The sequence below is a fragment of the Vipera ursinii genome, assembly GCF_947247035.1.
Source record: "Vipera ursinii genome assembly, chromosome: 1".
Lineage (NCBI taxonomy): Eukaryota > Metazoa > Chordata > Lepidosauria > Squamata > Viperidae > Vipera > Vipera ursinii.
In genome coordinates this window covers 33,443,809-33,587,987 of record NC_139512.1, presented here as the reverse complement: position 1 = coordinate 33,587,987, position 144,179 = coordinate 33,443,809, and the positions used below count along the sequence as shown (strand labels likewise).

General features: G+C 40.5%; 3 protein-coding genes and 1 long non-coding RNA gene across 24 annotated transcripts; 3 read left to right on the top strand and 1 right to left on the bottom strand.

The window, feature by feature from the left end:
- Window positions 1–26,400: 26,400 nt before the first annotated feature.
- LOC310638766 (tumor necrosis factor alpha-induced protein 2-like) lies at window positions 26,401–56,135 on the top strand. Of its 6 annotated transcripts, XM_083360114.1 has the most exons (14): window positions 26,615–26,649; window positions 26,964–27,045; window positions 32,163–32,529; window positions 34,862–35,474; window positions 37,221–37,335; window positions 44,009–44,131; window positions 46,120–46,220; window positions 46,322–46,420; window positions 48,310–48,436; window positions 49,130–49,252; window positions 51,079–51,234; window positions 52,626–52,747; window positions 53,578–53,707; window positions 54,710–56,135. In XM_083360114.1, exons 3-14 carry the CDS (start codon window positions 32,181–32,183, stop codon window positions 54,740–54,742), a joined length of 2,091 nt encoding a protein of 696 aa, XP_083216240.1. In that variant the 5' UTR covers window positions 26,615–26,649; window positions 26,964–27,045; window positions 32,163–32,180; the 3' UTR covers window positions 54,743–56,135. The 6 variants fall into 6 exon arrangements, with proteins under 6 accessions (XP_083216239.1, XP_083216242.1, XP_083216244.1 ...); XM_083360113.1 differs by lacking the exon at window positions 26,964–27,045 and having other exon boundaries at window positions 26,401–26,649; XM_083360116.1 differs by lacking the exon at window positions 26,964–27,045 and having other exon boundaries at window positions 26,401–26,649; window positions 53,578–53,754; window positions 54,710–54,824.
- Window positions 56,136–65,946: 9,811 nt separating this feature from the next.
- LOC310639047 (uncharacterized protein) lies at window positions 65,947–115,742 on the bottom strand. 16 transcript variants are annotated; one of them, XR_014492217.1, is made up of 5 exons: window positions 115,446–115,531; window positions 90,191–90,220; window positions 81,262–81,674; window positions 67,812–67,931; window positions 65,947–67,298 (listed from the first exon to the last, which is right to left on the bottom strand). XR_014492217.1 is itself a non-coding variant. In XM_083360416.1 (3 exons), exons 1-3 carry the CDS (start codon window positions 115,477–115,479, stop codon window positions 67,072–67,074), a joined length of 291 nt encoding a protein of 96 aa, XP_083216542.1. In that variant the 5' UTR covers window positions 115,480–115,522; the 3' UTR covers window positions 65,952–67,071. The 16 variants fall into 16 exon arrangements, 2 of the variants coding, with proteins under 2 accessions (XP_083216542.1, XP_083216541.1); XR_014492219.1 differs by having other exon boundaries at window positions 65,949–67,298; window positions 81,262–81,491; window positions 115,446–115,528; XR_014492223.1 differs by lacking the exon at window positions 115,446–115,531 and adding an exon at window positions 106,617–106,749 and having other exon boundaries at window positions 65,949–67,298; window positions 81,262–81,491.
- Window positions 115,533–125,350, top strand: EIF5 (eukaryotic translation initiation factor 5). The gene is made up of 12 exons (XM_083360273.1): window positions 115,533–115,737; window positions 115,909–116,139; window positions 117,763–118,042; window positions 118,122–118,203; window positions 119,160–119,332; window positions 119,897–120,008; window positions 121,981–122,126; window positions 122,350–122,505; window positions 122,640–122,801; window positions 123,227–123,391; window positions 123,883–124,020; window positions 124,976–125,350. The coding sequence occupies exons 3-12, from the start codon at window positions 117,971–117,973 to the stop codon at window positions 125,066–125,068; spliced, it is 1,299 nt and encodes a 432-aa protein (XP_083216399.1). The 5' UTR covers window positions 115,533–115,737; window positions 115,909–116,139; window positions 117,763–117,970; the 3' UTR covers window positions 125,069–125,350.
- Window positions 125,351–130,207: 4,857 nt separating this feature from the next.
- LOC310631829 lies at window positions 130,208–143,191 on the top strand. The gene is made up of 4 exons (XR_014490726.1): window positions 130,208–130,647; window positions 131,304–131,401; window positions 139,687–139,793; window positions 143,094–143,191. It is a non-coding gene; the product is annotated as an uncharacterized lncRNA (long non-coding RNA).
- The last annotated feature ends 988 nt before the right edge of the window (window positions 143,192–144,179 follow it).

Sequence of the window (144,179 nt, the reverse complement as noted above, 5' to 3'; positions counted from 1 at the left end):
ATCCCGCAGCCTAATTTCTAGATTTTCGAAATTGCAGAGGCGAGCTGCCAGCCTCAGAGCTGCCATATACTGTTTGGCAGACTCACCTGGTCGCTGATCCCGTTTTTCAAAACGATACCGCCAGGCGATCTCGGACGTCTCGGGCTTGAAATGTTCAGACAGTTTCGCCAGCAATTCGTTGTAGCCGACGGAGTGGATGTCATCGGGTGCGCAGAGGCCGACCGCCAGCTGGTAGGTTTCTGTGCCGCAGCTGCAGAGCAGTACCGCCGCTCTCTGCCGGTCCTCCTTCACCCCGTTCGCCCTCAGGTAGCATTCTATCTGCCCCACGAAGGCTTCCCACTCCTCAGGGCGACCGCTATTGAAAAGGGGATACTGACCCAGTTGTGTCATCTTGTCGTCTCGGTTGTCCTGCGTCTGGATCCGGGGCTGCCGATTGGATTCTGTCCGTGGCTAGCGTTGTCCGGTGCAGGATCCCACCTTCGTTGCCAGTGCAAAATCGCGTGGTCGCACAGAGAGACGGACACTTGAGCTGGGTAGTATTTCTTTTATTCGGGTCAGGAATGAATCTGGGACAAAGGGGTTTGCCTGGTGTTTCTTATACCTGCCCAGGTGAATGATGGCCAATAGAATTGAACCTGGGCTTCCCGCCAGTGCATGTGGCCAATAGGTTTAAACCCTGGCTTCCCGCCAGAGCTGACCAAGCCGGGGGCTGTCAAACTTGCTCCGTCCGGCTTTTCCCGCCTCAGCGGTTATCGCCTGGAGCTGACCAGCCCCCTGCTGTGCTGGCATTTCCTGTGTATGCTAGCAGCATACACTACAGACAGCATACAATTTTAGCAATTAATGAAGTGTTGATACTTTATTTCAGGTAATTAAATGTTCTTGTTCCTAACTAAATTCATTTTATATCATCAAGGATGAAATCTAAAGAAACAAATCTGGTAAAAGCACATGGTGCAGAAGTTAATCTCACTTGCAAATAATTTTCAATAGAAGAAACCAAAAGTTACTGTTTAGTCTGAAGAGCTTCTGATTTGACAAATTCCTGAAAAAGCCAACATTGATAAAGTTGGACACACATTTCACTGTAGCAGTTCTAGGTGGCAACCAATATTGTTGTTGTTGTTAGCTGTGAAGTCGTGTCCAACCCATCGCAACCCCATGGACAACATTCCTCCAGGCCTTCCTGTCCTCTACCATCTTCTGGAGTCCATTTAAGCTCACACCTACTGCTTCAGTGACTCCATCCAGCCACCTCATTCTCTGTCGTCCCCTTCTTCTCTTGCCCTCAACCTTTCCCAGCATGAGGCTCTTCTCCAATATACAAAAATATAATCCAGTGTGACCTCAAAACAGCATAAGAAAACAATGCATACAACTAAAATAAAAATTAATCTACAATAAACTCAGAACTGCAGCCTTATGGTTTTCCAACAAACTGCCTAACCCCATTGCTCAGGAACATAGTTACATAGAAGTTATACAGCCCCTTGCCGCATGTAGAGTTTAGTTTTCCAGAACTGTTCTAGACATGATCAGATTTTCAATGTGATCCCCTTCAAATGCCCTTTGACATGAACTACTCTAGTCGTAAATGTTTACGAAATTGATGATGTGCGTTATAAACTTAATAAAATTAGATTTCTGGACACCCTGTTCTTGTATATTAGGAGCTTCCTTCTGATGCTTATAATAAAGTTACTATGGGATGAATTTACTTTATCAGAATTGGTAATGCAATTGCCACTCATGAGGAAGCAGCAGCAAAAGGGAAATTTCTCTTAAGACAAGAACAGAAAAGAATTCAGCTCCTGCACTCTCTTTGCACCTTTCCTGTTCACCTGCTAGGATGAAGGTGACTTCCTCCCTATTGTTGCTAGCCTCTCTTTTGCCAGTTTTTATCATTACTTGATTAATAATATGCATTCTCCACTGGGGTAGCTATTGCAAGTTATTTTTTTGTACAGGATAACTGAAGAAATAATTAAACTTTCCTTTTTTATACTAGCTAAATGCCCGCGCTAAGGATGTTATGAATCAGTGGAATTTCTGCCTTACTTGTTGCTGTTGTTAGTGTTGCCAGCTAAGCCCTTCCAAGAAGCTGAAGTGCTGTTGTTGTTACAGTCAAACCAGTTGCTAGAATGACCAGGCCCTAACTTGTTTGCTTGTTAAACCCTGTAGCACTGGACAGGATCAAAGAAATAACTACATCACTTTTTAGTAAAGTATCTGTATTGCTAGACTTGGGAAAGTACAGAATATGTAAAAGGAATTCCCCACCTTCTGCTATAATGAGGTAATTAAGGCAACATTTACTCTCCCTTCTACTCCTTTCCCAGCTCCCACAATCTCTCACAACTCTCCCATCCCTCAAGATGATGTGGTGTGGTAAGCATTATATTGTAGGTCACAAATATAGAGGAAACTATACACAAAAGTTTATACTGTATTACATTTAGAGATATGTACAAAAAGTAATAACCTCCCCCACCAGCATACGTTCAGCCTCTCACATTGTAAATTAATCACTACAGCCATATTGAAAGCTAGTGTGGTCATTTTCAATTTATTAAAATATGTGTTTTCTCTTTATTTGTTCATGGAGGTCAAAGACTCTCTGCTTTAGCTATCTCCAGGCCTCCACCAGACCCAGTACAGACATAAATTGAGGCATGATCCCGCAGTAAACCAGGTTGTCTGTAATTTCTTTCTCCTGAAGAGGCTGGTGTCTATTTTTCTGTAGTAATTAGGTTCCCAAAAGTCTGTTTGAATTAGTATTTCAACCAGCAGAGATACAAGTCAACTTCAGCATAAATGCAACTGAACTCTAGGAAGAGAAATGCATTCACAATGGAGTGAGAAATTTCTGAGAGTGGGGAAATTTAGACTAGACTGCTTCTAGTGAATGGGTATCCTTGTAAGTGTGCAACACTGACTGTACAACAAAAGACAAGACATAATGGCTTCAAAAATGTGTAAGTATGATACAGCTGTTAAGTACTACACTGGTCTTAGAAGATGCAGGTTTAAGTCCAGGTTTAAGACCACAGCTCACCGAGTGACTTTGGGCTACAGTACAGGTAGTCCTCAACTTACGACCACAATTGAGCCCAACATTTATGTTGCTAAGTGAGATAGTTAAGTGAGTTTTGCCCCATTTTACGATTTTTTTTGCCACATTTGTTAAGTGAATCACTGCTGTTGTTAAATTAGTCACACGGTTGTTAAGTGAATCTGGCTTCCCCATTGACTTTGCTTGTCAGAAGGTCACAAAAGGAGATCACAGGACCCTGGGACACTGCAACCGTCATAAATATGAGTCAGTTGCCAAGATTGAGAGAGAGAGATTTTCTGAATTATCAGTTCTGCCTCAAAATTCAAGCATTATTGAATGTAGTGCGTATCTGTAATAATTAAAAATACGAATGCATGGAAAGTTTTTACTAGTTTCCATTAATTATTGCTGAATTCCATATAGTCCAATAGAATGTTTATGGATGATTATCACATAATGTATGTGCAAGGGATTTTAAGGAAATAATAGGCATGGGGATTAATACCAGATTTGTACTAAACTGGCAACCTTTGTGAATGTTCTATAAATTCCAGAGGATACAGTTGAAAAGAAACGTCAGTATGTTGTAATTTCCATTTTTCAGACACACTGCAAAACATTAACTAACCTTCAAATAGAAATTTATGCAGACAAAAAGACTTTTTCTCTTTTTCAAAGGAGGAAGTTCAACTAGCATGAGAGAAGTAAGTAAGAAAATCAAACATTTTGGCCAAGGTCAATGATAATACATTCCTACTATTTTCTCTGAATTTGATTGAGAAATCTTGTGACAGCTGAATTCCTAAATGCTAAAAAGAATGGGACTCAGCCCTGGGACCGCCAACTGAATGTTGCTGTGGGTGGAGATATAGGAAAAGAAGAACCGGAGCTCAAATTTGTCCCATGACCTTGATTTGTGTTGTTACTGCTAACAGCAGTTTATGTGCAGGAAATAGTTAAAGCCAGAGAAAGGAAGACAGTGTTTATTACTCATTTGAAATGAATTTTCACTTCTTCTTTCAACATTTAAATAAACCTTAAGTGAAAAGTTTATATATATATATATATAAGTAATTGCTATTTACTTTTATATGCAAAAGGGGCGGAGCTTCAATTACATGGTTGTGGCTACCATTTTGCTTTTTTTTTTTTACATCCCACAGGGTAGACACTCCTGCTGACCTTCCAGTTAATGTACTTCAGTGCAACCCTCTTCAAGACAGATGATTGGTTTAAAACTAACAGGCGAATGAATTTCAAGTAATAAATAAGTTGGAGTATGAACAAACATTGAAAAAAGTTCATTGACTTTTGAAAATCCAGTTCTTTTTCAAGAAGCAACTAAGGAGTAGGGACATTTAAAATCTTTAAAACTACAACCTAAAGGAAGATCTAATCACAACTATGAACTGGCCAAAATAACCATGTATTTGGAGGCTACTCAAAAGCAATCAACAAGAAAGGCTGGCATAATTTTCTATAGCACCAAATAGACTGATGGGGGCTGTTCGTGGTCATTTCCGCTTTCTTGGGCCAGCACACAAACAGCAGCAAATTTGTTCTTTCCATTGTTATGGATTTGGTAAGTGGCTGGTTTAGTCGCTCTCTTCCACTGTATCAATAAAGTGACATCCTTGCAATGGAGACCATTATCCTTCCCTCAGATTGGCTTCAATTGCCAATTTGTTTCTCTTTGTCATCCCAGGCAGGATACTATTCTGGTATAGTCCCTTTAATTGCTTCCCTATGTCAGTCTTGCTTTTCATGCCTGCAAAGGAAAAGATTAGCCAATATGTGGAGTCAATGTAATGAGAGCTGCTCTCTCTCCTGCAGACACCAGACAGACAGCTCTCATCGACAAGGACCCCACACCCCAGGATGTGGATGCAAGATATCTCTGGAGCCCCAGTGGCCCAGTGGATAGAATGCAGCACTGCAGGCTAACTCTGCCCACGGCCTGGAGTTAGATTGTGAAAGGCTCCAAGGTTGGCTCAGCCTTCCATCATCCATCCAGTAAAATGAGGACCCAGAAATTGTTGGGGGCAATACGCTGACTCTGTAAACCACTTAGAGAGGGCTGTAAAGCACCGTGACGTGGTATTTAATTCTAAGTGCTGTTGTTATTGTTATCTCCATCCTCAAACCAGCCATACCCATTGAATCCCAACATCATGAAAGCTCTTTGTACATATTTGGTTCTAGCCCAAATATGTACAAACATGGGACTTTACTAGTGAGTTTAAAACCTGCTCATTGTTGCAACATTTATAACTTATTTCTTGATCCATTAAACCTTACAGCTGCTTAATAATTAAGCACAAGTTAGCTGTGCAATGTCATAGGTGATCCTATGAAGTATCATGCAGAAACAGGAAGGTAGCAGTGCTGCAGAAATAATGCATGGATCTCAGGGGGGGTGGGAGCTTGTGATTGAAGGTAAGTTAAGTGTAAGGTCAGAGCCAGGAAGTTGTAAATTTCCTGACAATCTTTTATCACACCCCTGGAATTTTCATGATGGGAAAGAGACTGTGTTTATTTTTTATGGATATTCAGACACTTCTGAGAAATCTGTGCTTTTGTTTATGGGTTCTGCTGTGACAAGGATTTCTCTATGACAGAAGGGTTTTCCTGTTTTTAGTTGAAACAACTTTCATTTATATTATATTATATTATTATATTATATTATATTATATTATATTATATTATATTATATTATATTATATTATATTATATTATATTATTATATTATTATATTATATTATATTATATTATATTATATTATATTATATTATATTATATTATATTATATTATATTATATTATATTATATTATATTATATTATATTATATTATATTATATTATATTAACTTTTTATACCGCCCTTCTCCTGAAGGACTCAGGGCAGTGTACAGGGCAATAAATATCAAAATACAAAGTACAAAAGTTAAAAAAAACATTAAATAATTATGCCCGATATAATACAATAGTTAAAAGCCATCTTAAAACCCAAACCCCGAACCCATCAGACCAGGCCGGCTTGTTCAAATAAATAGGTTTTTAGATCCCGTCGGAAGGAGCGAAGGTCAGGGCCCATCCGGAGCTCAACCAGTAAGTGGTTCCACAGGTCTGGTGCGCCCACAGAGAACGCCCTCCCCCTGGGGGCCACCAGTCGACATTCTCTGATCGGAGGCACCCTGAGGAGGCCCTCTCTGTGGGAGCGCACTGGACGGAGAGAGGTTGACGCCGGCAGCAGGTAGATATAGATTGCTTTGAATGTAGATTATATATTGCTTTGAATGTAGATTATAGATTGCTTTGAATGTAGCTTGCTTCACATACATTTTATTAAAATATTTTCTCTGTAATATTGACCCCAGTTGGTTTCAATGCCGTATATCAAGTGAGGAAATGTACCACATATAGTTGTGGACAAACCCCACTGAAACAATGTGGCTTACTTCTAAATAAATATGTACCATTTTTCCAGTCACTGGAGGTAGGAGTGCTTCAATCCCAACTCCCCGGGTAGAATTAATATAATTAAGAATTTTTAATTTGAATTCCTAATGGAATGTAATATGAATAATAATGTCAAAATGTATGTGGGGCTTTGCTGTCTTTTTAATTGTTGCCATGAAAAGATGGATTTCTTGCTGCATTTTCACAATATCTATTTCAGTGTAGTATGTTAATAGAAACCTATGAATTGGAAATATATGGGAGTTTCTTTTGTTAATTTCATATCCTTGGCTTCCTTGTTCCCTTTATAATCCAACTTCCTTTTATGCCTTGTTCCATATTTAATGTATTTGTTAGTGTTTTATTGTTCCTTTCCTTTAGGACTCCAAGGCAGCACTCCCTCTTCTAGTTTTCCTCACAATAACTATGTATTGTGTAATATGTTGGGCTAAGGCACAATGAGTAGTCAAAGTCACCCAGGGAAATTCCATGATTGAGAATAAACGTGAACCTGGGTGTCTCAGATCTTAGTTTACTACCTTAACTATCATTCCACGCTGGTGCTTTATTGCCCATTTTCCTCCCATCTCATTCAATTAGCTGTCTGCTCATCGTATATATTTCTTGTCCCGTCCTTACTCTGACCTGGCTTCAAATTACATTCCAGTCTCCTAACTGACAGTCTAGCTTTCTTAGATTATCAGCTATCTGTGATCAGCTGGTGGCTTTCATGTGATTGTGCCTCAAATATCCCTCTAAATCAGGAGTGTCAAACTTGCAACATCATGTGACATGTCACATGATGTGTCACAATGTATCGTGACTTTTTCCCCATTGCCGGCAATGTGGTGGGTGCAGTTTCAGCGTGAGGCATCCAGACGGTGGGCTGGCAGTTTGACACCCCTACTCTAAATAAACCTCAGTTTCTCCATCTAGAGCAGGGGTGTCAAACTCAATTTCATTGAGGGCCGCATCAGCATTACGGTTGCCCTTAGGGGGCTGGGTGGGTATGGCCTGGATGGGCGTGGCCTACTGGGTGGGCATGGCTAGAGTGCATATGGCCTACTGGGTGGGCGTGGCCAGCTCTACATCGTTCGCATCAAGGGTGCCTATGGGGGCCTGGGCAGGAGTGGGACAGATCTGAAGGTCTCTGGCAGAAGGAGGGTCTCTGGGCCAGGGCCAAGGCAGTGGGGGCCGTTCCCTCGCTGTTTCCAGGATGGCTTCGCGGGCCACATGAAACCACTTCACGGGCCAGATTTGGCCCCCAGGCCTTGTGTTTAACATGTCTGATCTAGAGCTTGAACAAGCTTAGGTGGCCAGCTGCCCAGACTAAGAGAATACATCTTTTCATTATCTTGGTGTCTATAGATTTTCACAAAACATGTTTTATTTCTATGTTCATTGTATTTAGCACTGTGAGGATATTAACCGAGGATTCTGCAAATATATGTTTCAGATCCAAAATCCAAGTAACATTTTCTTTGAAGAAGCAAACAAGAGAAAACATTGGTTTTGTAATTTTATTGTTGTATTTCAGTCAACGCCATTTCCAATACTTTTGAACACAATAGTACTGATCAGAGAAAGACTACATGCACTTTAGTTTTCTAGCTATTACAAATCCAGCAGATAATAGCAAAAACTAAAAACAATTTCTTATAGCAGAATTCATTGTGAAAGCTATGTGATTTTACCAATTTCTTCAGAAACCTTCACCTAAAAGAATAACTCTGATAGGGTTTTATGTATTGCAATTCCTTCCTAAGGAAATTGCTTATCTTCAATAGCTGTTTAAATAAATTCTCATGATCTCTCCCTCTCATCGGTATGTAGCTGCACATATATACATACTTTTTTTTCTTGTTGTAATTTCAAATGGTTAACACGTTCCTGCTAGGGACATTAGCTTAGATCTGATAGAATTCCCTAGTCCTTATGTAATCCAAATAAGATTCAGTGACCTTTCTGAGTAAGCAGTTGATTTTGCCAACTCTAAATTTAGTTGTATACAACACCCCTTAGAATGCAAGTCAAGCTTGTGAGGTTGTATAAACTATCTGAAAGAAAGAGTTTACATGTGGGTGTTCAAAAACAAGTAAGGAAGTTACTAAGGAAGGAAAAATGTCACAATTTTAAAATGACAATAGAATATTTCATATTTAAATTTCTCTCCAGGAAAACAGAAGGTTTATTTTGAAACTTAAAGAAGGGTAAACAGAGTGAGACCTGAATAGTAATTGCACAAAAAAATTACTGGCAAATCCCAACAATAGTCTGAAAGCCTATTTCACAAAGCACTAACAAACCATTCCTATGTCATTGCCAAGAAAACATGGCAGTTGTGTCCAGGAACTGAAGCAATCTTTACCTTTTTAAAGATCCTCACATTTTCAGATTTCAGATTCCATTGTTTAATAATGTGTTCAATACTTCTATTTTACCTGAATCTCAAAATATTCATCCTCCTTGGATAATCTTAATTTATTCAATTGGTTAAGATATGAAGATAATTCGGGATGGATAATTTGGGAGAGAAATGTATGTCCCACTACCTAATTGCTTTGTATAATCCTATATGCTAATCACAATTTCTCCTTTTATTCCTTTTTTCTATCTAAGCTAATATTACATGGATAGAGGAAGTAACCACATCACATGCCTAAGGTTACAGGACACAACTCAAGTGTGAACATATGCACAGAAACATTTTTAAAATGCTGAAAGTTACAAAATCTAAAGCAATGTGCCAGAAACGCTGTACTCCTTTGAACTTTGGCTTCAGCTATAATGATTTTCTTATTCACCCGATATACAATTGGCAAGGTAAGAGGAGACAAAAACAATTTAGCTATTATTCTGGTATAAGTCTTTATTCCACTTCAGATTGTCAAAGCTATTTATTCAAGGAGAAATAAATGGTTAACCACCTTCATTTCATTTGCATTTATCCTCTTAAATGGCAGCTAGTTCCAGCCAGCCAAGAAAATTTTTGTCAACAGATGTCAACGTGTTCCCAGCACTGAAGTATATATTCTTTTACAAACTTCTTTTGGGTCTGCCCAAACTCTTCTAAAATTATAGGAGAGCAGGCAAAGCTGGGAGGCAGAGCTAAATGAGTTATCAACTTAGAATCCTTATATTCCCACAAATGATCTAAGTCCAGCCCCTTTTGAATTCCAAAGACCCTTATCTGCTGCCAATGTAGTATTGTACATTAGTTGACAAGATTCTTGTGTATAGGCTTGAGTAATAAATCTTATGAACCAGAATTTATGTATGATCCTGATCAATCGTGTCTGAGAAAAACAACCATTCACAATAGTTCGTACCAAACCAGTGTGACTATTCCAATAATACTACATTAAAGATTATGAAGTCATAAAGGATATTTTTATTTATTTACATCCCACCTTTATTATTTTTACAAATAACTCAAAGCAATGAACATATCCAACATATCCACTTTCCTATTTTCCCCACAACAACAACCCTGTGAGTTGAATTGGGCTGAGAGTGACTAGCTAGCCCAATGTCACCCAGCTGACTTTCATATCTAAGGTGGGACAAGAACTCATGTTCTCATGGTTTCTAGCCTGGTTTCTTAGCTACTAAACCAAACTGGCTCTCACTATATTTAGATGGTAATCACACAAGTGTGCCTAGCAAACAATCATTACTGTTATTATCATCAAAACAAAGTAGATAATCCCCTTTTAAGCAATTTAGAGCTTGGATTTTGCCTGCAGACTTTTCATTACCCAACAAGGTAACATCACCAATGCTACTGAGTGTGGGGTTTGCTTCATATTTATATACATAAGCTTGCCCTGCCAATGTTGATGGAGGCATTGTTTTCTCCTTGTTAATTCCTTGATTGGGTACTGTTTTATAGTCAATTACTTATTCTGTATTAACCCTTTTTCCAAGTGTTGACTTTCGGATGGGATGTGTTCTGATCTTTTTTGTTGCCTTCTTAGCTTTTTTATTTTGAATTTTTTTATTACATGTACATTTAAAAACAAAAGTGGACGTGATTCAACTTCCCTAGCTACAACACTACTATTAGTATTACCTTATGTTACAGAAAGAAATAACAAAAACTTAAAATACATTCGATGACAGAATATAACAAACTGTACATATAACATCTGTAAATTTTTTAGTAAACTGTCTTTCAGTCATCAGCATTATATTTACATATCTTTCAGTTGTGTCCTGATATAGGTGCTGATAAGAAATCCTTACATTATCAACCAATCAAACAATAGTCATCTCAACGATCCTCCTTATCTCAAACCAATTGTACAAATTTTGCCAAATTTCATAATACTCTGTTTCAGTCTTATTTTTGATCTCTAGGGTTAACCTGTCCATTTCGGCGCAGGATAAAATTTTATCTATTATTTCTTCTTCAGTGGGTGTTTCCTTTCTTTTCCATTTTTTGGCATATGCCAATCTTGCTGCGGTTAAAATATGCACTAATAAGTAGAAAGATGCTTTGCTGAGTTTATCATTAATAATCCCTAATAAGAAGGTTTCTGGTTTTAAATCAGTTTTTTGTCGTAATATTTCTTCCAACCAATTTTTTATCCGCTGCCAAAAAATTTGCCTTTTGAACATTCCCACCACATATGATAGTAAGTCCCTGGAAGCCTTCTGCATTTCCAGCATGTTGGTGAGACTTTTTTATCTATTTTTGCTAACCTTGTAGGGGGACGGTGCCATCTATAAAACATCTTGTACAGATTCTCTTTATAGGAGGTGGCTAGCGTTATCCTCCTGTTTCTATCCCATAGTGATTGCCAATTATCTAGGTCAATACTGTAACCAAAATTTTTACTCCAGGTTAACATTGTTTCTTTTACCTGTTCTAATAAATAATGTTACAGTATATCTTGTGCATGAAAATCTCTAATATACCCAATTGGGGATTTCTATATAATTATTTTTTTTTATTTTTATCCACACATCTAACAGTACCCGTCTAATATGATTCTGAAAGTACTGTTGAGCCTTATATTTTCCGTCCCACATTTTTCCGCCACCCAATTTGCATGTCATGACCTTCTAATGCTAGTAGTCTTCTGTTCCTTAAATGTATCCAATCCTTTATCCATACCACTATTGCTGTTTGATAATATTTTTCCCAATCTGGGAGGCCGAGCCCTCCTCTTTCCTTTGCATCCTGTAATAATTTTAACTTGATTCTCGGTTTTCTACCTTGCCAGATAAATTTGGATGTAATTCTGTTTAAATTTTCAAAAAAAATCCTTTAGTTGGTACACATTGGAATAAAAAGAGTAATTTGGGATGTATATTCATCTTCATTGTCACTATTCTCCCCATAAAGGAGAGCTGAAAGTTTTTCCATCTATCTAGGTCTGCTGTAATTCGGTCCATTAACTTGTCATAATTTTCTCTTTTGAGTGTAATACATCTTGCTGACAGTTGGATCCCCAAGTACCTTACTCTTTTGGATGTCTGGATATAATTTTTTTCCACTAGCTCAGGTTCTTGTAAATTGGACATATTTTTAACTAACATTTTAGTTTTTTCTTTATTAATTTTCAATCCCGCAACATCTCCATAATTTTCCAGCACCTGTAATAATCTTGTTCCAGATTTTAAGGGGTCTTCCAGAATGAAAACTAAATCATCTGTATAAGCCTGTAATTTAAATATCTCTTTTCTGATTTCTAATCTTTTAATCAGCTTATCTTTTCGGATTATTCTTATGAGTGCTTCTAAAGAAAGAATGAATAATAAAGGAGATAGTGGACAGCCTTGTCTCGTACCTTTTTGTATTTGAATGCTATTTGTTAATTCTCCGTTTATGATTACTTTTGCCTGTTGTTTGGAATAGATTGCTTTAAACATATTTATAATTTTTTTCAGAATTCCATCTGTTTGAGTTGAGTCAACTTAAAATTCCATTTGACATTATCAAACGCTTTCTGAGCATCAACAAAAACTAATGCCACTTGTTTTTCGCTGTGTAATTCACAATATTCTAAGATGTCTGGTATGATCCTGACATTATGTCTAATTTGTCTTTTAGGCAAGAAGCCGTTTTGGTCAGTATGGATAAATTCAGCTAAATATTTTTTTTAATCTTTCTGCCATTATAGTCATGAAAATCTTGTAATCTGTGTTCAGTAAAGAAATGGGCCTATAATTTTTAATGCAGGTCAAATCAGAGTTTTCTTTAGGGATTAGTGAGATGATTGCTTCTTTCCATGAGTTTGGAGTTTTTGCTGTGTTTAGTACCTCATTAAATAAATCCAATAGGGTTGAGACCAAAAGTTCTTGGAGGTTTTTATATATTTCGGATGGTAATCTATCAGGGCCAGGTGTTTTATTACTTTTTTGTTTTTTAATGGCTTCCATAATTTCCTGGACTGTTATATCTTTATTTAGTATATTTTGAAATTCTTCTGAAACCTTCGGTAAGTCTGCTTTCATAAGATATTCTTTTCTCAGTGATCATTTCATCCTCTTTATAAAGATTTTTATAGAATTCATACGTCACCCATTTTTTTCCTTCATTTTGATGTACTATCTCCCCTGCTTGATTACATAATTTAATAATCCATGTATTATCTTTTTGTTTTTTCAATCTATAGGCCAGCCATCTCCCGGGTTTATTTGCCTGTTCAAAAAAATTTTATCTAATGCTTTTATTTTCTGTGCCATTTCTCCCTTTTCTATAATATTCAATTTATGCTTATTTAAATCTAGCTGTTGTTTTAGATCTCTACATTGTAGGGTTTTTTGTAGTTCTAATTCTAATTTTTTGTGTTCTTCCTCTAAACTTTTTCGATATTGCCTTTTCTTTTTATATTCATTGGCCATGTAGGCAATTGCAGTTCCTCTCATAACTGCCTTGGCCGTATCCCATAAATTTTGAGTGCTAGTCTCCTCTTTCTTATTTGTCTGGAAGAATGTCCGCATTTGTTCCTCCATTTTATGCTGAAATTCTGTTTGGTTTAGGATTGCCTTTTTAGAGTCCACCTCCCTGTTGTTGTCTTCTGTTCTTTCCATTTAATTACAATGGGATTATGGTCTGCCCAAGTATTAATGTCTATTATTATGTCATCAATATCTGAATTTAATTCTTTCGTTGTCCAGACCATATCAATTCTGGACCACGATTGATGCCACCCTGAATAGTATGTAAATTGCTTTTCATTCAAATTTCTCTCCCTCCAACTATCTTGAATATTTAATTCTGCCACCATTTTTTAAAAAATACCGGGTAATATTCTCCTGGTTCATTTCCTTACTTCCTCACTCTTATAATCTAATTCTCTATCTATAATTGCATTAAAATCGCCAATTATACAAATGTTCTCATATTCCATATCAGCAATAACCTTATGCAGTTTCTTATAAAATTGTCTGTTTTTCATTGGGGGTGTAAATTCCTACCAGGGCGACCTTTTTATTCAAGGAAATTTCAATAATCAGTATTCTACCTTCCTCATCTCGATAGATTTGTCTTGCTGGGATTCTTTCTTTAACATATATCACAATTCCTCCTTTCTTCTGCTGTGAAAGCAATACAAATTTGATTCCTAACTCAGGGTAATTTAATAAATCCTGATCTTGAGTCTTTATATGTGTTTCTTGTAGAATTGTTATATCTAAGTTTTTCTTACTGAGCTTATTCAAAATTATATTTCTCTTAGCTGGGGAGTTTAGTCCATTCACATTTATTTTATTAAATTTATATACCGCCCTATTCCCGTAGGACTCAGGGCGGTTTACAGGGAAGGTTAAAAACATAGCATACAAAAATTAAAATCAGATTACAACAATTAATTAAATCAAGTCCCCGAAATTTAAAACTGAAACCCAATAAAAAATTAAAACCCCTCAGCCTGGGCCAGACAACTCGAAGAGCCAAGTTTTCAGGTTAATGATAATACTGTTAATATTTTTACATTACTGCCTCTGTTTTGATCTTGTTGCCCTTGTCGGTCTATCTTTCCTGTTCTTTGCCTTGTGATTCCCATGCCTTTCTATTATATCTCTCTGTATTGTTCTCTTCTGTTAACTCTCTTTCTTCTAGTTCATCTTCATTGCCTATATGCTGCTGGAAAAACTCTTCTGCTTTATCAATCGAATCTAAACTATATCTATTTTCTTGCCAGGTCACCACAATCCCTTCCAGCATCAGCCACCTAAAATTAATGTTTTATCTTATTAATTTTGATGTAATATGTTGGTAGGGCCTTCTCAGGTCTCTTACCCTCCTAGGGACTTGTTTGAGGACAGTTAGTTGTTTACCTCTATATTCTATTGGGTCGTCTCTTGTTCTGTGCAAAATCTCATCCCTAATTGACTTCTTCACAAATCTGATATGTACCTCCTTGGGTAAGTTATTTCTTCTTGTGTAATTTGTGTGGATTCTATATATCTCATCAATCTCATTTGCCATCTCTTCTTTCCCTGTCCCTAGGGCCCTTGCAAGCAAGTCCATCATCATTTCTGGGAGGTCCTCCCCCTTCTCCTTTCACATTTTTGAAATGTAGATAATGGTCTGCTTTCTCAGTTTCAAGCAGTATGATGGTTTTTTCTAACTCTTTATTTGCTTGCAAGAGTTTTTCATTCATTTCATCTACTCTTCTTTCCTCCTTATTCATTCTATCCTCCATTTCTAATAATTTCTGTTCATTTTTCAATATTTGCTGTTGGAAACATTCAAATTTTCCGTCCATTGCTCCCATCTTCTCTTTAAGTTCTCCAGTATCATTCCTTATTTCACCTATTTCTTTTTTAAAATCCTCATGATTTCTCAGCATAACCTCTTGCATGGATTGTAGTATTGCTTGTAGGTCTTTAAGTGCGCCTGCTCTCTCCCGTGGCATCATCTCTTCTATGGATCTTTGGCTTGCTGGGCTTAATTCTGCCGATGAGGCTTGGGTCATCTGCCTCCTTCCAGTCCCAAATCTTGTTAGATTTGGGATGCTTGTCATCTTTCTAAATGACGTCAACCAACCCTCCCACTTATACACGATCTTTGTCTTTCCCTCCACCACACCTGAAGAATTTATTATTCTCCCAAGATTATAATCATTAGTGTCTTATATCTTAACAATGCTATATTTTGTTGCTAACACAATATCAAACCTATTACACCTATTACACTAACACTTCTAAAACATAATAATCAATATTAATCAATTTCAAGTGTTTATATTCCATACAGTCCTAATTTTTCTATATAGAAACATGTAACAATAATATAACCATTAAATTACCTCACCAATATTCAGTTCTTTAACAACAAAGACCAGGTTTCACAGTCAATTCAGTTATAAATATTATTATATTCAACAAGGAGACAAATAAATTTTCTCACCCTCCTTGAGCATTCAAGTTTTTTGTGTCTAGTTAGTCTCCTCCAATTCAATCATACAATAGATTATGCTCAGTTAATTCTTATTGGTCTAAATTCTCAAGACAATTACCATTTATCCCTTTTGTTTTAGAAACTTTTTGAAACAAATAGTTCACTTCTTAAGTTATAAGTATCACTCTTCCTTCATTTAATGCTAATTGGTCATTAGTTCTTATTCAAGATGTCTGCTCTCTCAGCTCAGTCCGCACTGTCATTTTTCAAGTTATTTTGTTTTTTGTTGAACTTCTTCTTGGATTTACTGCAAGAGCCAGAAAGAGAAACCACCCTTGGTCACCGGTCCTTACAGCCTGTGAGTCTGTTGCTTTAAGGTCAGATCTCTTTTTCCCCATCTCCTTTTCGCCGCTATCTGACAGGGGAGGTGATTTCCCCTTTTGCTCTGGGGCCTCTCCTCTTTTCTTCTCTTCTTTGAAATTCTCCGGAGAGATTTTGCAGTCCGGAACACTTATAAGAGTTCGTTGAGTGTTTCGTCCGCCAGGTTAGTTGAATCGCTGTCCCACTGACTCACCGCTATTTCTGACATAATGGGCCATCTTCTTCACCCGGCTCTCTCTGAGGGTTTCCTGCTTTCTGCAGCTCGGACCGCCATCCTGAACTGCTCAGCTGGGCGCCTCCACTTCTGATCTCCCTTCAAGAGATCTGGGGCTTTTAAAAAACCCACTGGGAACAAAGAAAAGGCTGTGAGATTGGCACACTCATTCAGAGCGGCGTCTCAACACAGTCATTCTGTTTGACAGCTGGCTCCACCTCTTTGCCTTCTTAGCTTTTTGTTGTCTCTTTTGAATGATGTGTAGCTAGCGGTAGGATTCAAATATGTGAACAACCGGTTCTCTGTGTGGATGCCGCTTCTGGAAGTTCATTCTGGGCCTGGGCCATAAAAAATTAGCTACTGGTTCTGCCAAACTGGTGCGAACTGGCTGAATCCCACCACTGTGTTCACAGTTACCCAGTTTGTACATGTGTTGTGAAATTAAGAAGTTTTGATCGTGTCTTCTGCTTTCAAACATTTCATTTAATGTCACAGCACTCTTCCATGTCCATAGATCCAGAATTAGTGAAAGCATCCATGGCAGCAGTACTGCACAACATACCTGACTTCACTGAGATAAACCATATTTACATAGCATTCAAAAGAGACAATAAAAAGCTAAGGAAACTGAGTGGATGAGTACTGTCACAAAATAGCTATGAACAATGGGAGCACATTCATAACATGGCTACCATGATAGACTAAGTAACAGAACATCCATTTATCTAAATACAAAGAGATACAGTAACTTCCGGTCACTCTATCCACTCAGGAGACACCTTATCATTAATTTTGCTGTTGTTCTGGGCAGAAACATCCTTCAGCCAAACCAAACAGAGTCAGCCATCATTTTTATTTATAAGAAGACCTACAATCCTAAGGGAAACTCAAGGGCATTCTTGTAAAGAAAGAAGCTGACACTTTCCATCACAGTTTTGCATTTTAAAAATTAGAAGTCTAGTTAAAAACACTCTGACAGATGACATTGAGATGGCTACAGAGACACTGTCATCCATACAGACTTTATTGTCTATCCTTGTTATAGAACACAGTTATATTAAAGATATTCAGCTTACAGTTTCATTCAACAATGACACATTTAGCATTGTGGATATATATGCATGAAGCCCAGAGGTAAATCAAACAAAGGGGAAATCAGAAAAAGTAAAGGAGATAAGTAATGGCTGAGAAGGCAAGCCAGCAGACCAAAGTTCAGAAGATCTTAGTCACTCTCAAGACTAGGCTCCTGGATCATAGGTTATACAAGATCTATCAGGTAATTTGCTGTATCTTCCTTTTGTTCATAGGCAGAGGTCCTTCTCCACCTTAAGCTTACCTTTTACCTTAGTGAAAGCCAACTGCCAGCTAAGAAAAGTCCAGTAGCCACTGCCTTGGTCCGACCTACTTGAATGCACTATCTGCTGGTGAAAAGACAATTGCTGTCTCAGTTTTTGCTTCACCATGGTATCCATACACCAACTGATTCATGAAAACGGTTCAGTAGCTGGAAAATTGACTTCCCTGGAGCATACTGATTACAGTAGAAACAACAAAAATGCTAAAATTCATAAAATGGAGAATAGTGAAAAAGCTCAGGTGGTTACCCACTGTAATTCCACATCTGCTTGCAATGTGAAATTGTAATTTTGCACAAGCAAAATTTAAAAAAGCATGACTAGTAAATGCAATGAGTAGTATCTAAACGTGAAATTTCATTTGGACCATGGATCAACTCATTCCTTTAGTAGCCAGAGATTTCTGTTAAAGAATATAATTCACTAATAAATTTCAGCTAAGGTTTGCTGTTATAAGGGGGCAAAATAGCTCAGTGGTTGAAGACACTGAGCTTATCAACTGGAAAGCTGATAGCCTGGGTTCAAGTCCTGAGCACCATGAGAGGGAGTGAGCATCCAGTTCCTGCCCACCTAGCAATCTGAAAGCATGGAAATGCAAGTAGAACAATATGTACCACTTTGTTAGGAAGATAAAAGCATTCTGTGTGTATAATCATGTGGCCACATGACCACAGAAATGTCTTTGGACAACGCTGGCTCCCTCGGCTAAGAAGTGGAGATAAGTACCCTCATCCACACGACTGGACAGAGGATACTTTTACCTTTACCTTTTTGTTGTTGTGATGGTACATAGCAAGAGTTCAAGTGGTAAATAGATTTTATGGGTATGGGTAAAAATGAAAAGATATTGAAGGTCTGTACAAATGCCGTCATAATCATCACCATCTGATTTACCAAAAAAATGAACTCCCACACCCTTAAAGCCAAGTGAGATGATTGAGTCATCATGCATTCAACTGTTTAAACTTGCAAGCAGCAGTTCATGAGGATTTCAGAGGGGAGTTGTTTCTAATCCTGCCAAGCATGTCCTTTGTTACTGAGCAATGCTCATTCCCTTCTGGCATTTTGTGTTACACCCTCTGCAAACAGTGCAGTATGCAAGGGATAAAGCATTCATAATTTTGGCATAGTTGCACACCATTGAAACATTTAATTTTTATTTTATTAATATTTTTAATGTATTAATCAGATTTATATAACTGCCTATCATTCACATTTGTGAACGGCACAAAAGTTGTGTTATTTTATTTATTAAATTTATTGACCATCCATCTTACTACAGGGTATGGATAATGTATGCCCAAACTTTATTATAAAGCAATTACAGAAATTGCCATCAAAACATAATCAAAGGAAAGAACTTTAAAAATCTAGATGGGATATAAAAGACACAACCTGGAAAAAAATATGGTTAACATTAGAAAAAAAAATAACAATTTTAGTACTAGAAGCAAATGTCAATTTTTGGAGTTGTGCCATTCTTTGGGTATTTGCACTATATTTGTATTTCTGTTAAAAATTGTACAACTTTGATCTTCTTAAGCTATATAATTTCTAATGAGACATTAAGTTTGTGTTTCAGCCTCTTGAACAATGTATTTTATCAAATAGTACTGTTGGTTTTTCATCTTTTTAGGAGGAAACAGATCTAGAAATAAATATATGAGGGATCCTTCATTACCTAAACTAGGACTAGCACTGATGATGTTACCTAGTTTGGGTAATGAAACATCTGAAAGAAAACAACCAAGCTCAGAAAGCACCAAGGACCCCTCACTTCAACCCTGAGCTACAAATATCGTCCTTTATAGGTAAATAAATATATGCTTAATTTTACATCATTGTTTAAATATATATATACGCACGCATTGAAGAGCACAAAAACTCACTCAGAAAGGGAGAACAAACTTCATCCCTGGTCCAACACTTTGAAACCACGGGACATGAAATTGATTTTAAAAAAACCAAAACTATCGCCAAAATTGAACATTTTAACAACAGAATAATCAGAGAAGCCATTGAGATAGAAAAACGCCCCCACAGCATGAATAAACGAGATGATACCTCTCGCCTACCAGCTATTTGGAAACCCGCCTTGATTGACAGACGAGGCCCAACCACCAAGAATGATACCAGACCCAAACTCATGATAACATCACATGACATCACCACCACACAACCATTCAAAAAGCAAATCCGAACCCACAATGATAACGAGGCACAACCACAAAACAGAAACCTAACTACAGCTGCAACATCAGCCACTTTAAACCCCTCCAAACCACACAATAAGCAAACTGACACCCACTATAAAAACATGGCACCACCACAAACACGAAGCCGAACAAAAACAGCACAACTCACCAGCTCAGGTCTGGAGCTGGCAGCTGAGACCAGCCCATCCACTCAGAACACACCCCCACCCAATCGGAACACCCCCACCATTCAAAACACACTCCCACCCAATCAGAACACACTTGGTCTCCCACCCAATCAGAGCACATCTCCACCCACAGAACACACCCCCTCTGGCAGTTTAAAAAAGAGGAACAAACAGCCACATGCTTCTCCCAGAAGAAGGAAGCAGAAGCCACCAGCCTGATGATGACGGATGGGATTCCGTCGAAACGTCGCCCCTACACCTTTAGTTCTACGCGGGGAAAAACCCGAATAACCAAAGATCCATATATATATATATATATATATATATATATATATATATATATATATATATATATATATATTTTCGACCCGCCAAACTGCCGACCTTCTGATCAACAAGCTCAGCGTCCTAACCCACTGAGCCACTGCGTCCCTTTATATACATATATATATATACATACATATATATATATATATATATATATATATATATATATATATATATATGTGTGTGTGTGTGTGTGTGTGTGTGTGTGTGTGTGTAGTGTGTATATATATATATATATATATATATATATATATATATATATATATATATATATATATGAATTTGAATTTGAATTTGAATTTGAATTTTATTGAATTTATATACCACCCTTTCCCGTAGGACTCAGGGCGGTTTACAGGGTATATAAAACATCAATACAAAAATTAAGAACAATTAAAAAAGATTAAACTAAATCCATGAAAAAAATATAAAACCCCAGTTAAAACCCCAATTAAAACTCAGCCTGGGCTGGAAAGCTCGAAGAGCCAGGTCTTCAGGTCTCAGCAAAATGAGCGAAGGTCGTGGGCAGTCCTAAGCTCCACGGGAAGCTGGTTCCAAAGGGCAGGCGCCCCCACTGAGAAGGCCCTCCCCCTGGGTGTTATCCGCCGGCATTCTTTTACCGCCGGCACCCTGAGAAGGCCCTCCCTGTGGGAGCGCACAGGACGAAGGGAACTTGATGCCGGCAGCAGGTGTTCCCTCAGATATCCTGGACCCAAGCCATTTAGGGCTTTATAGTTCATCACCAGCACCTTGAATCTCACCCGGAGGGCAAACGGAAGCCAATGCAGCTCATGGAGCAGAGGTGTTACATGGGAGTAACGGGAAACCCCCATCACAACTCGCACGGCTGCATTTTGCACCAGCTGAAGCCTCCGAGTGGTCCTCAAGGGCAGCCCCATGTAGAGAGCGTTGCAGTAGTCTAAACGGGAGGTCACGAGCGCATGAGTGACTGTGCGTACGGCATCTCGGTCCAGATAGGGTCGCAACTGGCGCACCAGGCGAACCTGGGCAAAAGCCCCCCTGATCACGGCTCCTATATGGTCTTCAAAACTGAGCCGTGAATCCAGGAGGACACCCAAGTTGCGAGCCCTATCAACGGGGTAACACCTCACCCCCCATCGTTAAAGATGGAATTGTCTGGTTAACCCGAGATGCCGGTATGCACAGCCACTCAGTCTTGGCAGGATTGAGACGAAGCCTGTGTGTGTGTGTGTGTGTGTGTGTGTGTGTGTGTGTGTGTGTGTGAAAGGTTCCCTCGCACATGAGTGCTAGTCATTTCCAACTCTAGGGGCCGGTGCTCATCTCCGTTTCAAAGCTGAAGAGCCAGCGCTTGTCCGAGGACGTCTCCGTGGTCATGTGGCTGGCATGACTAGACGCCAAAGGTGCACAGAACGCTGTTACCTTCCCACCATAGTGGTCCCTATTTTTCTACTTGCATTTTTCATGTGCTTTCGAACTGCTAGGTTGGCAGAAGCTGGGACAAGTAACAGGTGCTCACTCTGTTACATAGCACTCGGGATTCGACCCACCAAACTGCCGACCTTCTGATCGACAATCTTAGCATCCTAACCCACTGAGACACACACACACACACACACACACACATATACAGTCAGGTCCAGAAATATTGGGACATCGACACAATTCTAACATCTTTGGCTCTATACACCACCACAATGGATTTGGAATGAAACAAACACAATGTGCTTTAACTGCAGACTGTCAGCTTTAATTTGAGGGTATTTACATCCAACTCGGGTGAGACAATCACAGCCTGAAGTCTGGAACGCATAGACATCACCAGACGCTGGGTTTCATCCATGGTGATGCTCTGCCAGGCCTCTACTGCAACTATCTTCAGTTCCTGCTTGTTCTTGGGGCATTTTCCCTTCAGTTTTGTCTTCAGCAAGTGAAATGCATGCTCAATGGGATTCAGGTCAGGTGATTGACTTGGCCATTGCATAACATTCCACTTCTGTCCCTTCATAAACTCTTTGGTTGCTTTTGCAGTATGCTTTGGGTCATTGTCCATCTGCACTGTGAAGCGCCGTCCAATGAGTTCTGCAGCATTTGGCTGAATGTGAGCAGATAATATTGCCCGAAACACATCAGACTTCATCCTGCTGCTTTTGTCAGCAGTCACATCATCAATAAATACAAGAGAATCAGTTCCATTGGCAGCCATACATGCCCACGCCATGACACTACCACCACCATGCTTCACTGATGAGGTGGTATGCTTAGGATCATGAGCAGTTCCTTTCCTTCTCCATACTCTTCTCTTCCCATCACTCTGGTACAAGTTGATCTTGGTCTCATCTGTCCATAGGATGTTGTTCCAGAACTGTGACGGTTTTTTTAGATGTCGTTTGGCAAACTCTAATCTGGCCTTCCTGTTTTTGAGGCTCACCAATGGTTTACATCTTGTGGTGAACCCTCTGTATTCACTCTGGTGAAGTCTTCTCTTGATTTTTGACTTTGACACACATACACCTACCTCCTGGAGAGTGTTCTTGATCTGGCCAACTGTTGTGAAGGGTGTTTTCTTCACCAGGGAAAGAATTCTTCGGTCATCCACCACAGTAGTTTTCAATGGTCTCCCAGTTCTTGTGGTATTGCTGAGCTCACCGGTGCGTTCCTTCTTTTTGAGAATGTTCCAAACAGTTGTTTTGGCCACGCCTAATGTTCTTGCTATCTCTCTGATGGGTTTGTTTTGTTTCTTCAGCCTAATGATGGCTTGCTTCACTGATAGTGACAGCTCTTTGGATCTCATCTTGAGAGTTGACAGCAACAGATTCCAAATGCAAATAGCACACTTGAAATGAACTCTGGGCCTTTTATCTGCACATTGTAATTGGGGTAATGACGGAATATCACACACCTGACCATGGAACAGCTGAGAAGCCAATTGTCCCATTACTATTGGTCCCTTACCAAGTGGGAGGCACAAATGCAAACTGTTGTAATTCCTACACCGTTCACCCGAGTTGGATGTAAATACCCTCAAATTAAAGCTGACAGTCTGCAGTTAAAGCACATTGTGTTTGTTTCATTCCAAATCCATTGTGGTGGTGTATAGAGCCAAAGATGTTAGAATTGTGTCGATGTCCCAATATTTCTGGACCTGACTGTATATGTATAAAAACAAACAGCTCAGCAACTGAAACACAATAAACTTTCTGTAACAGTTTAAAGTCTGCTTCTTAGCAAATGTGGAAATTGGAAGTTTTAAAAGAACAATACTGAAATTATAATTTTGTTTGGTGATGTTACCTAGTAAAAGAAGAAGAAGAAATGCAGTTGTGTAATGTTAAATAGCAACTTAAGCCTTCTTCCTCATTTCATTTAGCAGCATCCCTCTTTCTCACAGTAGACACTCAGATGGACTCGGGTGCATGTGCACCCCTCCCCTTTCCAGTTTTTTGACCTACCCATTGCTACATCAACATTTGGAGCTGATCAGAAACAAAAAAATTAATACTGTAATTCTTTTAGAGACAAATTCAAAAACTCTGACCAAAGATCATGGCTTCAGTGTGCTGTGCCAAATCCAGGCTCTCTAAATGGCATGCTCAAAGCATTCTTCTTTGATACAGATTCGTCTCACAATATTTCATGGTTTTTAATGCAGGATCTGATTCCACGTGCTGAGGAACTCTAGCCCATCCACCAAATAGAAACAGATGGGCTTGTTGTGCAGAGTTTGGCTTTTTCTACAAGAGTGAAATAATAACACTGTTATGCAAGACAAGAAACTAACACAAACATTTAGTTGCAACAGTCACGACAACAATTTATTTTCCAGGATTAGGTACATAATGACCAAAACAGCTTCTCCTTAGCCTGTTACTGTCCACTTGTGCTGGACCACAGTTCCTATCATCTATAGCTTGAAGGTTAGCAGTAGACAAAAAACTGGTTACCGAAAATTTTGTAAGTCAAGGACTACCTGTACACATTCCTACCACACACTCTCCTCTTGACTACACAAGGAAGTTCTAAAACAATAATCTGTGTGCTATACCGTCTAGACCTTTGTAGTCTTAATCTTAAATATTCTCTCACATGGTTGATAAAACTATATTTATTAAATATTAATAAATAATAGGCCACTATTTCTATAGTATAGGAGAGTACTTGAGGCATCCCACAATTATCTCTAATTGAATCAACTTAAAATAGCTATGCAGGTGGGAATTTCCATCACCATCTCCTAATTCATACAATGGTGCATTATGTAAGTTAGAAAGCATGATATGATTCATAAGGATTTCTAATAATGTTGGGGTTGCCAGAGATGAACAGAGCTTCAGCCTATGAATAAAAAAGAAATGCAGAGTCATAGGGAACAGCAGCTGTCCTAGGCATAACCTTCATACTCTGCCAGTAAATGCCTGACAATTGGGAGGAGCAAAATAGCAAAATAGTAAAATAGTCTCACCTCCAGCTTCCTCCACCACACTAAAACTGGCCAGAAAATACAGAAGACACAAATGGATTTTTAGAGCATAAATAAATCTGCAGTTATTTGCTCATCTGAATTATACCCACCCAGTTCTAAAAACAGCATGTAACTTATCCTTTTTCAACCTACTGGTTTCTATTGTCTTGGTTATAGTTTCCATTATGCCCAACTGGCATGGCAACAGGAAATAATACACCCTGGAATGTATGTAACCCCATCTAGAGAATCAGGGCAGGGAAAGCCAATGAGACACCTGCGGCTTTAAGGACAGGACAGAGTTTTGGTTGCAGAGAATTTTGGCCTCCCATCCTGTTGATCACCTGCTGGTGGGTTTTAGAGCCATATACCCTTTCCATAGCCATCTTGCCCAAGAAAGAGGAAGAAAGAATACTATGGTGATGAGCGATTATTAGACTACAAAATCTAGTATTTATTAATAAAGGAGAATATTTGTAGCTTAGGGTTGAAATGAGGGAGTGCTCTCAGAGCTTGCTTTTTTTCCTGCAGACGTTTCATTACTCAAATTAAGTAACACCATCCCTGCGCACTGATGATGTTACCTAGTTTTGAGTTAAGGAAACGTCTGCAAGAAAAGAAGCAAGCTCAGAGGGCACCAAGGAACCCCCACCCCCCACCCCCCACCCCTTTGTATTTACTGGATGCCTGCCGCAGAAAGACTTGAGGCTGTGGCTTTTATCTGAAGGATGTGGTTCTCTGCAGAGGAAAGTAACTGATCTTTGGGTGACCAAGAAATCTTCAAGACAGAACCACTCAGGATAGACACGTTCCCAGTACGTGACCACTACCACTTAAAAACAAAAGTAGTCTATCTACCCTCCAAACAGGGCTTTTTTTTCCTCATAGAACGCTCAGAACGGAGTTCCGGCACCTTTTTTGGATGGAACCTTGAAGGGTAGGCAAGGCGGGTTGTATGACATGTGTGAGTTCCGGCACCTTTTTCTTTTACAAAAAAAGCACTGGCTCCGAATCATTTGGAGGTAGAAGCCTGTTATTCCTGCTCTAGGAGAGGTGAATAAGCAAGCGTGACTATCTTGCTATTCCTGGCTTCAGCGCTCGGCTTTTCCTTCTTCAGAGAAGGGCGGACAAACGGCCCGGCAGCGGTGCTTTCCAGCGCTTGCCTGCCCTCTCCGTTTTTGGTGTGTGTGTGTGTGTGTGTGTGTGTGTGTGTGTGTGTGTGTGTGTGTGTGTGTGTGTGTGTGTGTGTGTGTCCAAGCCTTACTGTTGAACCGTCGGAACGGAGGAGCGAAAGGCGACCGCCTGGAGTTAGCAGCTTCTGCCTCCTCACCCTCACCCTCTTCTGCCGGCCCTCAAAAACGTGCGGAAGGGGAAAGGGGTTTTTTATCTTTGCTAAGATACTAATTTTTTTCCCCCAGCCTCCCCGGAGGTGTAATCTCCCCTCCAGTGACCGGGAGTTGGATGGTTGGAAATTCCGCTTTCCGGGAAATTTTCCCAGAGCCTCTTGGCTCATTTGTGGCAAGGCGGAGTTTCCAGCCATTTACCCCCCAGGGATGCGTGGGCCTCGCCTCCTTCCTGTTATATAGGCCTGCACGCAACTTCTACCAAAATTAAAGCCCGTGCATCAGCCCGAGGGTGGAGGAAGGCGGTTCGCCTGCCAGCTCTGACTACCAGACACCGTAAGTCGCCTCCTACTACACGCTTCTTTCCGCCGTCTGAGCCGTCGCGGTCGCTTGCCCGATTCTCATAGAGATCTAGCGCTCGGGCTCTCTTTGCACCACCTATTTTAATCTTAATTAGTTTACATCTTGGTTAATTTATTTGCAGCTTGTGCGACTTCGGTCCGGGTTTTTTTTGCATCTTGTGCAACTTCAGCCCGTTGGTTGGTTTATGATTTAGGGGCAAGTCCAGAAAGTTGAGTGTAATGTATGAATGCAATGGAAGTGGCGGATCTCGCGAAGGTTTTTTTTTTTTTTCCTCCCTCTCCCTCCAGCCTGGTGCGGCTTGCCATCGCCTTTTCCTTTCGGATTCTGCTGCCCTTCTGCTTTTCCTGGAAACGCTCAAGAGAAGGCAAAGTAAACGTCGTACATGTGTTTGTGTAACGGCAAATTCTTCAAATGCAATAATAGACTTTCCTGGAAGAGTCGCCTAGCCTTGTCCCTGTCTTTTGGCTGGGTCCCGGTTCTCTTCGGGAACCTGGGAATTGATTTTCAGGGTAGTCTCAATTAAAAATAAGACCTCCCAGGTTTAGGGGAGCTCCTGGTAATCTGTTAAGTGTATTATAGCAACCATGACCGGGAATTTACAGAATTGGAAACCACATGCTAAGAAAAAAATATGAGACTTAAGCTTTTGTGCGAATCCAGCTATTGATGGCTTGTAAACTATGGCTTGTGGTCGCCGTTTCCCATCTGATGCCTTCCAAATGTGTTACAAAGGCAATTTCCAATGTTATAATTTTATTATTAATATCCCACACGTTCAGTGGAAAGACTTGCTTATGTTGAATATGAATTGTCATATATGGCTTATTCAATCTAACAGATTAACAAACCATGGTTTAAAACTTTTGAACAAAATTGCAGTATTTCAATGAGGATTAAAAAGTGGGTTCATTAAGGTCAGCCAAGTCAGTATTAGTGGTTTTTAAATATTTGACTCAACCAACATGTAGGTATACAATATTCTAAATCAGAGGTACACAGTGGATTCAGATCTTATATATTTTATTTATACATGACAAGAAAACCTAAATTTGGGGTGTGTTTAGAACTTTATCCAAACCAGGCTGGCTAGCTGAATTGTCTCATAATAAACCAGGATCTGAAAACCAGATTTGGTTTGTAAGGAAAATAACCTCTCAGAGATAGTGGTTTGAACAAACCCTACAGGGAAGCAATTTTTCTTCTTAAGGAAGGATGGGGCAGCTGTAGGGTGTAGAAAGAAATCTGCTTATCACAGAATTCCATCTGTCTCCAAATATCCTCTCACATCAGCAGCCCAAAGAAACCACAGAATTCCAACTTCCATGGGCAATGATCCAATCAAGCAAGTGAGCCAAGCCATAGAATACAGATGGGGAGGAAGCTAAAAGGTCATCTTTAGGACTGGAGGTTTTTTAGATTCTTTCAGGAGTCTTGAAATGCCAGGTTTATTTCTTTTCATTTTAAAAGAGTAAAATTTCTTCTGAAGTAGGGTGAAATATATAAACTTTCATTTGTGTCTACAATTATATTCATAAGTGCAGAGAATCAGCATGCAAATTTCCTTAACTGGTGATGTTTCAAGCAATTCCATTTATATTGTTTGATCAAAAATATTCAAACTACAGAACAATGCTCCAGTTTAATTGAAATTAGTGAAATTTATGAAAGTATTGGATTGGAATGTCTTCACTTTGTTCTAGTGTCAAATGTTTTTTTTTATTTTCTTGAATACCCCTCCCTCCTTTCTTTTTGCAAGATACAAAACCAAATTTCTGTTGTAACATTTTAAAATGGGATTAATGAAACTGATTTGATGCGCTTCTGATGCTTAAATTTTGAACTGTTTTTATTTAATCCTAATGTTTATACAGATAGTCCTTCACTTATGACCGTTTGCTTAATGACAGTACATATCAACAATGGTCTCAGGGGTGATTTACAACCTGTCATAAAACATTGCACTAACACACACCCCACAGTCACATGATCAGGCGCTAGTCAACCTGTTCACACTTATGACTGACTGCCAAGTTGCCCACAAACATGTCATTGTCATTTGCACCCTTTCCTTAGAAAGTCAGTGGAAAAGCTGCTGCTGGCTGGGACTGGCTGATTGAACTTGCTGCTGAAGGATTTCAACTCTGTCCCTGCTTGCACAGAGCTTAAATCCTTCAGCAGAGAATCAGCTTCATCTAGTTGTTAAAGCACCAGGCTAGGAACTGAGACACTGAATTTAGTCCCACTTTAGGCGTGAAAGCCAACTGGGCGACTTTGGGTCTGTCGCTCTTTCTCAATTCAACCCACCTCAGGTAGCTATTGAGGGGGACGAAGGAATATTGGGTATGTTATTTATAAAAAAAATTGAAAAATAGGATGAAAAATAAATTTATAGTCTTTTCAAACTAATTAAGTTGAGCGACTTTTGAAAATATATATTCTCTTAGAATGTATAGATGTGATATGGGGAAAAATGTATTAGGATAGATTGACAATCCAGTGTTTAATCATAATGGTTTTGAATATAAATCATAAAGTTACCCAGATGTTTTAGACTTCAGTTTCAATTAGTGGCAAGGAATAGTTCAAAGAAAGCATCAATGTTTAGGCACTTTGCTCTTAAGGACTAATGCACAATTCTTTGTGAGTATCAAAGTACAGTACAGTAAATGTCATGTTACTTTTAAAAAAAATCTGCATTTATAGATATTCTGGAGTGTATTTTGGGAAAGGAAGCATTTCACATCGTGTGTGCTTTCCCCATAATTCTTAGGTATCATTTTAATCTTGGAAAATTATAGAGCCATTGTTTCTGAGATGCAATTACAGCTAGATTGTGGTTCTATTCCTTCCTTGCTGTCAATATCTCCCTTTTTTCTATCACAAGAAAAATAAACAATAGATTAAAAATAAAAAGTATTATTCTAAGTGATTACTGCTCATGTATTTGCCAGTCATTTTGCTTTAGGTCGCTATACATTTTCTCTGCTTTATGGAGAAATTTTGCCTTGAAAAAATCTGTAGTCTTGTCAGTTGTGCATGGATTTAGCAAGGGAAAACAAAAATCTTTTGCATAAATAATTGAAAATATACAGACATTCTACTTGTCTGCAGTGGCGGTGGGCCAAAATCAGCAGTATTTACCAGAATTACCTATAGTCACCTGCAAAATCTTTAACCAGCAGAACATATTCTTGATATGATAATCTGCTTTCATTGCATATATTTAGGGTTAATCCAAGATACATGGCTGAGATGGAGCAAACATTGCAGTGTATCCCGAACTGGCACATTGCTTTGGCACAGGAGATAAGAAAGTGATAAAAATACGCAGAAAGCAAATGAAGTAGCAAAATGTTTGCTGTCCTTTAAAAATGCTACTGCCAGAAGCAAATGCCCTTTTTCATGAATCTTAGTTATTTTCAGTACTACGATTTATGAGGTACCAATGGTTTCCCCATAAAGAGTAACATAGTTTCAGCCTTATAGGTACTTAAAATCCAAATTTCAACTACAGAAAGTAAATACAGCAAAAAGTTTAAAAAAAGATTAATGAAGAAATAAATGATACAGCCATCTCCAACCTAGTATTTTCTAGATCAGAGCTCCCCAACCTTTACAGCTTGGTGGCCCGAAGGAAACAGAAGATTAGGGAAATGTGCGGGTCTGCGGCCCATGTATGCGCACACATGGTGGCACCACTAGCATGTGCACACACACAAATGGGCACGCACATGGTGGTACCACTAGTGTGCACACATGCACAAATGGGCAAAACACGCCTGCGGTGGGGCGTTGGAGCTGCACACATGTGCAAATGCACCACTAATGTCCATGTGATGCTGGTGGCAGTGCTAGCGCATCCATGCGGTGCTAATGTGAGTGGGGGGGGGTTGCCAGCTATTCTGACAGTACCGGGCCATGGACCATAGTTTGGAGACCCTTGCTCTAGATGTTTTGAACTGGAGGACATGTGCAATCCAATGTATCTGGGGGAACATAAGATTGGGAAAAGTTGATAATTGGTAGAATTGAAGAAGAAAGAAGCTGGCAGAGAAAGATGGCAGGCCTCTTCCACATGGATTCTCAGTTGCTCCATGCTCTGTATTTAATATTTCAATTTACTATCCTGCATTTGGAAAAGTGTACTTAAACACTATTAAATCCAGCCTCATGTTCAGTGCAGAAATCCAGCAAAAAGATGAATATTGAGCTTGATGGATATTGAACACATCTTTTGAATGGGAGCCCACCACCATTTCTGAGTAATTGTTGAAATAGTCTTCAGGTTAGGGAGCTTTTTCTAAAATTGCTTAATATGATTTAGTTAATACATTTTTCTGTAACCTTTGAGTTACCATGGAAGAATGCAAATGCTTGCTTTAATCATTTAGTTAAAAGAAGTGTATGTATAGCAAGGTGCCCAACCTAGGCAACTTTTAACACTTGTGAACTTCAATTTCCAGAATTCTCCAGCAAGCCATGCTGTATCAGTTTAGGACAGAGAAATGTTTCTCAACCTTGACAACTTTAGCTTGTGTTAACTTCAACTCCCAGAATTCCAGAGTATAATGCACAAACAATTATTGCAAAGATTACAAACTGCAGACTAACTATCCCAGTAACAAGAAGGAAGGCTTACTTGCACTAGAGCCCCAAAGTCCTTGGGGATGCTTATAAGTACACCACTGATCAATGCTGATTAATGAATTGTGTGCTTTACTCTTCTTTCCCACAAATATGATTTCAGGGTCTACAATAAATATAACTTCTGCTTCCTATTGCATATTAAGAATGTTCATATACAGGTGGTTCTCAGGTTACAACCATTTTTTCTACTACTGTTCAAACTTGTGATGTTGATGAATGAGGGGGGACTTAAAACCAATCAATGGATTTCTGGCTGTTGCAGTATCCCAGGGTCCCAATGATTGCAATCTGGATGTTTGACTCCTAGTTCGTAATTATGATGTCACTGTGAGTCATGTACAGGTCATTGTGGTTTCAGATATTCCCTGCTGACTTCCAAAAGTCACCGTCACTTGAGGTCCTCGTTTAATGACCCATGTTTAAATGGCCTTTGTTTAAACCACCACAGCTGGGGTTGCTGAAACGGCTGTACCTAAGCAACATGGTCGTGTGACATGAGTTCCTTAGTGATGATAATTCCAGCCCTAGCTCTTGTTGTCACCCGAGGACTGTCTGCACAATATTGAAACTCACAATAACCAGAAGATATTTTATAAACCTACAATATTTTAACTATTTTTATCACTTATATCGTAGAATACCATATAATCCAAATATTGTAACATAATGTTAAACATTATTATTTGCATCTCAGAATATTTTTGCTTTCTCAACTAATGGTGATAATTTGACATAGTATATTGGGAATATTTTATCTCTATTTTTCCTACAGTATTACTTGTCTTTTTACTTACTGAATGAAAATTATGGATCTGATAATTTCTTAATATAATTTGCAGGGTCTTCTCTAGAAGAAGATGCTAAAATCAATGCCTTTATTCTATAGCAGTCCTCCAAAACCTGCTAAACAGACTGAAAACAAGAAGACACCCAAACCTTCAACATCTTCGGAATCAGAATCCGATTCATTGTCAATTGAATCATCCTCTGAAGAAGCCCATCCAAAAAACCACATGAGAACTGAAAACCACAAGCAGACTCCTCCCCTTGAACATTTTTCCCAATCACCTTTGGAAGTCACTGAAACAGAACATGTTAAAAACAAGCATAAAAAAGGACTAAGAAAAAAAATTGTTCATTTATTTGACAAAGGTGGGAAAAGAAAAGTAAAGAAACCTCAGGAGGAAAACTGTCAACCAGTTACAGGTACAGAATGACCACATGGAAGGACAGCCTGTATATATTGACACATATTGCTGTATCTCAGGGGTCTCCAAACTTGGTACCTTTAAGACTTGTGGACTTCAACCCCCAGAATTCCTCAGCCAGCCAGGTTTGGAAGCCCCTGCTATTATATTATTGTCCAGGTTGTAAATTTATAAGAAGAGTTGGCAAGGTAGGCATCAAGCACTCAAAAGTATCCACAGAATCTCAAAAATGAAAATGTTTTTAATTTTGAAATACAAAATTTCAAGAGTGAATGGGCCGAAATTTCACTAGAATTAGACATCTTGAAAAATTCATTCTTGTTTTAGAAAATTATATCTGCCATCATGCAAGGAAATGACATCTGAAATAGTTAGTGGGGTTTTGATAGAGTAAGAGGGTAATGTAGACTGCCAGGTCCAATTGATACTTAATGCATGATATATGAACCCTTTTCATCCCTAAGGAATGACACAAAAGAGAAGACATTTTATTTTAATTAAGTATCCCTATGTCAAACTTATTAACTTTCAGAAATATGTTTTTAATATCTACCACAATTCTTCCACTGGGATCAATTAAAAACAGATTTCAAATTGGCTTATGCTCTCTGGATTATCTTCCTACCCTGAAATCATTCCCTTTTAAATACCCCCTGTTCACCCACCCACCGCCCTTTCACAAGACATTTCAAACCTGATTATACCATCTGGCCTGAGGCCTTGATAATATGAGTGAGCCCACTTTATGGCTAATTGGAATGTGAGATGTTCTGAGTGTCTTCATTTGCTCTTGTATGCTGTTGATGCTGTTATTTAATTTTGGCTTTTTAAAATTTTATTACTAATTGTTAGCTTCCCAGAGCCATATATATATATATATATAGGCAGCCATATAAATGTATTAAATATATTCTTCACAGCATTGATATTTTAAAAAATAATAGGGTTGGGAACAGAAAGAAGAGAAGTTGTGATATTTTTCAAGGCTACTCTGAATAGAGAAAGAGATTCATCCATGATTCTCCAACTACAGAGTTACTAGGTGGCTTCTAGTTAGAGGGTCCTTGCAATAACACTTACTTTTGGAATTCCTTGCCAAAGAGATTTTCCTGACATTATTACTATCAATCTTTTGATGATTATGTGTCATCAAGTAAGGGTCAACTCTTATGACTGCAGAGATTTTTTTCTAACCTGATCCTTCAAGTCTTCCAACAGTGCACTCATGCCACTACTTATCCTTGTATTCTCTTTTCTTCCAGCCTTCTCAGGTCTTTGCATGTGCTGCATTACAGATTTACAATAAAATTGTGCTAATGTACACATCATTTATCATTGTTCAGAGAATTGACACAGAGCAATTGCTACCCATTAACACTTCAAAGAAGAACATTATTCTTCTGCCAGTGAGCTCCTGATTTGTTATGATTATTATTAATCATAAAGGAGTTCTGTAAAAACTCAAATGGATTTTGGAGTATCAGAAACACAACTTTATACCTGACTAAGATACAGTGAAACCACAGTTCAGTAGAAGTACACTGCAATCAACTTTGCAGTAGTCAAAATGTTGATCCAGGTATCACTCCCAAATAACAGAAAATACTTTTGTATCCATGAAATGCAAATTCTTTGTATCCAGACAGAGCAATTAAATGCACGTAAATTACATATTGATATAATTCTGCAAATGATCTTAATTGATTATAATATTTTGGATTGTAGACATTCAGAATAACAGATACTTCCTGAATGGTGCATTACATTTATTTTCAAAATGGACTGATCAGTTCAACAAAATAAAGTAATAGAAACATTTAATAAAGAAATAGCAAGATACAAGGCTCCTAGACCAGTCTTTTGTCTTAGCTTATTTCACTTTTTACTGGTAGAAAGTTTGCATCTTTGAGGAGCATAAGTCCAAAATGATACTAAAAGCTTATTAAGGTCAAGAAATCCTGTGGGATTTCTTTTTCTTAGCTGAGATCCCATCAAGGTGAGCTCTCACATGGTTTTCCTTGGTTGAAGTAGTATAGGTTGGGGGTGATCCTTCAACCACTCCACTGTGAAGGATAAAACTCATCCCAACTCAGCATACTCAGAAAGTATTTTTCTTCCTTTTTAAGATGAAAACTTGAAATAATGGAGAACAAATTTAGTGTACAGTAGCTAAGAAACCAATATAAATTTGTTATCTCCTTGAAAAAAACACTTTTAGACTGAACTGCTCTGAGTACATTCAGCTTGAAACTGGGGGAATATAACTTGAATGAATTAGTAACCTATCAATCACATGATATTACCATAGTGTTTCTACTTTGTTTTGCCAGTTGACCAAATCAAAAAGCTGATTAAGAGCCAACATTTTTATGAAGCCAGCCAACATCTCATTGTCATGCAAAAACAATCCAACAGCAATCTGGACAACAGAAATGATGAAGAAACCCTAGGCGATCAGACTGAAATTGAGGATTTATTAGAACTTTTATATCAAGAGGTCCTCAGCATCATACAGTCATCTATCAGCATAGCATCAACACAGCCACAGTTGCTGAATAATGCAGTGAAAACAATAATTAACTGGATAGAGGAGGAGGAGGAGAGATCTATTCATTCGCGGCTCAGAACATGGAAAGAGGAATGGAGGAACACTATTCAGAAATCCGTAGAAGAACGAATGAAAGCGCCTCCTTTGGTTAATAACAAGGACCTCTCTACCATGGCTAACAATTTCTTGCATATGGGTAAGACTATGAAGGATGATATGATCACAGTGGTCCAGCATATTAAACACCATTACCCTGAGCATTTTCAGGTGTGCAACACTTATGCCAAGTTCTACCACCATTACTTTTCATCTCAGATGGAGATGTTTGCTGAGTTTGAATTGAGCAAAGAAGATATTTACCTTCTTCTCAGCTGGGTGCAAAATTTATATCCAAAGTAAGTAATGATTTATATTTTTATCTGGGTTTTACTAATTTAGACACCAATCAATTCCAGGCAAGGTACAATAAAACTGGCATTCACTAGCAATAGCAATAGTACTTAGACTTATATACTGCTACACAGTGCTTTATAGCCTTCTGTAAGTGGTTTACAGAGTCAGCATATTGCCCCCAACAATCAGGGTCCTCATTTTACCAAGCTCTGGAGGATGGAAGGCCGAGTCAGCCTTGAGCCATTGAGAATCGAACTGCTGGCACTCAGCAGAATTAGCCTGCAATACTGTGTTCTAACCACTGCACACCACGGTTCTTAATAATAAAGATATAATAATAAAACATAAAAACAGAATATAATTATAAAAAATAAAAGAGGAAACAGAAGCTGATGGTGGGTCTGATTAAGTATAATTGCATATAATTTAGCAGGGGCCCAGCTAGCTAACCTCTAAAGCCTGGGATAACAGGTTATTAAGGCTTTCTAGAAAGGCAGCAGGATGGAGACTGCATAAATATTATAGGGAATCTCATCCCAGATGCAGGCATCACTCCAGAGGAGATAGATTTCTGTGGTCCTGTTAGATCACATTGTTTAACTGAAGTGACTTGGAGTCCACCAAAGCTTGTTGGATTGAACTAGTTAGTATGATATCACAGAAGATAAGCAGTCAGTCAAGTAATCAGGCCCTACACCATGTAGGACTTCATAGGTCATAACCAACGTCTTGAATCATGCCAGAAACATACCAGTAATCTATCCAGTAACCTCTTAATTTGGAAAGTAATTGGCCCTCAATTTTGAGATTCCTATTAAAAATGCATACAAAAATGGAAGCATTAAGAGAAAATTCCATCAGAATGTGTTAAAAATAGGCCTTTAAGGAAATTGTTGAAATGCACATTGGCAGGGAAATTTGAAAATGCATTCATCTGAAAATGTATACCATTTTTCATGCAGATTTTTAAGGAATGTACAAACTCATACAAAAACAAATTATAATAGGCTTATGATTGAAAAAAACCACAAATATTACTGGAGTTGAAGTCAATAAAATCTTACACCCCTAGAAAATAATGCTGAGGTAGATAACAAATAGTTTAAGCTGGTGTAAAGCAGCCCTGTGTTGATCAGAATAGGATTAAGAATGCATCTTTCATTGTTACCTGTTATATAGTTGAATCTGTTCAATAATGGAGACTGTTGTTATGTCTATTTAGATTCTAATGGGGATTATCAAGAACTTTGGCTGTAACATAAAAGGCAGTCTTGAAAATATCTAAATGTAAGCTGCCTTCAATTACTGTTTGAGGAAATAGAACAATGACCGGATATGGATATTCAAAAGCAGTATCTGTTTTCAATGAACTTTGAACAATTGTCCTCAGTTCTCCCCACTAATTCAACTCCAGTGCTTTTTATATTTCTTGCCTATTGCAAGGTGGTTTCATCTAGCTTCTTTTAAAAAGTTTATTTTAAATGCATTTCCCACCTGTTTCAGTAGCTTGGATTGTCACTACAAAGGTTGCCAGTATCGATTAATTTTTTGAAGAGGAGGAGTCTTCAAAAGTCAAATGTGAAATGTTGGTCATACAATATGGGTGGTTTTCACATTTGAATCCAAGCATTCTGTGGCAGATATCCTACTTTCACATCTGCTTTATATTGAGAATTTTGGGGAAATTGAATAAAACAATGAGGAAAGAATATGTTACCAGCTGATGAGATACTTTTTGGCTATTTCAGGGACATTAAAAACCACAGTGTTTTAGTTAATGAGTTGGATGAAGCTAGTCTTGGAAACTTGTTGCCGTTGGAACGGATTAAACGGCTTGAACAGACTTATTTGATTCATGAAGCGGTAAGAATTCTAGTTATTTTTTACTCCATAGCTTTGCAACTTTGTTATATTCATGTAAAAATTTATGCACTGTGTCACATTTGTTCTTCAGTTGTAGATACAACTTGTCACTTTTCAAAGTAGTTGAGTTCTCACATCTTGCCCATCTGAGGGTCCCCAAAAAAATCAAGATAGCAGGTGCAAGCTTGTGATCAAACCCCAACAAAGCTTGGATTCTGTGTTCACACCCACCACGTTGTCTTTTTGGATTCCCCCCCCCCATGCACATGCACTGAAGCCATAGTTTGGTTTATTTAGCTTTGATTTAATGTGATATGTGAACAAAACCACTGTGGCTTGTAAGCTGCTTGTAAGCTACTGTCAGCTTCCCAAATGGACCAAACAAAAAATGCAACACAGTGAGCTAATCCTACTTGATTACAAGGAGACATTAAAGGAATCTTGCAAGTCTGAAAGTACAGATCTCCTGCTGTCTCTTTTTACCAAGTGATTAATTAGAGCAGATCCTTTCTAAGTTTATTTCTCTGCCCATTGCTCAGTTGTGGACTAAAGGTAAAGGTAAAGGTTCCTGTTGTGACTCAGGGCCAGCCTGTGGTTTCGGCAGCCGGCTCAGATGTGTCGGAGGACTCAGATGAGGGAGAGGAGGACCGTGTGGGAGACGAACCGGTTGATGATGGCGTGGAGGCTTGGCAGAGTTCCCAGCCGGGGCCCTCTTCTCAGCTGCGTGAGCCCGATAGTGCGGAAGATGATGACCCACAGCTGGCCCTTTTCAAGGACGCCCGACGCAGGAGGCAGTCGAGCAGGAACAAACAAAGAAAGAATGTGGGACTCCTCGGGAGGAGGCACAGGGAGACCACGCCCTGAGCTCTCTATAAAAGGAGTGTTTGGGGAGGGGCTGGTTGCTGAAAGCAACTTTTCCGCTTGAGAAGACAAGCTCTAGTGTTTTTGTTAACTGCGTAATTAAATCTTGGCAGAAGCCTTTTAGCCTTGGACGCTCTCCAGTCTCTTCTTTTGAATAGGGGTTTGCTAGAAGAGGGCTGGTTCAGAACAGTTTGCTTTCAGCCACCCACCCCTTATTACTACGATGGAGCAGCTTCTTGCCGAGAATGCCCAGCTCACCCAGCAACTCACTTTGCTGGCAGCTCAGGTGGCACAACTGCAAGCTCAGGTACATGCTGCACCCCCACCCAGGAGGAAATGTCAGATAGCTATGCCGGATAAATTTGCTGGTAAACCAGAACTGTTTCCTGCCTTCCTGGGACAATGCCAGCTTTATATCAGCGTGAGAGCAGCTGATTTCCCCACTGACCGAGATAAGGTGGGATTCGTGTTGAGCCTTCTGTCGGGAGATGCAGCTCGTTGGGGCACGCCTCTGTTGGCACAGCCTAGCCCTTTGTTGGATAACTTTGGGGGGTTTTGTGACCATATGCGCCTCATGTACGAGGACCCGATTAAGGCGCAGACTGCCACCCGACGCCTGAAAGCTTTGAGGCAGGGTCAGCGCCCTCTACAGGCCTATATCAGCGATTTCCGGCTGCTTAGCCAGGATTCCGCCTGGAATGAGGCTGCGCTCGTGGATGCCTTTCAGGATGGCTTGTCAGAGGAGATGTTGGATGAGCTGGCCCGCGTGGACATTCCCTCAGACCTGAATGGGCTGATCCATCTTTGTCTGCGGATCGATGCCCGGCTGCAGCAGCGTAAGAGTCGCCGTGCCACCCCACAGACCCCTGCCGCCCCTGTTGTGCGTGAGCCCCCAGTCCAGAGGGAGGAGCCAATGGAGCTGGGTGCCGCCAGGTCCCGTCTATCGGTGACGGAAATGGACAGACGACGATCGGAGGGGTTGTGTTTTTACTGTGGGGACCCTGGACATTTGGCTGCTTCTTGCCCGAAGAAGCGTCAGCGGGCGTCAGTGACCAAGCCTTCCCCAAGAAAGTCCCCTGCTTTGCTATCGGGAAACGGCCCGAGCCCGATCTAGACGGTGTGAAAGATCGGGCGACCCACAACGACCACGCCGAGCGACGCCGTTCCGACGGTGCCTGTGAACCTCCACGGCATTTGATTCTGGAGGCACGACTGATCCTTCCTGGCAAGCCAGAGGGGATTCCGGTCCATGCCTTAATTGACTCTGGGGCTACCACTAACTTTATGGATTCGGCCTTTGTGGCCAAATGGGCTGTTCCCCAGTGTCCAGTGGATCCGCCCATGCTTGTGGAGACCATCGATGGTCGAGTGCTCCTGTACGGGCCTATTACGGCCGCCACGCAACCCGTGTGTATGGCCATCAGTACCCATGTGGAGGCCATTCAGTTTTACGTCACTTCGGATCTGCACTTCCCCGTGGTCTTGGGACTGGCGTGGCTCCGGGCGCATGATCCACAGATCTATTGGTCTCAGAACTTGGTCACCTTCCCAAGTTTGCAGTGCGTGGACCACACCCGCCATATCTGTGCCGGCCAGGTGGAGGGCTCCTCAGGAGTTTCTTTGCCTCCCGAACTGTCCGACTTTGCTGATGTGTTCAGCGAGTCAGAGGCGGACCAATTACCCCCGCACAGGCCCTATGACTGTTCCATTGATCTAGTCCCTGATGCGCCTCTCCCAGTGGGGCGTTTGTACTCCATGTCGGAGCCCGAGTTGGCTGCATTGCGGGACTTCCTGACAAAGAATTTGGCTCGTGGTTTCATCCGGCCCTCGTCCTCGCCAGTGTCTGCACCCGTGCTCTTCGTCAAAAAGAAGTCGGGCGAGTTACGGCTTTGCTGTGACTACCGGAAACTCAACGCCATCACGGTGCGTAACCGCTACCCGCTGCCCCTCATCCCCGAGCTCTTGGACCGACTCCGGGAGGCTAAGATCTTCACGAAACTGGACCTGCGTGGAGCTTACAACCTCGTCAGGGTTCGGCCGGGTGATGAGTGGAAGACGGCGTTTGGTACTCGCTATGGACATTTCGAGTACACGGTGATGCCGTTTGGCCTGACCAACGCCCCCGCTGTGTTTCAGCATTTTATGAACGATATCTTTCGGGATCTGTTGGACCAGTTTGTCGTGATTTACCTGGACGACATCCTGATTTACTCCCCGTCGCGTGAAGCGCATCATCAGCATCTCCGTCAGGTCCTGCAGCGCCTCCGGGAACATCAGCTGTTTGCCAAGTTGGAGAAGTGCCAGTTCTACCAGGTGACCATCGATTTCCTGGGTCACCGCATTTCTCCTGAGGGCATCGCCATGGAGCCGAGTAAAGTCGAGTCGTTGCAGAGTTGGCAACCCCCGCGTCGCGTGAAGGACGTTCAGCGACTCCTTGGATTTGCCAACTACTATTGGACATTCATCCCTGGCTTTGCTGCCTTGACAGCCCCCCTCACCCGGCTCCTGCAGAAGAAGACTCGGTTCCAGTGGAACGCCCCCGAACAACAGGCGTTCCAGGCTTTGAAGGACGCCTTCATGAAGGAGCCCATCTTGAAACATCCCGACCCGCAACGGCCGTTTGTTGTGGAGGCGGACGCCTCCGACATTGCCATTGGGGCCGTGTTACTCCAGGCAACGACGCCCAGCAGTACCCTTTTCCCTTGCGCGTATCACTCTCGGAAATTGAACCCCTCGGAGCGCAACTATACCATCTGGGAGAAGGAGCTGCTGGCCATCAAGGCGGCGTTCGAGGCTTGGAGGCATCATCTGGAGGGGGCGCGGCATCAGATTGAGGTCCGGACGGACCACAAGAATCTGGAAAGCCTGCAGACCGCTCGGAATTTGAATCAACGCCAGATCCGGTGGTCCCTCTTCTTTGCGAGGTTTGACTTCCGGGTGCGGTACATACCAAGCGGGCACAACCAGAGAGCGGATGCTCTGTCCAGAAAGCCCGAATACACCCGAGCGGAAGACAAGCTTCCGCCCAGGACAGTGATCCCCGTCGAGTCTTTTGCTGCGGTACGGGAGCCGGTGGATATACGGGCTCGGATCCGGGAGGCGCAGCAGCAGGAGGCGTGGGTGGCTCAGCGGAAGGAAGAGGTGGGGCCAGATTCACCTTGGTCGGTCGCGGATGGACTCCTGTATTATCGTGACCGGCTCTATGTTCCAGGAGGGCCACTCAGGGGACTCGTCCTCAGCCAGTGTCATGATAACCCGGCTGCGGGGCATTTTGGCCTGTTCAAGACTCTGAACCTGGTCTCCCGTACCTTCTGGTGGCCCCGAGTCCGACACGATGTCCAGTCTTATGTCACCTCCTGCATTCCTTGCAGGCAGGCCAAGTCAGCGACAGGGGCCCCGCCTGGTTTACTGCAGCCCTTGCCAACACCCAAGAGACCCTGGGGGGCTGTGTCCATGGACTTTCTGACGGATCTACCCCCATCCTCCGGCTTCACGACAGTGTTTGTGGTGGTGGACATGTTGACCAAGATGGCGCACTTCATCCCCTGTCGCGGCTTACCGTCAGCTCGCGCCACTAGTCGCATGTTCATCCAACAGGTGTTCCGGCTGCACGGCCTTCCCGATAGAGTCGTCTCCGATAGGGGGCCCCAGTTTACAGCCCGCTTCTGGCAGGAGTTGATGCGGGCGTTGGACATTAAGGTTTGCCTCTCGTCCGCGCATCATCCTCAGACCGACGGGGGTACCGAGAAGGTCATCGGCATCTTAGAGCAGTATCTGCGCTGCTACGTTAACCTGCAGCAGGACAATTGGGTGGACTATTTGGCCATAGCCGAGTTTGCCTTTAACAACTCGCAGCACACCTCCACGCAGATGACACCGTTCTTAGCCAACGTGGGTTATCACCCCCGGTTTTTCCCCCTTTCTCCCGTGGACTCATCGGAGCCGGCAGCGAACGAATTTATGGCGGAGTTACAGGCGATCCATCGGTTGGTGTGACGGCAGCTGGAGAAGGCCAAGGCCGACTACAAGAGGTTCGCCAATCGGTCGAGAAGGGATACGCCTCCACTATCGGTGGGGGATCGGGTCTGGCTGTCCACCAGGAACCTACCATCCACTCGGCCGGCGAGGAAGCTGGACCACCGTTACCTTGGACCGTTCCCAGTCGAGGCCGTCATCAATCCGGTCGCCTATCGTTTAACTCTGCCACGTTCCCTGCGCGTGCACCCCGTCTTCCATCGGTCCTTGTTGGTCCCCGAACAACCGGCCTGTCCACTTCGCCAAGCGGAACCTCCCCCATCAGGAACTCGTGATGGAGGCAGCACCCCCGAGTACGAGGTCGGCAGCATCAGGGATTCCCGCTGGCTGAAAGGTCGCTTCCAGTACCTGATCGAGTGGAAAGGGTACGGGCCGGAGGACTTCACATGGGAAGACGCGACCGCCGTTCATGCCCCTGCGTTGGTGACTGCGTTTCACGAACAGTTCCCATCCCGACCGCATCCGGATCGGCAGACCCGGGGGAAGGACCCTGCGGTGCGGGATAGTGTTGTGACTCAGGGCCAGCCTGTGGTTTCGGCAGCCGGCTCAGATGTGTCGGAGGACTCAGATGAGGGGGAGGAGGACCGTGTGGGAGACGAACCGGTTGATGATGGCGTGGAGGCTTGGCAGAGTTCCCAGCCGGGGCCCTCTTCTCAGCTGCGTGAGCCCGATAGTGCGGAAGATGATGACCCACAGCTGGCCCTGTTCAAGGACGCCCGACGCAGGAGGCAGTCGAGCAGGAACAAACAAAGAAAGAATGTGGGACTCCTCGGGAGGAGGCACAGGGAGACCACGCCCTGAGCTCTCTATAAAAGGAGTGTTTGGGGAGGGGCTGGTTGCTGAAAGCAACTTTTCCGCTTGAGAAGACAAGCTCTAGTGTTTTTGTTAACTGCGTAATTAAATCTTGGCAGAAGCCTTTTAGCCTTGGACGCTCTCCAGTCTCTTCTTTTGAATAGGGGTTTGCTAGAAGAGGGCTGGTTCAGAACAGTTCCCCCGCACATGCGTGCTAGTCGTTTCCGACTCTAGGGGCCGGTGCTCATCTCCGTTTCAAAGCCGAAGAGCCAGCGCTTGTCCGAGGACGTCTCCGTGGTCATGTAGCCGGCATGACTAGACACCAAAGGCGCACGGAACGCTGTTACCTTCCCACCGGAGTGGTCCCTATTTTTCTACTTGCATTTTTACGTGCTTTCGAACTGCTAGGTTGGCAGAAGCTGGGACGAGTAACAGGCGCTCACTCTGTTACGCGGCACTCGGGATTCGACCCGCCAAACTGCCGACCTTCTGATCGACAAGCTCAGCGTCTTAACCCACTGAGCCACCGCGTCCCTAGTGGACTACTCCCCCTTTTATCTGATTGTTCCCTAAGCAGCATCTCTTCCCCTTTCTCGTCTTTCAGATTAATTCCCACATTCCATTACAACTATTATGGGTTATTTAATAAGCCATTGTTAAAACAAACTTTAGTTTAGGATGATATGGTAAACCAGCCCAAGTTTCCCCAACTACACTTTGTTGCATATGGACCATTTTGGCTCTTTATTAGCTTTCATTTCATAACTCCTATGTAGCTCAGTTGGGTAGGCAAAGGACTACTAAACTGAAGCCCAGCATTCAAAATCCTTGTTCATGTATACTTTTTGATTTAGCAGAAGAATTGTAGCATAGCATGCAGCACAGCTGCTATTCAGTCATTTTAAGAGCACATTAGATTTAAATATATGTGTATTTCTAGAGAGATAGCTGCTAATTGTATATTTGGTCTTCTTATCTTACAAAGGATTCTGTTAGATGTTGGCTGGACAGATCTTTGGAAATCGAAGTCAAGAGATGGATGCAAGGGACAGCACCACACATATTGGGAGATTGTTTTCATAGTGAATTATCAATAGATGCTATAAAGGTAAATAACATGTACTTTATGTTTATTTATGAATTGTGCAATCAGCTCCTGAAAATTTGTTTCAGTATTCATTTGGAAAGATCTATAATTATAGATCTACCCTGATAGTGGAAGAATCTCAAGGCATTCCTGGACATTCAGAGCAATCTTAGTTTCACTGGATTTTTTTTCCCCATCAGCCCATTCCCAGTTCTGGCACACTATTATAATTGAGTCTGCAAGAGTAATTTTCAACTAATCTCAGTGGGGAGAATTAAAAGGAAAATATATGCCAGGACAAAAAATGGGAAGCAAAACTATTTTTGTTTCTACTCTGACTACAGCAAATCAATGAAACTTTGAAAATGGTGGATGGCTTGATGTAGAACTTTCTAATCACTATTAAGGTCGCTGGTACATTTACAGTACTCCTTCATTCCACCATTTCATTCCAGATCTTTGGACTGCCTAATAAATTCTTAGGTTGGTTTATTATTGAGAATTGTGCAAATAGATTTCAGATATTCTTATCCATGGGTTTAATTAGGACCATTTTAAATCCATTTTTTATATGATTTGAACCCTGTTCTTCTGACTCTCACATTCTCATACAATTCCCCCCCAAAAAAAAACCCCACTACATAGACCTATAGACACTGGGAAGTCCCCTATCCATAATTTTCCCCATTTTATGTGAGAATGAAAATTAAAGATAAAAAACGAAAATAGATTTGGTCTGTTTTACTAGAGAAAAGGAAGGAAGTTACACTGATACAGTGAAGTTTTACTGACAAGAAATAATTATTTTTTATATAGAGAGTTTTCTTTTACATGCATTCAAGCAAATTACTGAAATGTAGATTTCCAGTTAAGGGACCAATCCTAACTAGGCTGCCCATGAGATTAGTTGTAAATGCAGATACAGAAGGTAGAGAAGCCAGGCTGAAATCAGAAGGTGATGACATGCATCAAATGCCCTGCAGTGATGACATGCCAACTGGATTCTTGTCCATAATACGCTTCTTTTTACCCATTCATGTCTAGCTTGCCAATCCCATCCTTTCTGATTTAGACTTTTTGATTGACACTTTACTTTGGCTGCTGTTTGCCTTTTTTTCTTCCTAAAAACGGTCCAATAACACTGCAAGCTTCCTCCTCCTAAGCTGTGATCTTCACCACCTGCTTCCTGCTTTACTTCCATCTACGGATTCTGTAGAACTTCAACCAATTGGGATTTCACCATTTTGCATTAGCTGAGAGAGGAACAAACCACATCCTATCGCAACTTTTAACTTGGCAGGTTTAAAGAAACAAAAGTTTCAGCTCCAAAATCTGCTTTAAGTATTAAACAGTATGCATTAAAACATAGCAAACCAGTGCAAATTCCAAAATTCTAGTTTCAAAGTTTCCTAACAAGGTTTCCATATTAAGGTTATTCTGTTTTTCATTTGAAAGTGTGCTGAAACACATCCACAACATTCTTGACTACTGGAGTGGAGTCACAGAGTTCAGCTTATAACATAAGCAGGAAGTACTTAATTACAGAACTGGGAAACCTTGTTATTCTGGAATAGAAGTGTGGATACTGTCACAAAAAATCCATTGTCACTTTAATGTCGTTAGGAATTTCCTGGTTTCAGTCAGCCTGGAAGAGGAAGCTTGTAGTACTAATCAGATGGGTATGGGCTATGGAAGAGTAGGTTGAAAAACATGGTAAAAATAACATTTGAAGGTCAAAAACAGAAGTCCTAGTCTATTTGTTTCTGAAATTATTATTATTATTATTATTATTATTATTATTATTATTATTATTATATTTTATTATTTAATTTTAAAATGGTATGCATTTCTTTCTGTTCTTTGAGATTATCCTATTTTGCTTACTAATCTTTTTGGTTTCCTGTTGGAGGGAATGTTTACATTTATGATTTTGCTTGTAGAATGGGAGAGTTGTGTATCAAAAAGTTGAAGTAGTAATTCTTTGGTTTTGTGGGGGATGGATGTTTTAGGCTGTCTATGGAGCACAAAAGCACGCTGAGGACATCACTCCAGTGTTGGGCCACCAAATGTCAGCCTTGCTTTTGACAGAACTCTTGACTTTTCTGCAAAGGTAAGATAGCAAATTGTTGGGAAATTGATTTCATATCACGGCACGCTTGGATACCAGTGTAAAGTTACTAATGATTGTTTTCATTTTTGTGATCTCTCTAGCTACAAGAAAAAACTGGAGATATTCATTAAAGAAAATAAACACAATCAATATTTTGAAGCGATAATCATTGCAAACATTAACAATTTCAAGAATTTCCGGTAAGAACAGAATGATAATACTACAAATTTCTTACATATGTATTAGAATATGAAGAGACATAGTAGGACTGTGCAAAATGTTTCATTTTGAACCTTCTCTTTTTTTTTCTTATCCATAATCTCTTTTACTGCATCATTACCCCAAGCATTCTTCTTCATATTTCTCATTAGCATATAACTACACATTTCCATAGCAGTTCATAATGTAATTCTTTTGTTGCCTTCCAAGTAAATTCCCCATCCCCACCCTTTTCTTACATCCATTTTCCATTGATTTTCTTAAGAGACTCATCTTATACTTTTTCCAAACACTATTTAACAATCATTCTACTTTCCCTCTAGTTCACTGGTATCAAACTTGATCATGTCACGTGATGTATCGTGACATATAGCAACATTTTTGGCCTTTGCAGAGCGGAGTGGGTGTGGCCTGCACGTGATACATCTGGCAGGAGGGCTACTAGTTTGACACCTCTGCTCTCGTTCCTTTCGTTTCCCCCCCTTTTCTTCCATGTCCATTTTTCCCCAAAACATCTTGATATCAGAAAATTATCTATGAAACAGTCTGGTCTCATCCATGTATCCTTTACTAATTCTTTTAGTCATTCATCATAAACAAATCAATCAGGATTTATGATTCATTTTTCCCAAGTGTAGATATTAATATACCTAAAACATTTATTCAGAACAAAAATATATGCTTCTAAGCATATACTATTCTCATTAATTTTTGTGTCTCCAAAAAGCCAAATGTTTTTTCTAAATGCTCTCACTTGTTTTCTACCATGCATTCTTATTGTCCATCAGAATAATTATTTCCTCATTGATCACATCTGTACAAATGGTTGCACAATGTTTCATTCTTCCACGACCCATTCAGTGAAGAGTAACATGAAACTGTCACCAACAGATATATTTACTCTTATACATACTCATAATAACCTAAATTAATATATGTAATGTTTTCTGATATTATAGCCCTTTATAATAATTTTTATTTATCAGATTTATTTGTTGTCCATCTCTAAGTCCAGGCGACTCTGAGCAGCTTACATCAAGATTAAAACAAACATTCAATGATTATAAATAAAAATGGATTAAAATTACAGAATGAGCTAAAAATGAGCTAAAAAAACAAGAGTTTGAAGAGTGTGGTGCCTTCTCTGTTAGTATCAACTACCTCCAGTCAGCATCTTCTCCTTCAATACCTCATACCAGTCAGCATAGCCAGATTTGAAGGCTTTTCCTGAGGGGGCAGATTTTACCTTCTCAGTATGATGTACTAAAGGGCAAGAACATTGGCAGAAAAGGCTCTCCTGGATCCCACCAGCCAAAGTTCCTTGGCTTATGGGATCCATATTGGGCCCCTTCTGCCAGCCCAAGTGGGGTGAGCCAATCCCATTGGGTATAGACAGTTCTGCAGATATCCTGGGCCCATGCCATAAAGGACTTTAAAAATAATAACCATCATCTTGAATTATATCCACAAACAGATTGGCAGCCAGTCAGCTTGTCTTACAGCCCTGAGATTCCCTGGAGGTTTACTCTGAAAGTGCTAACTAGACTCAGTTCTGCTTAGCTCCCAAGCACAGACATTAGCTAGGTGTTGCTTTCTTTTGAGACATGCTACACATGTGCAATTTATGCAGATCTTTATCCAGAGTTGCCTGGAGTTCGACGGCATCTAAATTGAATAGATTACATTATTATTAGCAACCATTATGATTATTGTTGCTGTTATTATTCTCATTTATCATGCATATTTTTTGGTTAAGAATTGCATAGCATTACATTCACTGGATTTTGTAAGCTGCTGTAAGCAAAAAGAGCTGATGTTTTAAAATAGCTGAAGAACAATACCTTCAATTCGTTTTTAATTGGATTTTCAGGACCCATATGAAGGAAAGCACAGGTTCAGCTGACAGTGATGTTAAAACAAAAATCTTTTCCCTACTTGATGACCTTCAGAACACTGGGTTTAATGTGCTCCTTCAACCCTTGTTTCAAGAGTTACAGGTATTCTTACAGATATTTACTATAAAGCTACTTACAGAGCTCATTCAAGATCCTTTACTGCCTGAGGCAAAACATAAGGTGAAACTTGCCTTCTCCATTCAGCGAAGGTGAATGGATGACTTTCTCTGGAGTTCTAAGGATGGAAAAGCACCTTCATCCAACTATACTTCAAAAAATCAACGTTTTATGATAGTTTTCTCTTCCAATGGAAGGCAACAGAAGAGGTGGGGAGATGGAGGTAGATTAAGAAGAATAGCCGCGGGTCTGTCAGCCTCCCAGAAAACTACTCATTCCCTGATGGAATAGTTACCCTTGCTGTTTAAAAATATTGTCTCCCAGGAAAACATTTTTAGAAAGGGAACAAAGGTAATTAAAGAAGTCTATAACTATCTTAAGACTGTGTGGGAAAAGTTGGATGAAAATACTTATAATAAATAAATTATAATGTGCATTAAGGAAGCAATGGAGCCTTTTCCTCGTTCTGTGATAGCTTGAGCTATGAAGAAGACAGGACAAAGTAAAAAAAAGTGTCTCAGCTTGCACTTTTTCACCAGTCATGTATAAACTGGCAGAAATAGATGGTGCTTAAAAATATCTAATAAATTTTTTCCTCAGAGAAAGAAAGGAGATTTATGGGAATATCTTTTTTCCAAAAAAAAAAACCCTGAACAACTTTTAAAATTTGTTCCTTAGCCTCTTTTTAAAAAGTTTAATGAAAAGAAATGGGCCTTGTGCAGTGGCATTATGGATGAAATCATTTCAGTCATGGAGCCCCATATCTGTCTGTTCAAGAAGATGGAAAAGTCTCATCGCCAGGTGAGCTGATACAAGGAACTGCAAGTGCAAACATTTTTATGCTTTTCAAAATTTAGTACTAAGAATGAAGTGAGCCAATTCTTGCAACCTAAACCTTGAGATGGACAGATAAGAGTTCAATGTGGTTTTAAAAAAAACTTCACTTTTCATGGCACGTGCATGTCTTTCCATTATCACCTGTCCTCCTTGTTAAACACGTTTGACGTGATTTTGGAATATTACAAAATGGCAGGAGAATTATTGTTTTTCCTTTTTAAAAAATCTTATTCCCTCTATTTTTTTAAAAGTACAGGACAGCATTCCAGATTTCCCAGGTCAAGCTGTCCTGGAACTGACATCAAGGCTGCTGATGTCACTTGCAGTCCCATTCTATAAATCCAACATAGCAGCCTCTTTTTCCGTCTTCTAGAAGACTTTGGCTTGTTTTTGTCAGGATTCACACCATGCTCAATTCTAAATCTTGTCATTCCATTCAATTAATCCCTCATTCATGAATTGATTTACTCAGCAGAAGGCTCATGCACATGACAAGGTTTGCGTCTTCATTGCAGTGAAAATAATGCCATGTACTAAAAAAAAAAGTTACTGCTTCAACGCACAGCAGTTAAGGCCTCTATATAGAATCTATGCTTGAGGTTTAAGTACCTCAAGAATTTATGGCCTTGAAAGGCTCCTAATGAGGCAGTGAATGATGAGAAGATTTAGCTTCTACAGTTTGTTTCCAAAATCCAACACACATTCCTAAGCAAAGACCTATTTGTTTCACCTCCTACTTCTAGACAGTAAATCCGCAGTATAGAGGGTTAAATAAAATAAAATAAATTTTGTTCTGCACAGGTCAGAATATGTGCATACATAAATCTTATCTATAGTTTTATGCATGTGTAAAGTACACATCCTGTATAAAATTACATTTCTATTTTATGCATGCATAAAATATGTAAAATTGCCATGCATAAATTACATACAAAATACATGATTAGATCCCAATCAGATTTAATAGACACCCTTTTCTTTTACTAGCTCATCAAGTTGATGGTTAATGGGATTTTGAACTGGTTGATGAGCAGCATAAGTAGTTTTATTGTTTATTTCTCATCATTCACAATCATAATTATAATCATCCCAATACTTTCAAAAAAAATGAGCAAAGAATAATAGACTTAAATCCAATTACATGAGATTTTCATTATAAAATGAGATAACTGCAGTTTATATACTGAGTAAGAAACCACAAACAGGAGATTTGAAACTTTGTAGAATTATTAATAATCTACAATGATTGTAACTTGGTGACAGATTTCATATTATGCATTTCAAAGTTTCTAGTCCTCACCATTTCCAGGTAGTGCTGGAAAACCATCTGAAACTGTATAATTCTTGCTAGGTAGTGTAGATTAAAATTGAGCCATATAGAACCTTCCAGATACTACAACTGTGACTCCTAGGAACACTCACTCTTAGTCTCTCTGGATGGAGTTGCTGGAAATTGTTTATTGGAAAATAGCATATTATGCAAGGATCAGTTGTAAATCATTTTTTTCAATGCCATTGTAACTTTGAACGGTCACTGAATGATTGTAAGTTGAAGACTTCTTATAATATGTAGCCCCAAGAGTTTTTTTTAAGGAAATACATTAAAAATGGTTTCCTAGCATTAGTGTAGAGCACCTCTCCCCAGGCCATAGAAACTACTTTGGTCTTAAGAGAAACCAATTATGTACATCAGGAAAGCCTTTGATGGCATTTTTATAATTCCAGCAGTAGAATTTTGTTTTCTTCTTTAACTGATCTCAGAAAATTAACCTCTGCTTCTTCTGTCATAGGTTATCATGGAAAGAATTCACCTCTACCTAGTCCAAAAATACATTCAAAGGCTTATGTGGAAGAACACCACGCTCAAATCTCTTGAGAAGCAAAATCAGTTGTCTGAACTTATTCAAAGTCATGCTTCTATTTTGTACACATTTTGCACAGAGAATGTAAGTCTGCATCTCCAGTGCTGTAATACCAGTCTGGAGGCCTTGTTGACCTTGGGGCATCCAGTAATGTTCACTTCAGAGTGAAAAGGCTTGGTGGTTTAACAAATAGATGATTTGGAGAAACAGGTTTAAACTCAGGTAGCCAACTGGTACCTACACTGTGAAGTCATATTTTGGCAGTAAAAATGGATAGGCAGACTTGAGTCTTCAGTAAGCTTATTCTCTTCTCTTTCCAACTTAAATCCCTTGACCTTCGGAAAAGTTCCTAAGAACTGTACACCAGTTCAGTTCAGACTACATGCTTTGCATGCAAACATTCTCTGCTTTTGGGCATTATCATAGTCAGGTTATATCAGGGGTGTCAAACTGTTGGCCCGTGGGCCGGACGCGTCACATGGGAGCCACACCCACCCCATTGCCAGCAATGGCCAAACTGTCCTGCTCCGTTGCACAATATCACTTGACGTCGCGACTTTGACATGTCTGGGTTACATCATTGGAGAAGGTGGTGCTGAAATTTTCAGTACCACCTATTCCAATTTCAGGAATTTGAGTGTTTTATTTAAGCAAAACGTATGTGCTTCACCTATTTAATGTTCAGTATATATGTTGTTGCTTTTACAGATAATCCTTGACTTACCACCATTCATTTAATGATTCTTTAAAGCAACAGCAGCACTGAAAAAAGTGACTGATTTTCACCCTTATGACCATTGTAGCATTCCAATGGTCACATGATCAATATTTGGGCACTAGCCAACTGGCATGTATTTATGACAGATGCAGTGTCCCGGGGTCATGTGATCACCATTTGTAACCTTCCCAGCTGGCTTCTGACAAGCAAAGACAATGGGGCAAGTAGATTCCCTTATAACAACTGCAGTGATTTACTTAATAACCATGGCAAAAAGTCATAAAATTGGATGTAACTCATTTAACAATTGTCTTGCTTAGCAATGGAATTTTGGGACTCGATTGAGGTCGTAAGCCGAGGACTACCTGTACTACTACAAGAAAAAGTGTACTCCTATTTTTTTAATATAAATTTTATTGAAAGTTTTAAATAGAACATAACAATTAACAAACTAATACAGAATTAAAAAAAACAAAAACAGACGAGAAGAAAAGACAATGGTGCAAAAAGAAAAGATAAAGCAAATAAAAGCCTGATTACAAAATTATCTCTTCCTGTATAAAAACTGTTACTTTATTTTTAAATCAGGCTGCTAAGAAGAGGGAAAAGGTGGTTTTTGGAGGTTGCAAAAAAAAAGTTGGGCTTTGGTTTGCCCATCTCTTATTTTGAGCATTTTGAAGTATATGGGTGAGAGAATTTATAATTGGTAGGAATTTGCAGAGTGAAATTATTTAAACATAGTATTTTCTTTGGGTAGGGGTCCAAAGCCACATGGCTGGAGTCTGCTCTCCCAAGCTTGGCTGAAATCATCAGACTTCAAGATCCAGATGCTATTAAGATTGAAGTCAGCACACTTGCCAGGAGATATCCTGATATCAAGTAAGGGGGGGAAAGTCTTATGAATTTACTTTTAAGGACTAACCCAATAACAGTTGATTCCTCTGATTTTGTGCCACTAACAACACCTGCTACACTAGAATGGAAAATGCATGCATTTCCCACCATCCCATTTTGAAACAGCAGAATCCCATTTTTGAGCATCCCTCAAAGTTGTCTATGGAGGTTCTCAAATCACCCAGGTCATGGTTGTCCCAAAGGTGCTTTTTTTTCAAAAGTCAACTGGACTTTCTTGGTTTCTGTTGTTGTTATTTTGAAAACCTTTTGCTAATTTCTATTAGTCCCCATGTATAACAAGTAATAATAGAATGAGAAAGGCAGCTTCTATCCTGAAAAAACAAGCAACACTGAGTTCTCCATGGGAAATACTTTTTGCTGAGCTTCCTTCTTTTTCATTCATGCTTCTTTCCTGTGCTACTTTTGTGGCTGAAAGGGGCACAATGAAGCGTGTTTCCATTTGCTTTGAATATCTGTTGTTGTCTTTTACAAATGGGTTTTTTTTTCTTCCATTCAGTCATATCCAATTCTCAGAGTTTTCTTGGCAGGGTTTTTCTAAAGTAGTTGGCCATTGCCTCCTTCCTACAGCTGACAGAAAAAGACTGACTCGGGTTCACCTAAATAGCTTTGTGCCTAAGGTGGGACTAGAACTCACAGTCTCCTGGTTTCTTACCTGTTGCCTTAACCACTACACCAGTTTGGCTCCTTATAACTGTATCCGAAGCTGAAATTATTGCTTCTCATCTCATCTCACCATTTTTCTCACTACATTGCTGTCTCATTTCTCATGCTTTGTTTTTTCTCTTTTGAAACAGATGGAGACATCTCTGTGCTATTTTGAACATTAAGTCCTTACTCAGTACCGAGTTTAAAAGTATTATGAGTGTGCTAAAGATTCATGGAGATGCTACGCTGCCATCATCATCCCTGTTTTCAGGCATCAGGGTACCATTTCCACTGCACTGATTTGTGCCACACATACTGTATCTTGTGTAACTCCAAGGCAGGACAGAAGCAGAAATAATAATATAATAATAAACCTTTATTGTCAAAGTACAACATGTGTACATTGAGATTAGCTGAGCCTCCCCCCGTGCCTTCTCCCCCGAACACACAGTGACAACAAACCCTCCATCCTACCACACCATGTGAACCAACTACACCACACACCGGCCTCCCAAGTCAATTCTGCATATGTTCATAGAGATTATGTCCCATTTAAAAGCCTAACAGCCCACGGATAAAAGCTATTTTTCAGCCTGTTGGTATGGCTGGCTATATTCCTATATCTCCTACCGGATGGTAGGAGAGTAAAGACATACCGTCCAGGGTGTGAGTCATCCCTGAGAATCTTCCTCACTCTTCCAAGGCAACGAGCCCTGACGATGTCATCCAGTGGTGTCAGGGAACAGCCCACAATGTCTTGTGCTGTGCTCACTACCCTCTGTAATACTTTCCTGTCTGCAGCTGTCAAACCAGCATACCAAACCACAATACCATACGAGAGGACGCTCTCTATAGTAGACCGGTAAAAGAGGGTCATTAGCCGTTGTTCTACCCTGTTCTTCCGCAAGACCCTAAGAAAGTGAAGGTGGAGTCTTCTTGAACCATCCTAAGCAATATATATCAAAATTTGCTGCAGTTGGATGGTATACAGGGAATCCTCAACTTATGACCGGCTTTTCAGAAGTAGTTTGCATTGCCTTCTTGCTACAGCTGGCAGAAAAAGACTGAGCCAAGGTCACCTAGATAGCTTTGTGCCTATGTTGGGACTAGAACTCACTCTCTCCCGGTTTCTAATCTGATGCCTTAACCGCTACACCAGTCTGGCTTCTTATAACTGCATGCAAAGCTAAAATTTCTGTTTCTCATCTCATCTCACCATTTTTCTCGCTACTCTAACTCTGTCATTTCTCATGCTTTGTTTTTTTTCTCTTTCCGATACAGAAAGAAACATCTTTGTGCCATCTTGAACATTAAGCCCTTATCCAGTGCCGAGTTTAAAAACATTATGAGTGTGCTAAAGATTCATGGAGATGCCATACTGCCATAATCATAATCATCACTGTTTTCAGGCATCAGGGTACCTTTAGATAACTGGGGCAGTTTTCATTTATGGAAAAAGTTGTATTTAATAAAGTCCTACTGCTGGCATAATTCTGTAACTCAGTACTCAACCCTGGAATAAAACAGTGAAATCTAGATGGAACGTAACCCCCAATACAGGTAGTCCTCAATTTTTTATGACAGTTGGGACCAGAATTTCTGTTGCTAAGCAAGGCAGTTGTAAAGTGAGTCTCATCTGAGTTTATGGCTTTTTGCCACGGTTATTAAGTGAATTACTGCAATTGTTAAGTGAATCACATGAGTGTTATAAGCAAATTTGGCTTCCTCTATTGACTTCGCTTGTGGGAAGTTGTCTGGAAAAGTTGAAAATGACGATCATGTGACTATGGGATGCTGCAACCATCATAAATATATGCCAGGTTCCAAGTGCCTGAATTTTGATCATGTGACCATGGGGATGCAGTGACAGTGGTAAGTGTGAGGACCAGTCGCAAGTCACTTTTTTCAGTGCCATTGTAGGTTTGAACAGTCACTAAATGACTGGTTGTAAGTTGAGAAGTACCTGTATACTGTATAAACCATCTTGCAGAAAGTATCCAGTATTTTCTTGCTTCCTCATTTCCCCTTTTAAAAACTGGAGGCTAATTCTCCTCCAAGCTACCTCATACAGGTGGCACAGATAGGATGTTCAGAGGTGGTTTCATTTTTCTGCTGTTGGTTAAAGCATTTGGCTGGAAGAACTTCAGGTGTTCCATGTGGTTTTTCTGGGACAGATGGAGTTAAGAAAACAAAGACCTTTGTGAAATTACAGAGGATGCAGAATGAGAAAAGCACTTTTAGACGTAGCTTTAGTTAAGAAACAAAATCCAGCTAAAGCTCTGTCATGCTAAACAAAAGACCATATGAAAATCAAATGCAAATCGGCCTTTGCCTATTTGCCCGTCTTTATCAAAAGTTAAAAGGGACGTGGTGGCTCAGTGGGTTAGAACGCTGAGCTTGTCGATCAGAAGGTCGGCAGTTTGGCGGGTTGAATCCCGAGTGCCGCGTAACAGAGTGAGCGCCTGTTACTCGTCCCAGCTTCTGCCAACCTAGCAGTTCGAAAGCACGTAAAAATGCAAGTAGAAAAATAGGGACCACTACAGTGGGAAGGTAACAGCGTTCCGTGCGCCTTTGGCGTCTAGTCATGCCAGCCACATGACCACGGAGATGTCCTCGGACAAGCGTTGGCTCTTCGGCTTTGAAACAGAGATGAGCACCGGCCCCTAGAGTTGGAAACGACTAGCACGCATGTGCGGGGGAACCTTTACCTTTACCTTTACCTTTACCTTATCAAAAGTCAGTTTTAACTCAGCATTTTGTTTACAGCTCCTGAGATAAGAGCTGGTGTGGGGCAGCATCACAGAACTGACTAGAGGCTGCATTCAGATTCTTACTTGGCTGTATGAAGCACCGTGGGTGATTTGGGGCCATTCACTCTCCTCTTACTTGACTTAGTTTACAAGGTTGTTGTGATGAAATAAATAAATGAACACTGCCTTGAACGGCAGAAAGATAGTACAGATAGTCCTCAACTTATAACCACAAGTGAGCCCCAAATTGATGTTGCTAATTGAGAAATTTGTTAAAGTCAGTTTTGTCCCATTTTACGACTCTTCTTGCCACATTTGTTAAGTGAATTGCAGCAATTGTTAAATTAGTAACACGGTGATTAAGCGAATCTGGTTTGCCTCATTGACTTTGCTTGTCAGAAGGTAAGGGGATCACATGACCCCTGGGTCACTGCAGTCGTCATAGATGTGAGTCAGTTGTCAAGCATCTGAATGTAAAACACGTGACCATGTGGATGCTGCAACAGCCATAAGTGTGAAAAATGGTCATAACTCACTTTTTTCAGTGCCGTTATAACTTCAGACGATTACTAAGCGAACTGTTGTAAGTCAAGGATGATCTATATGTACCTGTTAATAATATATCTGTGCACAATAGTAAATACAAGCATGTTGCTGTGTATAGTGTGCTTTATTTTTTTAACTGTGACACTGTTTTTCTAATTAAGATAACATTTCTATGAAAGTATTTTTTCAAATATGCATTAAAATGTAATTATTATCAGATAGCTCATGTTTGTCCTATCTCCAGGACATAGGCACATACAACTGTAGTCCAAAGATCATGTTTAAGAGCAGATATTGGTGGTCCACAAGAAAGAACATCCATGTAGCTGTTCTATCAGTGGTCGCATGGATACTTCATATATTGGAATTGGGATGGTAAGAATAAAAAACTGAAACTTATTGAGTGAGAATAGAAGTATGGGCTCACAAAAAGAACAGGACTTGGATTTCCCAAACAATTTTTATATTTATATTATATTTTTGTACTATAGGAGATAGACAGTAGACTATGTTCTTTCCAAGGACATAGCAGATTGCAGACCACATGTTTGGAGCATTTGTGCTTTCCCTTTTGCCAAGTAAAACATGTTCCTCTGCTTACCATCACAAACAAGTAAAAATTTTAAGCCAGTATTTTTCTCAAAACCTTGTCCCAAATTAAGGTCTCCTTATGGGTTTTTTATTACAATCCACACAGGTTTTTGCATGCTCTATTGACCTCAATTGACTTAATTTTGCCCATGTCAGAGCAGTACTATGAATTATCATAAAACTCTTCTCCAAACATAAGACAAAAATAAAATTAGTGTGTGAATACAGTATGTTTATAATTCATGTGCAATTTTGTACTTGCTTGTTGGACTGTTGAAAAAGGATGAATATCGAGGCAGGTTAGATGCAATGATTAAGGGAAAAAAGAATTGTACTGAACCATGTTTGATGTATAATCTCAAAATTCTAGGTGGTCATCCTTATTAATAAAAATACCTTCATAGTTAATGACTTGATTCAGGTTCATTGCTTGATGGGTACTAATAACACATATATTCACTGTAGAAACTAATAATTTCCCCAAAATTACTCCACCCTTCCCCAACCCAGCATTTATGAACATGTTGGGACAGCACATAGTAGTCCATGGATAATATCAGTTATAATCCCAGCATGTTAGGACAACACCAAATTGGTGAAACTCGATTAGAGCTCTCTCTCATTGCAATTTCATAAGATTTTTAACTAAATGGTTCAGAAATTGTGAACTCCTAGGCTCAAATCTTGCTTAGCGGCTGAACCAGGTCAAGATATAAAATGGAATTTGGATACAGAAGTTAGTTTTGCCAAATATTTCCACCTTTTACATTTTTAAATAGCATAGAAATTAACATTTTCTTTAAAACGCTTTTGTAAATGCATTGCTATAGTTTAAAATAACCCAGAGTACAGAAAACCATAGGAAAAAAAGGGGTGAAAGTAATAGAAGATGTAGAGCCAGCTCTATGTTGGGCCAGGTTGAAGCAACTTGCTTCAAAGAAGAGTTCTTTGGCTCTGTTTTTGAATCTGAAATGCCTTAGGCCAGACATGTCAAACACAAGGCCCGGGGGCCGTATCTGGCCCACGAAGTGGTTTCATGTGGCCCGCGAAGTCATCCTGGAAACAGTGAGGGAACGGCCCCCCACTGCCTTGGCTCCGGCCCAGGCCGTCAGGAGCCAATGTACAATTTTGCGGTGGTCATCTATGCTAAAATACATTCAGTCTTAGCTCCACAAGGCCATCTGGAAACAGTGAGGGACTGGCCCCTGCTGCATCGGCCCCACCCCCTGGGTGCACGCTAAGGAGATATCACCCTTTGTGAGGAATGAAGAAATGCACCATCGCCTGGAAGTGGCCAGCACATGGCCCTACCTACTTCGGGCAGGCTAGGGGCTGGGCAGCGTTGTGCTTCTCTTCAGATTTGTGCCACCGGCTCAGCCTCGGCGCTGTGAGGAGTGGGCCATGTGTTGGCCACTTCCAGGCGATGGTGCATTTCTTCATTCCTCATGAAGGATGACACTTCCCCAGCTGCGTTTCTTGCCTGTTTTTCTCCCTCCCTCATCTCAAATATTTTCCCATCACTGTTGAAGGAAGGAAGGAGAGGGAAGGTCTGAGGGAAGTCCTGCCTTAGTCCTTCCCTGCTGCCCTTTCACCATCCCCTTGCCTCCTTCTCCTGGCCTAACCTGGGTGGTCTCCCATCCTATTGCTAAGGAAGCTTTGGATACAAAGCCAGGTCTCCTCACATGGAGAGGAAGTGGGCCTCCCTCTTGACGTTGCCCTCATACCCATCATGAGCAACCTGGCTAAGGAGAGCAAGCACAGCAGCTGGGCACCCCCTTGGGGAAGTTGGGGTGGGCTTAGTGCTGCAAGTGCTTGAGGGCTAGGCTGGGCATTTGACCTCCACACCACCGTCCAGCCTCCCCCCCGCATGGCCTGAGAGGAACAGTGAGGCTTCTCCAGTGGACCATACCTTGGCACTTGCCCCAGTCCCATCTCCTTCTGCCAGAGACCCTCAGGTTTGTCCCACTCCTGCCCAGGCCCCCATAGGCACCATTGACGCGAACAATGTAGAGCTGGCCATGCCCACCTAGTAAGTCACACACACTCCAGCCATGCCCAGCCAGTAGGCCACACCCACCCTGGCCCCACCCACTGGGCCCCTCAAGGGTAACTGCAATGCTACCTGTGTTTCTATTTGCTTTGAATATCTAGAAACTCAATTTCTAGCTACCTGTGCTGTAACTACGATCCATTCGTCTTATTGAAGATAAGTGGTGTCAGAATGGCCAAGGTACCTGTTAATTATCAGGAAAATAATTTTTGTTCGAATGACACTATAAAAAAAGATCAACAAAGAAGGATATATCCAGAGATTTTCACCTCTGCAGAATCATAGGGACTTGAAGAGAAATGTGTCTGAAAAAAATTAATAAGATTAGGAGGAAATGACAGATAAAACATACACAGGTGATGGAATGAACATCTACCTAAACTAAAGGCTTTAATCAATACACAAGACATCACCAAAGAGGGGGTGTTAGTTTGAATCTTTGAAACTTTCACCCTTGGGTATAGCCTTTGAGAAGGCTATTTTCCTCCACCTATCATTTCCCTGTAGAAGTTGGTGGTTCCCCACTGAATCTTGAAAGAGGTTGGCAAGGGATGATAATGGACGACACACTAATGCTGGCACACACAAAAATATTATTCTTCCCTTTAGCCACCTCCTTGCCTTTTTCCCTTGAGCGATATCCATGCAGACCATGGAGATATAAGTCAGCTGAGTCTGCAGTTTATAATCTTGCTCATCTACAAGATCACATTCTTAGCATAGCCAAATAAACTGGCAGTCACAAGAAGGAAGAAAGTAACAACAGCAGTAGCATTACCAGCAGTAGTTGTTGATGATAATTTCAGCAGTTAATATTAAATCCCAGTTAAGGTAATGCATGTTTTGGAGGAAATGTTTGCATGTTTACATGGCAGATATGCCAGTTTGTCTAGTAGGAGTACTTGTTCCTGGTTATAGTATCATTCCATATGTGGTTAACAGTCCATGGATAGTGTAGCTTTTTTATTATAAAATACCAGATGGGACATTAGCCTGTTTTTGTTCATTGTTGCTTCAGTAAAAAATACTTTGGGAACTACAGACTGAAAAGTACAGCTTTAGAAGAAACCGGCACTATTGGATCAAATCTCATTTGTGTAACTGAGCTAGAATTAACGAATGAATGCCAGATTCTAATACAGCAGAACATGAGAAGAATGTGAACTTTCTAAAGAACAACTGAATTTTCCAAGAGACTCATGAGAAGAATATAATAGAAAAAAAAAGGATGGAATGACCTTACTTGCACCAAAATAATAAATGGGAAAATAATTGTTCCTGGAAAATGTCTACGTACCTCATTACAGCAATGGAGACTCTGTACTGTAAATGACTCTAGATGTGCTGAAAAAGTAGAGTACTTTGGCAAGACAAGGTCAAGGTCCTGTCTAAGAGGATTTGAATACTCATAAAGCAATTGTTTCCAATCTGGTATCCTCTAGTTGTCTCAAAATGGCAATTACCAGAATTCCCCAGTATTGTAACCTTTGGAATTGTACTTGCAAGATTTCTGAAAGGTTAGTTTAAAGATAACATAGAAGAAGAGTCCCACCCACTCACTCTATTCCATTAATACTCTACAAATGTGGTAAAACCCATTAGAATAGCTTGAGGTTTATTTGTTAGCTTTATATGCTGCCCATCTCACTATCTAAAGGTAGTGGTAGCTTTACTGCAATCCCACAGAACAAGCTAAATCAATTACACTAACAATAACTGCTATAGTATAGTGATTAGAATATTGAATGGCAGACCCACGTTTAAGTCCATTCTCAGCTATGGAAGTTTACTTTTAACCATTTGCTTTTTCAGCCCAATCTATTCCATGAGTATTTTGTTATGAAAAAAATAGAATACTATGTATGCTAACTTGAGTTCTTGAAGAAGCAACAAATTTTAATCAACAGCCAGAGTAGATTTCAAGTCTTCTAGATTGCCACTCTAGAGTACCTTTTATTCAGAAGAACTTTTCTGGACTAAAAGAGTATGCTAGATCATAGGTAGCATTCTCAAGTGACTGTGTTGTCATCCCTATGGTAAAATAGGAAGGATTTTTGTAGGTTATCCATTCCAACATTCTGGTCAATGAAGAAAGCCCAAATTAAGTTGCATATACATCTGCATATACAGATATACTGTACACCTGATTCTTTTAGCTGGGCAGAATGGAATTGTAATTCAAGTCATCTGTAGGACTGTGATTTTTAATGATGAACTGCAGTTCATAGGCATACATCCTAAATCAGAAACAGGCAATCTGTTGATCTATTGTTTGGTAGTTTAGTTCCCAGAAGCTTCTGCCAGCAAGGCCAATTACTTACCAAAAACAGCTGGAAGGCAATGTTAATATTTACAGTGGATGAAAATGTTTTATAGGGCTTGTTGCAACAAATGATAAGCCACCCCTCTGGAAGCAACAGACATCATTTATCAAGCCCACTGTTGCTTATTAATCATTGAGTTGTTTTTTAAAAAAGCAAGAAGTACTGTACATCTTAGCAATAGGATAAAAAGTGGGTAAGCTATTTTCAAGGGAGATAAGTCCAAAAGTCAAAATGTACTGCTTCCACTTGCCTCTTACATCTTTATCTGGGAAATGATTCTCTAATGTAAAATGAAACATTTTGGCTACAGGAAAAACATATGCAAATCAAGGTACTTGCAATCTAGATGTGATAAGCTAAAATAACACATTCCTACCAAAAACAGCAACTAAGAAACTTTGAAGAATGGTAATTCAACAATAGATACACTGCTTGCGAGGGAAGAGATCATACACTGCAAATCCCAACTTTACTTTGCTTGTTGGTTTTTGAATTGACCATAACTTTACTTTGTTTATAAACTTTGTACAGTATAAATCATGCACCATGGCAGACAACCAACTGACTCATCCAGTGGAGTTTGAAATTTAGAATTGTGACTGCAGACATCTGCATTCCTTTCTACTTCGTCTCTATTTCTTTTAGAATAAAGGATCGTTTTCCCTAACAGATTCTTGCTCTTGTGGTAGCAGATGCCAAGACGAGATTCAGAAGCCAAAGGGCTGCCTGGACACCTGGAAATTTTGAACTTATTAGCCCTGAACATCCTGACTTTGCAAAAAAAAATCACCCTACTCAGAACTGCCTATATACTCAGAAGCCATCTTAATAGCTCTTAGGTCCTTGGTTCGGACCTGAACTGTCAAGTTTTTACTGGTCCAAGATTGTGACTAGAAGAAGATTTAACCATAATAATAATAGCACAAATAAAGTATGTGAATAAGAATAGAACAGTGACATTAAATGGTCTAGAAAAGGATGTACTGTATGATTTCAGCCCACTCCCCATCTGTAAAAAAAAGAAAAGCCAACTTTGACTCCAGTAAAGATTTACTTCATAATAAGAGTCCTGCCATGGTTGTGCATGCCAAAGATATACATGGCAGGACCTGCAATAGGTGTTTCATTCATAACAAATGTTTGTCCAGTCTCTTTTTAAAAACTTCCAGTGTTGGAGCATTCACAACTTCTGGAGGCAGGTGGTTCCATTGATTAATAGTCAAGGAGAGAAGCAACCTACAACTAAGGAGAAACTTCCTGACAGTTAGAACATGGGTCAGCAACCCGCGGCTCCAGAGCCGCATGCGGCTCTTTCAGCCATCTCCTACTGCTCCCAGTCCTCCGCCATGTGCAGTCCAAAAAAAAAAAAGTGGGACTAAAAATGTTCAACCAATCAATTCAAACTTCTCATGAAGAAAAAAAAACTTGTGAAGTTTGAATTGATTGGTTGAAGTTCTTTGGTTTGTGGAACTGCCCACAAACCTCTTCTTCTTTGGACTGCACATGGCGGCAGCGGAGGAAAGGAAAGGTGAGCAGCTTGGCCCAACACAGGGAAAGTTGCTGGCTACTCCATGCAGTTCCCACTCGGCCTGGGAGTTTGCGCGGGACTGGCACAGCTGGGAGCTGAGGCGCAAGAGATAGGTAAACTGAGCTTTCCTTGGCTGAGCTTCGCAGGCTGAAGCCTCTCCTCAGCGTCCTCGCCCTCCCGTCCCAGAAGGCAGAGTGACGAGTCCGCTCTCAGATCAAGTCCCAGGTTGAATCAGTTCCCCCCAGCTTACACCCGCCTGAAGGGGCGGGGAAGGATGTCTCGCCCAACAGTTTGACTGCGCGCAGCTTTCCCTGGAAAGGCCAGCCCTGGAGCTGGCAGGCTTTGCCTCCCTAGCATGGAAAGTAGCCGGCATAAGGCGAATTGGGGGGGGTTGTTTGGAACATTGAAGCGCCAGAACCTAGGCATGGAGCTTGTTTTTAGAGTGTGGCGTGGAGCTGTTCATTTGAAAAGTTTGAAGGGGGGTGTTCTGTTCCCCCCCCTGGGTTACAAACAGACAGACAAGCAGGCACAACTAGCAAGGGTTAATTCCTCAGGCTTTAGTAATTGCCTTCTGATAAGGCCTTGGCAGCCTTCCCACAGAGGGCCTCCTCAGGGTGCCTCCGGTCAGAGAATGCCGGCTGGTGGCCCCCAGGGGGAGGTCCTTCTCTGTGGGCGCCCCGGCCCTGTGGAATCAACTGCCGGTGGAGCTCCGGATGGCACCGGATCTCCGCTCCTTCCGGCGCGGGTTAAAGACCCACTTATTCGAACAAGCTGGCCTGGCCTGATGGGGAGTTATTTTAGGGTTTTAATTATTTGTATATTTCTATTGTTTTATTGTGGGCATTAATTTAATTATTTTTTTAACTTTTGTATTTTTGTATTTTTATTATATGCCCTGTTCACTGCCCTGAGTCCTTCGGGAGAAGGGCGGTATAAAAATCCAATAAAACTAAACTAAACTAAACTAAAATACAAACAGCCAAAATAGGCTTGTTACCTCAAGCGTCCGCTGGAATGAGATAACTTCCAAACAATTACTCAAAATGAGTCCAAGCAAACAGTCCAGAAACAGAAGTACAGAAGCATTGTCAAGAATTCAGGCCAGGGTTTCAAACAGGTAATAAATCTGACAGACTTCCAAAGATGTGACCAGAAGTTGATTAAGTTATTGTTCATCACAAAGTCCTGAGAGCAGCCACACACCCTTTTGTTCCTTGTGGGGTGAGGCTCAGTGACTCAGCTAATCCCTGACCCTCCTACTCTTCCTACGCTGCTGTAAATGCTTGGCTCTGCGCCGTTCTCGGGGATCTAGCCATGATTCATCTCTGCTGCTCTCCATCTGCTGCAGCTGCTCTGGCTCACTCCCAGCCTGGCTAATCACAGGGTGCTCCTCTTGGCCTTCAGATGGAGATGGAGGCCTTGCCAGAGGGGAGGGTCCTGGAGAGGGAGGCCTTGCCAGTTCCTCCCCATCATCCTCAGAGTCCTCTTCCTCAGGTAGGACAGGCTCAGGGGTCAGGGCCACAACAGGGAGGGGATGATTAAGGAAAGTGAGGGCTTGCCATCTTTGGCGGCTGTGGTGGCAGGAGCAGCAACAGGAAGGCGGTGGCAGCTGCTGTTGGGGCGGCTTAATGCCCTCGCTGTGCCCAGCAGACAGTACTCGGCAAGTGGGCGTGGATGATGCGCCGGCAGCTCCCACCTCTCCAAGTACCAGGCAGTGCTGCCCAGACACACCACTGCTCCTGCTGCCAAAGACGGCAAGCGGGGCTGCTCCCACACCAGACCTGGAGCACCTGCAGCGTCTTTCGAGGAGGGCACTAGGCCGCCCCAACTGTAGCCGCCGCTGTCACCTTCCTGTTGTTACTGCCCAGCAGGCAGCTGGTGCTGCCCGGACACACCGCTGCTCCTGCCGCCAAAGATGGCAAGAAGCGGCAGTTCCCAATCTTTGCTTCTTTCACTCAATTAAGTTTCCTGTTCTGCGCATGCTTTTTATGGCTCCCATTTTTTTGCTTTTGTGAAAGAACCGGTTCCGAGTGGCTCTTTGACCCATTCAAGTTGCCGACCCCTGAGTTAGAACAATTAACCAGTGGAACAACCTGCCTCCAGAAGTGGTGAATGCTCCAACACTGGAAGTTTTTAAGAAGAGACTGGACAGCCATTTGTCTGAAATGGTATAGGGTTTCCTGCCTGAGCAGGGGGCTGGACTAGATGACCTCCAAGTTTTGTTCCAACTTTTATTATTATTATTATTATTATTATTATTATTATTATTATTATTATTATTATTATTATTATTATTATTTATTATTATTATTATTATTATTATTATTATTATTATTATTTCAGGAAATTTCTCCTTAGTTCTAGGTTGCTTCTGTCTCTTTGGTTAGTTTCCATCCGTTGCTTCTTGTCCTGCCTTCAGGTGCTTTGGAGAATAGCTTGACTCCCTCTTCTTTGTGGCAGCCTCTGAGATATTGGAACACTGCATCCAATTCCAGCAACATTATTATTATTATTATTATTATTATTATTATTATTATTATTATTATTATTATTATTATTGTTGTTGTTGTTGTTGTTGTTATTGTTGTTGTTATTGTTATTATTATTATTCCTATTTATGTATTTATTTAGCGAATGGCATATTATACATGGACTAGCAATATATATTAACATTTCACCTGGATTAGGAAAACACAATAAAATATAAATGTTAAAAAGATCAATATTCAAATAACAATGTCTAACAATGTCTAGGTCATATATATAACCTGTACTGAAATATTCCTGGAGGAACATTTAGAAAGTAGGTAAATAAAAGCAACCTGCTAGATTAAGCAAAAAACACCTAGTACAACATAGTATTTCATGTAATGGCTAATCTGATAAATCTGCAAATACCCTATATACCATCCAGAATTAATCCTTGAGTGAACATGGAGGGAAAACTGACAACTAGACAGCAACATATATTTTTGCAGCCCAGATGTTGTTATCTAATAAAAATGTATCTGAACTGAGAGTAAGGTAGAGCTTTGGAAAAGTAAACTAGGCCAATTTTAAGAAATGAATCTTACAACTGAGAGTGAATAAGGGACATAATCTGACATACTGTAAACTGACCTTTAAAATGTACTTGTTTATTAAATTCATATGCCACCCATCTTTTTATCCAAAACAACTCTGTATATCAAAATATATATGCAAGAGAACTGTCTAAGCAGATAGAAATTTCATTCTTTTTTCCCACTCTTTCTCACACAACCAAACTGGTTCTTGCTTCCTTTTGTCCCTGGATGCCTGGAAATGACTTACTGTAGCATTTCACATTGTCAGGAAGCAGAGACAATGACTGGTACACCCATAATACTTAACTACTGTATTATAAAAGGTTATTTGGCTTACTTATGAATTCTATGAAATCATCCACTGCAGACTTGGTTTATGGGTTAGCATTCTGGCTAAACCAAAACTGAAGAATCACAACAACAAATAATTGTAATAATGTTCACCCAAAGTCTGGTAAGTTAACGAACAGGCACATCCTAGATGTATGTTAAGGTATACATTGTCAAGAACTCTTTTTTCCCTTTTAGCTCACACTACTCTTCCAAATGTCCTCTCTCTCTCCTCCCCCTCCTTGTTATGTCATGTCATGTCGTGTTGTGTTGTGTTATGTCATGTTATGCCATATCATGTCATGTTATGTTGTGTTATGTTGTGTTGTGTTATGTTATGTTACTTCTAGCATAGTCATGGTGGTTAGACTAGAAGCAAGGAACCCAGGTTCTACTGCACCCTCAGTCATGGAAGCTCATTTTGATGACTTTGGGTCAATCACCTTCCCCCAGCCTGACTTACTTAAAAGGGTTGTAGATATAGGGAAAAAGAGAAGGAGGGAGCATTTGTGCACCCCAAAATGCCTCTGAAGGGAAACATAAATATACTGTAGATTCATGTAAACCTCCAATGGCAAAGTGATCTCTATCAAAAGGTGGAAAAGGCTTGGAGGTAGCTTTCTTCTTCTTCTTCTTCTTCTTCTTCTTCTTCTTCTTCTTCTCCTCCTCCTCCTCCTCCTCCTTCACTAGTGTTAAAAAGAATTATTAGAAAGATAGCAGGATAAATGCTGATAATGTATCACAGCAATATACAGTAGTTGAAAGATAAATAAATAGAGAAAAGTGTGCTAATACTGTATTGCCTATTCAGCAGGTCCTTTCCAAAAAGCAAGCTGTTGCTTTGGAGTCCATGATAATATGGAGCTCATATATTATGAAGGTTAATGCGGACCCTGTTCCAATAAAAAGTCCAATTTATCTTTTACGTATGGAACTTGCTGCATTGGGTGTGAAAATACTCAACTTCAGTTGACTTAAAAGAGGACTGGATAAATCCATGAGGTTTAAGTTAAGTTAGGAATTTTGATGTATTACTGCCTCCAGAATCCCTGGGGGGCAGACCTTTAATATCAGTTCTAGGGATAAAGAATGGAAATGGACATCACCCTCCTGCTCATGTTGGTGAGCTTCTAAATGAACCTAGCTGATAGTATATGAGACAAATATTGAATCCAGCAGGTTGTTTTCTATGTTCTTACGTCTTTTTATTCAGTTGGAGCTCTTAATTTATTTTCCCATGGGAGCAATTGTCCAAACATACTCCGTCTCTTTGCTCCAATAGCTCTGCCATGAACTTTCAACGTGTTGCAGCTTCTTGCCTAATGGCCACCAAGAGAAAATTTATTAGCCCCTTATGACTGTTTTTTAAAATGCTGGTCTTTTACAACAGAGAAAAGAAAAAAGACATTTTAGCAAATAGCTTTCCTCTTTTATGTCTTCTATGAAAAACATGGGGCCAAAATGTTGCAACAAAAAGACATTCAAGTCATAATATATCTTTTCAATTTTTTCCCCAGCAAGATAGAGCAACATTTTCTGTATATATGAGAAAAAGGGCCATGACCTTGCTGACAGGGTTAATATCAGCCTGACATTGTTAAATTCCTCCTTTTCCTCCAGGCAGCTCATCATAGTGTCGAAATTCAGCTACAATAGAAAAAAAAAGCCTGAGGAACAAGATAGGCTGCAATAGGAAACCAAATGCTGTCTAGGGGAAAACCCATCCTTTCCAAGTTAAAGGGCATAACTACCTTGAAATGTGAATCATAGATAAAAAGAAAGAAAGTAGTTTAAAGGAAATCATTTAGAATATTTTCTAAATATGGTATGTTTCAAATTCTTTGCACGTTACTTTATTTATTTATTTTATTTATTTTTTATTTTAATTCCATTTATATCCCGCCCTTCTCCGAAGACTCAGGGCGGCTTACAAGCTTAGGAGTAGCCTTCATTCTGTGTATATGCCTGCTTATTAGGGCTTTCACACACACCCCCAAGCGGCATTATTACAAAGTCAGCTTAATTGCCCCCAACAATCTGGGTCCTCATTTTACCTACCTCGGAAGGATGGAAGGCTGAGTCAACCTTGAGCCTGGTGGGATGCGAACCTGCACTAATTGCAGGCAGCTGGTGTTACTTAAGGAGGCATTAGCCCACTGCTCCACCAAGGCTTTCTGTTAGCCCCCCAGATAATCTTCCCTTCTTTGTTGCTGAATATAGAAGTATTCTCCTTATGAAAACAAGAGGCGGTGGAGATCTGTATTGGATTAATACTTTGAGTGGAGAATAGAGACAAATGTTTTGTGGCGGTTCTCCTCCTTTCTCTGTGGTAGGTTCCAGTTGATGTTGGGGAGGGAGGAGAGGCAGATTAAGCCCTAGGTGTGGGGCTTCCTGCTTGCTCCAATCTTTCATTATTCCTCTTTAATATCTACACCATACCACTGGGAAAGGCAGAATGGGAATCATCAATATGCTGATCATAACAAATTATACATATCCCATGCTATAGTAATGCTATCCAATATTGGCAAAATGCATGGGACCATAATCCTTCATGGATTACTGCCTTGTCGTGGCAAAGGGGCTTGCGTAATTCAATGAAGCTATGAGCTATGCCGTGCAGGGCCACCCAAGACGGACAGGTCATAGCCGAGAGTTCTGACAAAAGGTGATCCACTGGAGAAGGAAATGGCAAACCACTCCAGTATCTTTGCCATGAAAACCCTATGGACAGTACCAAAAGGCAAAACGATATGATGCTGGAAGATGAGCCCCTCAGGTCGGAAGGCGTCCAATATGCTACTGGGGAAGAGCAGAGGGCTAGTACTAGTAGCGCCAGAAAGAATGAAGCGACTGGGCCAAAGCCGAAAGGACGCTCAGCTGTGGATGTGTCTGGTGGTGAAAGGAAAGTCCGATGCTGTAAAGATTTTTTCTCCATAGGAACCTGGAATGTAAGATCCATGAATCAAGGCAAGCTGGACGTGGTCAAACAAGAGATGATAAGACTGAACATCGACATCTTAGGTATCAGCGAACTAAAATGGACAGGAATGGGTGAATTTAATTCAGATGACCATCAGGTATACTACTGCGGGCAAGAATCCCTCAGAAGAAATGGAGTAGCCTTCATAGTCAATAAAAGAGTAGGAAAAGCAATACTGGGATACAATCCTCAAAATGACAGAATGATCTCAGTTCGAATCCAAGGCAAACCATTCAATATCACAGTAGTCCAAGTCTATGCCCCAACCACCAGTGCTGAAGAGGATGAAATTGACCGGTTCTATGAAGCCCTACAGCACCTCATAGAACTAACACCCAAAAATGATGTGCTTATCATCATGGGGGATTGGAATGCTAAAGTAGGAAGCCAAAAGATAACTGGAATAACAGGCAAGTTTGGCCTTGGAGTACAAAATGAAGCAGGGCACAGGCTGATAGAATTTTGTCAAGAGAATACAATGGTCATAGCAAACACTCTTTTCCAACAACCCAAGAGACGGCTCTACACATGGACATCACCAGACGGTCAACACAGAAATCAGATTGACTATATGCTCTGCAGCCAAAGATGGAGAAGCTCTATACAGTCAGTAAAAACAAGACCAGGAGCTGACTGTGGCTCAGACCATGAGCTTCTCCTTGCAAAGTTTAGGCTTAAACTGAAGAAAGTAGGGAAAAGCACTAGGCCACTCAGGTATGAATTAAATCATATCCCTGTTGAATATACAGTAGAGGTGACAAATAGATTTAAGGAATTAGATCTGATAGACAGAGTGCCTGAAGAACTATGGACAGAGGTTCGCGACATTGTATAACAGGTAGCAACCAAAACCATCCCAAAGAAAAAGAAATGCAAGAAAGCAAAATGGCTGTCTGAGGAAGCTTTGCAAATAGCTGAGGAAAGGAGGGAAGCGAAAGGCAAGGGAGAAAAACATAGATATGCCCAATTGAATGCAGAATTCCAGACAATAGCTAGAAGAGATAAGAATGCCTTCTTAAATGAACAGTGCAAAGAAATAGAAGAAAACAATAGAATAGGGAGGACCAGAGATCTTTTCAAGAAAATTGGAGAGATGAAGGGAACATTTAATGCAAAAATGGGCATGATAAAGGACCAAAATGGCAGGGACCTAACAGAGGCAGAAGAGATTAAGAAGAGGTGGCAAAATTATACAGAAGAACTATACAAGAATGAGCTTAACGTCCCAGATAATCACAATGAGGTGGTCACTGACCTCGAGCCAGACATCCTAGAATGTGAAGTGAAGTGGGCCTTAGAAAAGCTGAGCAACAACAAAGCTAGTGGAGGTGACAATATTCCAGCTGAGCTATTCAAAATCTTAAAAGACAATGCAGTAAAAGTGCTACACTCAATTTGCCAGCAAATTTGGAAAACTCAACAGTGGCCACAGGATTGGAAAAGATCAGTTTACATTCCAATTCCAAAGAAAGGCAGTGCCAAAGAATGTTCAAACTATCGCACCATTGCACTCATTTCTCATGCTAGTAAAGTCATGCTTAAAATCCTACAAGCTAGACTTCAGCAGTATGTGGATCGAGAACTACCAGAAGTACAGGCAGGATTTCGAAGAAGCAGAGGAACTAGAGATCAAATTGCCAACATACGCTGGATCATGGAGAAAGCTAGGGAGTTCCAGAAAAACATCTACTTCTGCTTCATTGACTATGCTAAAGCCTTTGATTGTGTGGATCATAACAAACTGTGGCAAGTTCTTAAAGAGATGGGAGTACCAGACCATCTTATTTGTCTCTTGAGAAACCTATATGCGGGTCAAGAAGCAACAGTGAGAACTGGACATGGAACCACTGATTGGTTCAAAATTGGGAAAGGAGTCCGGCAAGGCTGTATACTGTCGCCCTGCCTATTTAACTTATATGCAGAGCACATCATGAGAAAGGCAGGGCTAGATGAATCAAAAGTTGGAATTAAGATTGCCGGAAGAAATATCAACAACCTAAGGTACGCAGATGATACCACTCTAATGGCAGAAAGTGAAGAAGAACTAAAGAGCCTCTTGTTGCGGGTGAAGAAGGAGAGTGCAAAACTTGGGTTGAAACTTAACATTAAGAAAACCAAGATCATGGCATCTGGCCCTCTCAATTCCTAGCAAATAGATGGGGAAGAAATGGAGGTAGTGACAGATTTTATTTTCCTGGGCTCCAAGATCACTGCAGATGGGGACTGTAGGCAAGAAATTAAAAGACGCTTGCTCCTGGGGAGGAAAGCCATGGCAAATCTAGACAGCACACTAAAAAGCAGAGACATCACCCTGTCAACAAAAGTGCGTATAGTCAAGGCTATGGTTTTCCCAGTTGCAATGTATGGCAGTGAAAGCTGGACCATAAGAAAGGCTGAGCGCCAAAGAATTGAGGCCTTTGAACTATGGTGCTGGAGAAGACTCCTGCGAGTCCCTTGGACTGCAAGGTGATCAAACCGGTCAGTCCTAGAGGAGATCAATCCCGACTGCTCTTTAGAAGGCCAGATCCTGAAGCTAAAACTCAAATACTTTGGCCACCTAATGAGAAGGAAGGACTCACTGGAGAAGAGCCTAATGCTGGGAAAGATCGAGGGCAATAGAAGAAGGGGACGACAGAGAATGAGGTGGCTGGATGGAGTCACTGAAGCAGTAGGCGTGAGCTTAAATGGACTCCAGAAGATGGTAGAGGACAGAAAGGCCTAGAGGAATGTTGTCCATAGGGTCGCGATGGGTCGGACACGACTTCGCAGCTAACAACAACAACAACAGTGTTCAACTTGGGGGTCCTCCTGGACTCTTAGCTCTTGCTTGAGGAGAATTGGCAGCCATAGCCATATTCATTTTGTGCAGATATTGCATTCTTCCCCAGACCATGAAGCCTTGTAGTTACTCATGCCCTGGACATTTCCTATTGGATTATCGCAACTCATTCTAAATGGAGCTGCCCTTGAAGACCATGATTTTTTAAATTGTGGTTGTTTGCTTTGATTACATGGCTGTGGCCATCATCTTGACTTTTCTCCATGTTGACTTGCCTGAAGGTTTGCACCTAACTTTTCTCTCTTTAATACCGTACTGCTGTAATGTCCTTCCATCTTCTGAGTGGTTGAGAAGGCAGGTTTTGCAACATGCCTAAGGACAGAGATTCCTAAAGAGAAATCTCTACTCATGTGGTGATGAGGACATTAAAATTCTGGGTCATGTCCTGCTTGATCACCAAACCACACCCCAACATTTAGGCATGACTGAGGATGGCCACCTCATTTCCTTACTAGCTGACCAGAAAGTGGAGATCCCAGGTAGTACAGCTTTGTTCTGTACATTGGCTATAGTGGAACATATAGGATTGCATCAAGTTCGGTAAGTCTAAATAATGTTTATATTAGCAAATGTTATGTGTGCCTTGGCATATTGTTGTAATAATTTAAACAGTGATTCTACTAACAACCATTTTGTAAAGCTAAGAAAGCAAGCTACCAATAATGAAAGCAGATGTCCTATCCAGAGTTTTGTGTGCATCGAAATACCACCATCTAGTGGAAAGATTTTAATTTTGGCTGATTATGTAATTCACATAGAAGGAGTAATCATATTAAACCCAGGCACTAAGAAAGGATCCTTCAAAGTAGGTAGAAAAGGTAGTTCATTGCCTTTGGAGAAAATAAGTCTGCCAGACTTAAATATAGCTGTTGTCTTTTTACCCTGCCACATGATTCTTTGCCTGGAGTTAGATATTACAGAAAAGTTAAAATGATAACTAAAGTCAAGTTTTGGATCTGGTCTACAAAGTCCAAGGTTCAAGTCCACCTTTACTCCTTCTCTTGTTCTCTCCCATCTCCAGTGAAATGATATCAACAGTAGGACATGATTGTAAAGAACACATCAACCCAGTGACCTGGGGAATTTAGCTAACAGAACTCTGGAATTTCCCTTGGTCAAAAACTTGAATGAGCAAAAACAATATCCCACAATATGCTAGTTATCTCTCACTAGAGTACAATTCAGTGAGATTTCAGAGTGGGGAACAATGTTTGCTTTGTTTCTTCTCTTTCATGTTCAGGCCAGCCCATGAGATTGCATGGCAACACAAAGTTTGCCAACCCTTTTTGATTTAGATCAATCAAGGTCTAGAGCTAGCTTCAGTCTGCAGTCCTCATGTAAGTAACCTCTTTTTGCTTTTATGCTACTGCCCAGTTTACTTGGGCCTGGTGTATACAGAAGTGTCTAAAGTGAGTATGTAGAGAAAGCTGCATGTTTTTGCACTTGTTGCAAGCTGCAATTCAAACAATCAACTGCACAACACTAGGAGACATTTTACTGCAGAAACTGCCCACTTTCAGATAGCTCCTTGGTAATCATGGCCCCACAAATACCTACTTTATATCATATGTACTGTTTGTTGCAGATTTTTATTTTCATTTATCTTCACCAGAGGTGCAAATCTGAAGCCCTAGAGCACAAGGAACTCCACAAGAAGAATCTGGAGACCTTCAGATGTTTTCAGTCCCAATCACTTTGGGCAATCACAGGAGTTGCATGCTAATGATTTCTAAATTTTGTGATTGATGTCAATGGTGTTGTTCCCATTAAAAAAATCTAGTGCTTCTTTGTTTTCCCTGTGTTGCAATAAACCAGGGATGGGCAAACTTGCAGATCTAGAGATGTACGTAACTCCAGCGTCATTTTTTCCCTCCAGAGCCTGGAACCTGGTCTCAATACATCAGTGAATTCTTGTGGCAGAATTATCCAAAGCTATCAGGACAGGCTTCTATCATTTTGAGGTCAGTGTCACAGAAACATAGCACAAGTCTTAAAGTACATTTAACACAATCCCCAACCTCCTGCCCAGAAAATGGGGGGGAAGAGAAAATCCTAGTCTCCCATCCAGTTTATATCATTACTCTGCCCAGTGTGGTCCTTATTCTAAGGATTGACTACTTCTGTATGCATTGTATGTTTCTTCAAACATTTGGCAAAATGGCTTTGTTAAGTTCTCCGTTTGGTGAGACATCAACGAGGCAGAATGGTGAAACAGTCATGTCTTTATTCAACACGACAGAACCAGCCCCAAACACTGCTCAGCTTCTATTTATCTGGGTTGCCACTAGTCAGCAGCCAATGAGATTAAATAGTAACTTCCCACCTTAAAATGCAAAGCAACAACTTAGGAGACGAGCTGTCTGGAGTTTAACCGTAATGGCTGTTAACCATTGCAAACACAGTTTAAAAGCAACTTATCTCAATACATAACACCCCTTACTCCTAGATGGTGCAAATCTTGAACAATGTACATAGTCCTTTAAATACATTGGTGGTTTTCGCTGTCGCTCCGAGCATCTCAGAGCCACTGGAACTTCCCAGTCTACCTGTTCGCCTGCCAGGCTGGGTAGACCAGGGGCTTGAGAACCGATTGCTTCAGATCTGCCCAAGTCTCTTTGGCTGGCCTGTTCCAGTAGATCTGAGCCAAAGTCCATTTGTGGTACAGTCTGCGTTGAGCTGGCAATCGGTACCAGTTGCCGGTTCTTCTCAATGGGAGCAGTATGTGCAAGCGGGGTTGAATTGCCTGCCAATAGTTCCCCCTCTCCATGGCTGAGAGTCCCATCAGTAATTGCAGGCTCTGCAGACGGGGCATTGTTAAATTGCCCCTGGGGTTGGTTATGAAACGAGTCATTTGCCAGTGGTTGGTTCACTAGTCTCCAGCACAGCTGGTCAATGTGCTGCCAAATCACCCTGCCATCTTCCAGGACCACTTCATAGGAAAGTGGCCCCGTCACCTTACCAATCACTGCTACCACCCACAGTTCCCCTGGGCCTGGACCATAGTTCCGGGCCCAAATCCGGTCACCCACTTGCAAGCATCGCGGTGCTTTTGGCTGTGCAGTGTCAGAAGCAACTCTGTCTGGATGCAGCTGATCCAGCTTAGTAATTAAGCATCTACCCCATCTCAGTTCGGCTGGGATTCTGCCCGTTAAAATGCAGGGTGTTGTGCATTGGCAAAGTAAGAAATCTGCTAGCCTGTGCTTCCAGTCACCGGTTATGATCCTCTTTAAGGAGTCTTTGGTCATACGGACCATTCGCTCCACTTGGCCATTCGAGGCCAGGTGAAAGGGGGCCGAAGTGGCATGCCTTATCAGGTTAGCCTTCAGGAAGGACTGGAATTCTGTAGCAGTAAACTGAGCCCCATTGTTTGAGACTAACATGTTGGGTAGACCATGGGTTGCAAATATTCTGTGCAGTTCCTGGATGGTCCTGGCAGTAGTCATATTTGGGACTGGTGCGACCTCTAACCACTTAGAGTGGCTGTCCACCACAACTAAGAACCATTGTCCCTGAAAGGGCCTGGCAAAGTCAATGTGGATTCTTGACCACGGAGCGTGCATGGCTTCCCATCGGTGGACAGGGGCTTGCAGCATTTTTGGCCTTGATTGCTGACAAGTGAAACAGCTATGAACTTGAGCTTGATATCTTTATGCAGCCCAGGCCACCAAAGGTAGCTCCTCGTGAGTGCCTTCATCCGGACTATTCCTGGATGGTCCTCGTGCAGAGACTCTAAAACACTGGGCCTCAAAGAGCTCGGGACTATGACTCAACTCCCCCAAAGGATGCACCCCTTATGAGCAGAAAGCTCATCCTTCCTCATAAAAAAACTCTGAAAGTTTGGCCCCAGACATTTGTTAAGCCATCCTGTATACACCCAGTTCAAGACATGGCTAAGCATCTTCTCAGCGGCTGTTTCTGCAGCTGCATCCCCAGCATGAAGGGGAGACTCCAACAAGTCCTGGATAGCCAGGATGCAAGCAGCCAGAGCAGGGTCTGGCTTTAAATGTGGCAGGGGAAGCTTGCTGGGGCCATCTGCATGGCCCATTTCTTTGCCCAGTTTATGAATCAGGCTGTAACTATAAGCTGAGAGAAAGATAGACCACCTCAACATTCGTGGAGATAAGATATGAGGTGTCTGTCTATTTGTGGTGAATAACCCTAGAAGTGGCTTGTGGTTCGTGAAGACCGTGAAGTGGCGGCCATACAAGTAATCATGAAACTTCTTAATACTGGCCACTATGGCCAGTGCCTCCTTGTCTATTTGTGGGTAATTGCATTCTGCTGAAGACAGTGTCCTAGAATAATAAGCGATGGGAGCCTATCTCCTGTGTGCCAACAAGTGACTTAACACGGCTCCTACCCCATACGGCAAAGCATCACAAGCAATGCGGAGAGGCAGCTTTTCCTGAAAATGGGTGAGTACTGAGTTTGAAGACAGCAGTGATTTGACTGCCAAGAAGCTTTTCTCATGGACACTTGTCCACTGCCACTTTGCCTTTTTGTCCAAGAGCCAGTGTAACGGCTCTGCCACTGCGGCCTTGTGTGGAAGAAAGGCATGATAAAAATTCAGAAGTCCTAAAAAGGCCTGAAGCTCCCCCTTCAGACTGGGAGCCTGCTGGATTGCTTTGAGCTTGGAATCCTCCAGATGAATGCCTGCAGCATCTATGCAGAACCCAAGGAATTGTGTTGAATCTACCCCGATCTTGCACTTTTCTTTTTTTAGTTTCAGCCCCACTGTGGAAACACTGAAGGGTGGCTTTGAGCTGTTTGGACAAAATCTCCTCTGACTCCCCAGTGATGAGAACATCATTGAAGTAGGGGCACACACCTGGAATGTTCTTGAGTGTGTGCTCCATAACTCCCTGAAACAGCCCTGGGGCTACACTGACCCCGAACTGTAGGCACCTGACCATGAAAGCTCCCTTGTGCGTGACAATAGTCTAAGCTTCTGCCGTGGCATCATCCACGGGCAGTTGCTGGTAGGCCTGCACCAAGTCTAACTTTGTGAATACGTGACATTCACAAAGTGATGCCAAAATGTGGCTGACTACAGGCACCGGATATGCATGTTGTTGAAGTACTCTGTTAATAGTGCACTAATAATCTGCACATATGCGCACCTCACCGTTGGCCTTAAGTGGAGTGACTATGGGGTCTCCCACACCCCACTATCTACTGGCTGTAACACCCCGTTGCACCAGCTTGCCTAGCTCTGCATCGATTTTGGGCTTGAGGGCAAAAGGCACTCAGCAAGGCTTGATCCATATTGGGGTTACGGTAGGATCAAGGTGGGGGGCAATTGGAGGCCCCTTGTATTTTCCTAAGTTTGGGCTGAACACATCAGCAAACTCTTGGCAAACTGCTGACAGGTCCACTGCTAGCGTTTTGTGAATGCCTGTTACTTGGATGCCCAAGGCATCAAACCAATCTAAGCCAATGAGGCTTGTGCGGTGGCCCTCGACAACCATGATGTCCAAGAGACCCTCAAACCTCTTGAACTGCACCATGAGCATAGCTTCTCATTAACAGCTATGCAGGAGTTTTGTAAGTCCATCAGCAACAGGTTACACAGCCTGAGTTTTACTTGTTTGTTGCTACAACTGCAGATGTGATTAAACGTTCCTTGGGAAAATACAGATAGTGTCCAGTTCCATGTTACATGGAACTCCCTGAAGCTTGATCTTTAGCCTAAGCTTCTCTTTAAGGGGATGATGGGCTCCAGTTCTGAAGACGCTCCTTCGACTGGAGTGATAGCCAACTTGGTGTTGCCTGGGGGCCCCAGTACCTTTCCTGAATACTTCTTCTTGGGGTATGTCCCATGGCGACCTTTGCAGACAGCAGCAATGTGGCCTTGTTTGCCACATACCCAGCACAAGGCTGTGCATAACCTGCACTCCGAGCATCTATGACGACCTCCACAGCCCGCACATCGAGGGAACTACCTTCTCAAGCTGGTTCCTCTCTGGCTTCTTCTGGAGCCGATCAACCACCAAGGTCCGTGTCAGAGTCTTCTGGCCTTTTGACGTCCTCGTGGTGGACAGTTTCTGTGCTGGGAGTGTTCTTGGAGGGCTGTAAGGCCTTGACGGCTCCTCCAGCGGCTTCATCACCTCCTTCAGGGCTTCTTGGAATGAAAGAGTCTCTTGCAAATAATTTCTGTTGGAGACCTTGATTCCTGAATCCGCAGACTAGTCGGTCTCTCAGTCTTTCTTCAAGTTCTGCAAAGTTGAATAACCGGGACACCTGGAGAAGAGTGGCTATGAACTCGGTGGCAGACTCTCCAGGCTGATGCTCCCGCTGCTCAAACGCATGCTGCCATTTTGAGTTTCGGCTCAAAATGGTCTTTGAGCTTCTTCTTAAGATATGCATAGGCAATTGACTCGAGTGTAGCCGGGGCAAGCAAGTTCTCAGCTATATAGAATGTAGCCAGGCCGCATACGCATAGGAGCGTAGCAGCCTTCAAGCTGTCTTTGCTAACCTTGATGCAGGAGATGTAGGAACTCCACCTCTCAGGAGGCACTACATCGAACTCCGGCAATTTTCCAACTTTGGCCATGGTGAGTTTTCGTTGTCCTCGCAATGTCTTGTGCTGCTGTGCTAGCCCTAGGACGGATCCTCAGGGCATCGCGGTCTCTGCGTGAATTGCCGGCAGACCAAGGGGGGGAGCATAGTTCCTGCCAGGCTCAGGTGCTGGTCTCGCCCCCTAGTGACCTCTGTCTTCTACTTGAGGAGCACATCCCACCTTCTTGGTTTGGTGAGACAACAAGGCAGAATGGTGAAACAGTCACGTCTTTATTCATACTACAGAAGCAGCCCCAAACGCTGCTCAGCTTCTATTTATCTGGGCTGCCACTAGTCAGCAGCCAATGAGATTAAACAGTAACTTCCCACCTTAAAATGCAAAGTAACAACTCTGGAGACCAGCTGTCTGGAGTTTAACCGTAACGGCTGTTAACCGTTGCAAACACAGTTTACAAGCAACTTATCTCAATACATAACAGGCTTATTCAAAGATATTGCATATACACAGTGGCGTAGCGTGGGTTGTCAGCACCCGGGGCAAGGCAAGTAATTTGCGCCCCCTAACCTGCTGGGTGGCCGCTGCACTGTCCCTCCCCCAGATAGTCCCTCGCTCTCTCTCCGCACCGCACCGCACGCCTGGCACCCCCCCTCCACAGTGGACAGTGACCCGGCGGCTTGGATCGGATTCGCACAGCCAGCACTGCTGTGAGAGAGAGTGAGCCAGGCAGGGGCAGAGAGCTGCGAGTGCGAGTGTGCCCCCCCAGATGTTGCGGCCGGTGCGGCCGGCCCCCCTTGCACCCCCCACGCTACGCCACTGCAGGGGTCGGCAACCTTGGCTCTTTTATGACTCGCGGACTTCAAATCCCAGAATTCCCGAGCCAGCGTAGCTGGCTCGGGAATTCTGGGAGTTGAAGTCCGCGAGTCATAAAAGAGCCAAGGTTGCCGACCCCTGTTACCCAGGGGAATCTCCTTTTGTGAGGAGGACTCATCCCTTCCCAGGCCCAGATAATTATAGCTCTCTCCGCGCTGCAGTTCCCAACCCACGGCGAGCGGCAACGGGGCGCGCTTCCCTTCTCTAGCGCGCTCCGGAAGCCAGGAGGAAACTGACCGGCTCCTTTTACGGCGAGGGACAAGCCGAGACAAGCCCGGTCCCCCCCTCACCTTCCTGGCCTCTCCGCAGGGCTAGCGCTCGGAGAGGAGCTCTCTGGACAACCGGTGGCTTCCGCCGGGCAGAAAAAGCCGGTTCCGATTGGGCGGGAGAGGACCGTGGGGGGGGAGGAGGAGGAGGCGGAGGAGGCGGAGAGGAAGAGAGTTGGGCTTGCAGCCATGAAATGTAAACCCAGGCGGGGGGGAAAAAAAGCCGCTCCGGTAAGTTGATCGCCCCTGCCTTGGCGAAGGCTGTCTTCGGTGGGACTCGGCTCGCCCCAGGGACCGGATGACTTTGCCCGAGGACCGTGGCCAGCCTAGGGAGACGTGCCCTCTTCCTTGCCTTCCTCGGATGGCTGCGGCGTGCGGGCCGAACGGCGTGCCCTAGCGATGGACACGAGTACGAAGAAGTTCACGGTGCGCAGGTTTTTCTCCGTCTATCTCCGCAAGAAATCGCGCTCCAAGAGCTCCAGCCTCGGGCGCTTTGAGGTAAACGTCTCGGGGGAGCGGAGGCCGCCTGGCAAAAGTTAAAGGAGCTCCAGCCGGGCCTGGCTCCCCGGAGCCTTCTAGGCTGGGCAAAGAAGAGCGCCTCCGACTTGTGGCCTATGGAGTTTCCGGTCGGAGCGGCCCGAAGGAGGAGTCACGCTGTGTGTTTGTGTGTGTGTGTGTGTGGGGCGTCAGGCCCTTCCCGGCTGGGGCTCCGGTGCCTCCGCCCTGCCGGATCCCGGCGCCGTCGAGCGCGCCCCCCCAGATGTTGCGCCCGGTGCGGCCGGCCCCCCCTGCACCCCCCACGCTACGCCACTGCATATACATAGGAGCAATTATCAAGTAGAGTGCGATATGCCACAAAATATTACAGCAGGGAAGATTCCACCAAAATCCTCCATTCTGTTTGGTTCAAGAAGCATTATAAAGCCACTGAGTCTTCTCCATCATTACTGGGTTGTACTTTTAAAATATTTTTTAAAAGTATTTTACTTAGGTAATGTACTTTTTATTATACAAACTGATGATGTTACTGTTCTGTTCCAGCCTATGACTGGCCCTGTTGGAATGTCAGGGACAACCCCTTTTTATATTTAATAGGCTGGAACTAATCCAACCAAATTTATTTGCAAAAGCTAAAGAAAAAAGTTCAAACAAAAGTTAAACAAATACAGACCAAGACTTTATCAGAAGCTCTTCAAACAGTTGCCTTCAGCAACCAGCACCTCCCACACATTCCCTTTTTAAACAGCAGCCTCAAGGCGTGGCTTCTCATTGCCTTCTCCCGAGTTGCCTCATTGCTTTCCTTTGCTCAGTTCTGCTGGATTGCCTCCTGCTCCTAACGTCCCTGAACAGAGCCAGCTGTGGATCGTCTTCTTCCAATCTTTCAGGCTCACACAGCTGGGTCTGAGGAGGAACAAGATGGGAGGGGCCTGGCTGAGAGTTCTGCGGTGCATCAGAACCTTCCTCTGACACCAAAGGCTCTCCAAACCCCTCCTCCTCCTCCTCTTCAGAATTGTCCGACTCAGCTGCTGAATCCACAGGCTGATGCTGTATCACAACAGTTACCTAGTTTGCGTAGTGAAACCTCTGCAAGAAAACAGAGCATCAAGGACCTATCATGTCAACACTGAGCTACAAATATTCTCTTTTATTAGTAAAATAAGTTGGCTCTGTAAAATCCTCTGAGCTTGCCAGTTCTCCTGTTTGTATATGGACGGTCAATATTCTATCAGTGTTGTTGCTATTAAAGTATTCTGTGTCCTAGGAGCCCTGAAAAATTTCCATTTTTTTTAAATAATACCCAACTGTTTGCCTCCATCTCATATTCTGCATCATTTCAGGGAATCAAAACTAAAACCATTGGGTATGGAATGCTCTGACATTCCTATATCCTAATTTGGGGGAAAGCTTCCAGAGCTTTAACATGAGGTCACCCTTTCTGTGCTTGCTGAAAAACATCTATTGTGAACCAATGAGAGATAAAAGAAAGCTGTAAATCTCAAGTACAAAAACAACCCTCCCTTTTCGCAAGTTCACTGCTCTGTTTTAAACCATGAGACACACAGGTCTGATTTAGGGCAAGGGAGTGAAAAGTAAGCCAAATGACATCATGCTTTTATTTCTGGTAACAGCAACTAAAACCAATTGTGAAATGTGGGATTTTTGGAGGGGAGTATTAACAAACTGCCGAATTCTTTCTTCACTTTTGATTTCAAATATGCTTGCACTGCGATAAATGTCAGCAATGTCAACATGTTTTACAGATAGCAGCCCCTGGCTAACCTTGACATGTTGAAAAGTAGGATCAGATCTGGTTAGCACCATAAAATCCCATAAGTGTTGGCTAGAGTGGAAACTTGAAAAAAACTGGAATACATTCCCATATCATTGCCAAAAAGCAACATGGACATCCCCATGTAATCATTAGGGATCGAGCTTGGCTAGAAGTAGACTTTATTTTGCACAGGTCAGGTGTGCTAAGACCAGGAAGACAAACTATTTTTTGCTCAATGATTAGAATACAATTGGGGAAAGTAAATATTCAGGGCACTTCTACCCCCAGTTCTTTGCAGAATTCAAAAACAGGCCTGCCCCGCCTCATTGTTGGCTCAGCTGGGAAATGAAGAACTATCTTGCCCAATGGGACCATTGGAGTGTACAGTAGTAAATGGAGGAAACCCTATGGATAAAAGTCATTGAAAGATCACAGGGAAGGCAGAAGAGATACAGCATGCAAATATTTTGAGTGAAAGGTTAGGCCAGGGGTAGGCAACCTTGGCTCTTTTATGACTCGTGGACTTCAAATCCCAGAATTCCTGAGCCAGCATGGCTGGCTCAGGAATTCTGGCAGTTGAAGTCCACGAGTCATAAAAGAGCCAAGGTTGCCTACCCCTGGGTTAGGCTATAGAAAGAGTCACAGAAAGATTTTCAGACTAGAGCAGGTTGTGTCCAACAGTGGCAACTTTAAGACTTGTGGACTTCAATTCCCAGAATTCCACAGGTCTTAAAGTTGCCAAGGTTAGATACCCTTGGACTACTACAGCATGTAAGGGGAGGGAGTTCATATTATCATATCTTTGAGTTACGAAGTACAAACAATAGAAGACCGGTCAAATCACTCTTTGAAATCAACAGAAAAACAAATGAACTGATCACAAACAAATACATTTTAAAAAGAACTATGCAACAAATGGAAATATTAAAAGAGCAATGAATTTAAAAAGCATCAGTTCTTTTCTCTTTGCACTCCCTTCTCTCTATATATGTACACATGGCCCCGCAAATCCTAGCTTCTGAAGATGTACTACACATGTACTGTAATGTCCAGCAGGTTCAAATGTGGCCTATGATCATTACTGTATACCCCCATAGGCAGGAAAGAACCATGATTCTACAGCAGAAGGTATACTTTCCATGCAAAAATTACTGATTGACTCCACTCATACAGTGGACATTGCTCCTCCTGAAAAGGAATAGAAAACATTGCTAAGGTAAGGTAAGGTAGGGTAAGGTAACATAAGGTAAGGTAAGACAAGACAAGACAAGATAAGACAGACAGGACAGGATAGGACAGGATAAGATAACCTTTATTGTCTTTTTTTTTACTGTGGGCACAACGGCACACATCAAAAATGAAATGTAGTTGCCCGCTCTCAGTGAAACACATACATGACACACCTAAACATACTATATACAACACATGCATAGACACACACCCTACATATACATAACAAATAAATATTAAATACTGTCCATCTTGAATATATAACAGAAGGAAGATGCTTAAGAGTTCACAAGATTAATGCTGTATGGAATGAAACTATGGCTGAATCTGGATGTTCTGCTACAGATACCACGAAGCCTCCTCCCAGAAGGTAACAAGGAAAACAGGTCATGAAGAGGATGAGTAGTGTTCCAGATAATCTTACGGACCCTGCTCAAGCAATGCTTCTGTCCTATCTCCTGGATGGGAGGGAGGGAACTGCCAATGATCTTTTCAGCCATCCTCACCACTCTCTGCACCGCCTTCCTGTCTGAAGCAGTGATGCTTCCAAACCAGACTGTGATGTTGTATGACAGGATGCTCTCGATCATCCCCCTGTAGAAAGTGGTAAGGATAGGAGAAGGAAGATGTGCTTTTCTCATGCAACGCAGAAAATGCAGGTGCTGCTGTGCCCGCTTCACCAGTATCTCGCTGTTGAGCAACCAAGCCAGCCTATTCGTTAGCTGCACACCCAGGAATTTTATGCTGGTAACCATCTCCACAGGTTAATCATTAATGCACAGAGAAGTGTGGCTGTACCTGCCTTTTCTGAAATCGACAATCATCTCTTTGGTTTTTCCAGTATTTAAAACTAGGCTGTTTTCCTTATACCAGTTCACCAACCCCTCAACCTCCTTGCGGTAAGCATCCACAATGTCATCATGAATAAGGCCCACTACTGTTGTATCATCTGCAAACTTCACAATATGGTTGATGGCAAACCTAGCACAACATTCATGGGTCAACAGGGTGAAGAGCAGTGGACTTAGGACACAGCCCTGAGGAGAACCTGTGCTCAAGAAAATGGTGTTAGAGGTATATCTTCTCTAGATCCAGATCTTCATGTATCCTTGATTCCTCTTTAGTGGTCCCTTTTTATTGTTCTTTGAGCCTGTCTTCAAAGGATCTCCTTCTCGAACAGGGAGTTGGACTAGAAGACCTCCAAGGTCCTTTTCAACCATCCCATTTATGTTCTATGTCTGCCACAAATTCTGACATTGGTTTCAGTTATTAAACTGATCCAATGTTTTTTCGGTCACTTTAAATATCATAGCCCTGATCTAATATAGTATCAGACAAAACAAATCAAAATAACTGACAATTTTTCTCTTCCTAAATGTGATGCACAACATTTAACTGCACACTTCACATATGATATTCCTAACCTTTCTGGCAAAGCAGCACAAACATTGGGTACAAATCAGTAGGATTTTCTCCATGCTTAATTGATATAAACAATACTGTTTTCACAAAGGTCCCATTTTGTGGCAAAATAGTATCCAAGCATAAAGGTAAAGGTAAAGGTTCCCCCGCACATGCATGCTAGTCATTTCCAACTCTAGGGGCCAGTGCTCATCTCCGTTTCAAAGCCAAAGAGCTAGCACTTGTCCGAGGACGTCTCTGTGGTCATGTGGTCAGCATGACTAGACACCAAAGGTGCACAGAATGCTGTTACCTTCCCACCGTAGTGGTCCCTATTTTTCTACTTGCATTTTTACGTGCTTTCGAACTGCTAGGTTGGCAGAAGCTGGGACGAGTAACAGGCACTCACTCTGTTACGTGGCACTCGGGATTCGACCTGCCAAACTGCCGACCTGCTGATCAACAAGCTCAGTGTCCTAACCCACTGAGCCACCACGTCCCGCATTTAAATATGCTTTGTTTAAGGCAGAGGCCGGTTACTTTTACAGATGCCAGGTATCACTGTATGATTTAATGCAATGTTGCAGGCATCAAAAGGTAATTTTAAAAAACTGAATGTAAAAATATGCCTCAAATCTCATGGGATTTGCTAATCTCATGGTATCTCAGTCTCAACCATTTTATATGGCTGCCCACCTCAAAGGAATCAGGACTAGCATCTTGAAAATCAGCGAGTGCTATCTAGCATAACGATATCTTTGAAGGATGAATACATCTTTTGAAAGATAACAATAGCTATAGTACTTTTCAGTGTTAGAATAGATGTTCCTCATTTAGGCGGTGTCCCCAAATATAAACAAGCAATTTTCAGCATTTTAATTCAGTGGCCTTTCCTGAAACCAAATAATGGAACTATCTTCAATGCAAGTCATAAGTCTTGGGCTCAGATACCTCTATGTTTGTTGATCTATTAGTAATTGTTAAATGTCACATTTCCAGATAAATAAATACATTCTCATTACTGAGCATAACGCAACACAACAATCACAGAATTGTTCATTCAGAAAATAATCTCAGAAATCAACCCTGAGTGCTGGTGGTGCAGTGGTTAGAATGCAGCATTGTAGGCAAACTGCCCACAGTCATGAGTTCGATCCTGACTGGCTCAAAATTGACTCGCTCAAAATTGACTCAGTCTTCCATCCTTCTGAGGTTAGTAAAATGAGGACCTTGATTGTTGGAGGCAATATGCAAACAATGCTTCTACATGTAAATTGCCCAGTGAGAATAATAATAATAATAATAATAATAATAATAATAATAATAATAATAATAATAATAATAATAATAATAATAATAATAAAAATAAAAATAAAAATAAAAATAATAAAGTTGGAAGGGACCTTGGAGGTCATCTAGTCCAACCCCATGCTCAGGCAAGAAACCCTATACCATTTCAGACAAATGGCTGTCCAGTCTTTTCTTAAAAACTTCCAGTGTTGGAGCATTCACCACTTCTGGAGACAGGTTGTTTCACTGGTTAATTATTCTAACTTTCAAGAAGTTTCTCCTTAGTTCTAAGTTGCTTCTCTCCTTGATTAGTTTCCATCTGTTGCTTCTTGTCCTGCCTTCAGGCACTTTGGAGAATAGCTTGACTCCCTCTTCCTTGTGGCATCCCCTGAGATATTGGAATACTACTATCATGTCCACACCACACACCCCATCCTTCTCTTCATTAAACTAGACATACCCAATTCCAGCAACCGTTCCTTATATGTTTTAGCCTCCAGTCCTTAATCAACTTTGTTGCTCTTTTCTGTACTCTTTCTAGAGTCTCAACATCTTTTTTACATCATGGTGACCAAAACTATATGCAGTATTCCAAGTGTGGCCTTACCAAGGAATTGTAAAGTGGTATTATTACTTCACATGATCTTGATTCTATCCCTCTGTTAATGCAACCTAGCACTATGTTGGCTTGTTTGGTAGCTGCAGCACACTGCTGGCTCACATATAAGTGATTGTCCACTAGGACTCCGAGATCCTTTTCACAGTTACTACTTTTGAGCAACATACCCCCTATACTATACCTATACATTTGTTTTTTCTTGCCTAAATGTAGAGCCTTACTTTTTTCACCATTGAATTTCATTTTGTTAGATAGCACCCAGTGTTCGAGTCTGTCCAGATCCTCCTGTATCTTAAGTGTCTTCTGGAGTGTTGGCTATTCCTACCAGCTTGGTGTCATCTGCAAATTTGATGAGTTCCCCATCTGTCCCCTCGTCCAAAACTTTGATGATGTTGAAGAGCACTGGGCCCAGAACAGAGCCCTGGGGCACCCCAATACACACTTCCCTCCATGTAGATGTGGTTCCATTGAGGACCACACACTGAGTACGGCCAGTCAGCCAGCTATAAATCCATCTGGTGGTGGTGCTGTCTAACCCACATTGTTCTGTCTTATTGAGTAGTAGGTTGTGATTTACTTTATCATCGCCTTACTGAAGTCCAAATAAATTATATCCACAGCATTCCTCTGATCCACGAATTTTGTCACTTGGTCAAAGAATAAGATTTGTCTGGCATGATCTGTTTTTGACAAACCCATGTTGGCTTTTAGTAATGACTTTGTTTGCCTCTAGGTGTTCACTGATTCGTTGTTTATCTTCTCCAGAATTTTCCCAGGTATTGAGGTCAGGCTGATAGGTCTGTAATTTCCTGGATCCATTTTTCCCCTTTTTTGAAGTGTGGTATATAAGCCTAAGTGCTATTGTTAGTATTATTGCTATTGCTAATTCTATCTTGATTCAGTGAAGGAATTCAATGCAGAAGAGCATTCTAGATTTGTGATTCTATAGATTCTCCCTCCAATAAAGGAAAACCTACAGTATTCACTTACATGGTGTCCATTTAATTCTGAGGTTTCTTAATATTTAGCATAATTTTGATACCTGGTAATTTTTATCAGGTTCTAGCTTTGTTTTTATTGTTTTTTATTATTAATTTACTATTATTATTATTATTATTATTATTATTATTATTATTATTATTATTATTATTATTATTATTATTATTATTTGCCTCCCATCTCTCAGTTTGAGATGGCTCTGGTTTTTTGAATGGAATGGAATGTTAGGAAATATAGGGCTTCCTATTCTTCAGAGACATTTATACATCCTCACTATATAAATAAAAAGTATATTGTATATACATACATTAGTATTCCCAAGAAAGTCTAAATGTCCTTCCCTTCCAAGGGAGGACAAACCAATAATATGAATGTAACTGATGACCTAATCCCCAAGAAAAAAAAGCAAAAAAAACATTCGGTTGCTGGAATTCTCTATTCAAGTCTATAAAACTTTCCTAAACCTTTGAAGAGGCCTGGCCTTCAAAACAGCTCAGACAGGGATTGGAAGCATCCCATTCAACAGGAATGCCAGGTAGCAAGCAAACAAATTAGCTACTCTAAAGGAACATATCTACAGCTGCATAAGTCTCCATTCCAGGCTCAGATGTTGAAGAGAGAAATTGTAAAAGGAGATGTTTGCTACTGCCTTTATTTCATTGTTTTATTTACTTCTTTAGCCGTTATAATTTGATTTCATAATTTGACAGACTGGAGCTACAGGGGAGACTGTACAACATTTGTTTTAAAACCCTATCCCTGAGAATTTAAAAGAGATGGTGTGAATTAATTAATTCAGTTTTCTTATTCCTTTGTCCATAATGGCCTTCTGACACTTGCAACTGCATGTCTGCTTCCCACCTCTCTGCATAAAGGGCTCACAGTACAAGTATCATGTAGAAAGGCAGAGCTCGCGTCAGCATCTTTTAGTTTCCACCAGATGGCGCTTGTGTGTTTTCCCCAGATGGTCCTCCAATATACATGTATGGGTAGAATCTCTGCAAAGAGCTTGTGACTGCAGCCGCAATTCTCTGTGTATTTGCTACCAGAAGAGATTCAAGAAGCCTGTAAACAGGGCACTTATAGGTCTGGTTTCAGTCGCTCTCTCTCAGTGCATATGCGTATGTGTATGAAGGTATGCAGAGCTAATTTGTACATAAGAATGTACAAATCTGAATGTACATAAGAATCTGACCTCGGTAGATCTAAGGCAAGGCTCTCAGTTGCAACCTTACTCTTTTCATCCCTAGACTGCAACACACTGCACAAGTTTGTGCTAAAAATAAACCTTTCAAAAAAAAAAGCTGAAATGTTTCTGATCCAGCTCCACACTGCACTGATGGGCATACCTCATACAATCCTTTGCGGTCAGAATAATATAGAGATAAAATTCTCTGGGGCATAAAAAAGTTCAGCCCTGAATTAAGGGCTGCTCAAGACTTTCTACTGTCTGGGAAAATAAGTTGTAGGCAAAATAATATTCTGTTCAACAACAAGCAGTAGATATAAAACCATCTTGGAATTAGGGCTTTCTTGCCAGAGCCCCAATGTGGAGATAGGTAGACAACATTTGGGGGAGATTAATGGTTTGTGACAAAGCAACTGATATCAAAAAAATACACTTTTGGTAAAACTGTTAGGGCAGTGCTTATCTACAAGAGTTCCTGTATTTTAGTACACTAGAAGGCAAACATTATCATTAGGAATTCAGTTTTTTATTGCCCCAATGAACTTCTCAGCAGGACTACTGGATGGAAAAATCCCATCCAGTAGACCCAGATTGTTGGGGGCAATTAAGCTGACTTTATAATAATGCCGCTTGGATGTGTGTGAAAAAGCCCTAATAAGCAGGCATAAACATAGAATGAAGGCTACTGCTAAGTTTGTAAGCCGCCCTGAGTCTTCGGAGAAAGGCGGGATATAAATGGAATTAAAATTAAAAAAATAAAAATAAAATCCATTCTGTGTTCCTCCTTACATCTCTTTACTCAAGCTTCTTTCTTCTATTGGATTTGAGTCTTCATTGGCCACTGATAGAATCATGCCAGGTAAGAGTGTTATGTATTGGGCTCAATTGTAATGCCACAAGGTTAGCTGGAGCAGCTAACAGCTCTCCAGCAACCCAGACTCCAGGTCTCCAGTGCTGCTATTGGCTGTCCCTAGGCGGCAATGGTTGCTTTAAACCTATTGGCTACTGCCTAGGGGCTAGGCTATAAATTACTGCTAGTTGCAGCCCAATTCTCAATTCAGATCCTGCAAGCAATAAACCATGAGCTTTCCTGAACTCACTTGCCTCATCTTCTTTCCTGCGCGAAGAACCTGCGACATAACAAAGAGAACAAATGAACAGAGTTAATAGATTGGGAAACAATTCAGAACCTGTTCCTTGAACACTTTGGAGAAAGGGGCATTTTTTTAAAATTAGAGGGCCTATCCCAACTTTATAATTGGAACAAACTCTTATTTTCAAAGATAGGTCAACTGACATTTATGATTAGAGTCTATTTCAATAGTGGAAAAGGAAGGAGATTCACCCATCAAGAAACTGAAGCTTTTGATTTGTGAGGCAACAACACGTTCCCTGTGGTGCCATAAGGATAGGATTTTGAAGTTAAACTAGGCTCCACCCAGATGAATGGGTAAAAGGTTAGTAAGCCCCAGTTAAGACTGGCTTGTGTTTTAAAGTTACTGAACTAATGTACATTAATATCTAAGGCAGGATAGATAGAGCCACAGTAAATAGAACAGTGATACTGCATAGCTACATGCTATAAAGTTCACGCTACATACTTTGGTGAGTTTCCTATCTCAAAATGATGGAAGTTATGCCACATGTTTTCAACATTGGTGATCAAAAGAAAATTCAAAGGTTACAAAATACAAAAGGGACCAGGGGCCAAGCTGGGCCTGGGATCATTGACTGCTCACACATGATCAAAAAAGAAAGGGTTTAAAAGCAAAACTTATAGTATGAGCTTGATAGATTCACAAATAAAAAACTATTCCAAAAGTTAACAGCTCTTCTTTTCATAATCTGTAAATTCTTAACAATCCAGGATTACTATTATTTGGAAGCTGGATATGTTGCAAGACCTTGTTTCCCAAAAGCTACACAAAGGGGGCAGGCAGTTAAAATAATGGCAGACTTTTCCATATGCTTATCAGGAAATGGAGCGAGTGGGCACAACAATCCAACAATCTCTTTATTAATCAAAACAGTTTCAGGGGAAAAAAATCTTACATATTTGTTACTGTGTGGCAGAGGTTGTGTGAACTGGTCTTTATAACTGCTTTTCTATGAAATCAAAGACATTCACTATTTAATATGCAGTCCATCAAAGCCACTGTGTGAACAGCACACAGCCTTTCAATGTGCAGTAAGGACTCCCCAAATCCAACCTTTTCTATAGCTTGGCATCTGATTATGGGGAATAAGATTCTGAATAATGAATGGCCTTGAAAAATGTTGGGTACTTATTAAGACACTGAAATTGTCACATCCAACCCCCTGGGTGTGGGGTGGTTAAGAAAAACAATTTGTGCTTGCTATATAATTATCCACAAAAAAGAATGACAATTGAGAGTGGCGGAGGAAAGTCTCAAAGAAGTGCCAGTATAGCATAGCAAGCAGAGGAACAAAATTTTGCAGTGTTGGCTAGGCTCTAAAGGAGAAGGAGGCCGTTGCCTCAGGCAGCAGATACTGTAGTAGAGGGCAGAGATGGAAGTCTCCTATCTCTTCTGAGATTCTTCCTTGTTCTGTTGCAAGCCAGCATTATGAATACTAGACATCTCCTGAGCTCCCTAAAAAGCCTTATGCCTCTGATGTGATGGAGGCCACAATTTTATGGCCAGGATTGGAGAAAGTTCGATCAGCTTCAAGATATGGACTGAGGAGGAGCTGCCCTCTTGTCTTTTGACCCTTAGATGAAAATTTTGTTGTTACTTTGAGACAACTGATGGTGCAATAAGAACAAGTAATGCTTGCTTAACATGCATTTATGTATCTATAAATCAAATGTCATAATATATTACAGATTCTGTGTGGCAAGTCATCAAGGGATGGACTTTACTAGTAAAAAAAAATAATAATAATTTGTACCTTCTGACTATTTGGATCCATATGAAGTAGCAACCCTAATAATTTGTAAACCTGATTTTGGATGACATACTGCTTTGATTATTAACTAAGTTTAAAACTTTTTTGTAAAAAGCATTTAGCTAACAAAACGAGGTGGACGCTGTGGCCATTTAAAACATTCAAAATCCTGTCTTTAAAATGTCAGGGTCCTCCATTTGTTTGATGGTGCAATAAGAACAAGTAATGCTTGCTTAACATGCATTTATGTATCTATAAATCAAATGTCATAATATATTACAGATTCTGTGTGGCAAGTCATCAAGGGATGGACTTTACTAGTAAAAAAAATAATAATAATTTGTACCTTCTGACTATTTGGATCCATATGAAGTAGCAACCCTAATAATTTGTAAACCTGATTTTGGATGACATACTGCTTTGATTATTAACTAAGTTTAAAACTTTTTGTAAAAAGCATTTAGCTAACAAAAGGAGGTGGACGCTGTGGCCATTGAAAACATTCAAAATCCTGTCTTTAAAATGTCAGGGTCCTCCATTTGTTTGTTTATGCTTTGCCCATTCATTTGCTAGACTGGATCACAAAGCATTCTTTGTAGTGCAGGGCAGAGAAAGGGAATTACCAATTCAGGACTGATTTTCCCTACCAATCCCCAGCAAGAACAAAGGATTCTTTTCAGCATTAGCTGTTCTTTCCAAATATCCACCCCAAAAGACAAGCTCTTTTATGTCTAAATGGGAATTCACAAAGCAAAGAAGAAAAGGATAGCAAAGAACTGGGGCTTTGAAGTTCAAATGGATTTCCCTTCCTAAGAGCAATGTTTTTAAAACATGGTTTTATAATTGTAGCCTTTTATAGTTACATATTTATAAGGCAAATATGCTCGTACACATTTACAACCCAAATAATTCTGTAAATTGGGGATAAAAGTTACTGATACAACGTAACAGCTGTTAGGATTGGAGAGGGACAGATAATATCACGTCTGGGGAAAAACAGAGTCCTGAGACCTTGGGCTAGCAAATTATCTTGATATTTTTCCCGTGATATGGCCTCTCTCGTTTTGTATGTATCACTCCCCCTAATAACTCTATAGTGAGCATTGACAAGGTTGTACACAAAATGGAGGCACACTAAAAAACAAGAGATATCAGAGAGGCAGTATCCATAGGCAAAAAATGTAAGGAAAATAAAGGCAATATCTAACAGTAGAAATGTCTTCTATTGGGGAAAAAGTACAGTACTAAACCATGCTGTACCTCTTTAAACTGTTGCATGCAAATAAAATGGAATTTCAACATGCTGTAGTTTCACTAGGTTGAAATGGATGGGATCACAAAATATGAAATCCTACAGGTATGAATATTTACTTGAGTTTGTCAATGCGAACTCAGTCTAGGAATGCAAACTCAGTCTAGGGGTTTTTCAGATGTGGCTGGAATAATTCTGTTTGTCCTCGACTGCTGTGTGACATTTCAAGTCAATTAGACAAATCTGCAAATTCAGGTCTGAGACAGCCTTTAACTGCATACTTTATGGCTATAAACCTCTTCTAATTTATCTTTCTTTCTCCACCCCATTCTTTCTTGAATAAATTCTGCAGAATTTACACAATTTTTTTGTTTTGTTTTTTGGCTACAAAATATCTTTATCTCTTTTCCTGAAAGAAAACATGTTATTTAAAACCTTGTTGAAAAAACATATTCCATAAAAGAAACCACCTGGGTAGGATATATTTCTAACAGCTCAGCTTAGTCCCATGATAGTCTAATATTTAGACAAACAGAAAATGTACATTTTTCCATCCTTTACTTTATGAATTAGATATTATTTTGACCACTGCTATATATTCTTTTTGGGGAACGAATGCACTGAATTTCTGTTTGTATTCAAACCCATCATTACTATACAAATAATTTATTTACTATATGTCCATTATGTCTGTAACTTTATCTCTGTAGCTCTTCCAGCAATCATATTCACATAAAAATTGTGACTGTACACAGTAAATGAGATGTTAAATTTGTTAGTGATAATGATTAAAAGTTCAAGAAAGAAAGTGCAAAGACGAAATCACTTGCTTCAATTGCTGGAGGCTTATACCTTTTATACAATGAACACTTGAGTTATTTTTATGAATAGTTGACCTAGATTTTCAGCTTGAATGAAAATGTCCACCTACAGTTCAGTAAAGTCAGAAAAGCTTATGTTCCTTAAAAGCTTTTAAACTCAAAATGAAAAGCAAACCTCAATGACAAATGAGACAAGCAATGTCATACACAAAAATTTAAATAGGCAATTTATACAAAGGCATCCCATTTCAGGCTTCATTCTTCTTAAAATGAAAATGCTATTTGTCTCACTTATAAGATCACTGAAGTTGTTGATGGAAGACATTTTGCAATCAAAACAAATAAAACACTCATGATTATAGTTATCACATAATCTTAAAGATGGGCATGACAAGACTTGATCTCATGAGTTTCTTTATTCAATCCTTGATGTCTTAAAAAGGACAGGAAAAAATACCTCTTTGAGACCCTGTAAAGATTCTTATTTATTATCTTTATAGCCTTTTTTTCTTATATAAACTCTAGACCAGGGGTCGGCAACCTTAAACACTCAAAGAGCCACTTGGACCTGTTTCCCACAGAAAAGAAAACACTGGGAGCCGGAAAATTTGTGTGTGTGCGCAGGGGGGGGGCTTGATTGAAGAGTTTAATTAAAAAGAAATAAGAGGCTGCTGTGCATGAGTTTTTTCTCCCTCCCTCTCTCTCTCTCTCCCCCTCTCCCTCCCTCCCTCTCCGATCTTCTGCTCACCTGGCAAGCTGGCTTCATGCTGTTCTCCTACAAGCTGACACACATTCTGATTGGGTTGGCTCTCTCCTGCCCTTGGTCTGCCAGTCCTCTTCCCCCACTAAGTAAGTAAAAGTGTGTGTGTGTGTGTGTGTGTGTGTGTGTGTGAGAGAGAGAGAGAGAGAGAGAGAGAGAGAGAGAGAGACAGAGAGAGAGAGAGAGAGAGAGAGAGAGAGAGAGAGAGAGAGAGAAGGGAAGCACAAGTGCCTCTCTCTGTCTCTGCAAATGGCGGAGGAGGACTGGGAGCCACAGTAGAAGGCTCAAAGAGCCACATGCAGCTCCGGAGCCACGGGTTGTCGACCTGTGCTCTAGACAATATGCCCCCTCATTTTATTATCAAAACAAGAGCTGTAATGTAGATTGTGCTAGGCACCTGGTTGAAAGTCATCAATGAATTCCATGGCTGAATGCAAGCTTGAATCTGATCCCAGTTCAACAGCTTATCACAATCTTCCTCAACCTTGGCATACACAAAATGTGCAGATTTTCACCAGCATAATTTTTGCTAAGATTTCTGGAAACTGAAAACCACATAAATGAAAGACACCAAGCTGGAAAAATTTGCCTTACATTTGATAGAAATAGTATAATGAATCCCTAATAGTTGCTTCATGAAGGCAAATCAGCTTCAGAAGGAGCAATTTTTTAGTACAACATATACACAATTACCTTATTATTGGGTCAGAACATTGATCCATCTGCTCTACCAATGCAATACTTTGGTTCCAATCTGAGGCAGGAAACACATGAAAATTGTAGTTCTAAAGCAGGGGTGTCAAACTGCCGGCCTGCAGGCCAGATGCATCATAGCAAAACCACACCCACCCCATTGCCAGCAAAGGTAAAAAAGTTACGATACGTCACAACACATCACATGATGTTGCGAGTTTGACACCCCTGTTTTAAAGTAAGCTTGGCCTGTATTTTTTTTAACTAAAATATTCAGTAGTGTGCTGCAGCTGCCAAAAAAGCCAACACAGCCCTAGGCTGCATTAACAGAGGGATAGAATCAAGATCACATGAAGAGAGCCTTGGTGGAGCAGTGGGCTAATGCCTCCTTAAGTAACACCAGCTGCCTGCAATTATTGCAGGTTCACATCCCACCAGGCTCAAGGTTGACTCAGCCTTCCATCCTTCCGAGGTAGGTAAAATGAGGACCCAGATTGTTGGGGGCAATTAAGCTGACTTTGTAATAATGCCGCTTGGGGGTGTGTGTGAAAGCCCTAATAAGCAGGCATATACATAGAATGAAGGCTACTGCTAAGCTTGTAAGCCGCCCTGAGTCTTCAGAGAAGGGCGGGATATAAATGGAATTAAAATAAAATAAAATTTAAAAAGTGTTAATACCACTTTACAATGCCTTGGTAAGGCCACACTTGGAATACTGCATCCAGTTTTGGTCACCATGGTGTAAAAAAGATGTTGAGACTCTAGAAAGAGTACAGAGAAGAGCAACAAAGATGATTAGGGGACTAGAGGCTAAAACATATAAGGAACAGTTGCTGGAATTGGGTATGTCTGGTTTAATGAAGAGAAGGACGAGGGGTGACATGACAGCAGTGTTCCAATATCTCAGGGGTTGCCACAAAGATCAGGGAGTCATGCTATTCTCCAAAGCACCTGAAGGCAGGACAAGAAGCAACAGATGGAAACTAATCAAAGAGAGAAGCAACCTAGAACTAAGGAGAAACTTCCTGATACAACTAATTAACCAGTGGAACAACCTGTTTCCAGAAGCTGTGAATGCTACAACACTGGAAGTTTTAAAGAAGAGATTGGACAGCCATTTGTCTGAAATGGTATAGAGCACGGGTGTCAAACTCGCCACATCACATGATGTGTTACAACATATAGCAACTCTTTTTGCATTGCTGGTAACGGGGTGGGCGCGGCTTCGGTATGATGAAACCGGCCCACAGGCCAGCAGTTTGACACCCCTAGTATAGGGTTTCCTGCCTGAGCAGGGGTTGGACTAGATGACCTCCAAGGTCCCTTCCAGCTTTATGATTATTATTCTTCACTGTTCTAAAATGAAGAAATCCCAGTTGTCTATCCTTGTGACCAAACATCACGTACTACTGCCTTCAGACTCCAACAAAAGTTACTTTCAGCTGTGGGTCACCAAAGAATTAACAACTTTTGAACAAGTTCATTATTTAGCATTAGCATTTTGGGATAAGGACTAGCATCCTGTTCTAACAATTCTAATTAAAGATGAAGAAAATCAAAAGCACATTATTCCTCACACCTCACTCAACCCACAAAACATGGCAAGAGCCCTACTGGATTGGACCGAAGACCAATTAATATATTGTTTCATGGAGTACACAACCAGAGCTTCTAGAAATCACACAAATAGCCCACAAACAATACAAATACTGTGGAATCCTGGTGATGTTATCTAGTCAAGTAATCAATGTCTGCAAGTAAACAACCACGCTCAGGGAGCACCAAGGATTCCATAGCTCAACCCTGAGCTATATATATCTCCTCTTCTATTGGAACAATGCAGATACCCACTCCTGCTTCCCAGGAACTGGTGCATAGGGGACTTCTGGTCCTGGAAGTAATAACAGCTATTATATCTAATTGCCATTGATAGTTTTGTTTGAGAAATAATGCGTTGAATCCCACTTCAAAGCCATTAAGTAGGTGATTATTAAAGATCTCAGCTTCTAATGAGAATAGAGTTTATCCAATAAACAAGGAACCATTTACAGAAAACAAATAACCATAACTGGAAAAACTGGGGAAATATAACACAGATTGGAGCAGGTGAAGAGCCTTAAGGTCCATTCCATAATAGAAAAAATACAAATATAATCTAATTGTTTATTTTTATTTGTGTAACCATCATATATCAAGAAGTAATGAATTCCAAAATCTAACTCTCTGCCATGTGAAAAACTATTTTATTTTTTTCTTAATGGGAATCTCCTCTATGCAGTTTTATCAAAGATTCTGAATTGCAATTTATGAGATGGGGAACTACTTATTTTTGCTCATGTCCTTCCTCTTATTTGCTTTCTTTATAAATTAATATAGACCAAATTCATATTGGCTTGTTCCAAAATAGCTGTTATATAAAAATAGCAATCAAATAAAAATTGTAAAAATATCCTTCCTAATTTTTCTTGAAATCGTTAGAGTTCATTGTACATCAATTTCTATTGCTGTACTTCTTTGGATTTACAGTGTTATGATTCCTTTTATTATAAAGCAAAGAAAAAGAACTTTATGTTGAGGGTCAACCCTATAAACTCAAGTACATTATAAATAATTAATTACACTATAAATTGTCACAGCGTCCCTACAGAAAGTTCTTTCATGACCATTATGTGCATTGGTTTTCTTAATAACATTTGGTAACATACTGCAAAGTAGGGCATAGAACTTTTTATTTTTAGATGCTGTTTTAATGCTCTGGATTATTTATGTGTGTTAAAGTGTGCTGAATATTATATAGTCTTCACTCCACAACATACTCCAAGCTTATCACTTAGTCTTAGAGCAAGCATTTTTAAATGAAAATTAAATTAAAGCAAACTTGTTTTCAGAAGCCTAGGAACATCTTTCACCATGAAATACATTAGTGGGATATTAAAATCAATCAATTAATCAATGAAAACATTGGAAAGCTCTGGTAAATCACACTGGGGCAGACATGTCAAACACAAGGCCCAGGGGCCGGATGCGGCCCACGAAGTGGTTTTATGTGGCCCGCGAAGCCATCCTGGAAACAGTGAGGGAACGGCCCCCAATACCTTGGCCCTGGCCCAGATACCCTCCTTCTGCCAGAGACCCTCAGATCTGTCCCACTCCTGCCCAGGCCCCCATAGGCACCCTTGATGCCAACTACGTAGAGCTGGCCACGCCCACCCAGTAGGCCATACGCACTCTAGCCATGCCCACCCAGTAGGCCACGCCCACCCTGGCCACACCCACCCGGCCCCCTGAGGGCAACCGCAATGCTGATGCGGCCCTCAATGAAATTGAGTTTGACACCCCTGCACTGGGGGGGGGGGAACCAAGCATTTTTGCTTTTTCTAGGTACCAGTCTTTGGAAAGTCCTGTGATTTTTTTAAACTACCTGAAACAATCCGCTCTAATAAGCCCGATATAGATCTCCTTAGGAAATGTTTCTTACACTACTTTCTTTTCTTTAATTCCAATGTTTTCAGCAACAATACTGCAACTACAAAGTTACAGAGGGAGATGGTTTGACCATGAGAATTGAATCACAACATAATCTAGGTAAATCCAGATTTCAGGAGGATATAGCGGTTTAGGAAAAGCAGGGGCAGTCCAAGACACTTTGCTACTGGGGACAAGGTAGCAGCCACTTATGCCCACCCCAAAGCTATGCAATCAGCTACATTTCCCAATAGAAGAGTTTGGCAGGCTTTCTAACTAAAAGATCCAGCCCCTATCTAACTGACGGGACAGTAAAATGTTTAGACCAGCAGAAATCCTCCACCCCCCTCCCAATCCTTAGAACAAAGAAAAGGGCTGTAGCCAGGCTCATTTTAAAGTTGACAGTGGGACTCTCTCAAGAAGAAAGGAAATCCTGCAAATGAAACAAAAGTTAAGAATCCCCTCTGGGTCTCTGCAGATGCTTCTCGTAAAACTTCTTCATCAATCTGTATTCTACAGTATTTAGGGAAGCCAATCAGATAGGAGTTCAATACAGGTAGTCTTCAACTTACAACCAGAATTGGGACCAGAATTTCATGGGTAAGCAAGGCAGTTGTTACGTGAATAACATTCAATTTTATGACCTAATTTGCATACTTGTTAAGTGAAGGATGCAGTTGTTAAGCAAATCTGGTTTCCCCCATTGGCTTTGCTTGTTGGAAGCTGGTTGGGAGTCACAAATGGTGATCACATGATCCAAGGATGCTGCACCATCATAAATACACAGTGGTTGCCAAGCACCCAAAATTTGATCACATGTCCACGAGGATGCTGTGACGGTTGTAAATGCGAGGACCAGTTGTGTATTGGATAGAACAAGGAGCTCCAATCTCTGGGCCACGGCCCACTAGTGGGCTGTGAGGGGATTGCAACTGGGTCTCAGAAACTGCCGGTGAGCATGCCTGCGCACCTGCACATCCTCACTTGCATGAGTGGCAGGTGCACGTGCACACCACTTGCACAAATGTAGCTGTGTGCGCGCGCAGTTGCCAGCCGCTCATGCGGAACCATCCCCTCTACTCCCCCTACCAGTCCACAAAGCAGGAAACATTGGGGAACTCTGGGATAGAAAATGTGCAAAATAAGACAAAAATATGTGTATATTAGAGTTCGTACATTCGAGATTGATTACTATGCAAAGGTTGTAGTCCACATTTCTTAATGGAACTCTATTTTTAGATTTTCTTGCACAGTAAAATTATCCTGGCTATCACTAATGGTACTCACAAAGTTCAGTTTCGCTTATTCATTTTCCACTGACTTCCTGAGAGCAACAAACTAGTTACTATAGTAAATGGCACCCTGTTTGCATAGAGCAAGGAAGAGAACATATGAAATGAATAGCACATGAACAGATAGCACTGGCTGAAAGAACACACAAAAACATTTTGCAATTTTTTTCCTAGAGCAAATATTAATCCTTCATAACATTATATACTATTCATTACCTTTAGCAACCTACATGGAGAGCCAATATGATGTAATGAATTTGGACTTTGGCAGCATTTCTGAAGTGGAATAAAATCTACAATGACTCCTTTACTTTTATTTTACAAATATATATTTTTAAAAAATCCTCACTGCATCTCTATGAAATTCTGCACTTTGTGTTAGTGATGATTTTAGGCTTCTGAACTTTTTAACATGGTCAACTATCTTGAGGTTTTTTTTGTGAATGTAAAATCTGGAGGTCACTGAAAAAGGCACAAATGTCAATTATAACCAAAATGAAAACTTAAAGCAAGGTACAAAGTTGGTTTGACATAAGCTGACTTTGTAATAATGCCGCTTGGGGGGGGGGACAAAAGCCCTAATAAGCAGGCATATACATAGAATGAAGGCTATTGCTAAGCACATTGATTTGTGCTTTAGATTGTAAGCCACCCTGAGTCTTCGGAGAAGGGCAGGATATAAGGTAAAGGTAAAGGTTCCCCCGCACATGTGTGCTAGTCGTTTCCGACTCTAGGGGCCGGTGCTCATCTCCGTTTCAAAGCCAAAGAGCCAGCGCTTGTCCGAGGACGTCTCCGTGGTCATGTGGCCGGCATGACTAGACGCCAAAGGCGCACGGAACGCTGTTACCTTCCCACCGGAGTGGTCCCTATTTTTCTACTTGCATTTTTACGTGCTTTCGAACTGCTAGGTTGGCAGAAGCTGGGACGAGTAACAGGCGCTCACTCTGTTATGCGGCACTCGGGATTCGACCCGCCAAACTGCCGACCTTCCGATCGACAAGCTCAGCGTCCTAACCCACTGAGCCACCGCGTCCCTACAGGGCAGGATATAAATGGGATTAAAAAAAATAACACATTCAACTTTAACATTGACCCATAAACTACCAAAATAGAGTTGCCACAAGACACATAAAAGGTAAAGGTAAAGGTTCCCCCGCACATGCGTGCTAGTCGTTTCCGACTCTAGGGGCCGGTGCTCATCTCCGTTTCAAAGCCGAAGAGCCAGCGCTTGTCCGAGGACATCTCCATGGTCATGTGGCCGGCATGACTAGACGCCAAAAGCACACAGAACGCTGTTACCTTCCCACCGTAGTGGTCCCTATTTTTCTACTTGCATTTTTACATGCTTTAGAACTGCTAGGTTGGCAGAAGCTGGGACGAGTAACAGGCACTCACTCTGCTATGTGGCACTCGGCACCACCAAACACATACAAACACATACAAACCCCCAAATTCAAGCTAACCAGGTTTAGCCTTTTTTCCCCTGCAAATGTAGGTGCTAAATCTTCAACTGCTCTGGTTGAGTGCACAATGTAAACCTAGGCAGGCTCTGCAAGGTTACTGTATCTAAGTTGCACAAAAACAGGTGATCACTAATTGGCACCAAAAAGTTAGGCTTCTTCTGTATCCATTCTACCACCCAGCAGCAGTAAGTAGTATAGATCTGGTATCCCTAATTATAAATACATTCTACATTCTTAGAACAGATGGTGGCCATGGCCAGAAGGACCTTTACACAGTTTCATGTTGTGTGCCTATTGCACCCATTCCTATCCAATGAAAAACTACTCAGTCATTCAAGCCTTAGTCACCTCCTGTTTGAACAATTGCAAATATGATCTATATGGGGCTGTCCTTGAAGAGTATTTACAAGCTATGCAAAATGCAGTGGTGCTGACAGATTTATTTATTTATTTAATTTGTATACCGCCCTTCTCCCGAAGGACTCAGGGCGGTGAACAGGGCAATACATAATAAAAAACAAGATACAAAAATTAAAAAGTAATTAAACAGCAATGCCCATAATAAAATAATACAGATTAAAAAGTTAAGATCAATTTATAAAACCCGACCCCATCCCATCAGGCCAGGCCAGCTTGTTCAAAGAGGTAGGTTTAGATATAGGTGCTAAAGTCCTCTTGTTTCACGAACTGCATTAAGAGCTGTGGTGGCACAGTGGTTAGAATGTAGTATTGCAGGCTAACTTCTGCCTACAGCCAGAAGTTCAATCCTGACCAGTTCAAGGTTGACTTAGCCTTCCATCCTTCCAGGGTCAGTAAAATGAAGATTCAGATTGTTGGGAACAATATGCTGACACTGTAAATTTATTAGAAACTGCTGTAAAGCACCGTGGAGCAGTATGTAAGTCAGTAAGTGCTATTGCTATTGCTATTATGTTCCCAGACACAAATCAAGAATGTCTGGTGGACACCTTTAAAGCCCTTGAAAGCGTGTTAATAATGGGACCATCTCTTCCTATTGGTATCTACCGCTCCTGTTAGCTCCAGCAGAAGCATGCTCAAGCAGTGCTATCTGGCAAACCCAAGAATAGGACCTTTTTTTGCCCTGGGACCTGTTTTTTTGTGCCTTAGACTTACCCCAATCCTACTGGCTCTTTGTGAGGCATTAAAAAGTTGGCTCGGCCATCAAACCTGGGTTCTTAATAGTGTGGTGAACCTGTTTCTTGGCTATATTGATTGAAGAACTCTATGAGTTTCTTGACTGTTACTTTTTTCTATAGATTGTGTTGACTGAGCTTAGAAGCTAAACTCCAGTTTTGCTCCTGGAGTTACAAACATCTCAGGCTTCTCCATTATCATTTCGCTCATTTGCTATATGTATCATCCTTACAGCCCTTGAGATGAACCTTATACTATCTGGACAATTCATAGCAGAAGCACACTGAAGGTTTTTTTTGAGAAGGATAGGATATCATCAACAAAATGCTTTGCAAAAAAAATCCCTTAATTTAAGAGAAGAAAGCATTTGCAGCAGTGAATAACACTGAAATGCTAGCCCATATATGATATGCCATATGCTAAATAAATAAATAGATGAATGAATGACAAGTCAGTGAAATAAAAGTAGCTTAGAATAGGCACAACGGATGTGGCCATTATTAGAGCATCTTACAGTTTGCAAGGAATTTTACCTTCTTATCATAGCAGTGGTCTGGTCTGGCATTCAGACCCTGATTAACTGCACAATTATACAGCTATAGTAGAGTAATGGGACGTAAAGGAAACTGAATTTGTTTGCTTCTTATTCATGGTTTAAGGTCTTCCTGTGGCAATCAGGTTCAAGGAAATTATAAAAAATACTAGGAGCAATGAAAGCAATTTGCTGCTTAGCCAATTTCTTATCAGAGTAACTTTTTCCTTCCTAAGAAAAATCAAGTAGCAAGTATATGCACCCATGTTTTCACATTGTAGTTCTTCCCCTGGTGCTTTTAAATTATGATCTTAGAAAGAATTCCGTAACTATGTAAGGATGGGTGATAAAATAGCTTCTTCATCAAGACAGAAGAAAGGGACAAGAGAAGTGAATAGATAAAATGCTTATTCAGCCTGGGCATTAGCCAATAGACATTCGCTCATTGAACTAGCTCTGTTTAATTCTAATTAACTGTATTTGCTGGAGCTTTTCCAAACCACATTTTAAGAGCAAAACAGCTTACAAAATCTTCTAGACTCAAGATATTAGAACATGAATTTGTATCATAAGCAGACCATATTACTGCTTTCATGACCCTGATAAGCTATCAACTGCATGCAGAGAGAAGTCATAAGGAACACGCTATTGGTTAAAACCAAAGGTCTATCTAGTTACCACAGATGTAAGCAACGCCTGACCCTTGGGTTACTCTTTCTGTAGTCCTAGAATTAAAATTCAAGGTTAGTGCCTAGGGACATCAGGGTACCTATAAACATTTTTCTTGTCATTTTATTTAGCCCATTTGTTTATATGACAAAATATTTTAACGGGAAGCCGGTATACTGAAAAGCAGAAGCACTCAAAGGGTCCCTTAAGCTTTCTTGGAAAGTAAAAGTTAACAGGTAATTGCACCCCAATATTTTGTTTGGAAGTGTGCTTACCTGACCAGAAAAAAAGATACAAATAAACAGTATAGTGTTACAAATTGTCCTGCAGATGAGCTATACAGATGGCAGATAATGTTCTGGAAAAAGTGTGTTTTATAAGCAGTTATGTTCCTCATCTACAAGTATTACCAGCCACCAGAGAATCCACTTCTTCTTAGAAATGTCTCCCTAAATCTAATATGCTTCCCTAACTCAGAAACAGTCCCAGAAGTTCTACCTACCTTTCTGAAACATCAATCTGATGAGTTAAGAGCACTGAGGATATAATGATTTGGATTAAGCAATAAATTTATCTCATCCCTCTTCCACATCAATCCTATTCCCTTATATATTATATAGGCTGTCCAGAGTCTGGTTGATTTCAGGTGACAGACAAATCTCATAAATAGAACAACAATTTGAAGCATGATTGCTGGGTAGAAGTAGAGATAAAGGCAAGGATTATCCCCATCCCACTGACCAGGATATAAAAAGTAGGGTGCATAATTTAATGGGTCTGTTATGGCTTTGCCCTTTTGGGCAGCTCCAGATTAATTCTGTGTGAATATTGTCCCTAATCCTTAAGGCTTCCCGTCAAATAAGTTAGCAACACTACCCTTCTTTTCTTGCAGTGCTGAGACAAGCAGTTCCAAAAACCTCAAAGAGGACATGAAAACAAAAATTGGTACTTGTGCTCAAGGAAATAGTTATAGGGAAAGATAAAAGCTCCATTAATCTACCCTGATTAGTAATCATTATTGAAAATCTCCACTATTATTATCTGACAAACCCCAACCCTTTTAAATTTTCTTACCCTAATGTCCATCAATACATACCACAGCAACAGTGCTTCAAGAGGTATGTAATGTACATCAAAATATGTTATCTGTTGGGCCTTTTTTAGATTAGGCTCCAAAACTGAATACTTTGTATCTGTATCTGTAATTACTGTTCATATTTCCAAGATGTCCATATGCTGCTAGAAATACTAACTTTCATATGGATATAAGGTAGAAATTGCCTTAAAGAGTGAAACTGAACATTCATTTTGCTTAAGCATCCCCTTTTCTACCAAAAACCAGAGGTTCTTGTGATGCTCAAAACAAAATGAGATTGAGAGTCTGAGCACCTCATAACCAGAAATACACAGTTGTCACCTATAGGTTTTATTTTAACCTCTCCTTTATTAACCATTAAAAGACCTATTCCAATTTCCACCAATTTGCTGAATCCTCTAAAATATTAGGCTAGAAATATACTGCTCAAAAAAATAAAGGGAACACTTAAACAACACAATGTACTGTATTTAATAGTAGGATGTCTTATTTTCTGTTCCCTTTATTTTTTTGAGCAGTGTATATTTTACAGCATATCCACTTAACAAATAAACAACTAAAATCCAAATTTCAGTATTTATTGCAGAACTCCCCATTCTTGGACCTACAGTCTACACAGTCCTCAAACCGTGAGAATTTTAGTTTTAGATTTAGCTTTCCCAGGAGTTTTACTTCCAATATATCCAGAGGATTATCAGTCTGGAGAAAGCTCATTTATTGGAACTGAACGTTGGAAAATAATTTGCTAGAGCCAGAGAAAAATATTTGAGTAACAAACTGTTAAAGCATCCAAAGAATTTGAAAGATATTGTTCCAATCACATGACTTACAGTTATTATGAAAGAGTCCTGCATTTCCACTCTGCCCTGCAGTAGCCAAATTCAACAAACCTTTCTTCCCCAAAGCCTCACAGATCTCAACAAAAGGAGATTATGAGGTAGGATGTGAAGCAGTTTTCTTCTTATGCAAAGAAAACATTATTTTTAGGAAAAACAAACTGCAAAAACTAAAAAGGACAGAGAAAGATATCATACTGAGAATAATGCTTTAAGCCAAGACCAACTAGCAGGGTTAAAACATCTTGCATATCTTGGGACTGACTGGAAAATATTTCTTAAACACTGTCTTCCATCTTTCCTCTTCACATATGTTTTTCAACTAAACCTTTGTCTTTAAAGTAATTATTGCATCTGTGGATAGCAATATATTTAGCATACTTGTTTAAAGCACCAATAAGCATTTTACAGTGACTAGCAAAATGTCAGTCATTGTGATACATAGAGAAGGGCAGGCACATTAAAATGATCAGGCTGGAGGAAGAAGAATGCAGCACTCGTGCTGCAAACCACTGGGATTCTCTCAGGAAAAGCTTGATTATTCAGCAACAAAGATAGGAACAATATTTTAGATTTACAACTTACTATGATCATACCCTTCAAAACATCCCAGATGAAATCAAGAACATTCTTAATGTCTTAAACCATGTCTGTTTGTCTCTGATACACATATACAGAAGCACCCAGTTACTGCTGCAGAATCCTTTGCCTGCTATTTCAATATTCTCTTGAAGAAAATAGAGTTATAAATTTGATTGCATTAAGGCATCCTCCCTCTTTAAGGCTCATCTTAAATGCTGACATCAATATTACCTCATCTTTGTCTGTATAAAGGGAAACCACTTTCAGATCTTTCCCTTCCATTTCAAAGTCCAATTGTTAAATGGATTGTTTTAATTATTGACTGAGATTATCAATCTTTCCAACACAGAGGTGCTTTTCAACTCTGCCAGGCTTATTATCCCTACCCCAACACCCACTCCAGCGATGTGCAGAATCCAATCCTACAAATGCAGTCATTAAAAAAACAATCAAGACACAAAAACTTTTATAGTATAATATAGTACATTAACAAATATATATTGGTACATGAATGGCAGGCAGTTCACTCCACTGAGACCCCAGCATGTATAGAAATTAGTTTTTTCTTCTCCAACAGCCCGCCTCTCACTTAGCCCCAGAGGTTTCCACTATAAAAGTAATATGCTGTTAACATCAATATTTTAATCTCAAATTATCAACTGTGCTTACAATAATCTCATAATACTCTGTCAGTGGAAACATATTCTTTTAATGGAAAAAATAGCATTTGTAAACATTGTAGTGATGAAAAAATACAGAATTTTCAGTGTGCCTAGCTTCTGGGCAAGTAACATTGACAGTACAATCTTGGACTAGTCCTGTTTCCTAAGCCTAATTGGTCTCCTATATATGCAGTCCAGAAAAACGGGGTGAAGCCATATATATCCACCTTAGGACCTTGTAGGAAAAGCAAGAATACACATAATAAATAATATAAGATTTTTAAAACTGGCATTACAATACATTCTATAATGATTGTATTTTTAATACAATCCTTTACAAAAAGCTAGTGTCTCAAAACAGGAATCATGTCATTTTCTATTTTTTAGATAACTGACAAGATGGAATTGGCCAGCAGACTTATTTCTTATAGATGAATGTTCTGATATGGAGCAATATAAACATTTTAGGACTCTTTAGCAGATTATTAGTTGTGAATGAAAGCTGACTGTTTATGTCACAACATTGTTAAATCCTATTTCATTTTTTCATGCAGCATTCAAATCAGAGTAGAATTCTCCTTTGGCACCGTACAGCAAAATAATATTGGTAGGACTACATTTCCTTCTCTGTTGTAATTCATTAAACAGAAGTGTTGCATTAGGAAGTGAAGGAGAAATGCTATACTCTGGCAGCTTTCTAAGCAAACCGGTTTCCCTATGTTTCTCCGTAGATATATTACTGATACAACACTAATCTTATTTTTGGAAGGCACTTAAGAAATGGTTTCAAGATGTCACATGAAATATTTTGCCACATTTTAACTATATGCAAAGTACTCTGTTAAATATATTTTTAATTGAATGTTTTAACCTCTCATGTTTCAAACAGCATCATATACAAATTTGATTAACTACAGTTAGCTGTCATTAAAAACTTGCTGTTTAGCAGAGTGAAAAAAGAAACCTATCTAGGGCAGTAGCCATCAACTCCTTATCAATCAACTGCACTGAAAGAGAAAACATATTTGTTCTTTAGCAATCAAAAAGGCTGGCTCAGCTTTTTCACCAGTCCTGTTTCATGTGACATCCAGAATGGCCAGTTCGGTAGTATTTTTCCTTTTGTCCCCAAGACAAAAAGGAACATGCTTCTATTGTAATAATGTTTTTTTATATTCTTTCCATCCTTCCAAACAAAAAAAAATTGCATGAGATTTAACACAGTAATTTCTTTCTCTCAAATGTCTGGATTTGGGGAGAAGAAACACCAGAAATACTTTAATTTTTTGTTGGTTTTATATATATATTAATTGTTGTCCAAAAGCATTGTGGTGTCCGAAACATGCATTCCACACAAACATGCCTACCACTACAGCGGAGTTTTTTCTTCATAGGCCAAGATTAAAACAATCAAGAGCAACTCAGAATCCACCAGAAGAATCTGGCTTAATCATATTCTATAGTTAAATCAAGTTAAAATACAGATTGGAACACCTTCAAAACAAAATAGTGCTTATGCAAAAGAATAAGTAAGCACAAATGCTATATCAGGAACCAATCAATCAATAACCAGTGGGAATAATTTAACTGCTCAAGATACTTTACTGAAATGCATGATTTATCACATAAACCACAATGCCTGAGAACCACAACAACATAAGCTGAAACTTGGTATGAGCCTTGGTGGAGCAGTGGGCTAATGCCTCCTTAAGTAACACCAGCTGCCTGCAATTAGTGCAGGTTCACATCCCACCAGGCTCAAGGTTAACTCAGCCTTCCATCCTTCCGAGGTAGGTAAAATGAGGACCCAGATTGTTGGGGGAAATTAAGCTGACTTTGTAATAATGCTGCTTGGGGTGTGTGTGAAAGCCCTAATAAGCAGGCATATACATAGAATGAAGGCTACTGCTAAGCTTGTAAGCCGCCCTGAGTCTTCGGAGAAGGGCGGGATATAAATGGAATTAAAATAAATAAATAAATAAAATAAACTAAGGACAACATTATGACTAGGCTTAATCGCTGACATGAAGGTATGCCTTCTTAAAAACTTGTTAAGTTCTTCTCCTATCTGAGCAGAAACAAAAAGACTTTAAAAATTCAGGCAGCATTAATCAACTCTTCAATATCTGTATTTGCTTATACAACTAGAGGGATTTAAATTATTTTTAAAAACTAGTTGTGCTATATGTAATAACTACATTTCTACAGAAATAGAGCACAACAATGATGAAAACTGCCCTGAATGCAATTGGGTCAATATAAACGGTGAAAAAATACATTGCCATGGGTGTATAATATAGGCCACCCAACCAAACAGAAGAAATAGAGGAACTTTTTGCTAATCAGTTAATTAAGGTATGTAGGAAGATCTCCAAGGTCCCTTCCAGCTCTATTCTATTCTATTCTATTCTATTCTATTCTATTCTATTCTATTCTATTCTATTCTATTCCATTCCATTCAAGGAGAGAAGCAACCTAGAACTAAGGAGAAATTTCCTGTTAGAATAATTAATCAGTGAAACAACTTGCCTCCAGAAGTTTTGAATGCTTCAACAGTGTAAGTTTTTAAGAGATTGGACCACCATTTGTCTGAAATGGTATAGGGCAGGCATGTCAAACAGCCAGCCCATGGGCCAGATGCATCACACTGAAAGCGTGCTCACCCCATTGCCGGCAATGGGGAAAAAGTCGTGATACATCATGCGACGTCATGTGAAGTCGCGAGTTTGACATGCCTGGTATAGGGTTTCCTGCCTGAGCAGGGCGTTGGACTAGAACAGGGCTTTTCAACCAGTGGTACGGGTACCACCTGTGGTACCTTGGCACCTGGCAGGTGGTACGCAACCATCCTAGAAAAGTGGTAGTGGGGGAGGGGAATGAGTTGAACCGGTGGCAGTACCACAAAAACCTGAGCGAGAGATGGCTGGAGCTGCAGGGCTGTCAGGGCTCAGCGGAAGTGCCAGGATCAGCCCTTCTTTGGGGCTGTCAGGGCTCAGCGGAAGCTCCAGGATCAGCGCCAGGCTCCAGCTGGAGCTCGGCACTGATCCTGGCGCTTCTGCTGAGCCCAGAAGAAGCGCCAATCAGCTGGAATGTTGCAGCATCTCCAGGGTCTTGTGATTTACATTCAGATGCTTGGAAACTGATTCATATTAATGATGGTCACAGTGTACCAGGGTCATGTGAAGTGACCAAAACCTGCTGCAACCACCCAGCAGACAGGGGGAATAAAAACCAACCCAACTCACCCTACCCCTGTTGCCAATCCTCAATAGAAATGCTCACAACAATGAAAACCTCGGACAGGAGGAAGAATGCCGTCAGGCGGGCAGGCAGGTGTCTTGTTCGGCTGTGGCTTGGGGGGCACTTTTTCAGTGGCATTTTAACTTTGAACAGTCACTAAGCGAACTGTTGTAAGTCGAGGACTATCTGTACTTCATCACTTTTTTCTTTTCTTTTTTTTGGGGGGGTGTCATCAAGTTTTTGACACCTTGCTAGGCGACGGATGGTACTGGGATGTTGCCATATCCTAAAAGTGGTACAATGGGTGAAAAGGTTGAAAAGCCCTGGACTAGAAGACCTCCAAGGTCCCTTCCAAGTCTGTTATTCTGTTAACTTTGTGAATGGTTTTCTTCAATAATACAGTTATCACTATCTTTTCTCTATTTCATTTAACTCTGATTTCATTATTTATAAATCCCTCTCAAACAGATGTTTATTAGTAGCTCAATATTTCATGCTCTTAATGAAATGAGATAAAGTCCATAAATGTTATTTTAAACTAGGTTTTGCTTCATAATCCTTATATTGTTTACATTAGGAATGTTTTACAAATATTAAAAGAGAGTACAATATTGCAATGAAATATTCGCCATTATGTAGAATCATTTTATTTGCATGATGATTGCTTTGAGTATTAATGTAAACCGCCTTGAGTCTTTCCAATTTGGCAGCTATAGAAGTCTAATGAATAAATAAAATGTTATATCATATTATGGTAAACCTTCTGAAAGATAATTAATTATTTGGTTTGCTAAAATGCCAGAAGTTTAGAATTTAAAAATTCCATGCATACTCTGGATATTTTTGAATATCAGGAAATACTGGTATCACCTTCAGAAAGGCAGGAATCAATTTTTACTTAGAAGCAATAAAAATAACAGTTCAGAATAACATGAAATTACAATTAAAATAATTGTTAAGTGCTGGCCTTGGACAATTCAACATAATTTTCCTTGAGCAATATGAGTGAACATACAATTGTTGCAGGTTACAAATAGAACCATAAGACAAAAACATACTAACCTATTATCTGAATAAATAACACAACATTCTATGTCAAAGACACAACCCACAGGGAAAAATATTATTTTGAATTGTTTTATGTCATTCCATCCTCAAAACAATTCCCTATTTTTAAGGCCTGTTACAATTTTGGAGTGTGTGTGTGGTGGGTGGATTTGGGAAGGGCATTTTAAAATTATTAGCAAATTCCAATAGAAGAAAATAGAGAGCTCTTTTCTTGATTTTAGGCTCTATATTTGTTGTTGTTGTTAGCTGCGAAGTCGTGTCCGACCCATCGCGACCCTATGGACAACGTTCCTCCAAGCCTTCCTGTCCTCTACCATCTTCTGGAGTCCATTTAAGCTCACGCCTACTGCTTTAGTGACTCCATCCAGCCACCTCATTCTCTGTCGTCCCCTTCTTCTCTTGCCCTCAATCTTTCCCAGCATTAGACTCTTCTCCAGTGAGTCCTTCCTTCTCATTAGGTGGCCAAAGTATTTGAGTTTTAGCTTCAGGATCTGGCCTTCTAAAGAGAAGTCAGGGTTGATCTCCTCTAGGACTGATCGGTTTAATCGCCTTGCAGTCCAAGGGACTCGTAGGAGTCTTCTCCAGCACCATAGTTCAAAGGCCTCAATTCTTTGGCGCTCAGCCTTTTTTATGGTCCAACTTTCACTGCCATACATTGCAACTGGGAAGACCATAGCCTTGACTAAACGCACTTTTGTTCACAGGGTGATATCTCTGCTTTTTAGTGTGCTGTCCAGATTTGCCATGGCTTTCCTCCCGAGGAGCAAGCGTCTTTTAATTTCTTGGCTACAGTCCCCATCTGCAGTGATCTTGGAGCCCAGGAAAATAAAATCTGTCACTACCTCCATTTCTTCCCCATCTATTTGCCAGGAATTGAGAGGGCCGGATGCCATGATCTTGGTTTTCTTAATGTTAAGTTTCAACCCAAGTTTTGCACTCTCCTTCTTCACCCGCAACAAGAGGCTCTTTAGTTCCTCTTCACTTTCTGCTATTAGAGTGGTATCATCTGCGTATCTTAGGTTGTTGATATTTCTTCCGACAATCTTAATTCCAACTTTTGATTCATCAAGCCCTGCCTTTCTCATGATATGCTCTGCATATAAGTTAAATAGGCAGGGCGACAGTATACAGCCTCCTTTCCCAATTTTGAACCAACAGTGCTAACAATATAATAATAAAGATATGGGAGAGTTGTAGTAGAAAAATTCTGATGATAACTAGGTAAGCTATTTTCATTCACTCTTGAAAAGCTGAATTGAGTTCTCAAATGTATTTATAAAGCAGGCTCAAGAATTAAATTCTCTAATCAATTTGTTCTTAATTATTTTCCGTGTGCTTCCAAACACCTTGTTCTTCCATTGCATTTCACCAAATGCAATGGAAGTACAGGTGAAACTCGAAAAATTAGAATATCGTGCAAAAGTTCATTTATTTCAGTAATGCAACTTAAAAGGGAAAACTAATATATGAGATAGACTCATTACATGCAAAGCAAGATAGTTCAAGCCGTGATTTGTCATAATTGTGATGATTATGGCGTACAGCTCATGAAAACCCCAAATCCACAATCTCAGAAAATTAGAATATTACATGCAATCAGTAAAACAAGGACTGTACATAGAACAATATCAGACCTCTGAAAAGTATAAGCATGCATATGTACTCAGTACTTGGTTTGGGCCCATTTTGCAGCAGTTACTGCCTCAATGCGGCGTGGCATGGAAGCTATCAGCCTGTGGCACTGCTGAGGTGTTATGGAAGACCAGGATGCTTCAATAGCAGCCTTCAGCTCTTGTGCATTGTTCGGTCTCATGTCTCTCATCTTTCTCTTGGCAATGCCCCATAGATTCTCTATGAGGTTCAGGTCAGGCAGGTTTGCTGGCCAATCAAGCACAGTAATCCCATGGTGATTAAACCAGGTTTTGGTGCTTTTGGCAGTGTGGGCAGGTGCCACGTCCTGCTGGAAAATGAAGTCAGCATCTCCATAAAGCTCGTCTGCGGAAGGAAGCATGAAGTGCTCCAAAATCTCCTGGTAGACGGCTGCGTTGACCCTGGACTTAATGAAGCACAGTGGACCAAGACCAGCAGATGACATGGCTCCCCAAATCAACACAGACTGTGGAAACTTCACACTGGACTTCAAGCATCTTGCAGTGTGTGCTTCTCCATTCTTCCTCCAGACTCTGGGTCCTTGGTTTCCAAATGAGATGCAAAAGTTGCTCATCAGAAAAGAGGACTTTGGACCACTGAGCAACAGACCAGGTCTGTTTTTCTTTAGCACAGGTAAGACGCTTCTGACATTGTTTGTTGTTCAGTAGCGGTTTGACAAGAGGAATACGACATTTGAAGCCCATCTCCAGGATCCGTCTGTGTGTGGTGGCTCTTAATGCACTGACTCCAGCCTCAGTCCACTCCTTGTGAAAGACCCCAACACTTTTGAATGGCCTTTTCCTGACAATCGTCTCAAGGCTGCGGTCATCCCTGCTGCTTGTGCACCTTTTTCTTCCACACTTTTCCACATAACTTTCTATTAATGTGCTTTAATACAGCACTTTGGGAACATCCAACTTCTTTTGCAATTACCTTTTGAGGCTTTCCCTCCTTATAGAGGGTGTCAGTGATTGTTTTCTGCGCAACTGTCAGGTCAGCAGTCTTCCCCATGATTGTGATTCCTACTGAACCAGACTGAGAGACCATTTAAAGGCTCAGGAACCCTTTGCAGGTGTTATGGCTTAATTAGCTGCTTAGAGTGGGACACTTTGAGCCTAGAATATTGCACCTTTTCACAATATTCTAATTTTCTGAGATTGTGGATTTGGGGTTTTCATGAGCTGTAAGCCATAATCATCACAATTATGACAAATCACAGCTTGAACTATCTTACTTTGCATGTAATGAGTCTATCTCCTATATTAGTTTACCCTTTTAAGTTGCGTTACTGAAATAAATGAACTTTTGCACGATATTCTAATTTTTTGAGTTTCACCTGTATATACTCAGCAATTGCATTAAGACACAGATTCTTTAAAGGACCCTACCACAATTTTTTTCTATTTTAAAACGTTTATACATACAGTACACGTCTACTTGATAACGAAAGCCAGGAGTGGCAATGTTTCAAAAGCTATTTTCGTCTGAAAACATATTACAGTAGACAACTGGGGTCAGATCAAGGTTATGATGGTTTAGAGAGCCTATACCCCATCGCCAAACAAAATCTCAAAAGTACTTAACATACCGTAATACTAAATACTTTTAAGTATGTAGTTTAACAGAAATAATCTTCCATATTTTCCTGCACACCGAAGATTAACAAGAAAAGCTAAACTACCGTCCAAATGAACAGCATCACCCTTTACAGAACACAGCCACAGGAAATACACGAGAACGGGGGACAGGCCGACTTTTGGTATTTTTTATCCAGTGGCTTAACTAAATCACAATATTCTGACATTGGAAAACGTGCCCCAAATCCTGCAGCACTTTTCTCATATGAGCACTCAAAAGCAACCAGCCCTTCCTAAAAGAATGCTAGCATTGCACAAGATCCGGGAGACCAGGGTTAAAGTCCGTCCTTTACCACAGAAACCCAGGGATTAAAGCTGGTCCAGTCACTTTATGCCCGACCAAGGGGTTTCGGGCACTAAAACAAGGCTGAAAGTATATCGAGTGCCTTGACGAAAAGCGAGTTAAGTATATTTATTTCCCGCCTAAAAAAAAGCTACGTTTTTTTAATGCAACAGTAGCATTCAGTAATAAAGAAGACGAAAAAGGTATTCGGAGAATAGAATTCATTTCTTTACACGCACTCTCTGCACGTAAGCTGGTAAGAAACCGTCCCCAACCCCCAACAGAGAACACTGACTCATTCTTCCCCTTTGGCATAACTCTCGCGACATTCTGGCTCTCGTCAAACGGGATGTCCTCTTGGGCGCTGGTATTTCTTCGATCGGCTGAGTTGACAGGGTGGGAAGAAAGAAAGCGAATATAAGGAGAGTCGCCTAACATGATGACTGACAAGTACCTGAAACCAATGAAAAAGAAGAACGGCGAACGATGAGCCAATACGACGAGGAGGAAGGCGTGGATTCTCCGGCGGTTGATTGATCCCAGCTTTCGCGACGGTGTTGTTCAGTCGGCGCGAGAACATTCTAGAGGTAGGTACTCGGCGGCCATTACAGCTGTGCCCCTCCCCCTCTCCTTTAAAAAAAAAAACCCATCCCAATGCTGCCGCTGTGGCAGATTTGAGCTCGGTTTGAATTTAGGTGCGGGCGTCCGCCGCCTGACTAACAATGCTGCCTCAGCTGATGGTCTTTCTTTTCCGGCAGAGTAACCGGCAAGGCTGATCCCGCCGATCCCGCCCGCCTCTGGACGCTTGGACCCCCCCTCCCCTCTCCTGGCGGTTGCGGCGTCCGCCTCCGCATCTGTATCTCTTTAGAAAAAGCGCCCGGGTGCTCGGTGACACCCTCAGCTCCGCCATCGTTCTCCTCGTCCTAATTCGGCTTCGTCACAGCCCGGGGCGAGCAGCGTTGGGTTTATGTCTGTATTGGACGAAAACGGTAAGTAAAAAAGAAGGGCCAAGTGGGTGGGAGAGGTTCAGCATATGGAGGGGGGCAATGGGGGAGGGCTATTCTTTGCTGGTGGGGCTGAGCGGCGGAGGCCGGGAAGACGGGCAGCGGCCTGAAGAGCTGGACGCTTGCGGGTCGTCCGCTTACTTCCCCCCCACACACACACACACACAGACACAAAATTTTGTAAGCGGAGGGTGTTAATATTGGCCCGTAATGCCTGGACCCGAGTAACTTCCTAGCGGGCAGAGGGGCAGAATGCCGAGCCGAGTCTTTGGCGGACGAGCAGACGAGGCAACTTAATCGAAATTGCCCTCTGGGGTTTGTTACAAAAAGAGCTCGTTCTCGAGAAGGGGAGGGGGGCGGGCGGGCAAGAAGGACTCGTGGAGCAGACGTCGGCCTTGGATCGCGTTGCCCTTAAGCAGTATGCCAGATGGGCCGTGTAGTCCAACACCTCTTAAGATAAGAAGCCTGCGAATGGGGGGAGGGGGGGGGAAAAGACTCCTTCACTCAACCGCCGGTGGCGGTCACTTGCCCGCTTCGCCTCCTGGAAGGAACGCGCGGCTCTACAAGATGGCGGCCGCCAGGTCTTCCGCGCCTCAGTCCTCGTGATGGAAGGGGGGGCGGGCGGGCGGAGTGCGCGCTCTATGGCGCAGTTCCTAAACCCGCAGTGTGCGAAGGGGGAGGGCGGCGGGCGGCTCCGCTCCGGCGCTTTCCAGGGAAGGGGGCGATGGGGCGGGGAGAGGGATGAATGGCGACGACACCGCCGCCCGCTGCCGCCGCTTTGTATTTTAGAGCTGACTCAGTGCTTTAATTGCTGCATTTCTGAGTCATTCCGACGCTGGGTTGAAGAAGAGGGAGGAGTTCCATTTTTGAAAGAAAGGGAAAAAAAGTGGGTTTATTCGCGATAGCTGCATCGTGGTTTTAGCTCTAAAATAAAATACTTAGACTTACTTTATCTTCACACACCCCTTGTGGGAATATTTTTTTCTTCTTACCACTTCGTTTATATTTCATACTATTATAGGCGTATGTAGAGCACGTGGAGGGAAAGAAGTTCGGTGGGTTTTAAATTCCTCGGCTTAAGTAAAAGAATAAAAGGCCTGATGTATTTTAAATTTTTGCAACAGCAATTACATTTATTATGAGGCATGGTGTAGCCAGCTCATTTAGATACTTTTTAGAATATTTTACTCATTTTTGTTAAGAATTATATAGTCATTGTTTCTTTCAACCTCATAGTTCCCAAAGTTCAGGATACCACTGAAGTAACTATTGTCTTGCAAACTGTAATATATGGTTCCTGCCAAAATTAAGGACTGGTTAACAAATACTAACCAATAAAACTTAAATGAAAATATTTCCTCATTGCTGGCTATAGAACAATATAATGTAATAAGTTATAACTGTTACCAAGTACAGAAACAGTCTATCACTGATTTATCATATAAAGTTCATAGTGTTCTGACAAAATCAGCATTTATAATTCAGTACTGTTAGCTTTAAGTTTTATGTTGAATATTGTATAAAAATTATAGGCCAGTTACAATGTTTGTATTCAAACAAAACAGGCATGTATATGAAGTATAAAAGCTTTCTATATTAATATTGCAGAGCTGTTGCGCAGCCATTGGTACCTGTATTGGGGAAATATAGCATACAAGCAAGAACCTCACAGCCTCAGTGGCGAAAAATTTTTCATGTCAGAGACCGAGAACTCTTGCAGTCGTTTATGTCATCACGTCTTCTCCAGACAGAAGATACCAAAAAGTTGCAATCAAAGATCTCTCCATCTTATTGATAAAGCTACTAATAAGCCAAAATGTCTGTCAACGTCAACCGCAGTGTTTCAGATCAGTTCTATCGCTACAAAATGCCCCGTTTGATTGCCAAGGTAGATATTTCACCATTTCTTTAAATGTGGGTTAAAGTTGCCACTTGTGATATCATATGCACTTAAGTTTTCTTTTCAGGTTGAGGGCAAAGGAAATGGGATAAAGACAGTTATCGTCAACATGGTTGATGTTGCAAAGGCGCTTAATCGGCCTCCTACGTGTAAGTTGTACATTTTCCCTTGAGCTTCATTTTGTTAGTAAAAATATTTTTTAAAGTATCTTTTTGGAAAAATGTAATAGTACTATAAAGGTGAAGGTTCCCCTGCACATGCGTGCTAGTTGTTTCCAACTCTAGGGGCCGGTGCTCATCTCCGTTTCAAAGCCAAAGAGCCAGCACTTGTCCGAGGACGTCTCTGTGGTCATGTAGCCGGCATGACTAAACGCCAAAGGCGCATGGAACACTTGTTACCTTCCCACCGTAGTGGTCCCTATTTTTCTACTTGCATTTTTATGTGCTTTCAAACTGCTAGGTTGGCAGAAGCTGGGACGAGTAACAGGTGCGCTCACTCTGTTACGCAGCACTTGGGATTTGACCCGCCAAACTGCCAGCCATCTGATCGACAAGCTCAGCGTCCTAACCCACTGAGCCACCACGTCCCTATAGTACTATAGTTTAAAAAAATGATATCCAGATCCCTGCTCCATTTTCTCATTTCTTCCCCCCACTTTCAGTTTCCATTGCTTCATGGAAGTGTGAGATAACTCAATTACAGTGCTATTGTCACTGTCAGCCTAAATACACAGTTTTGTCTTTTGCCTCATAGAGTCAGCAACTTTTAAAGCAGAGGAAAAGAGCTGACTTGAATAGCTTTTATAGTAATGATTGCTATTGTGCATAGTACTCTGAAGCAATGTATAATTGTTTTGAGGCATGCTGCATTAAATAGGGAATGCTTGTGCAGAAACAGTTAATTGGTGTGAATTGTAAGATAATAAAATAATTGTAAAATATTGCTTTTTTGTGGGCAAATGGAGGAAGAAATAGCTATCCAGTAGCGGTTTGGAGTTGAGTGGTGCTAAAAATGACTAAAGTGAAATAAATTTGCAGAGGTTTAGTCAGAAGTGAGTGTGGGGACTTGATGGGAAACTTCATGACTAATTTTTCTTTCTTGAAAGATCCCACCAAATTTTTTGGTTGTGAGCTGGGAGCGCAGACCCAGTTTGATGTTAAGAATGACCGTTACATTGTCAATGGATCTCATGAGGCGAATAAGCTACAAGACATGTTGGATGGGTTTATTAAAAAATTTGTTCTCTGTCCTGAGTGTGAAAATCCTGAAACTGATCTGGTAGGTGATGCTTTTAGAATGCTAAGACTTTATAAAGTAAATTATATACAAAGTTTTTTTAAAAAAAATCTGCAATCCAGCTTCAACAATCTCACAGTTTTGTATTTGGTCAACCCTGAGGTTTCTTATGAGGTGGCCTACCAATTTCACACTAAATTCTTTCAAGAAAGGCAGGAGATACTTAGCTAAATATGTCTAATTGGAAGACAACATTTCAAACAGGAATACTTTGGTACTTAACGAAGAAACTATGTGACAATAATGTAGAATGTAAATATATACCAAATTACTTGTGAGTAAATTTGAATAGTCTTTGTGGTAGTAAGTTAAATGCTAAGCTCCCAATGTCTAGATAGCTCTAGCATCTGCAGTAATTTAAAGAGATTTCCAGGACTGCTTTATAAGAAAACAAAACTCAAGCTAGTCCAGAATTTTCTACGCAAGCCAGTTAGGACATATATTGCTTCTGCTGTTTCATTTTCTTTAGAAAAGGGGTATAAAATGGAAGGAGGTAGCATATATAGATGTAAATGGAATAATTGGTATTGAAACTTTCTCTGGCAGCATGTCAATCCTAAGAAACAAACTATTGGTAACTCTTGCAAAGCCTGTGGCTATCGAGGCATGCTTGACACAAATCATAAACTCTGCACGTTCATCCTTAAAAACCCACCTGGTGAGTGAGTGTTCTAAATTTTGCTGTTTACCTATAAATGATCATTTATTTCCTGCTTAATTGAGGCAGAAAACAAGGAAGTTTTTAAACAATATATGTTGGAACTGGTCTGGAAAACAGTGCTATATGATGACTGCAGTGCAAGCAACACTCTGTGGTAGATAACTTAGTTGTCTATCTCAATTTAAGCTTGCAATACTAAACATAGCCTGACCTATTCCAGTGGTCTTTAAAAATGAGGCCATCTGTTATACAGACTCTAACAATATATTGATGGTGTTCTCTAAGCAAACATTCTGGAGTGGATCTGGATATATTCATGGCTGCATTTTCAACTTTGTAGTATTGGCATTGAAAGTAGGTACCAGTGACCAAGCAAATACAAGTAGTACTTGACTTAATAGTTCATTTAATGACTGTTCAAAGTTACAGTGGCAATGAAAAAAAGGACAAACTTTTTCGCATTGCAGCATCCCCATGGTCACATGATCAAAATTCAGACACTTGGCAACTGACTCATATTTATGACAGTTGTAGTGTCCTGAGATCATGTGATCTCATTTTGCTACCTTCTGACAAAGTCAATGGGAAAGCCAGATGCACTTAATGACCTTATTACTAACTTAACTGCAGTGAGTCACTTAACAGCTGTGGCAATAAAGTTATGAAATGGGGCAAACTCACTTAACAAATGTCTCACTTAGCAACAAAAATTTTGGTCTCAATTGTGGTCGTAAGTTGAGCACTGCCTGTATTACTGCATTCCAAGCCATGTGCAATCAAGACAGACTTATTTAGTATTCTTGAACATAATATTTGTTATTTCCCATTGCTTTACATTTTATTTTATAAATTTAAGCAACCTTAAATTAAAATGTCCATAAGAGGTTGGTTGCTGGATTACTTGAGCTAGAAATAAACTTCAGTGGGATTTCTACACCTTTAGAAAGTCTAATGTTTACTTTTTGTTACTTATTAGTCATATCCCCATTTCTCTTGCTGTAGGAGTCTGTCACAGTCTTGTAATGCCTGTATTATAGAAGATATACATGTTCTTGGAAAAACATTTCAGTCTAAAGGCTGATAAATTACATGTGGAAGTTATTTGTTATATATTAAGACTGAACCAAAAGTTGAATGTGTATAGCAGACATGTCAAACACAAGGCCCGTGAATTGGCTTCATGTGGCCCGCGAAGCCATCCTGGAAACAGTGAGGGAACAGTCCCCACTGCCTTGGCCCCGATCCCATCTCCTGCCAGAGACCCTCAGATCTGTCCCACTCCTGCCCAGGCCCCCATAGGCACTCTTGATGCGAATGATGTAGAGCTGGCCATGCCCACCCAGTAGGCCATACTCTAGAGCCTTGGTGGAACAGTGGGCTAATGCCTCCTTAAGTAACACCAGCTGCCTGCAGTTAGTGCAGGTTTGCATCCCACCAGGCTCAAGGTTGACTCAGCCTTCCATCCTTCCGAGGTAGGTAAAATGAGGACCCAGATTGTTGGGGGCAATTAAGCTGACTTTGTAATAATGCCGCTTGGGTGTGTGTGTGAAAGCCCTAATAAGCAGGCATATACATAGAATGAAGGCTACTGCTAAGCTTGTAAGCCGCCCTGAGTCTTCGGAGAAGGGCGGGATATAAATAGAATAAAAATAAAAATACTCTAGCCACGCCCACCCAATAGGCCACACCCACTCTGGCTATACCCACCCGGCCCCTTGAGGGCAACCGCAATGCTGATGCGGCCCTCAATTAAATTGAGTTTGACACCCCTGAAGTATAGGCTTTGTAATTGGACAAACTATTCTTCTGTAGTTCAAACATTTGTACAGAAGCTGACTGATCTAATATTCAAGTATACCCAAATATCTTAAGATACGATGGCCAGCTAAAGCTGAGTTTATAAATTAAAAATCTGGATGCATGTCTGTTAAAAAATTTTTTTTCATTGGACTCTTGTTAATGTTCACAGAGAGCAGTGAGTCTGGTACAGGCAAGAAAGAGAAAGAAAAGAAGAATAGAAAAGGCAAGGATAAAGAGAATGGTTGTGTATCTAATACTGAGACACCGCCACCACAGTCGGCACCACCAGAAGAACTTAGTCCTCCAAGTGTAGTGGTAAGTAGATCTGACCACAATAAAATGAGCAACAAATGTATGCTTTCATTGTAAATATTGTGCTTTCTTGAAGATGAGTGGCCTTCTTCTGATTTAATTAGAGGGTTTTTTATTTTTATGGTTAACAGGTTATTTTTTCCAGGAAAACACTATCAAAATGGTTGAATTGTTCGTATTTCTTAAACTGGTAATGTATGAAAATGGTTAACTTTCTAAATTTCAGGAGGAAGAAGATGATGACTGGGGTGAAGATACCACTGAAGAAGCCCAACGGCGTCGAATGGATGAAATCACTGATCGTGCAAAAGTACTCACATTGACTGATGATCTAGAAAGGACTGTTGAACAAAGAGTCAATTTACTATTTGACTTTGTTAAGGTATTTCAGATAAATGGAGTGTTTTTCTCATTTCAAAAACTTTTAAGTTGAAATGAGATAATTTCAACTAGTGAAATAATTTTAACTGTTGAAAAATATATTTCTTTTAAAACAAAATGTCTTTTCTGTTCCAGAAAAAGAAAGAAGAAGGTGTCATAGAGTCCTCCGACAAAGATATTGTGGCAGAAGCAGAAAGATTAGATGTTAAAGCTATGGGCCCTCTGGTGTTGACTGAAGTCCTCTTTAATGAAAAAATAAGAGAACAGATAAAGAAATACAGGCGCCATTTCTTGCGTGTAAGTTTTTTTTTGTATGTCAAAAACATTCTCCTGAGATGGGAGGGCTTTCTGCTTCCTGTCTCAATCTGATTCACTACAGAATGTATAGAAATTGCTTCATGTGATACTTCATATCGAAAAAAGGGGTCGTGTTTTTTTTTACTGGTGACCTTGGTATATTTACTATATTGGCCATTGAAGGTGAATTAAATTTTAGCTTCTTGCACATGCAGTTTAATGGCATAACAGCATGTAGTATTGTTGAAAATTTAGTTTCTAGACTGAGCAGGTAGGACATGGTAGTTATCTCAATCTAAAAGCAAGTATTTGCATTTATCTAGCTTATTTGTGTGAAATTTCTCTTAGGTTATATGATTAAGCAAGAGGGCTACACAAGCTAATACAGCTTTTTTCCTAATACGAACGTATGGTTCTCATTTTAGTTCTGCCACAACAACAAGAAGGCCCAGAGGTATCTTCTTCATGGCTTCGAGTGTGTAGTAGCTATGCATCAATCGCAGCTGATTTCTAAAATTCCACACATCCTGAAGGAAATGTATGATGCAGATCTTCTGGAAGAAGAAGTCATACTGAGCTGGGCAGAAAAGGTCAGTTTTTACAAATTAAGGCAGCCCTTGCAAGCTACATAATCCCTAATATTTTAAAAACTGCTTGCATTATGGGATTTGTGCTTGATAGTACTTCTTTGTTGATGCTAATAAGGAAAGGGAAAAACTACACCCTAAATGAAATCTTTATAATGGAGGGGCAAGCACAAAATACATTGGTATTTTCTGGTGATTACAATTATATGGCATTTTTGATTATTGTAAACGGGGTGTAGAAAAAGTTTTTGAGTGAAGTAGGTTAGAGCTTTGAAGTAGCTATTCTTTGTCTGGAGCACCTGTTTTCCATTCAAGGTAAGATTTCATGGATAGAACATTCCAACCTTGGAACTAAATATTTCATTCAATTGAAGCAGTTAAAATTTCACATTCTGATCATTTTGTGTATCCTATACAATTTTATTACTTGGGCTTAAAATACTATACTCCTAAAACAAATCTGCATAAATTGTTTAAATTTTTTGGTGTTTTAGGCTTCAAAGAAATATGTTTCTAAAGAGCTTGCCAAAGAAATTCGTGTCAAAGCAGAGCCATTCATTAAATGGCTGAAAGAAGCTGAAGAGGAATCATCTGGCAATGAGGAAGAAGAAGATGAAGATGAAAACATTGAGGTGAGCTTTAAATAAGTGTTCTTTACCCACATGTATTTCAAGTTCTGATTTGAAATATCTAAATGTATGTTAGCTGAAGAGGAATTGTTGCTCCAGTGCTTTCAATCCACGTCTTAGGAAAGAAGAAGGAACGATCTGGAAACTGTTGTAGATACTTTTGAAGTGTCCCCGAATAAAACTCCCTCCCCTCAGTCCATTTGGTCAGTCCCGGATTAAGGTTCAGGTGTCAAAACCTTCCATGGGAAGAGGGATCTTCCATGCCTCTACGACAGGGGTGTCAAACTCATTTTCATTGAGGGCCGCATCAGCACTGTGGTTGCTCTCAGGGGGCCAGGGTGGGCGTGGCCTACTGGGTGGGCGTGGCTAGAATATGTATGGCCTACTGGGTGGGCGTGGCCAGCTCTACATCGTTCGCATCAAGGGTGCCTATGGGGGCCTGGGCAGGAGTGGGACAGATCTGAGGGTCTCTGGCAGGAGGAGGGTCTCTGGGCTAGGGCCAAGGCAGTGGGGGCCGTTCCCTCACTGTTTCCAGGATGGCTTCGCGGGCCGCATGAAACCACTTCGCGGGCCGCATCCGGCCCCCGGGCCTTGTGTTTGACATGTCTGCTCTACGACATTTACTTTCAGATTCTAATCAGATACAAACCAGAATTTCCCCCCCTTCTTTCTTCTTCTCAGTTCAAAGGCTCTTCCCTTGGTCGGTGATGATGGCCTCCAGGCAGGCTGAATAAACAACCTAATGGATAGGGATGTCCAATTAACATTTTCTCTTCTCCTCCTTGGGAATGGCAGAATCCAGAAAGAGGGGTGTGAGATTTGGGAATATACAGATAGGGATTTAGGAATGGGACATAAATGGATTCTGACAGCTTTGCTCATTTTATAATAATTACATAGAGATAAAAAGCCTGAAAAATGTAACTGTTACTATGAATAAACTTACCTATTTTTTCAGGTGGTGTACTCCAAGACAGCCAGTGTACCTAAAGTTGAAACAGTGAAAACTGCAAACAACAAGGAAGATGACATTGATATTGATGCTATTTAATATGAATCTACCTAGTTTCCAACTTCTCTGCATCTCTTGCCAGAAGTGCAACTTTGTGCACAAGCTATAATAGCTATAAACATCGTGCGATACTTCTTGAACTCAAATGTATGTTACCATGACTGGTATTTGTAACTAAGCTTAACATATGAGAGGAGTTACACCAGCAGACTGATCTAAGTTTGCTGCCTGGCATGTTTCTTTTAAACTTGTATTGGACATAAATACTTGGAGCACATTTATACAGTTGTGAAAATAAAGGATTTGGTTTTGGAATCTTCAGTTCCGACATTTTAGTATTTTTTCTAACCTAATGTGGGCAGTAATCAAAAATTAGCTTGTGTTTGTGAGCCCATTTAATTCCCATTTGAGCATCTTTTGTTTTCTCACTTTGTACACTCAAGGAAAGGGAAGTAAACTGGGGACATTATTAATATAAAACCTGTCTTAAAATACTCTGGCCTGGCATAGATTAGTATGTGGTTAGGATGTAATCCATATAGAATAAGTGAAATCATGATAAATTTATGATGCTTCAAAAGAGAAACTGGGAAATTTGTAGCCAACATTTGTTAAATTTTTAATTGATGTTCTCCAGCTATCTAATTTAAACATCTTGCCTGGAGATTCTCAGTCATCCAGATCATGGTTGTCCCAAAGGTGCTTTTTCAAGAGGCAACTGGATTTTCTTGTTTTTCTTTGAAGATGTTTTGCTTCTCGTCCAAAAAGCTTTTTGGATGAGAAGAAAAACATCTTTGAAGAAAAACAAGAAAGCCCAGTTGCCTCTTGAAAAAGCGCCTTTGGGTTAAATGCCTTTTCTTTTTTTAAAAAAAACTTGCAGCTGCATATAAAGCATGCAGAACTGAGTTAGCAGAAATGTGATTGTCCTCAGTGCACTATGCAAATAATTTGGGTGTGTTCCCACAGACTTAGGCAATTGTGAAGACAATTATTCTAAAAGGCTTATTGGGTAATGCAGGAAAAATTAGAATGCTGAGCTAGTCACGAGAAGTTTGTTTAGATTTGTAGCATTTCAATATAGAAAAGTATTGTAAGAAAAATTAAAGGTAATCAATATTCCAGTTAGTACTAGTAACCATTTAAGAGCAAAATATATGTGTTTTCTTGTGCAGTACAAATCTCAATAAGCTAGTTTTATTTATGAAGATAATGGCAATGTTCACGGGGTGAAAAGTTGGGAGAAGTCAATTTAATTAGTATGTCCCTTAAGGATGACCCATAGTTAAGAATGAGTCTTGTAGCAAAATCTTGACTTGAATCAAAGACACAATGGTCTAAGTTCATTACTCAATTTTCCTTATACACTATTACATAATGCTTTTTGGCTTACAAACAAATTTGACTTAAGGAACAGGCCATAGGAACAGAAATCTGATTCCTAAATTGGGGGTTACCTGTATAAATATTTCAGACTTAATATCACAGCAAGAAAAATTGTAGGAACAAATGAAGATTTGCTAAATCAGTAGCTGGCAGAACCATGAACAAATCTACCCTAATGTCACAATACGTGATTTTGTATCTGAATTGTACACAAATACTTAACCCTTTTTAAAGCTTGGAACTTAAGTAGCTGGTTATTTCATGTAATTATTCCAAAATGAAAAATTCGGAGGTAAAGGTTGTTTCAGGATTAATACTTTCCATGATGGACTGTGTTATACACCGCAAGTTCAACTTTGACCAATTAAATCACCCAAGAGCAATCACTTGCATTCAGTGCATATGCAGTTCTCCCATCAAAGCTAATAGTGGTGAGCGCAAAGAAAACTTACATTTTAAATCAAAACATGTCCAAAGGTCTGCATCATACATGATTATCCATGGTTCAAAAACAAATCTTGGAATGCTGGTTACAGAGTTTTGGCTGAAACAACCATAGAAATCCTGGAGTAGTTTTGCATGGCAAGTATACACGTATAAAGGTAAAGTTTCCCCCACACATGCGTGCTAGTCGTTTGCAACTTTAAGGGCCGGTGCTCATCTCTGTTTCAAAGCCGAAGAGCCAGCACTTCTGTGAGGACATCTCCGTGGTCATGTGGCCGGCATGACTAGACGCCAAAGGCACAGAACGCTGTTACCTTCCCACCATAGTGGTCCCTATTTTTCTACTTGCATTTTTACATGCTTTCAAACTGCTAGGTTGGCAGAAGCTGGACGAGTAACAGGTGCTCACTCTGTTACTCTTCTATACACGTATAGAAAGACACTAATATTAGCATAGAAAATTCTTCCACCTTGGCTTTTTATTGTTACCTGAAACAACTTGGTTTTGTACCTATTTACAATAAAACTAAGGGACGCGGCTAAGTGGGTTACGACGCTGAGCTTGTCGATCAGATGGTCGGCAGTTTGGCGGGTCGAATCCCGAGTGCCGCATAACAGAGTGAGCGCCTGTCCCAGCTTCTGCCAACCTAGCAGTTTGAAAGCACATAAAAATGCAAGTAGAAAAATAGGGACCACTACAGTGGGAAGGTAACCGTTCTGTGCGCCTTTGGCGTCTAGTCATGCCGGCCCTATGACCACGGAGACGTCCTCGGACAAGCGCTGGCTCTTCAGCTTTGAAACGGAGATGAGCACCAGCCCCTAGAGTTGTAAACGACTAGCACGCATGTGCAGGGGAACCTTTACCTTACAATAAAACTACCCAGTTTCATTCTGAGAATGGTCCAAAACACAAATTGGCCCTGGACTAGAAAATGCTTTGCATGTTCTTACCACAGAAATAGCTGAACCAGATCTCTTGGGAAAGTAACCCTTTGCCCCAACACTTGCTGAAAAATAACTCCCCCCCCCAAAAGCTAGTGTAACAGGGAAATTCTGCAATTATTTACAGAAAAACAGTATCATTGTCGATTTCAGAAAAGTCAGGCACAACCACGCACCTCGGTATTAATGATTCTGTGGAGGTGGTTAGCAGCATCAGGTTTCTGGAAGTGCAGCTATCAAGTAGACTAGCTTGGTCACTCAACAGTGAGACACTGATGAAGTAGACACAGCAGCGCCTGCATTTTCTGTGTTGCATGAGAAAATTGCATCCTTCCCTATCCTTACCACTTTTTACAGAGGGTCGATGGTGAGCATCCTGTCCTATTGCATTACAGTGATTTGGAAGCATTACTGCTTCAGACAGGAAGGCGGTGCAGAGTGGTGAGTGTTGCAGAAAAGATTATTGTCAATTCACTTCCTTCTATCCAGGACATAGCAATGCTTCAGCAAGGTCCTCAGGATTAGGACACTACATACCCTCTTCACAACCTGTTTTCCTTGTTACCTTCTGGAAGGAGGCTTTGTAGTATCTGAAGCAGAACATTCAGATTCAGCCACAGTTTTGTTCACATACAGCATCAACCTTGTGAACTCTCAAGTTTCCTCTTTCTACTATGTATTCAAAATAGTGATTAATATTTATATGTTATATGGGGTAGGTGTATAAATGTATAGCATGTGCATATGTGTGTTATGTATGTGTATGGGAAGATACATACTTTTGAGAGCAGGCAACAGAATTTCATTTTTAATGTATTACCATGTTAATTATAATACATTAAGTATTAGGACTTCAAAGGTATAATTAACTTTTAACTTTAAAAAATATATATTATTGATTTTTAACATAATTACCTTAATATTTGGTAAACAGTTTGTTGTCTGGGTTTATATTTAAAAACAATAACAATTTCTATAATTCTATAGTCCATATAATGGCTTTGCTTGATTTTCTCTTCTTCCTATAATATTCTCTTTTGCCAGCCTTAAATTAATACAGTTCTTATTTTTGAAAAAATGACCATTAAATATAGACACTTTTCTCATGTTTCTGCAAATAATAATCACATCAATATAAAGCTTCTTTTCTAATTGATCATCTTGATAATTAACTTTTAAATTTGACCCTAAAAGAAAATGGGGAAAAGAGACACTGTAGGTATCTACTGAACAAATGGAAAGAACTTCCAGGAAAGGCCAATGTTGAAAGTAGACAAAAATAGTTTTTTGTCTAAGAAAATAGACTTTTAAGACATGGTCAATTTAAGGCTGGTATAAGAGTAGAAGTTCAGCTCAGAGGCTGCTTGCTGTCTAGAATCTGGGCTTTGCCGTTTCAAAAATCATATTAACTAAACATTTTATGTTTAACATGTAATTAAGAGATTAATTACATAAATTAAATAATTTAATTTAAAAAGCCAGTTTGGTCTAGTGCTTAAAGCACCAGGCTAGAAACCAAGAAACTTTAATTCTAGTCCCATTTTAGAAATGAAAGCTGGTTGCATTACTTCAGGCCAATCACAATCACATTCAATGTTGTGGACATAGTATACTCATTTCAGTAAAGCATTTGACAAAGTAGACCACAACCTACTTCATTGTAAGATAGAAAAATGTGGGATAAAAAGCATCACTAGTAGATGGATTCATAACTGGCTGACAAAGCACACTCAACATGTAGTCTTTAATGGTACTACTTCTATATGGAGGGAAATCCCAAAGGTTCCATTTTAGGCCCAGTACTATTCAATATTTTCATAAATGATTTAGATGAGAGAATAGAAGGGGAACTCATCAAATTTGCAGAATCTCAATAGACTTAAATACTGGACCCTATCTAACAAAATGGAATTCAATGGTAAGAAAAGTAAGGTTTTGCACTTAATCAAGAAAAACCAGAAGGCACAGGTATAGAACAGAATGCCTGGCTCAATAGCAGTAACTGCCAGAGGGATTTCAGAGTCCTAGTGGCCAAATATGAGCCAGCAGTGCAGCTTCCAAAAAAGCCAACAAAGTCCTAGTCCACATTAACAGAGGAATAGAATCAAAATGACATGAAGTGTTAAATACTGCTTTATGATGCCTTGGCAAGACCACACTTGGAATATTGTATACGGTTTTGGTCACCATAATATAAAAAAGATGTTGAGACTAGAAAAAATACAGAGAAAATCAACAAAGATGATTAGGGGACTGGAGGCTAAAACATATAAAGAATGGTTGCAGGAACTGGGTATGCCTAGTCCAGGGGTAGGCAACCTCGGCTCTTTTATGACTCATGGACTTCAACTCCCAGAATTCCTGAGTCAGCATAGCTGAAGCATAGTTGAAGTCCATCAGCATAGTTGAAGTCCATGAGTCATAAAAGAGCCGAGGTTGCCTACCCCTGGCCTAGTCTAATGAAAAGAAGAACTAGAGATGAGATAATAGCAGTGTTCCAATATCTCAGGCTGCCACAATAAAGAGGGGGGGGTCAACCTATTCTCCAAAGCACCTGAATGCAGGTATAAGAAGCAATGGATGGAAACTAATCATGGAGAGAACCTAGAATAAGAGAAATGTCCTGACAGTGAAAACAATTAACCAGTGGAATGGCTTGCCTTCAGAAAGCTGTGAGTGCTCCATCATTGAAGAGTTTTAAGAAAAGATTGGACAGCCATTTGTCTGAAATAATATAGGGTATCCTGCCTGAGCAAGGGTTTGGACCAGATAGAAGACCTCCAAGGTCCCTTTCAACCTTGTTATTCTGTTTCTCTCAACTGAATTCACCTCACAGAATTGTCAGGAAAGTAATACAGAGAGATGTATTGTATTTGCTTTCTTGAATTTGTAAAAAATGATAAAGGTGGGATATAAATTAAAATAAATTTATAAATAAAATTTAGTTTTTTTTACAAAATCCACTGTCATGTTTGGCCCTTGATATGACTCCAGAGTTGTCCATTCCTATGCAACAGGCAAGTTAAGACACTGAAATGTAAAGCATGTGGTCTTTTAGTCTGGGTTCCATTACCCCATGCATAACCACATTGGCTATTGGAAAGCAGCAATACAGTGTGTGAAATAATAGTAATATTGATAGATCTTATAGGGTTTTTATGAATTATTTATTCATTATTTACTTTATTTACATTATTTACCAAAAAAACCGATAAAACATTAAGCAAAATTATAAACAAAGCATGCATATGCTTTGAACATTTGAGAATGTTATAGTAAAATAACACCATTATAGATGTAACTCAATACTTTGCAATTGGATTTACTATTATTTTCTTTAGTATGAGGTGACCTATTCTCCTTGAGAAAATAATGCTACAAAAACAGTGCTATAGCCATGTTTCTGCCCAAAAATGGGTACTCTCATCCTTCAAAAACATTCATTTATCAATTGAGGTAATTTCTTTAGATGTCCTGTATGATCCATTTTGGTTTTTCTCAGCAGGAGGCAGCACCTAACTACCAAATCAGGGTTTAGAAGCTAAAATTGGTCATGAGAGGATACCAAGACGTCGGGCCAAGGCTGGGAGGGTACAATGGAAGGTAAGAAAAAAACTATTTCAGAAAAAAGAAGTCCATCTTCCAAGTAAAAGAACACACTCTTGGAGGAGACTTTGTTGGTACACTCATTGAGAAGGGGGGAAAAACCCTAGTTAAACAAATCTCATTCTGAACTGAATCTGTCTTAAAGATACAGGATACAATCTGTCTTAAAGAAACAGGAACATGAATCTTATCACTAGTAGAATACAGCATGCTGAGCTGATTAAACATGTGCAATGTACATGTTTAACTGTACATTATCTACAACTGTTTCATAACTCCCCAAAATAAGATCTGGGCAAAGAAAGAAAGAGCACACCAGTTTGGTGTAGCAGTTAATGCACCAGGCTAGAAATCAGAAGCTCCACCTTACATAGGAAGCCAGGTGGGTGACTTTAGTCCAATCACTCTTTCTCAACCCTAGGAATAAAGCAATAAGCCACTTTTAAAATGTGGCCAAGAAAACTGCAGGGACTTGTCCAGGAAGTCACCAAGCATTAACACTAACTTGAAGGGACAAGAACAACAACAAAAAATCAGCAAAGAGGGGAAAGGCAAAACAAAGCTAAATGCTTTAATTTCATTTAATAAATAGTAATCTCTGATTAATCAACTTAAAATAATTATATATAATTGATATGATTATTCTTTAACTATTAAATAATTTGCCACATTAAATATTGCCCTTTACTTTTAGAAGGGCTTGCAATCAAAATTTCAAAGGGTCTCAAGTTGTGCATTTCTTCTGTCTCCAAAAACTTGTTTAAGTGCAAATTAAATATTTTAATATTTATTTTTATTTATATTTCATATTTTTAAACCACCCTTCTTTTAATAAGATAGTAATGAAACAATGGATTGGCATTGGCATGCAAAAAAACCCTGTCAACAATTTTTTCAGTGTTGGGACATATAGTTATATTTTGATATTTTAAAATGTGTTAATTAGCAAATACTTTTTATTATTTATAGTTTTATCATAGATAATAAAATACAAAACAGTAAAACAAATAAACAAAAAGAAACAAAACCAAAACATGCATTCAACCCTAACAACAATAAAAAAGAAAAAATAGTGTACCAAAAAAGAAGAAAAAGCGCAGAATTAAATTTAACATTTAATATGTATGATCCACCCTAGCTGGGTGCTGAAAGAAGAGTAAATTCTCCTCCCCTTTTACATACATACATACATACAAGAAGAAAGAAAAGGCAGTCAACAGGTTGAGCTAAACATTACACTAATTTTCAAATCCCTCTGTTAACCATCTATTATTATATTTATTTATTTATTTATTTATTTATTTATTTATTTATTTATTTATTTATTTATTTATTTATTTATTTTATTACATTTATATACCGCCCTTTCCCGGAGGACTCAGGGCAGTTTACAGGGTAATTAAAAACCAAAATACAAAAGTTAAAAAACCAAGTTTAAAAAAAAAATTAAATTTAGCACATAGAAAGTCTACAAATGGTTTCCAGTCTCTTATAAAGCTGTCTAGTCCATTATCTCTAATCAAAGCAGTTAATTTCTCCATCTCTGCTAGTTCAGTCAATTTCAAAATCCATTCTTCAATAGTCAGCATCTCTTTTTCTTTCCAGTGTTTGGCAAGTACAATCCTCATAGCCATCACCATGTGAAAGAATAGCACCCCAACTTGTTTTTCAATTGGCTTATCCAAAATGCCTAAAAGAAAGGCTTCAGTTTTCATTAATATTTTTATCTTAAATATTTTTTGCATTTTCATTGCTATATTTCTGCTCAGCAGAAAACTAAATATTCTGTTGTATGTGGATGAATGTTTGTGTGTGTGTATGTGTGTGTGTGTGTGTGTGAGAGAGAGAGAGAGACAGACAGACAGACAGACAGGGAGGGATGGAGAGGAAGGGGGAGAGAGAGAGATTATAGCTGACTGCAGACATCCTTTTAATTCCCATAATGGAACAAAATTCCTGTAATTTAAAAACTTGTTAGATTTATCCATACTCCAGGATTACTCCAATCAAACGAGCCATAGGGTAAAGAGCAGGCTCCATAGAGGATTCATTCTCCAGAGCTCTTTGAATTGAAAGCTGGAGCTGGAGAGATGAAGCAATGGGCTGCCATTGTCCTATATTGTGGCTGTGACTAGCTGAGCTAAAGGTTTCTCCTCATGGTGGCTGAGGCATTCAACTGCCCCATGAGGAAGGGCAAGAAGTCCTGTTTCAGAAATGATGGAGGCATCTAGAACATCCCAAATCATTCATTTCTACCATAACTGATCATTCCTGAAATAGCTTGCCATCAAATACTGGTTCCTTGATAATTTAATTTTCCTTTATCTTCCTCATCTATTTCACTTTCTATATTTTTTTCTTTTTATAATGTTAAGCCTAAAAGGACAAAGGTTAATTTATATAATATTTTTAATTACCCTGTCAATCTTTTGGACTGAAGAATAAAGTATAAATACTTTTAATAAAAATCAGTAATCATCTGTGTTGGGAATCTGGCAAACCACAGAAGGGCATTTCAACGTTTGTTAATGCCAAGGAGATTAATATAATTAATCTACTTTTACTTAGTTACTGTATTCACTCATGTACTGTAAGCGCAGTTTTCAACTGGTTTCAGTATGGTTAATTACAGAGAATGAGGCTATCAATGGCTGCTGATTGTGATGGCTACATAGTACCTTCATCATTAAGAATAGATTTGTTAATATCAATTGCAAGTATAGTATGTTTCTTAAGACCAATCATTAAGAACTAATGTGGCAGACTGCTCTAGGTATCTACTTCCGGAAGGTGCAGTACTGCAGATAAACACTCTCTGTAGTGGCAGGGCAATTATCCTGATTTGGGGCTTTCCTTATTGCTGTATCCTACCTACAGTGATCTTTGCCTGTCAATTACTCCAGAATCATCTCCTTATGTGTAAGATGGAGATGATTTTCTGCTTTGGCATGAGAGCTTTACTTGGCCTTTGAGCAGCATGCTGGGGATAGTGCTCAAAATGGGCTGGCCGACGATTGTTGGAAATGTGGTAAAGGGATTGGCACATATTATCACTTATGGTGGACATGTCTGGAAGTGGTTAGATATTGGACGAGGATCCCAAAATGGATAGAAGAAATCACAGGGTGTTTAGTTGATCTTAAACCAGAGATGTATCTGCTTGGCCCCAGGCCTGGAAATATTAAGATGGAAATATGGTACCGGTATTTGGTTTTACATGTCTTAACAGCGGCAAGGATGGGGTATGCTCAATTTTGGAAGGCAAATCATACCCCGCCGGATGAAGTTATAATTAGGAGAATACTTGATTGTGCAGAAGCAGACACATTGACCAAGAAGTTGAAGGGTAAAGAAGAGACACCAGCATTTCCATTATGGAATAAATGGTATATTTGGATGGATAAAAGATTAAAGAAATGAGGGTGGCTTGGAGGTTGGTCAAAAATGAAGTGATATAGTTTTTGTTATTGAATAAGCTTTGGAGTTGGATGGTTATAAGAGACTTAATGAGTGGAATATAATTGTTAGTTTAGAAGTAGATATAATTTGAAATTTTTTGAAATGGTTTTCAATTTTTCAATTTCTTCGTTTTCTGTATATTGTAAATGTTTTTTTTTGTCTTTGTTGGTGTATGGTGTGTTTTTAACACGAAATGTATATAAAGATTTATTTTATAAAAAAAAATGGGCTGGCCGAGACAAAGAATTTAGTGAGGTCCAGACAAATTCAATTTAATTAACACTATGCATGCAGATTCTTCATCTGTACTTCATAATTTTGTTTTCTCATATAGTAGCAAGTTTTGAAATTGTTCAAGAGGCCACGTCTAAAGTTTTAAAGGGCAGGGAAGAAAGAACCTGCAGTTCTAGATTACATCCTCTTCAAATAGGATTTTGTATCATTTTATTACAGAAACCACATTGAGCTACTTTATTTACTATTTGATTCGCATTCAGCTTTTCTGCTTTTTATTCAGGAGCTCAAGGCAAATATACAGCACTCAGTCATGTTTTTCTCCGCAACAAGGTCAATTGGGCTGAGAGGGAGCGGCTGACCTAAAGTCACCCAATAGGCTTCCATTGTTGAGGGAGCAAGTTATCCTTGCTGCTTCTGTTCCGAAATCTTAACTATTTCACTACACTGGCTGTATTACAATTGTTGTTGCTGTTGCTACTGCAACCAGAGCAATGAAATTATAATGCCAGAGGTGATATAGGATGTTCAGTTCATCTCTCCCTTGTTTTTTTTTTTCATTTTATACACAAAATTGTTTAATAATTCAGCAATTGAAGGGCTCCAGACTTCCAAAACAAGATATTTCCTCTTAACTGATGGTCTGATGGGCAGGCATATTTGATATTATAACATGTTATGGGAAGCCTTACAATTGGCTGCTATGGTGGGCATTGCAAGTTCCACCCACTTCTTAGAAGGCAACATGGTGAGGTTGTTCTTTAGCCCACCAATACCTACTTATCACTTCTTACTATTTTAAGCTTGCTTTTTCTTTGATTTTTCCTTGGGCGGGGGACAAGTGAGCATGTCTCTAAATAAATATCTACAGTCTCCTTCCATTTTCATTTTCTAAGAGTTCATATGGGCCTGATGTGACGAGGCTGTCATAGGTACTGGCACTTTGCTTTATGTTTAGAGTATAAATATTATTTAATTTAAACAAATTCAATTAAAATGTGAACATCAAATGAAGTATAAAGCCCAGCAAGCACCATAATAAAGTCACTTCAATAAATAATATGAACGAAAGAATAATCCAGCCCAGATATTTTCAGGCAAAGCTCTGAAACAATTCCCATCTATAAAACTTACGGAGAATTTTTGTTAGCCAGATTAGATATAAGATAGCAACCTGAACTTCAAAGACAGCTTGAACAATTTGGCTGTATGAGGAACTGAACTACAAGTGAACCCACCACATATTAGCAAATTATGCTGCAGCAGTCCATATAGTTTATAGTACTGGATGTTGTGTAAATGCTGCATATTGGGCTATGTTACCCATAGTTAAGGGTGTCATGCAATCTAGCTCATTTCACCTGCAGCGTTCACCTGTTATCTAATAAGAAACACTTTCAGGTTTTACTGGTTTATAAAACCTGCATTCTGAATCATGTACGGTAATCTATCAGTAAAGAATGAAACAGTATGACTGAAGTTTTGGGACAAATTATTCCCTTATATATAATCATATTTTGCCCAGCATTGTTTTTCCCTCTCTATTCTTACACACTTGAGAAATAAATCCCATGTTCCTTTAGGTGCAATGAAAATGTATAGGCCATTCAGGAAATATAGTCATGATTTATATTGCCTGGAAGCATATCTTAAATTGCAGCTTGTTTCCAATTTCATTGCAGAAAATGGGTTTCTTCCAAGGAGGAAGGAATGCAATTGATGTGCACTCATAGGAGACTGTAATATTGCCAAGAAATATGCTGTATTCTAAAACTGTAAAACACAACTTATATTTTCAGAAGAAACTCTCTCCAGACCACTGTCTTTTCTTGTTTTTCATCCACTGGAGTAACTTTGATTCACTTTACATTTATAGAAATAATTTTATTTAGAGTTTAGGAGAAAACTTGTTTCTTTTAGAAGAAGCTCTCCTATTCTACCTCCTCTTACAATATCAGGCAACACAGTATTATTTATTTATTTATTTATTTATTTATTTATTTATTTTAATTCCATTTATATCCCGCCCTTCTCCGAAGACTCAGGGCGGCTTACAAGCTTAGCAGTAGCCTTCATTCTGTGTATATGCCTGCTTATTAGGGCTTTCACACACACCCCAAGCGGCATTATTACAAAGTCAGCTTATTGCCCCCAACAATCTGGGTCCTCATTTTACCTACCTCGGAAGGATGGAAGGCTGAGTCAACCTTGAGCCTGGTGGGATGCGAACCTGCACTAATTGCAGGCAGCTGGTGTTACTTAAGGAGGCATTAGCCCACTGCTCCACCAAGGCAGTTAAATTAAACTTTCCAATTAAAACAAAAAGAGCTTATTTAACTCTTTAACCGTTGGGCAAGGAGGACAGGGGTCTGTTAGGAATAGCAGACCACGATAAATTTAAGTATTAACTCAAGGAGATATTTTCTAGCAGTACAGCTCTTCAAAGCACAGGGCCTAAGCATCTTTTATTCTCACAAGGGAAAGGTTTTTCTTTAGCCAAAGCCTGACCTGTTTTTGCAATTGAAGATGAGTAAGGGCCAATGTGATGCAGCGGTTATGGAGTTAGGGCAGGGGATGCAGTAGCTCTAGGCCAGGGGTAGGTAACCTTGGCTCTTTTATTATTTATTATTATTTATTATTTATTCAATTTGTATACCGCCCTTCTCCCGAAGGACTCAGGGCGGTTAACAGGGCATATATAAATAACAATACAAAAATTAAAAAGAAATTAAACAAATGCCCAATTAAAAATTACAATAACAATAAAAACAATAAAAGACCCATTAAAAAACCCTAATGTTCCCCAGCAGGCCAGACCAGCTAGTTCAAATAAGTGGGTCTTCAGCCCGCGCTGGAAGGAGCAAAGGTCCGATGCCATCCGGAGCTCCACCAGCAGTTGGTTCCATAATGCCGGAGCGCCCACAGAGAAGGCCCTCCCCCTGGGGGCCACCAGTCGACATTCCCTGACCGGAGGCACCCTGAGGAGGCCCTCTCTGTGGGCACGCACAGGGCGGAGGGGAGTTGACGCCGGCAGCAGGTGGTCCTCGAGGTACCCCGGACCCATGCCATGTAAGGACTTAAAGATCATAACCAAAACCTTGAACCTCACCCGGAAGACAACTGGTAACCAATGTAGCTCGCGGAGCAAAGGTGTAACATGGGAGTACCGGGAAACTCCCAAGACAACTCTCGCGGCCGCATTCTGTACCAGTTGGAGCCTCCGAGTGGTCTTCAAGGGAAGCCCCATGTAAAGAGCATTGCAGTAGTCCAGGCGAGAGGTCACGAGAGCATGAGTGACCGTACACAGGGCATCCCGGTCCAGATAGAGACCTTCACATTTCTAGGTTCTATTATCTCCAAGGACTTGAAATGGATACCTAACATTAGAACCAAAAGGCACAACAAAGAATGTTCTTTCTGAGTGAATTCAGAAAGCTCAGACTGCCCAAGGATCTGCTGATACAATTCTACAGAGAAATTATTGAGTCTGTCATTTGTACCTCAGTAACTGTCTGGTTTGGCACAGCAACCAAACTAGGACAGACTTCAATGGATAGTTAGAGCTGCAGAATAAACAATTGCAACCAGCCTGCCTTCCACTGAGGATCTGTACACTGCACAAACCAAAAACAGGACTGAGAAAATAACTACAGACCCATCAATTCCTGAACATAAACTGTTTCAACTTCTCCCCTCTGGACACTGCTATAGGGTATTGGATGCCAAAACAATTAGACACAAAGATTGTTTTTTCCCCTCATGCTATCACTCTGCTGAACACCTAATTCACACAGTACTGTCTTTGGCTTAAAGATATTTACCAGGTAGTAAGGCTGTATTGATATTATCCTTCCCGTCTCATCTTTCTCATTTTTTCATCTTTCCTATTACCTTCTCCTATTGGCATCTATGATTTAACACTTGTATCTTATGATTAATTATTGTAATTATGATCTATGATATATGACCTATCACTTTGTTGTTCTATGTACACTGAGAGCTTATGAACCGGGGACAAATTCCTTGTGTGTACAATCATTCTATTCTATTCTATTCTATTCTATTCTATTCTATTCTATTCTATTCTATTCTATTCTATTCTATTCTATTCTATTCTATTCTAGTTTAGAATAATCTGAGTGTTTTCCTTTATTCTAAGAGATGCAGTACAAACTCTCAAAATTCCAAGTGTAGGCCCCAACTAAAAAAATGTTTCTTTTAGGCTGGGCTCATTTAGTTTATTTTCTGTAGATCTTGAGAAACTCTCAGAATGGTATGTAGAATCCATCTTCTCTTAAGTTCTCAGAGTAGTTATAGACATTATGTTAGATCCCCATGTAAGAGGTTTCTTGATATCTCTTCTGTAACATCTGCATAGCAGGACCAGGATAACTCCTAAAGCTAATATGCTACATATATTGCATTTATCTAAAATGCAAGGATCTGTGAGTTCAATTCCATATATAGAGTTAGAACTCTATTGAAAAACAACTGACTACATGTACTTGATGATTTCCAATAAGGATAAAACTGAAAATGTGGTACCTGCTTGCTGATCAGCTAAAAAAATAACCTCATTCCTTTAAAAGATCCAGAACATTTTGTGCTCCAATTGAATTTGAACAAGATCTAACTGAGACATGACTCTGCTTTTTCCTGATTGCAAAACTTCAAACTCTGGAGACAACATCATCAGGTATCTACTGAATCCACAAACCTGCAGGCCTACTGCTGCTTCTGCCTTTTTTTATCTAGCCACTCCAAGATTTATGATTTAACAAAAGCCAAGGAGAAACATCCATAGTTGAGTCTTTAGCAATATCAAGATTGTTGTATCATACATTAAAAGCCTGAGAACCATAAACATGTGGGTTTTTTAAAACAAATATTTGGAAGCCATATTATACTGAAGTATCCACACCAGGGGTATCCACACTGTTAGGTACTGATTTCAAAATGGCAGGCAAGACAAGGCAATCTAAACTGCCCCTTTTTTAATGTGTAGCACTTATATTGTGCACAGACAAAAAGTGCTTCAATTGCCTATCTAGTTTGTAGCCCCTTACCCCACTAGTTTGATGTTCACACACATCAGCTGCAATGGAAGATGTTTTTATTGCCATGCATTTTGCTTGTGTACATGGAGAAATTACCCAGGATCACTGAGATAAAAACACAGTCATGCTATAGAGCAGCGTTTCCCAACCTTAGGAACTTGAAGATGCGTGGACTCCCAGCTATGCTGGCTGGGGAATTCTGGGAGTTGAAGTCCACGCATCTTCAAGTTCCAAAGGTTGGGAAACGCTGCTATAGAGAATAAATATAAACAGCTGCTCTTATTTCTGCAGAGTAGTTCAATTTGAGTAAGCAGCATGTAGTGTGAAATCACATTTTTGTCCAAGTGCTTTACATATGGTGTTCTGCTAGGTAGCATGTGGAGCCTGTCAGCATACCCATATTATTTGCCAATTGCCTACGATTGAGTCACATATGTCAATTATTAAAGATGATCCAAATATACCAAAGGAGGTGTTTTTACACTTTCCAAGATCTCTGCCTTCTCCTGCTGCTCGCTCATTGCCAACTGCTCAGGCTAAGAATGTCCATCATCTTAGGATGACAAAATTAGCCATCATAAGATGGCCTGACTTAGCATTTTAATTGTTTTTTTAATTCAAAATTCTCAGGGTCATTGTCATGGAAGAAAAAGGTCAATAGCCAGGTTCAGGCATCACATTAATGTTTGGTTTGTATTAACTATGCTTTGTAAAATAAGCTGCAGTGGCTGATTTAGAACAATATCTTAAGTCTTAAAAAACACTGTTCACATAATGCATGATTCAGAGCTGTAGTTTATAAATCACAGTAAAGGTTTTATAATGTGATTAAGTTTGATTTTATTTTGGTGTATTTATCACCTAACTTTATGTGAAATTATGCTCTTCCTTGGAAAAAGCAGTAGCAGCCACAGGACGGGTGGGTGTCAAAATAGGCAAGATGGTGCATATGGCATTGCAGTACACACCTCTTTGTACATGTGTCTGGCATGTGTACCTCAGGACTTGCATCATGATGTCAAGTCTGTCACATTGCCTGTTTTGAACTTTTGTGGATGCCTCTGCCTCACATATAAACAGACAGTGTTGAAACTGACTGCCATTGATAAGGAGAGAGATAATGGAGGTGAGGTAGTGACATTTTCATACAGGTCTAGGATATATATACCATCAGAGAATGTTCTGGCTATCATACCTCATAAAGGGCTTCAGCAATATCCTATGAGAAAAACTTAACATGTTCATGTTTTTTTTTTAACTTGGGGAAAAAAGTAAGGGAGGATTCTAAAATAATTATACAAAATTGCATATGGAAATGGGATTCCATTGCATTTATCTCCACCATTCATAATACTATACTGCTCAAAAAAATAAAGGGAACACTTAAACAACACAATGTACTGTATTTAATAGTAGGATGTCTTATCTTGTGTTCTCTTTATTTTTTTGAGCAGTATATATTCCTGGATAAATCCCAGGGACACTGAAGGAAGTGAATGGTGGAAGATGCAAGGCAGCAAAAAGAAATATTTTTTCCCTTACAGCATGTAATTAAACTTTGGAATTTGTAATCACAGTGCAATGATAGCCAACAGCTAGGACAATGATGGCAAGCCTTTTGGGCTCAGCATGTCAAAAATTTGGAAAATGCCTAATTTGATTATGCTGGCCTATCACTCCCACCAATGAAAAGAGAAACAATTCCCTATCTCTCTCCACCTAATCTAGGACACCCTGAACAGCAGCACTCAGCATTGAGGCTGGGCCACCTAGTACAACCACTGTCACTGCCACTCAAAAGGACCACCTTATGCCATTCCCCAAGGCACACAAGCCTGGAGGAAGTGCGTGATTGCCCCCACAGGCCAGTTGTCCCCATGATCTGTTGTGCACTGTTTACCTTCAGGCACTGTTCTCTTTCTCTTCACAGGCTCCTGTGGCCTACCCGACGCTACTCAGGGCCACATGTGGCCTTTGTTCTGGAAGTGGCTTCACAGAATGCTCTTTCACAGCTTCTGTAGCCCCTAAAAACTTCATGAAAGCAATTCCCACTCTTGCATGATTTTCAAAAATTAAGGAGGCCTCATGAGAATGGTCTGTGCTATCACACAGCCTCCAGAGCCCCCCAAAATCATGTGAGAATAGGGTGTGTTCTCACACAACTTTGGATCGGTCTGCAGACTGTGCAAAAGCACACTCCACTATCATGCAGTCTTCACATTTCTGAAAATTGTCTGGAAGCATGTTGCATTCTCACATGATTTTGGAGAGTCTGAAGGCCATGCAACAGCATGGCCCTCTTGTGCGATTTTCAAAGTGTCCAGAGACCATGTGAAAACACATTCCATTCTTGTGCAGCCTCCACAGCCTCTAAAAACCACACAAGAAAAGGCCATACTTTCAAGGTGTAAATAAACAATGGCATGTCATCCAAAACTTCATGGTGTGTCAGCTTTGACACATGTATTATAAATTCCCCATCACTGAACTAGGATGAGATTTAAACAAGTGTATAGAACTGGATAATCTGGGAATTAATATAATAAAAAGTGGCCTAATACCAGCAATATGGCTCATGAAAGAAATAAATTGCAAAACTATATCAGTGCAATTGGACCCCAATTTTGCTGTATGAGTAATATTACAGCATGAATTTGAACAATCTTTCAGGCATACTGAAATACTAAAGCCGGCAGAAATACAATTAAAAATTCATGATGGAGAAAAGTTAATTCTCACCTGAGTGATATATATAAATGGAAGATACAATAACCAGCAATGTGTTAAGCTTCTTGGACTTACATCTGAAAACAGGTGGATTATTATTGTTGAAGAAGTTGCTATTGGACTGAAATCAATTAACAAACTGCCAGCTTCACTTTCTATCACAGAAAGTAAGCTGAAAACCACAATGAATGATGCTGTCCCTATCTCAACAGGTCAACAGTAGAATCGTGCTTCAAGAAAATGCCACATCCGAGTTTCACGAAACATCCCAGTACGATACACTATATACAAAAAGGTATCTATTGAGTCGGATAGGATAATAGCTGAAGGAATTCTTTCAAAAGTTGATTGGATCCAATGGCCTGTTATACAGTATATATTTTCAATTCTATAAAGAACAGAACTAACATGATCTGTGGTAATTTTAAAGCTATCATTAATCCGCCATAAGAGGCTGAGCAATACCCCTTTGCCTAGAATTGAGAAAATTTATATTAAGCTTGACGGGGAACATTTCAATAAAATAGAGGTAGCAAAGATTTAGTCTAGTCCAACCCCCTGCTCAGGCAGGAAACTCTATACCACAGGTCTGCAACCTGTGGCTCCGGAGCCGCATGCGGCTCTTTCAGCCATCTCCTGCGGCTCCCAGTCCTCTACCATGTGCAGTCAAAAAAAAAAAGTGGGACTAAAAAAGTTCAACCAATCAATTCAAATATGCAGGGTAGGTGCATATCTCGCCTTGGCTCCACTCTTCAGTCAAACCCTGTTCTGCGCATGCGCGCATGTACGAACATACGCACACATTTTTTGCGGCTCCCAGTTTTTCCAACTGGTTCCGAGTGGCTCTTTCACTGTTTCAGGTTGCTGACCCCTGCTCTATACCATTTTGGACAAATGGCTGTCCAGTCTCTTCTTAAAAACTTCCAGTGTTGGAGCATTCACAGCTTCTGGAGGCAGGTTGTTCCACTGGTTAATTGTTCTAACTGTCAGGAAGTTTCTCCTTAGTTCTAGGTTGCTTCTCTCCTTGATTAGTTTCCATCTTTGCTTCACGTTGCTATCAGGTACTGTGCTCACAAGGTATAACCCACACTTACCAATGACATTGGTTTGCAATGCCTCATAACACTGAAGCAGTTATGTTACACTTTATAAAAGGCAGCAGTGAACACCCAGTAGCTTTTGCATAATGCTCACTCACAGCTGCAAAGCAAAAAAAAAATGCACTAAGTTTAGTTAGGGAGCTAAATGTTTGAAGCAGTATTTGTACAGAAGGGAGTCTACCCTTATCACTGGTCATC

Bases quoted from the DNA above. Each gene is read 5' to 3' on its own strand.
- EIF5 (XM_083360273.1), top strand. From the start codon at position 117,971: ATGTCTGTCAACGTCAACCGCAGTGTTTCAGATCAGTTCTATCGCTAC. The intron at 120,009-121,980 runs GTGAGTGAGTGT...TAATGTTCACAG, and splicing joins CATCCTTAAAAACCCACCTG to AGAGCAGTGAGTCTGGTACA. The intron at 122,127-122,349 runs GTAAGTAGATCT...TCTAAATTTCAG, and splicing joins TTAGTCCTCCAAGTGTAGTG to GAGGAAGAAGATGATGACTG.
- LOC310638766 (XM_083360113.1), top strand. From the start codon at position 32,181: ATGCTAAAATCAATGCCTTTATTCTATAGCAGTCCTCCAAAACCTGCT. The intron at 46,421-48,309 runs GTAAGAACAGAA...TTGGATTTTCAG, and splicing joins AACAATTTCAAGAATTTCCG to GACCCATATGAAGGAAAGCA. The intron at 53,708-54,709 runs GTACCATTTCCA...TTTCCGATACAG, and splicing joins CCCTGTTTTCAGGCATCAGG to AAAGAAACATCTTTGTGCCA.
- LOC310639047 (XM_083360415.1), bottom strand. From the start codon at position 115,465: ATGCCAAAGGGGAAGAATGAGTCAGTGTTCTCTGTTGGGGGTTGGGGA. The intron at 90,221-115,389 runs GTGCGTGTAAAG...GTTATGTCGCAG, and splicing joins TACCAGCTTACGTGCAGAGA to GTTCTTCGCGCAGGAAAGAA. The intron at 67,299-90,190 runs GTGAGTTCAGGA...TTTTAACACTAG, and splicing joins CAGGAAAGAAGATGAGGCAA to TGAAGGAGGAGGAGGAGGAG.